General features: G+C 28.8%; 2 protein-coding genes across 5 annotated transcripts; one reads left to right on the top strand and one right to left on the bottom strand.

The window, feature by feature from the left end:
• Positions 1-5,102: 5,102 nt before the first annotated feature.
• LOC121116545 (uncharacterized) lies at positions 5,103-60,856 on the top strand. 4 transcript variants are annotated; one of them, XM_040710809.2, is made up of 5 exons: positions 5,103-5,320; positions 58,409-58,508; positions 58,789-59,016; positions 59,173-59,876; positions 59,937-60,856. In XM_040710809.2, exons 1-5 carry the CDS (start codon positions 5,288-5,290, stop codon positions 60,105-60,107), a joined length of 1,236 nt encoding a protein of 411 aa, XP_040566743.1. In that variant the 5' UTR covers positions 5,103-5,287; the 3' UTR covers positions 60,108-60,856. The 4 variants fall into 4 exon arrangements, with proteins under 4 accessions (XP_040566743.1, XP_040566744.1, XP_040566745.1 ...); XM_040710810.2 differs by lacking the exon at positions 5,103-5,320 and adding an exon at positions 41,469-41,702; XM_040710811.2 differs by lacking the exon at positions 5,103-5,320 and adding an exon at positions 44,903-45,047.
• Positions 60,857-75,362: 14,506 nt separating this feature from the next.
• LOC121116243 (uncharacterized) lies at positions 75,363-76,252 on the bottom strand. Its single transcript, XM_071887498.1, is given in 2 exon segments — positions 75,363-75,854; positions 75,856-76,252. Coding segments are annotated over 2 exon segments (882 nt in total). The 5' UTR covers positions 76,246-76,252.
• Positions 76,253-144,179: the final 67,927 nt, after the last annotated feature.

Genomic DNA, 144,179 nt, shown 5'->3' on the forward strand with positions numbered 1-144,179 from the left:
TAATTATTTTAACAATAATAATATTTATATGTTCAAAATAACGTCAATTGAAGTTGATTGAAATTTATCTCATTACTCTTTTCTTTATTTTTTTGGGATATTGCAACCCTACTGTTTAACTGATAAACATGAAAATGTGCTATTTGCTAAATCACATTAAAGTCAGCGAAAAAAAAAAATCATAACCATGACCTTAATGACCTTTTTACGAAAATAAATCATTTTAATTCAATTTTAACACATAAAAGCAGCAATAAAAATCTAAGCAACCTTAGTCAAAGGTGGTACCTATAAAGAAAATTAATTTGGACACATTTTTTTTCTTTTCTTGATGATATATCAAATAAATGAACAAGTACTTAGTTTATATTTACATATAATATCATGGATATAAATAATTTCTTATTGTAAGTTTTAGACAAAAACTTCTGACTTTTGCTAAGTATTTTCTTATTGGTGTTGGGGTAGGTCCTTCTATGGTCTTCCATGACTTGTAGAAGACATTCAAGTTGTGAATCTTCATTTGTTATTAACCCACTATATCCTTCGATGAGCGCTACTTTCAGCAAGATCATTGCATACATGGAGCGAATTAACTTTTTCCCATGCCTCCATTTAGTCTTCCTTAACATGCCAAAGTGCTGGGTCAACTTCTAAAGACTATCAGGAAGCTCCAAAATTTCTTTAATTTCTTTTTAACTTCTTCGCGACTAATTATAAGATATTTTTATGTATAAAATCTTTGCTTATATTTTTTGTCTTCCAGTGTTTAACTTCGAGAGAGCGAATGATTTTTTTTTTGTAGTTAAACTTACTCTATCATAAAATAAAGTGAGTCGAACGAGATCTTCCGACGAATACCATAAATGTTAAGAAAATTTGCAAGAGGCGGATTTGTAAATATGTCTATTAATTGAAGAATATTCGATTAACAACTTCATTCGATCGCTCAAAGGAGAATTGGAGGCCTTAGCTGCATTGCCCTTTTTTGATATATACTCTTACTATGAAAACACAAACATCATGTAATCCTTGTTCTTCCCGTGGAGTCAATTTGAATACTAATCTCAATATCCAAATCTTGAGACTATATATCACTTTTGAAAGCCAACAGACACTGTGCATTGCACCAGGCGACATGAACTTAACTCTATACTCAGGGGCATCGTCAAGAAATATAATTAATTATTATCTATTTTCGTCTCTTTAATATCTTTTTAAAGATTATCTCTTATAAATTCAATAGTGCAATTCCGTATGTCCTCCAAAAGATGGCCACAGCTTCCTCTACAGTTCCAGGTTTATAGTTAGTTTTATTGATCCATGACCAACTTTGTTGAATCTTTTGAGCAAAGAACATCTCGTGACGATGAAGCACCCATACAATCTTGGAAATAGTTTCAATAACTAATTCCATTATATGGTGTCTTCAAGCAAATGGTAGAAATTTTTGTCTATTAATCTTTCAAGTAGAACACAAGTTCCATTATTATTGCCGGTATTTGAACTTATAGTGTCAAAGAAAAATTGCTTTGTTTTAATAAATATGTTTGTAACCTTTATTTAATTAAAAACTCATTCATAATTTATTTGATACATCATAAAAGAAAAAAAAAAGAAATGTATTCAAATTATATATTTTTTGTAGGGTCTATCTTGAAATAGGATGACTTGGATTTTTATTTCTTGTTTTATGTGTGAAAATTGAAATAAATGGTCAATTTCCGTAAAAAGGTCACTAATGCTGTGGTTATAAAATTTTTTTTTTTCGTCAAATTTAATGTGATATAAACGCAATTACAATTTTTCAGATTTATTAGTCCACTAGTTGGTTTAAAATATGCTAAAAGAAATAAAAAATGGGTCATGAGCTAAATTTTAAGTAACTTATATTGACGTTTTTTGAACATATAAATATAATTTTTGTTGAAAAAATCGTAAAATATATTTTGTTGAAAAAATCGTCAAATATATTTTATTGTAAATTAAGTAAGCTATAGTTTTAAGTATATGAAGAGTATTTAAAAAAATTCTCAGTTTTTTCGTTGAAAATATAAATTTTCAATACTTTAGAGACGTCGAGCTACCTCTAAATATTTTTCAAAACTATCCAAACTTTTCTCAAATGTTTTTGTAGGAACCATTTTTAAACCTAAGCCATTTACTTTTCCGAAAAAGTTGATTTTATAGTCACCCTACTCAACCTTCATTAATAATTGAATTAGTAAGTGTTCATATTTCAATGGACAACCCAAAATAGTACTGTTTTAAATGTGTTGGTACTCTTGGACAACTATATTACATAGATATATAATTGTCCCAATATTTTGACATCCTGTGGTTAATCTAAAAATAATTGCAAATTTATTGTATTACACGTTCCATGGACTGTTAAAGATGTCATAGATATGAGAAAATGAAATCATCATCCATCAACCATGGTGAATCTTGGAGACATTAACATCCAATTAATATAATAATTATAAACTCTACAAATTAAATAAGTCTTAATTAAGAATAATCACTGACAATTATCGTTTATGAAAGATTCCCTAAAGTTTTACGTAACTAATTAAATAATTAAACTAACGTAGATACATAAATTTAATATTTGCGAACATTTCAGATCTAGATGATGTTCTAAAATATTGAAATTTATTAACTCATTAGAGCCGAGATTGATATTTTTAACACATATCAACACCTAAGAATAATTTTTTTACAAAAAAAAAAACACGACTCAAAATTTGTATAAATATTCCATTAATATTCTTATTGTAGTAGGTAAGATAAAAATATTAATAGTATGGTTGAAAAAAAATTTCAAAAAAATTGTTGTCCAAGTTGGATAAAATTAAATAAAAAGTTTTTCTATTGAAATGAAATTTAAAAATAAAAAAAATGATCTATGAATAGGTCTGAAACGATTGACACATTTGACAACTCTAATATAAAATGTAATAAGATAAAAATAATAATTATAAAGTATCATTACACATTGAGGTGCGACATAATTTTCAATTAAATCCCAAGAATAAAGCTATAAAAAGATCAATTTTTAAAGTATTTCATTTCTAAAGACAAATAAAAAGGGGTATTATTTAAATCATCATGAACGTAAATAGCAAAAAATAATAATAATAATATTCATGAATACTGATGGGGTTAAACTCGCCATCGGCACTAATGGGTTAAGGACAATAATAGGAATGGGATCGATTTAAGTACCATGTGAAAGACTGATACAGACTATATACATACCAGGTGGTTCATTGAAATCTGAACACATACTAATTCAATAAATAATGAAGGTAAGGAAATTGAAGTTTAATTCATATTTTGATATACTAAAGCATAAACATAAACATAAACAATTAGTTACAAAACAAAACAAATCTGAGTTCTCTAGCTTACGTACAAATCCAGAAAATGACACTTGAACGTTAACAACGAATTTCCATTCTAAGCAGTTGAGCGTCTACAGGACCATCGTCTACGAAGTCAGCAAGTCAGAAACTTTGGTGAAAAAGAAGGGCTCTGTCATAAAGGCCAAAATAATTCCGAAGGAATTAAAGAAAAGGAGCTCAGGCCCATCCCTGAAGTTCATGAGGGCCATGGCGACTATGTTATTGTCTTGGAGTAGAACCTTTTGCTGTGAGTGCAGGCAAACTATTCTCATGGATATGTAGTCTTCCAGCCGGATGGTGCGCCTACATACACCTAATAAAAGGCACAGAAATGGTTGGCAAACAACATTCACTTCTGTCCCAACCCCTTTTGGCCCCTACAGCCCTGATACCAACCACCTCGACTACACCTTTTGGGTGCATGTTTATTGCAATTATATTGTTAATTAATAAATTAAATCTTGTTAAAGTTTAAAATTCAAAGTGTTCAAAATTTATTGGACTCCCCGGTAAATACTAAATCACCTTAAAAGGATCTATATTACACAAGACTCATTATTATGTTTAAGGGTAATATCATTTCCTATTTTCCAATCACAGTCTCTATTCTTACTTATTTTTTAAATTTCCTCATTGAAAGAATAATAATCTTACTATAATTAAATGTAATTACTTCAAGGACACAAACGATGCATTTTTTCCAATTGGAAACAAATGGATAATTTGGAAACTATAGACTTCCCATTATTGACAACTCTTTGAATAAATCTCAAATAGAAAAGTTAAATACTGTGGAAAAAAATAACTTGATATAGCTGATTTCCTTTGTGCAGATTACATCATCAGTAAGTGTACAATGAATGTAAATTTCAAAAATGGGAATCATCTGTGTGAAAAAATTCTATTCTTGTCTCAGGGGCGTCTGCATGATTGTATTTTTTATAGAGGGGGACATGGTTTTTGTAATTTTTTTTGAAAAATAATTCAAAAATGCATAGCTATTTACCAAGAATTATTTAAAAAAAATTAAATTACAAATATAAAATTTTTTGGAAGAAAATTTCTAAAAAATCCATAGCTATTGACAGAAAATTAGTTTTTTGTAAAAAAAAATTTCAAGTTTTAGATTTTTTGGAAAAAAATTATAAAAATTCATTGCTATTCACAGAAAATTAAATTTTTGAGAAAAAATTATAATATTAAATTTATGCTCAGCTGCATAATTTCCCCGAATTACAAAAATAATTGTAAAAATCAAAAATATATTTTTTTTTTTTGAGGTGGGGGGGGAGGCTACAGCCCTTCCAGCCAACCCCCTGTGGACGCCCCTGTATCATGTTACTTAAATACCTTTTATGTCATTTTTTAATTGATCAAAGTATATATATTTTAAAGGACAAAATTGCGTTTTGAAATGAAGCATTCTTCATGTGTATATACTACTTAACTATGCTATTAAATTCTACTTAAGATTCATATAAAACATTATTTTGATTACGATGTACATATTGTGTACAATTTCTGTTTGTATTCAAAATATGAATTGCACTCAATCTACACTATACTTCAACATACTTATGGATGAAACACGGAAAAAACCTTACACACCTTATTGTGTACAACCTGCGACTTCTAATGGATGTGACGTCACGAGCCTTTTTTATTATGTATATGCATGAAAAGAAGTATTGTATTAAGTCTCATTTTTGTCCCTTCGCAGTAACTTCAAATAAGTGAGATATACATATTGAGAAATATATATTTTTAAACTTTTATTACTTGTCAAAACCAGTAGTTTATGAATGATATTAAGTTGAATTGATTACTGTCAAATTAAGTTTTAATATCCATCTAAGTATTCCTCAGACAAAATTCCTGCCATGAATAATCCAGCCTATAATTCAGAGGAAAAGGTAAGATTATTATTATAATACTATTGTTGGGTCAGTCCTTATTTATTCCGTCCATTCTAGTCCAAGGACCGGTTCCTTTGGACTGTCAGTACTAGAACTGATTAAAAAAGAAAAGAAATAATGTTGAGGGACGTCATCAAGGACCGACCTTAATATGATTTTAGGACTGAAATGGACAGGAGTGGACCTAATCTGGAATGTACTCCAGTCTTCCGTCCTAAATAAATACTTACACAACACTATATATTACTAATACAGCTAAGCACATAGGTGTAAGGTCGGTTTTAGGGGGTAGACTCTTGTTTCAGGTCCCACTTTTTATTAAGACTGAAAATAATGTTTTAAAATTCAAATATAGACTGCTAAAACGGCTTTACATTCAAGTTAGGGTGGGTCTTGGAGCTGTACTCGAACTATCCATGTACGGTATAAGTAAACTTGTATTATCCAAAAAGATCCAAGACCCGAACTAGGTTCGTGTACTTAAACTTTTATGGATCATAAAAAGATCCACGGCACTTTCCAAACGTCAAAAAGCAAATATTATTATTGACACTTATACTATATTATATATATCGAACCTAGCATCTCTATTTATCTTGATAAGTGCTTGGAGCCACATCTGCATACAAAAAAGTATCACGTGTTTATTCCACACGTAGTTCCAAAACTAAAACAAACAAATACACCGTATTCGGTTGTCAGCTATCGATGTTTCTTCTTTTTCCTTCCAGTCACTTTTTTTATCATGGGTTGGTCCTATATAGATTAAATCATATCAGAATGTAAGAAATTATCAGCTATAATTGAATAATAATTTTATATTTGGAAGAATTGGCTAACTACTAACTGATTTTGGGTTTAGTTCTGTTTCTTTTTGAATTATAGGTTGCGAGATACAGTAAAGGTAACGAAGAGTCCTTTGTTATTAAAACAATAATTCTGATAATAACTAATAATTATCTTCTAATAGTACTAAAATTGTGCTATGTATTCTTTTGGTATCAGTAATCATTAAAAAATGTGGCTGAGCTAAGTATTGGAATATGCCATTTTAAGTTCTATGGCTCTTATAGTGGAGAAACTAACATAGTTGAAACCTATTAAAGTAAGAGAAATAATAGGAATTCTCATTTCTGCACATGTTTGCTATACTCTTTTTGCGATTAAAATACCAGATGATAACATATCAACCTGGAATTTTGTGTAAGATCTTACTAAATATCATACTTCAATCTCAGCAAGATACTTGATGGTATTGTATAAGATTATTCGAAATTTTAAAAAGGTCAAAATTTTTCGATTGAGATAGTCCGTTACTTGTATTTTTCGTCATTCTAGTTATTTTTTCTTAATTTTATTGTAGCATTTTCAATATTTATAAACTTGTTCTTAGTCTTTTTATTTGTGCCATCGTTTTAAACACGTTCGTTTGATTTGATTGTAGTATTTTGTTGTCTTTATTACTAGAAAAGTAAATTTAAACTAAAATGTTTATTTATATCTTTAATATGCAAATTTTCTTGATAAATAAAGGGGGGGGGGATGTCACCATAATTTAGATCCTATTATAATATGGTCCGAACTTTGGGTAAAATGCTTACAAAATATAAAACATGTACAATCTAATTTTTATTTCTGATCTAGATTTGAAAGTACAGGTACCCAAAATTTAATTGAGTATTTAGGCCCTAAAATCTGAACCGACCCAGATTCGAGAAAATGTGGCTCCATCTATTACTTTACTCTAAATCGCTGCATTATACTTAAACTTGAATTTACATACTATATATGGTAAAAGTATCATAATCTCCATATAATTTCAAATATTAACAATTTAAGTTCACATTTAATAAATAATGAGAAACTTATAATCTGTAGATATTTTCATTATGATACATAACTATCCACATTTTCAAACAAAATAAATAGCTAAAAAATATTTAAAATGTCAATCATATTTTCTAGTTGAAGAACAACTACAAACCAGCTAGATGAAAAAACAAATGGATGATGTGGAAGCTTCATCACTACAATTTATTAATTAATCTACTAATTTAAAATGATTAAATAGGTACACGTGTTCACTCCTTTGTTGACAAGTTATAATGAACTAATTATTATTTATATAGCAAAAATAATGTTTTAGATATGTAGTTTTGAATCACAAATTTGCTATAAATTAATTAGTGTGAGGGAATAGTGCAGCTAGTTGGTACGAAATGAAGTTTTTGTGCATATATATTAACCTTGCATTTCAGGTTTGAGCTTTTGTTATTGCAAAGTTTATGATAATATGCAATTTCGTAACATAATTAATGGGAAAATGGAATAAAAAATGAGTATTTGCAATTTTTGGTGTCAATTTGGTGTCGGTAGTAACTATAAATATCTAAGTGTTTTTATCAGTCCCAAGTTACCCCAAATAGCCTGAGCCAACTTTTCGCCCATGTAAACTTTGATTTCAAAAGCAAGTATCTCATTGAATAATTAACAAATTAACTCTATTTAACCTTTACAGTAACCAAAAATACTTATATTTTATAAGATATAAAGGGGTTAAGAATGCAAGGGAATACTTGAATTAATGAAGATAATTTGTCAACATGAAAGGTTGTAAATTCAGAAAATTTGTCACAGCTCTTAATTGGGTCATACCGTTACAACTTTCAAACAACTATAGCTAATGCAACACTATTAAATGGTTATTCGCCAAAAGTGTTGGAACATTACTCATGTGTCAACCATCTTCATTCTTCAAATCACTTTATTGAATAATAAATTGGGATACTCCGTAAAATAAGAATAATGAATGACCCTATATAAACAATTTTTTGATATCACAAATTATGTTACTACATTATACAAAGCAAAATAGATATTATATCAGTTTCATATAATCTTCTTTGAAATTTTAAATCTACTGATTTCAATAATACTGTTGTTTACCCTTTAAATCGAACTTTAGTTTGCAATTTAACTGTATTGGAATGAAAATTCTTTTGATGAAATTCCTAGAGATAAATTTATTACCGAGTTCCTTGAAATCCCCTACTATATCAGCAGGTGTAACGAAAACCAATTATACAAAATCCTTAGAGGAAAGCAATAGAGATACATAGTGATAGATTTTATCACTTTTTCAAACTTGACTTTTTTAGTTTATGTTTAGAACTGAGGTTTCATAAATTGAAGTTTAAATGGCAATAGTTGATTCTCTGATATGTTGTAGTAAGACTGTGGTCTAGTGATAAGGTTGCAAATTAGTGAAAACTGATGATTAGTGATGAAAATCATGCGCATTTTTGACATGTTAAAAAAAGAAACCGAAGATCTACATGGTAACCCTGTAATATAATGTAACTAATGCCTGGGAGGAGAGCAACTTAACTGACATGACGTTTAATTAGATCAGCTAAAATCAGCTGTGGCAAGGGAGGAGGGGGAGAAGGAAATAATCAAGGACATAAGCCAGTATTACTCTGATGTCGATTTTCAATTGTACTCGGAGTCTATCAAGGACTTACATTATAACTCCGCAACAAATCTTCAAAATACTCTCCGTCTTTTATGTGCACACACTAATATTCAATCTTGGTTTGAATATGATAGAAAAGAAAACTTACTCCTCAAGAATTAAATAACAATAAAAATAGCTCAAGATAAAATAAATCCTCTCCAGTTTGCCAACCTTGAAAAAACAGGCGAACTAAAAAATACGCCGATTTCCATCACTGCCGATTATATTGCAAAGACTTTAAAAGCCTAATAAATTACCAAAAATACAGCCTGAATAAAATTTAAGTTTCCGATCATATATAAAATAGCTTAAAATATGATCCATGATAAGATCAAGAATGAAGAAAAACTTTAGTCAGGCCTCATAGGTGAAGACTTATTAATAATATACCTTTAGTAATCAGAATGTATCCATCAATCATGATAAAGATTGTCAGGAAGACCTGAAGTTTAAGTTATATAAGACTTAGAATCATCAGTCTCTTATTCAAGCTATCATGATTAATAGCTTTATAAATTTAATAAAACTTCTAACTAGAGTTACTAAAAAAATATCAAGAGTAATAGTTATTTTGCCTAATTAAAGATTTTTATTAAAATCAAAACTATAAGTTTTAACGTTTCTACATTTGATAAAAAAATAAAATAAAGGGTGATGTTCTACTCATGATATAGACTGAGTTGACTTCTATTCCCCAAAAAAACAAAAAAAACTTCCTATGATCACCTCCTTGTAATCGTTAAGGTCTACTCTGATTTTGTATATTATGAAAAATTGAGGAAATACCTTCTTATCTGAACTCAAATTACTTTTTCTCGAAGGTTATATTGTTTCTAGCAAGACAAAGACAAGAAGACTCAACGGGTGTAAAGAGTTTTTCTCACACTTTTCGTCTAAGTAAGATTGGCTTTTATCTTTCCAAATCTAAATGTTATGAAAACTTTGCTATTACAAAGATTCAGGAATAAATCTAAACACAATATGAACAACCTATGGAATAATCTTAAGACTGTACTGGAATGATATGTAAAACTTATTAAGTGGTGTGGAAAAGGGTAAAGGGCATCATCCTCGTATTTACTTAGAGCTATTTTTTAAATTAGATGTTGCTATTTTATTTTTGACTAAGAATATTTCCTTTTGATTAGATTTCTTATGTTAATTGTGCTATTTCATATAAGTACGAAAAACATCAATCACTACTTCATAAAAATTCTTAACTTATATATGTAGATAAAATGTAAATAACAATGTAATTTCAATCTAATTATCCTATGAAATTATCTAATACTTGCATTTGTATCCGGTATTGCTTGGAGTCATTAGGCGTCGACGAACCGACAAAATTTACTCTAATTATATAGAAAATAACTCATCAACGAATACTTAATATTATTCTTTGTTTTTCATGAGTATATTCTCACTTTTTTGTGGAACTTAATATTATAAATCCCAGGCGAGTTAGTCATGAATGTTAGCCTTCTTTGGGCAGGAATTAGTGCAATTGTAGCTTCTAAGTAGTTAAAGGTATCCAGGCATTCATTTTCTCGATGGAAAAACCACCACAAACAAGGAGAGAGCCTTCATGACAAGTCTCCACCAGGGTAGCCCGAGCAGAGTTGCCAAAATTATTTCAAAACGTCTATGTGAAAATCTCATCAATTCCTGCTTAAACTTTCGAAACAGCTCAATTATTTCCCTTGAAACTCAATTAATTAGACATTTTTTAATTATTTTGATCTATTAAAGAAGTTCCGTCAATACCGGTCACATAGAAAAATTCGGTCTAAGAAGGTCCTAATAAAAATTAATGTAATTTAGTCTCAGAAAAATATAATCAACGTTGATCGGTATTATTTAAAGTTTAGTCTTTTATAAATGAATTGATGATCACATATTGTTTGTTTGCCAATTATGAGCATTTGTACAATGACGTCCAATAAAGTTTAAAGGGCTTCATATGCGTATAACTTATATAGTTGAAATTGGAAGAACATTCTTCATCAATGAAGTCAGACTAAGAAAATCAGCCCGTGATTCGTAAATGATTGAGTTACGGTCCACAGTCTGAGATCTCAGTCTTAACCAAAATATCCGTACAAATGGGTCAATAAAAATCACTTATAAGCCCGCCAAAAAAAAAATCGGGAAGGAGAGAGAAGATGTTCACTTTAAAGCAATCTGCTTAGGTTTGACTCTCATTTACTTCTGAAGAAGAAAATAATATGTGTAGTAAAAAAAATATCCATTATTTTTAACGAATTAAAAAAAATCAAAATAATGTTTATCTCTTTGGAAATCAAAACGGTTCTTACATCAAAATTAGCAGTACGGAATTGATAAAACCTAAAATTCCATTACAATAAGGATCTTTTTGTACGCCATCTTTAATAAACTGATAGTACTTATACAAGACAAGACTAAAACCATCTATTGGCAAAATATTTTTTAACTATACCTATTATATATGAGATACTAATGCATTAACTCCATTTCACAAATAAGAGGAGGGGGATCGGTCAAAGACCGAGACTCAAAACGAATAAATCTTTAGTTATCTCTACATATATAAACAAAGGTCCTGATTTTTCATTTCGTGAGATTAATCAATGTTTATTCTTGTTTAATTAAGTGCATAAGTAAATAAAAAATATGTTTAAAATAAATATAATCATATGTAATATTAGAAACATTCTTATAAATGCTTAATTTAATTCCGCTTAATACTTTTAAAAATGTGTATTTACACAATAAGTTCCTTATATTATTAGTATTAAAGTATTTTTATTGTTCTCTTGTCTTTTGGTAAAATAAATAAAATATACATTTGTCAAGAAACCTAATAAATAAATTTGAAGGTTTTAATTTTCGACATGGATGAATAAGAAAAAGTATATATTTAAGATTGAACTCTCTTCAATTTTGACATGGGTCATTAAGTTCTTTGTCATAACAATACATATGTAGTAGGTCAAAAATATAACCAATCTTGAATACAATTTCAAAGACAAGTGAACATCTCATTGTATTTATAAATCTTCATAAATACACTGGAGGGGTTTTAATTCTACAAAATTTAAGTTTTATTGTACGTTTATTGAACTCTCTCTCCAAGATGCTACGCACAAAGTAATCCAAAGGGTTCAGATCTGATGTGCTTGGAGGCCACATTAAACTTTGTTCTTTTGCTTCAGGAAGTCTGAAGTGCGTTTTTTTGCTCTTAAAACGATCTTAAGTCTTCTTTTTGCAGATGCTCTTGATCCATCTAACTCCTTGAAAGCCTTAGGAAACATCGTATACAGTTAATTTAGTCAGTTTTGTAAATTGAATAATGTCTTCCGACGCGGCCTTCATATTCAGAGGACATCTCAAATATGTTGTATTTTTCATCATACAGTTTTGTCAGATGAGTACAATTCCTTATAAATAGATCTCCTCAGGGTTACCAAGATATTGAGATCTAAACTTGTTCCAGATTTAAAATAATTACCATATATATGCAACCTAATATTTTATGATACTTTATAGGTAAATTGTAGCTTTAGTTATGAGAAAAATCATTTTAGGTTGCTTTTGTGTTGACAGGTTGCATCAAATCCTTATAGTTAAATTCAGACAAAAAATTAAACAATACCCTAAGTATGTACTATGAATGGGTTTAAAGTTATTGTCATACTTCTTGTAGGCTAGAAGTGCTTACTTCCGCATACATTACATATAAGACAATGTGTTTTATGTTACGGCCCTTATTACACTGGCCAACTTATATTTCTAATTCCTTAATACACCATCCCACGATTATGTTCCCTTCTGTTTATTGTTATTCCTTGCAGTAAAAAATAATTATTTGTTGTAATGAGCAAAATTGACACCAAAATTGTTGTCCCTATTTCGCAACTTCATTTATATCTATAGTACTCATAATTATTTCTTAGAATGGACTGAATCTATTCTTTACGCGTTCAAAATGAAATAACAGTTGTGAGTATTTTCAAGCAGAACCAAGGGTATTTTATGAACAGTTATGATGAAATTATTTATTCATTAATATTTTGTAATTGCGTCATGTCCAACTCCTTATAGACTATACTTGAGAATTACGTTTTTCCATGCCTTTAATTTTTATTTTTTTGAATCATTCGTGTTATATTTATGTTTATAACGGAACTACAATTTATATCAAACCTGCCTTTAATTACATTATAATATGTATGTATATATGTGTATTATTGAAAGACTCATTCCAACCGGAAGTAGGAGCTAACATATCATATATGTGCACATATGTATGCTTCATTCCAAGGTCTTATTTGCATGTATTCTTCCATCACCATCGCCTGTATGTATTTGCATGTCGAGACAATTGATATAATAGGCGTCTGGAGGATTTTTTTGGACAATTTTTACCAAATGCTTTTTTTGTTTTTTTAAATGCAAAATTTGAAATATAACTTTTTGTTTTGTTTTTTTAAATGCAAAATTTGAAATATAACTTTTTGGAAAAAATTCATATTTAATTTTTTTTGGAAGTGACTAAATTTGAAAAAATAAACATTATTTTTAGAAAAGAAAAAAAATTTTTATGTACAATTTTTGGAAATTTATAAAATTTAAATTAATTTTTTTTTAAATTCTCCGTTTTGAATGTCCTTTTTATAACACGGTAAGTGGATATAAAAAAATGAATGTGTATTAAATTACATATTAATAGTAGTCAATTATTGATTTGGACAACTTATGTATTTGGTCAAGTTATTTTCTTGAAACAAATGTCAAAAACAGCCTAATAAAATTGTCTAAGTGCTCCAAAAACTTTTTGTATGGTATTCATAATATCTAACATTGATAAAATGCAGAATTCTTATAATTAAACATATAATAAATTTTTAGTTTTTGTCTTTTTTCAAGGGATTGGAGGCACTGTTCCAACAGTGGTATAACCCGTCTTTTGCGGATTGCTTGCATGAAAAATGGCACCACCTGTATTGAAACAATGAAATTTAGTAAATTTCTCTACTAAATTATTTTCATATTTAATACAATTTTTATTAATCACTCTAAATGTCATGTTAACAAGTAATTGTAAACATACATTGGAACAACAGTGGTATTATCACCTCCCTTCGCAAACTGTTTGTATCGAAAATGATACGAATAAAGTTTCAAAACTATTTTAACCCACAACAAAATAATGTTTAAATCTGTTCTCTATTAACTGATTAAAATATTGTTGCTTTAACCTACTGTAAAACATCAAAATAATTATCTTCCAATATTTTTAAGTACATGTTTGAACAAATAAAAATCCGTGGGTTAAAAATGATTTCACGCTGAGGTAGAATTAACTGTTTTTGAATAATTAAAGAGACTTTTGATTGTAGTGTAAAAAAATATGTGGATCTATGGCTAGGTAGATGGGTAAAAAAATTTGTGTGCATATTTAATGTTAATTTAAAACATTAGAATATTTTAATATTATCTATTTGTACTAATAACCTAATTTAAATTGTTTTGATAAATAGAATGCATTTTTTTTAAAAGCTAGGGGTTCAACACTATGTAATATTTTACAGCAAAGTCAAAATGGTTTCAAAAATGATAACATCGTCGTTCTAGTGCTAACCAAATAGATAAGTAATTACAAAAAAATTGAAGAGTAAATGTATTTATTTAAGATCCATGCCAGGAATCTATTACTTATGACTATGTTACTATTATAAACATACATACTGTTTCATTTTTATTTTTAGTAATATAACTATTTTTTCAAAAAGTGTTTTCATATCTCAATTGAATATAACATAATATATGTACTTAATGTCAAACAGTGTAAATAATTCTATTTTTTAAATAGAATTATCACTATATAATTATAAAGAATGTACTGATACCATCTTTATGGATAATTCGGATCCCTCATAATATATAAAGAAATTTCATAAATACATAAAAAAATTTAGTGTTTTTTTTTAAATGTTTAACCTTTTATTAATTACGGATAGGCGAAAAAATACAAAGATATATCAATCATAATTAGTTAATGAATTTCAATTTTAAGTTCGTCCCTCGGCCTTCGATCTAATTTCAACTGCCTCACTGGTAAAAAAAAATTACTTGTGACAATAACAAAGGTCTATTTTCTACTATTTTACTGATCTGGTCCACACGAGATCAAATGGTCTCACTGATTCCTAACTGAGTTTTATATGTTTTCCCTAGAAATTGAAATATGTATAAACCAGAGCTCGAGTCCAGACTCGTGTCTTTTTTAATAGGTCAGGGACGGATACTGATGACTCGAACTTGGTTCAGGAAATATGGACTCAACTTCAGTTATGTTAAAAAAAAAATTATTTCAACATACAAAAAATACAAAAACATACAAAAAAATACAAAAAAAAAAACATACAAAAAAATATTTAGCGAAAAAGTTACTTAGTGGTTTCACAGAAAACCATTTAAACCAACTCTTACCGTTACGTACTTCTTGAACGACTCATGATACAATTCAAATGTATGGAGCATTAAAAATGTGGTTATTCCTAAATGGTTGCTTTTAAGTAAATTTCCTGTACAAGGCTGGAAATTTGCATAATCTTTCTTTCCCTCGCCCCACTCATTTTTTTATATTTTATTTAACTGAACAACGTTCTCTAGTCTAACTATTTCATTGACTTGATGCTGTAATTTTGCCTCCAAAAATGAACTAAGCTATATTAACCATATAAATAATTATACATAGGTATAATCGGTGGTGGAATTGAGATTATTAAGCCGATTCAAATACTTCCAAAAAGACCGAGTATTGACGATTCTGATACCGATTCCAATGCATCGGTACACCTTTAATAATTATTAAATCCTTCTAAAAAACTAAAGATGTATATCAAATTTGTACAAATATGCTTAACCTTCTGGAAGTACCCCAAAACCAAAACGTATTTCATTGCACGGTAAACAATGTAAAGATTATATCAATTACGTCATTTAAAATTTTGTGTCACTTTTTTCAACTGTTCCATCCATTTTGACAATATACAATGCAGTAAATGCTTGTATAAATATAAGACACCGATAAAAAATAAATCCTGAGTTGAAAATAAAATTAACAGCATCACTTTGGGATAGAACATTATGTTATTAGATATTCTTATTGGACTAAATTAATTCTTTTTTCATAAAAAACTTTATGAAATATTCAATACTATATGCAGAATTTTATTTATTTATTATTCATATCAATGTTTCAACCATTTTTATAAAAAATTATTTAAATCTAACAAAAAAAAAGAAAAGATTAATAATTTATAGGACAAAGGATAGGTTTAAACAATGAAGGAGGCGTTCATACTTCCTCATTGGGATGACTCTGTACTTCTTCTGGAATTCTTTGACCCAAATTATTGGTTTTTTAAGAAGCTTTGCAAAATTTAGTTTTCAAGGAAGCACTATATTCTTTTATTAAAAATATCAAATTTATATGAGGTAAAAACCCAGGCGAGATTTCAGTGGCTCTATGGAAACCTTAGAAATTAAATTTATACTGAAAAGTTTTAATGATATTACTTTAATTTTATAATAATATATAAATACAATATTAAATTTGCACTTTTGTATTCTTTTGTACGAAAAAATATTGCAAAAAAAAAGAATCTAAAAAATGAAAACGAAAAAAAAACACAATGCCTTTTAAGGAAAACAGTCCATTAAATATACTACACCTAGTTTAAAAATTGATAAATATACGATTAAATCATAGAAAAGGGATTTGGAAGATAAATATAGAATTGCATATAATTTGATTCAATATTTCAAGAGTTTACAAGTATTTGAGATAAAGTGGAGATTTGAAGGAATAAGAAGCATTTCTATAAATCTGGGGATATTTATTATCACATTAATAACAGAATGTAAAGCAGTGATAGTCCTACTATGGTACGCGAGCTCTAAAAGTACTTGTGTGAATGGCATAGATAGGTTAAGCCTCTGCTATTGTATATTAAGTTTGGCTGTAATGGTAGTCCATATATGGAGATCTTTACATTTTACAGATGGTACACTCTGTAAGAAGTCTGATAACCACTGTACTCTTTATTGACTTCTTTAAGTTCAAATATGTTTTTATTGTTTAGATATCAAATATCAATATAACTTCTTACTCAACGTCAAGGTTAGACTTAGTCATTGGAAATATCGGCAATCGCCCAAAGTGAAATCTATCGAGAGGCGTTTGTACGTCCGCTTTCTTTCACAAAAATAAAATATTTGTGGTGACCCGTTATACTCAGGGTGCAAAATAAGCCAGATTAGTCCTCTACCAAAGCCAATGTACTTCCAGGTATCCTCAAGAAGAGCTTTCAACTATTAAGACAATATTAAACTACTCCAGTTTTTAATAGCTTATGTCTCTCTTTAAGATTAAAAATAATTATAAAGGATTTAAAAACTAGAAATAGACAAATTTCACAGTTCTTTATTTAGTTGTACTAGTCAAAAATCAAGAGCTTTGATAGATGATTCTATATGATAATTAATGTGTAATTCATGAGTCAGCATTCTAAAATTATTTTTTAGAATTAAGTCATATTCACGAATTTTCTTTATTTTTTCAATATTCCTAGATTTAATAAAATATCAAATCCTTAGGAAAATTAGTTTAATGCAAAAAAATCCCGTTTTTAAAGTTTTCATTTCACAAGGAGCAAAGCATATTATTCTTGAGAACAAGAAAGATACATTTCAAACGTGTTTAATCTATATTATTAAAGCAAAATTTATCTTATGGTATATAGGTTCATATGAAAACAAGTCACCGGGTGCACTGCTCTATGATGTTTATCCTAAGCATATTTAGATCTAAGAAATATCTATGTATGCTTATAAATGAACTATTGCAGGCGTGTGTATATAGCATCGAATTTGTATACAGGGTGAACTGTATAAGAAACTAGGATACACCCGTATTAGCTAAAACATATATTTTCAAATATATGTAAGACTTTTATTGAGACATAAATATTATATCACACCTACAAAAATATTGAAAAAAACAAAATAAAATGAAATTCAAAATTCTCAAGAACAGGATACAATTCTAAGAAACTAATGACAGATTAGTTGTTGGTGAATGATTTGCTAAAATACAATATTGAACCTTTTTGTATTTTCAATAAAGTAAATTTGTATCAGTTTTTGTATTGATTAAGGAAATTATTTACCAAAAATAATACAAAATTCTGTGAATCAATTATAGATATGTATTATTATTAGTAAATAAGATCTAAGATTTAAAACATCTTTATACAACAGTTTTAAAACGTGCCAAATTAGTAATTACTTCACAATGATTTCCAACATATAAAAACATGACTAAGAAATCTTAAGAAAATGAATTATTATTCATTCTATTAATTATTCAAAAATCTATTTGATAAATCATGGTATGTTTCTAAGCTATAAAGTAAAAATGTATTTAAGAAAAGTTTCTTCTCTTTTGTTGCATATAATTCAAAATCTAAACAGTTGAGTCACGACAACTAATAGTAAGTACTGCTAATTAGTTTGCTGAACCTACCTGAAAATCCTACCATCAGCCCTGATTATACATTCTCAGAAACTTGTTACTACCTTTAAGTCCTTTATGTATAATCTTGTAGTCGATGCCAAGGATGATCATAATAAATAAGCATTATATTTGATGCTCAATTATTAATTTATATTAAAAAAATGTTGTTTTTGATGGCGTTAAATTATCCCTTATTTCTGTAATAAATTGATCAGGAAACCCCTTTAAGATCTTCAACTTATTTCTGTAACAAACCATTCTACATATTGTTACTTATAAATAAATAATTGAAAATTGGAACTGAAGATTCTATGTTCCTTCCCCCACTTAATTACCTTTATAGTATCAGGCAAATTTTTCTCCAAAGACAAAAAAAAAAAGCCCGAAATATCTGATAGTTAGCCAGATAAGTCAACCATACACAGACCATAATTGTCATATTATATATCCTCAATTTATAAGAAGGATTACATAAATATATATATTCTTAATATTATTTAAATCCTACATAGGATTTTATTCGATATTATATTATAATATTGGTTAGTAATATTTTATAATAATACTAGCCATACATTTATATTTGCATATGATAGCCAAAAATTTCTTCATAAAAACAATAAATGGCCAATATATATATATATATAACAACTACGAGGGATCAACAATTCCTGTCCTTTTGGAAACAGATCATTAGTATGTATATTATAATTTATTGCTTTATTTATTTATCAAGTAACGTATCAAGTGAGACAAGAGAATCAACAGCTGACATCAAAGCACGTATCCTATTTTTTACATCATACCTGTCATAATTTGACATTTACACTGTTCCTTTGAATATTATCAAGTCTTTTCGGAGCATCTTTCTATTTTTAGAATAGCAAGTACCTCGAAGGTTTAATTCACATATGATCCTAAAAAGGATTAAAGTTTTTCTCATCTTAAAAGTACAATAATGAACTAAAATGTATTCCCTCGCAAATCTTCTTCCTTTTTTATACAATTTGTTATAAATAAGTCACCTTGAAACTGTCGTAAATGATTAACATCATTTGATGATGTCCTTAAATTGTAAAAATAAGCTCTCACAAATATATTCAAATTTTTTCTACCATAAAATGTAGGCACTGCTCCAAAGTGTGGGAATACATTTTGGACTAATTTTGTACTACATATTCCATGTTTAAATAAGATTTAACAAAAATCATAATCGTTACTTTGGATTAAATTTACAAAATTATGATAGCGCAATTAAAAACTATATAAACAATATCCTGCGTCTTTTTTTGGTCTTTCATCCGGCATATTAAATTATATGTAGACGTTGCTTAAATTTGATCGTTAAAAGTTTGTCTGTATGCTTGTAGAAAAAACATTCTCACTCTGTGTTGTATATAATGTTCCCAGATGTATGTGACAATCATATTTATATTTTGATCTTAGAAATAATAATGCTTTTGTATTAATGAACTATTTCAGTCCTCTACATATAGCATCGAGCGTACTGTATATAATACTTCCTGATATATATATCATATACTTAATTTTGATCTAAGAAAAAACAATGTTGTCGATTTTTTCACATAAATTTACCATATAGGTTGCAATTTGAAGAAAATAATAAGGCTCCTATGTAAAAATAAATTAAATCTCGTAGGCGTTTTGTTAATGAGCGCTCTAGATACTAAATTATTCACAAGTCATCTCATAATATAAATTTTTTTCCTCAAACTAAAATTATTATTATTTCATTCTTGAGGAGAGAACACATATGAATATATATAAGTATTGAGTAGTTACATGTGAGTTCGCTCATGAAAAATGGGTAGTAAAACAAATGATTTCTTGAACATTTATCTTCGATATTATTAAATCTAAATGTATCTTGTAGCTTACTTCTAATTACTCCGGGCCTTTGTAGGTACTATCTTTAGTATATATAATTACAATATTATTTATTTTAATGAAGTTGATTTCTTTTAGAATTCTTGAAAATATTTTAGTCATCCCTTCTATAAAAGAGAATGAAATATGCATCTTTGTACGGAAAAAATCCTAATTTCTTTTTTTATTTCATTTATATATACAGGCCAATATTTCAAAGTCATGTTTAAATAAATTATAAACACTGTATCCAAATTTGCAAAATAAGTGACGATGTCCAAGGATTTGAACATTAGTGTATATTTGATTTAAGAGTATTATATTATACCCTATATGCAATTTCAGATAAAATTCGTCAACTTCTAATTCTTCTGTTATAATATGCATTTTTTTTTCTTCAAATACAACTTTTTGCAGTGCCTCTAAGGGGTTAATTAGAAATGATTTGTTGATATAAATCAACATAGTTTTTCAAAATGTACACATATAGTACAAATCCAATTTTGAATATTTAGGATAAATACAAGGTATGATTACATAAACACATGAAGACGTACTATAATTTAATTTATTCGACGTTGACTAATATTGATGGAACAATACAACAAAAACTTTTTACTGGGATATTCAATTCCAGATGTTCATGATACATTGAGTACGAATCTGTAGATAATAATTTTGTATCAAATCGAGATTTTGAGAATTTTTTATTTAAGTTTTGTGATAATTTTTACCCTTTTTACACATTTGAGACAACTTTTGTGTAAGAAAACATCAGTAATTTACATAAAAACAAACTATTTCTCTTCAAAACTGAATGTTAATCTCATATATAGTTTTATACTTCATTTAGGATCATCCAATCCTGAGGAAATCCGATTTAATTTGACTCCAGTATAGGTTTTACTTGAAATATTATAACTATATTTAAAACCAGAGTTGATGAGAACAAAATAATTACAGAAATAAAGAAATACAAGCTAAGCTGCATGCTTGATTATTCCATGTTCATTTAATTTCATAGTTGGATTACCGAAACGGTTGGAGATCTTTTTTTTTACAAAATTTTCACTGAATATTTGGTAATATTTTTTTTCAAAAATACATTCTACTGGATTATTGATAGTAATCCCTTATTTTAGGGTGTAATTGCCCCATTGTCTTCTACACTTTTTTTTTCAAACAAAAAAACGTCAAACTAAAATAGATGAAATACCCTATCACCAGTTCCGTGGCTACAAGAAAGTGGGGCGTGCGTGGGGGTGTTATGAGGGTTGTTTATTCCCATAACCAAAAAAAAAAAATCCCCTTAAATTTTTCATATTTTGTCTAAAAGACAATAGTTGTTGTAAAAAAAAAAAAATGAAACTATGTCAAAATTTGTCACATTCGGTAAAAAAATTATCAAAGTTTTGAAATCTTTGTAAATAAGTCACAAATTTTAAAACAAAAAAAAGTTTAATATTTCCTGAATAAACAAAAAATTTACTTGGAAAATAAAACATTATATACTAGTAGAAAAAATCTTAGTCACAGTCCTACTGATCACTTCATCGTCTCATACGAACAAAAGTTGAACTATTTAAATATTTTAGTTGGCTAAAATATAATTTTCAGCACCTATTTATCACATTGAATATTATAAAAAGCTACAATTATAAAACTATCTGCAATTAGTACCTTTTCAAATAAGATGTCCACATAGCCACAAGACTTCTTTATAAGTTATGTAGGAAATATGATAAGGTTTTGAATAAAAATAAAAAACACTCTTGAAAAAATGTTGGTTAATTATTTACCTAGTACCTACGCCAATCCAATTATACTGGTCTTGGTATGGTTAAGATTAAAAATATCTCTACACCTCTAATTGGTTTTATTTTTCAACCAAATTGATATATTTGAGATCAACCATTTTTTCTTATACAATAGCTTTAAAAAAATAGTTACATAGCTCAAGGGCTATACAAGTTATGTTCTATTTGCATACGTTAGTTAATTAATTCGTTTGCAAACAACAATCCTAAAATGAAAGGTTATCAAGATGATTTTTGATCAAATTTATCGCGAAAAGGAGCTCAAAACTAATAGCTGGATTGAGTTACAGATCTGAAATTTCATTTTTTATTTCTTAATTATAATAAGTTATTTGATAAATCAAATTTTATTCAAATTGGATGAAAAAAGTATATTCAAGTTTAAATTTTCAATACTCTTAACGATGTAATAACATATTAGGGTCTGATATACAATAACTCTAGTCTTTGGGGAGATAAATAAAATAATAAATATACAGGGTACATATATTTTTAGCCAACTATCCTAGTTTCCTCGTACCCAATGGATTGAAAACATCTAGTCATTCCATGTAAATGTTTAGTAACTATCAATTTTATTTAATTAAAATATCACCTTTTTTCTAAGTCATAAAATATTATTCAATAAAAGAAGAAAGTATTTTTAAAGCCCTTTGATCTAGTTTCTTCAAGAGTTGATCTTATTTAATAAAAAGATGTACTCCTTTGTCAATACATCCCAGTGCTGCCTGTCAGTGGCTTAGAGGGCCTCGGTGTTTAGGTGAAAGACACTGAAGGCTTTCCCTTTGACATACAACTAAAAAATGTGGTCGAGGTGTTGGCATCGCCCTGATGTAGAGGGGTGGGCAAAAGATTCATTCAAAACAGTCATGCAAAGGAGGAGATAGGTGTCTTTCATTGTTGGTGTCAAAAGTGGCATCTTCAACCTCACAAGGTTCTTTCCACCAACTTTTTTGATAGCTCTCTTGTCAGTCTAGTGTGAAACCCCGATATCTCTTGCATGTCCCCTAGTTGACTTAAGGGGATTTGCCTCGGCTTTTTGACAGAGCCCTTCTTCCTAGCTAACGTTTCCTACTTGCTAACGGTGGTCCTTGAGACGCCTAACTGCTTGGAGTGCGCGAATTAAAATTTATCGATCAGGTTGAAGTGTTGTTTTCTCGACTTGTATGTACTAGAGATGCCAAGTTTATTTTGTTTTGTACTAATTGTTAATGCTTTAATAAATGGAAATAGATAATTAATTAATTATAATGGAAAATAGGATAATTACGGTAAAATATTTGTGTTGTATATTTGTACAAAATTTATATTAATGCACCATCAACAGTTTTGTATCGAATATAATGTTATGTAATATCAAATACTCTCAAAACAATGTTAAGTTTATAATGGGCACCAAAGCATCAACAACTTTTGAGTTCTACATTAGATTATTCAAATAAGGAATAAAAAATGAAGTATATTTTCCTTTAAGTGAAGCTTTAATACAAAGTGGCGAAAAGCTACTGTTAGCTTGAGAAGATTTCTGGTCGTTAAAATGTCATTTTATTTGGTACCACAGATGAGATGAAATCAATTTATCCTTTACTTTAATTTTATTTCATGTCGTATGAATGACTTTTTCTTTTAATTGCTGAATTATCTTTCTTAATTTAATTGAAAGGGTGAATTCATTGAGGTTACTGAGTTAGTAATAGAGTAAAATTCGCTACAACCAGTGATGGGCAAGTTAATTTATCTTTTTAACTAGTTTAGCTAAAGTTAATTATTATTTTATTTTTTAATAACTAGTTGAGTAACAGTTAATATCGATTTCTATGAAAATTAACTAGTTAAGATTAACTTAATTAACTATAGAGTACCTTAAGTTAAATTAACTCAGCCAATTTTTTTTTTAAATTTTTTAATATCAAATCAATTTCGATATTAAAAAATAACTATTTAAGTTAGTCCATTGAGAAATTTATCAGGACATCATAATAAAGATTATTCTGTCGGCCTCTATAGTTGAATTTTCTCTACTTCCAATTGAACGATCAAGAAAAAAGTAAAGATTCAAACATACAAGATTTTTGAGTTTTTATGTAATTTTAAACTAATATGTAAAATTATAAAAATGTCGGAGATAATATAAAAACGATTTTGTGTGGAATGACCCAGTTCCGAAGTTTGATAAAACAGATAGTGTTGACATAGTGTTTAACTAAATTATCGGAGAACTAAGGGTTATTTCAAAAAATTTGGTTTTAGTATTTCAAATGACAATAAAAAACAACTTTAATTTTAACTGATTAAGGTAATCTAGTTGAGTTAAAGTTAAGATAATGTAATTTAAAAATTAACTAATTAAGTTAATAGTAAATTTTGATAAAAAAAAATAATTAGGTAAGTTAGAGTTAAAATAACACTGTTTAAATAATTAACTAGTTATGTTAAAAGTTAACTAACTAAACTTATTAACTTATTTAAGTTCGGTTAAGTTAAATTAATTTGCCCAACTCTGGCTACGGTCTCTACTTTGTATAAATATTGATCATGTGGTCTTTGCTTCTATATATATTTCGTAGGTTTCACGTCAGTACCTTTATTGTATTACGTAACCTTTTCTCCAAAAAGAGACATAAAAAAGGACCAAAATCTAATTGTAGTTAGCCAAATAAGTCAATCATACAAACTGCAATATATCTCTTATGTACATATTCCCGGTCTATCACTGTCTATTACTTCTTTGCCATTTTTAAATTGAATTTTATATATATTTCGTAATATTAAAATATACTTAGTAGATTATTCGATACTGTATTATAATATTGCTTAGTAATATTCTATTAAAACGTAGCTAAAAATTTGTAGACAAAATTTATTCATATAAATAATAAAATGACCAATATATATATTTTATAAACGACGAGGGATCAACAAGAAATTGTAGTCCTGTCCTTTTGAAAACGGAGCATAAGTATAGAATAACTCATTACGTTGTTTATTTATCAAAAAGAATATATTATGAAATAGCCAGAGCCATATAAGAAGAGTAACGACACCAAGTAAATACCCTGACACCATCCGACAAACAGCTGTAATAAATTTGTGGCCTTATTCAAATATAAAATCGACCTAAAATCCCAAAGTTAGGATAGAAATGCCTTCTTATAGCTCTGTGAAATACTCAAGCAAATCTGGAGACAAACATGCCAAGCTTTTTTCCTTTCCAAAGGATAAGCGTATCCCCAAAAAATTGATACTACGAATGAACCAGACTGATATCCTTACGATATTATACGTCTTCAATCGGATTAGTTTAAGGCTCCAAATTTTTTTTCGAGGAATTTTCGAAGATGAACATAATTTTTAGATCAAAGATTTATGAAATTATTGTCGAATCTAATTGAAAATTGAAAGTCTATAATAATACATATTTAATGGAAAGGTAATTCCTTATAGCCATAAAACCTTTATTTTATTTAGATTTCTGGTCATTTTCTGTAAATGTCGGTTTCATATTTATTAAGTATATGTATAATAGAAAAATTCGTCTATTTTTATTTCGTACTCGTAACGTTATGTAATTTGAATTAGTTGTTTAAACTATAATGAACCCATAATTTTTAGAAAAAGAAATTAATGTTGTCATTTAATATTGATTTTATTAGGTTTTATTTACTTTTAATGTAATAAGTTGTTTAAAGCCTCAATTGTAATTACATAACGTTGACGTAAGGTGGCGCTCCAGTCTAATATCACAACTCTTAGTATAGAGTTCTGAAAATAACCATGACGTATCAAGCGTGAGGAGAGAATTTTAAAGCTGACATCAAAGCACATAGGGTATCTTTGTGTTAGCGAAGTAACGCCGTGCTTTGCGTAAATGTGTTTATCCAAAAAAATTCTTCCTTTATAAAATAATATCCTTATATTTTGGACCATGATAGATGAATTACAGTTAACAGTTTAAATTATCCATTGTAGATTTGTTACACGTGAATGTTACTTATATAAAGGGTACAAAACAAATAATGCTTGTCATTTATGTATGAATATGTGTAGATTGTAGGAGTCAATACACATTTATCACATGCTTTGACAAAAACATATGTACATAAAACATTTACAAATGATCATAAATTAAATACTTTATTACCATTTCAAACTCGAATTTATATTAATTAGATCCTAATAGGTATATATGCTAGCTGATTCATGAGTGTCGTGACTTGTACAACCAAATTGTACAAGTTGTAACCAAAAAATGGGATGATTAATTTTAAATGAAGAATTTACAGTACTTGGGATAAGGATTATGCAATAATCGAATACTTCATGGATGATCGATGTATTATTTGTGTCATCTTTGACTATCTTAATACAAATTAATATAATAAAATTCTTCTGTAGTACATTATAAAATTCAAATGCCCCCAGTTATAATACTCATAAATACCTAATAACTTTGTAATTTTAATGGTTCAAAATGACATTTAATAGTTTGTAATTTGAAGAACCAATATTCTAATTAAATAATGAATTTTAACCTATTATTGCAACTTGTATAATGTGCTTATACAAATTGAGTGTTACTTTCGAGTTTAATTGGAAAATGACCAAGGAACAACTTGCTTATTTGAAATTAGATAGCTTAAGTCACTTTTATCAAGTCTTGAGTTGCATGTTCAACTCAATTCTTGAATTATGTAACTTAACTTTTACATGACTATTACGTAGGATTTATAGATCATATCCACACCTATGTCAGTGATCAAAAATATAAACATGATGGGTATTTAGAACCACAACGTACTCAAAACCATGTGCACTCGGATTATAACCATATGTTGTCTTTAGAGCCAGTTTTTGGAGACACACTGGGGCAATTGTAATTATCCTAAACCCCACTTTAAAATAGGGTCTTTCGTTGGAAATAATTTTGTTAAAACTTTAAAATCTACTTTTATAAATTTTTATAAAAAAAAACCTAAGAAACATAAAAAAACAGACTAGGATTGATCCATATAATAAAGTAAAAGAAAAAATAATTAAGCAACTTTATTATAATTGATCTATTTATTGAAAGGAAAAAAACAAAAACAGTATGAGGTTTGGTGATATAATATCCATTGTTCCGACCCTATTTGTAATAGTTTATATTATAAATGTTGTTCACATTGTCACTACTCATTTCCTGCAATTGTTCATTAGGTCTTCGTACTACATGAATATATATTAATGCAGACATAGATTAGGTTTATATAATTAGAGAATAAAGTATTAAAGGTATGGATACACATAGTGTTGTGTCAGTACTGATTTATTTGGGCCAGTCTAGTCTTGGGATCAGTTCTTAAGACCGTAATTCCTACGAATCAGTTTTAAAAAATTGATTGTCGTTATGAAAGATCGAACTTTATAGGGTTTTAAGACTGAAATGGATCGGACTGAACCTAGACTGGACGGAACTGTAGTCTTCATTCCTAAATTATATTATCTATAGGACTGACACAAACTAGGTACACAACAACAATGTCAATAAAGTTTTAAATAAGAAAAGAAAGAAAGTGCCCAATCATTATCTTTACCTCAGACTTCACTTACTCTAAAATTGGACCTGAGCGTTTTATATTTAATTTCGAGTCCAAAGCCGGACTCCGATAATACTGTTTTGCTGAATGGACTCGAATAATTATGACATGGAGTCATTAAAAAGTGGGCTAGAATTCAGCTCTACTGATTACCCAATAGCCTACAGGGCTCGGAGGTAAAACGTGGACTGTTAATAAATGCTAATTATGTAATTATAATATACCGTTTTTGTGATTTTTCCTGCATATTCCGAATTTCCTGTCCTTTATGCATAAGTAAATAATACTAAACATTTCTCAAATCTTTCATCGTGAGTGGACAAGAAACAAACAGGCAGAGGATATCAGACCTTCTGTATGCTAAAATTGAGGTGGCACATATTATGGACATTGTGAAATGCTCCATTTTCAAGTTGGTCAAGATGAAAAAGACCTCTCAAGAAAAGAAGGAAGTGGGGGACACAACTAGAAAAGGGACTCTGAGTTTCTGGGGTATCTGAAGAAGAAGATGAAGGAGGACCCAACAAAATCCATGACTCGCCCCTCTAACGAATTTGACGTGGGCGAGAGGACAATCAGGAGGGCTGTGAAAGAGTACTTGGGGGTGTCCTCTTACACAAGTACCCCACTCCAACTGTTGACAGACACTCTGAAGGAAAGGAGATTGTAGAGGTACAAGAAAGTTCGTGCGTGGATCAAGGCTAATAGATCCACAGTAAAAAATATCTCTGACAAGAAGATTTTCATCGTGGACCAGGTCTACAACCGTCGGAATGACCGTTGGCTTAAAGGATCCCCAGAAGAGCTCAATGGACTGATCTGTAGAAAATATCCGGCCCAAACAATGCTCCTGGGGGTGATGGCGTCCGACCCCAAGAAGATGCATCCCTTCTTTTTTGAGGCCGGGGAGAAAATCGGCCATGAAACCGACTACAAGGTGCTGAGGTTCACCATACAGCCATGGATCAAGGCCACCTACCCATAGGACAACTATGTGTGGACCCAAGATGGTGCATCCTCACACACATCGGCCGAATACCAGAAGTTCTGCGCCGACAACACAGCGGATTTTTGGCCCAAGGATATATGACCATCACCTTCACCAGATTTGAACCCATTGGACTTGCTGTGTGGGTCACTTCGGAGAGGGAGACTAACGGGGCATATTGGGCCATATTGAGTGAACATGTTTACAAAAAATCGAACAATAAAATTATTGATATTTTTCTAAATTCAGTCACAAGAACGGAAAGTTTCGGGGAGGGGGGTTGGATTGACCATCGAAATATATTTTGTCCCCTTAAAAAAAATATATGTGTGTACCAAAAAAAATTCAAAAATTAAATTTTTGCTTTGCTGCATAATTTGGCCAAACGACTTTATCTTACAAAATAAATCCTTCAAAAAAAATTTTTGATCTCTGTTTTTCCATTAATTTTTTTGGGACAAGATTGATAATTTTTCAAGTCCTAAATCAAATTCCTTCATTTTCTTATGGGTGGGGGGGGGGCTACAGCCCCTCATGCCCACCCCTGTGGACGCCCCAGCCCTTTAACTCAGTCCTGTGATGGTGATTTTTAAATTTGTATAATTGTCTGAATAAGTTTGAGAAGTTCCCACAAGCCTTTCCATAGGGAACCAGTAAATTGAGATCCCCCATCTGAGTGTATGGTCTGAGGAAATCTGAATCTCGATACCCATCCTGCAAAAAAACCATTCACTATATTTTCTCTTTTAGGGCCTTGTAAAGGAAGTGCTTCTGTCCATCTCGTAGCCCTATTCAAGACCGTTATTAGGAATCGATATCCCTTTGATAGAGGCAGTGGCCCAACGTGGCCGGCGTGGATGTTACTTAGCCTACCGGGATTTTGATTAAATGGCGTTGTTCCATAAGGTTTTGTGTGCACTGAGGGCTAGTTTATTTGACAGGACAAACATTCACCCGTCCAATACTTTACGTCAGCCCTCAGACATGGCCATACGAATGACTTTGCTATTTCACGTCGAGTCAGCATAAATCCAGGATGTGAGAGACCATATACAGTTGGTATGATTGACTTATTTGGGTAACAACCAGATGACTTTAGGGAATGCTAATAGAACAACATTGCCTATAGGCAGTGATGGGCTAGTTAACTTATCTTTCCAACTAGTTAAGGTAATGTTAATTATTATTTTATTTTTAATAACTAGTTGAGTAACAGTTAATATCGATTTCTATGAAAATTAACTAGTTAAGTTAAAGTTAATTTTAATTTTTGTAACTAGTTAAGTTTAACTTAATTAATTATAGAGTACCTTAAGTTTAATTAACTCAGCCAACCTTTTTTTTTTAATTTTTCAGTTAAAATCAATTTCGATATTAAAAAATAACTATTTCAGTTAGTCCATCGAGAAATTTATCAGGGCATTATAATAAAAATTATTCTGTCTGTCTTTATGGCTGGGATTTTCTTTACTTCCAATTGAACGATCAAGAAAAAAAGTTAAAACTCAAACTCTCAACGACTTCTTTTTCGAAGCGAAAAAGCAAAGCAAGATAAATTAACTAATAAATGGAGGTCAAAGGAGGCTGGAATTTTAGATTTTTGAGTTTTTATGTTTTTTTAAACTATATGTAAAATTATGAAAAGGTCAGAGAAAATATAAAAACGATTTTGGGTGGAATGACCCAGTTCCAAAGTTTGATGAAACATATAGTGTTGACACAGTGTTTAACTAAATTATCGGAGAACTAACGGTTATTTAGAGAATATTTTTTTAGTATTTCAACTGAGAATGAAAAAATAAATTTAACTTTAACTAATTACCTTAATGAAGTTCAGTTAAAGTTAAGATAATACAGTTTAAAAATTAAGTAGTTAAGTTAAAAGTTAATTTTATAAAAAAAAAATTAACTAGTTAACTTTAAGTTCAAATAACGCTATTTAAATAATTATATAGTTAACCTCAAAATTAAATAACTAATTTTATTAACTTATCTAAGTGAAGTTAAGTTGTATTAACTTGCTCAACTCTGCTAAGAGTTGGCTCATTTCTGTTTCTTTTCAATATCGAGGTTGCGTTATTCATATTTAATTTTACTTCCGTTATTTGCGTAACTTTATTGTATTTTACGTTGTACATAATAAAACGATTAAATAAATAATTACTTTTTATCCCATAACTTAAGCTACATTAGTTTAAAAGACTTATAGAATATTAAGATTGACCCAATCTGAGTAGCTAATGTATCTTAACATAGTTCATATAAGCTTTTTAGCAAAAAGTTAATGACTTTCTACAACATTAATCCTTTACTACTCTATGAAATAAAATGTTCTAAATGATTATAAATTATAATTTGTCGAGATTATTTTTGATTTTAGACTTATAAAATTATTAAACAATTTTGATCAGTTATATTTAGTTAATATATATCGGTTAATTAATAAATATACTTTACTTGTAATTTTTTTATTAAAATAATGCATATATGTACAATATTCTACTAATTTGAAATTAGTATAAAAAATTGTCATATAAATATATAATTTGAAAAATTATTTTCATATTAAACATTATGCAGTGAAAATGCCCTATAAAATAATAATAAGATGCTTCAAAATCATTTTGTTTTTTTTGCAATACTTGATTAATTATCTATTTGATTAAAGAATCAATTAAATGGAATCTTACGTCAGAACAATAATTAAATTTGTAGAAAAAATATATACATATAGGTGGTATAAATTGGTTAATCACGTTGTTATTTTTATTGTATCACACGACCTCTCTCCCGAAAAGAAACAGAAAAAAAGCCCAAAATCATATGGTAGTTAGCCAAATAAATCAATCATACCAACTGCCATTTATATCTAATGTACTCTCCGACTATCACTGTCATTTTATTTCTTCACCATTTTTAAAATGAATTACAGATAATTAAAATCTACATAGTATTTTTATTCGATACTACTCCTTATAATATTGCTTAGTTATTTTTTATTAAAATAGTAGTATTGATTTGTGTTTGAGTATGATTTCTTCATATAAATAATAAAATGGCCAATATATTTATTATATAAACGATGAGGGGCCAACAAGAAATTGTTTTCCTGTCCCCTTGAAAACGCTATTAAATGAAATATACAGGGTTGTCCGTAATTACTGTAAAAAAACTTTAATAATTTATAAAGGTTTTGAAATATAATAGTAAAATTTTTGTGGTAAATAAATTATCAATTGTCAACAAAGTATGTAAAAACGTTTTTTGTAATCCTTAATTTACAAACACGGAAGGCAAACATGATGCTGTCGTTCAGCTTCACTGCTCAGGGAAGAGCAACCCAGAGAATTTTAAGGCTTTAAAGGTCATGAAGATTAACATAACCTTTATAAAGCGCATGGTAGACAGAGACAAAGAGACAAATTGTGTCAAAGATTGTCCTCGAGGTGGTCGACCATGAGGAACACTGACTACGACGAGTATCAAAATTATACAAAAGAAGATTTGGCGATACTCAATGAAGAGAATCCCTAAAATTTTCTTGGAGCCAGACATAGTCCACACAAAGGAACAAACTTGTGAAGAACCACCAAAAGATGTTCTCTTTCCTTAATCTGAATAGACATTTGCTTTTTGTCAGAACCAAAGAAAAGAGAGTCGACTAAAACAAGAAACTCTTTAGTATGTTAAAGTCAGTCGTGGATGACAACATTATCATAAGTGATGTGAAAGTTTTTTCTGATAAACCTAACTTGAACTCTCAAAATGATTGAGTTATGGGAATAAAGAGAACTCATACGCCCCATAGAATCTATTGGACGCAAAAACCACAATTAGTGATGGTCTGGGGAGCCCTCAGTATATCCAATAATGAACCCTTAGTTTTTTACCCTCTGGAGTCAAAATTATCAGCTTAGAGTATGTAAACACCATTTTGGGGATTTTTTTATTTTATTAGCAAATTTCCACTTCAAAGAAAAGATTTAGACCTTTAAACAAGTGGTGTTCCTTGTCATACGTCCAATATGACGTAAAGGTGGTGCAAGGCTAATCTCCCTAGCTTTTGTAGCCGTGATTTTTGGATTCCAAACAATATGGATTCGAGCCTGATTGATTTTGAAGTCTGGTCCCATTTGGAGGAAAGGGCCTACAAGAAACTTCGTCCAAATTTGGATGCACTGAAAATCTCCCTAATTCGAGAATGGGGCAACATTCCCATGGAGATGGTCTGTGCCGGCTGACATGTCCTCCCTAATAGACTCAAGACTATAATTTCGCCAAAAAGAGAGTGTTTGGGTTTCAGTAGTTTACTAAACAGGTTAAAACGTTGCTCTCTCTAACACTAGGACCAGGATATTAATATGGGATTTCCATAACGTTGTGTATTTAATGTATTGATTATTAGTTAATGATATAATATAATATAGTTGTGTAAATAAGATAATAATCAGTTGTTATCATTATTGGATCGTTCTAAACATAAGTATGTAAGCAGGCTAAAGGATTTTAAAGAAATAAAGATATATAAGTTGAAAATAACTAAGTCATGCTACTGCAAGTTTTGGTTCCCCACTCCTTAAATAACTCTCCCTTAAAATTTAAAAGAAAATATGAATGCCGATAATTGTAATGACGGTGATAATGTAGGGAATTAAGTATATAATAAAGGAAGATAGATAATAATTCTCTAATTGCGTTGACCTTAAGTCACGTAAAGGCCAGAGCACCACCTTCATAAAATGTAAACTTACTTGCTCCTAATTCTACAGCTATATTTTGCGATATAAGTACCCTTACTCTTGATATGTATATACTATAAATGGATGTATAGTATCACATTTTTATAATTATTAAAATAATTATTTAATTCAATTAGAAAATATTAATTTTATAAAACATTTGAAGTAATCTAATATTACAAATTAAATAAAGTAAAAGCTTAACACACATTTAACAGTAATTAATTAAACAATTCGCTATAGAATTAAAAACTTTGATAGTTATTTAAATGATGAGGATAATTTATTTTTCAGTATTTGTTGCCTATATAATTTTCAGGGTTTTAAGTAAAAATAATGACGTTATTTCTGTTTTCCAACCTAAAAACTCTTCGCAATTAGTCATCGTTCTCCAAATTATAACTGTTCAATTTTTCCCGGCTATGGAAAAGAATAGAGCGACACATATGGTATTACTGAATTAAGGGCAATATTAATATCAACTGCCTATTATATGATTTCGGAAGGAGAAAATGAAATACTGCTATAAAGAAGGTAACCCTCCACATTTAAAATAGCATTAGTGCAGACTTTTTAAAAATTTATGTTTAGTTTCATATATTTTATTTAAATATATGTTAACAATCCCACAACTTATTAAATAATAAATAAAAAAGAAGAAATGCATCTAATTGGTACACTTCGTTTTTCATTAAACAAATCGTTTCTTTAATAATGATTTATGTTTGTTCAATGCTTCACAAGAGATAATTCATATTTAATTGATCAACTTTCAGAACACTTATGGGGGGGTACAACAAAATACAGTTGAAATTTTTATGTTAGGGAAGTGATCTGGGGATGAAAGGATAGTAATTAAGAAAAACACACATTTTTATCAAACTTGAAAAAAATAAAAATATATATCTATTCCATAGAATGAGAACATATATTAAATATACTAAAGTATATAATACTTTATTGGAAGATTTCTGATTATAATTAAATAAAATATATTTAAGGCTATTGCTTCTCTTATCTCGTTTCTTCTTGAAAGAAAGTATTTAAATTGCATTTACCTAGATTTAGTATATGAAAAGTTACTCTCATAAAATATTTAAAAAAAAACGATATAGTGGTTCCTAGAATAAAACGGTTTTAAAGTTACAGGAGCAATTAACCCTCTGTTACTGAAGTGGAATATTATATAGAATATTCTTATTCCCATTGAATCTACATTTGAATACCAATACGTTTAATTGTGCTTCTGAAACATTAAATTGGGCTATATTCCATTGTTTATTCATCTATACAATACCTTGCTTATGATTTAATTACAAATTTATTGATTTTTTAATCGAGGGTTAATAAACTTCATTGGCTGTTTTGTTATAAATATAATAGACATGGAACATAAAGAAGGACCCACCTTTATTTTCTAAAAAAAAACAAGGATTATAATTTTTTCGATTATACGAAATTCAACTTTTCCTTTTCCCCCCTAATAATTGAATATCAAAACAAATATAAAATTTTTAAAATTACATTTTTAATTCAAAAAGTAGAAGTCAATCTTCCTTAAAAAAGTTCTTCTTCCTAAGTATATGAAATAAGTAAAGGCCCATCACAATGTACCATACTTTAAACATGCCTCATTAAATAATTTAGGAAATAAAATATGAATATATTTTATAATTAATTTTAATTAGGATTATCATATCATTTCTAATTAAACAATAATCATTTATGATGATTCATATATCTAGTATTAGAATGATCCCAAAATACAGAATACACTCAAATACAGTTAACAGAAAATTATGAATCTATAAATTTTACTAATTTATTTCGAAATTGACAATATTTAAGTGATTTCTCGAGCTGGATATATATCTAAAGTCCCACAATTGCTTTTTTTTTATAATAATTATCTGTTATAAAAATCCCTTTACATTGAGCTCACGACCATACACTATTCCATAGGTCAGAAAATTTAACTAAACAAAAAACTTTTGAAATATTGTGATTTTCAGGAGTTTGTTGAAGATATTTAGGCCTGTATGACGAATAAATGATTCATAACTATGTTTAGAAAAAGTTATAAATTCCAAGCACTTTTGCCGTGTAAAGAAAGAAAGTGAAAAAATAATATGAATAATTTGATTATTTGAAAAATATTTCAGGGGAGATGGTGTTTCATTTGATTAGCTGTAAGTACCTTTAATATAAACACAAACAGCAATTACTTCGATGTCGATCCTCAATTTGACCTTAGTCCAACACTCTTCATAACACTTTGTCATTATTTAGCTCAAGTACTCGTAAATACATTATTCTAAGATGTAAATACTTTAGAACATTAAATCAACACTGTTCAGATTGACTATTACAAAGAATATTGCTTGCACAAAAATCCTTAGAATTTATTACACTAACTATCAATACAAAGAACTATTCATGGCCTAATAAAAACTAATTTGATTTCAAAGAGTGGACATCCCGATATAGAACAAAAGTAGATAAACAATTTACATTTAACTAAATTTTTATACTAAACGAAAAAACACTGGAAATAAAAAAGGACTTTTTATTATTAACTTGCCTCTTTTAGGTTTGGATGTTCTAGATATTATAATATCTTTAAACTTAATACATATTTGCAACAGATAAGCTCTTATATTTTGTTTCTATCATTTTAATTCAATGTTTTATGCATGCAGTACTTTAGAGCGAATTTTGATTTATTTTAAAAACGGAGTGAAATAAACAAGGTCTTTGAAAATCCATTTATCGTGTATAATAATAATAATTTACTATTTTATAATCTGTAATAATATTTTGAATTTCCATTTGGAGTTCAATATTGGATCTGCATTAGAACAATTTTTTTTTAGATTCAAATGCAACAATAATGTAAATCATCATTTTCTATTTATGAGGGTAGCACATGTTTGTTCTAAATTTACTCAAAATCGACACAACGTGTTTTTTTTCAATCTTGTAATATTCAATTTTTTGTTTACCCTCATAAAGTTTGAATAGTTTTCAACCTAATGCCAAATTTCATTATTTACAAATATTTAATGAGACAAAATAAAAATATATTTCATGCTATAAGAGCCAATATTTAATAGTGCATTACGATAACTACATATATTAAATTTTAATTTTGGAAGTCCCTGAAGAATAATTATATTTTCTGTACCGTTTCACTTTATAGAAATAACCTTCAAATAAGATTTTGAAAGTCACAACATCATCAAAATGTTTACATTGATGAATATCTACCTTGTACATATTGTCACAATGTTCAGTACTTTTAGAGTATTATTCAGAGAGGCTTATTACGGAGTATTTTTGTTTGTAACTGGATATACTATATGCTTTGTTATGGGACTTCTAATGTAAATATTTCAAAAGATTTGAGCCTAAAATAGTTACGAAAAAGAACAAACATTATGAAAACAACAAATTATAATCAGACGGAATACTGATGGGTTATAATTTTTTACTGTCCTTAGTTCATATTTATTCTTGCCCCATTATTGGGTATGTGATTTTTGTACATAGAGAAAAATTAAAGAGTAATTCTCATCGCGCATCATACGAAAGTTCTATTCTCGACTATTGTTTCATATTTTTATACTAATGTTAGTATTTGTCATTGCCCAGAGTATTTAGGCGTCGGCTAAAATACAAATTTTGCTCTAATATTATAGATGGTAACTCCCCAAGAAATCTGCAGTGTTACTCTTCATTTTTCATAAGCAGACTCACATCTAACTACTCAATACTTATATCACTTCATATGCCATGTTTTCTCCCCAAGAATGAAAGAATACCAAAAAAACTTAATGATTCACTTTTTCCGCTTGAAGAAATCCTTCTACGCCATTACAAACAACAAATTTACTGATAATGCAAGACTTATTAACCAGATCATATTCATCAGTAAAAATCTATTTAATAAAACAAATGACTAAGTTATAGAAAAATACATCATTAGGAATTTAAAAAATTATTCGTCCTTAATAGGTTAACGTAAAACACATTTTGTATCTAAAAAAAGAACTATAATCGTGCCAATTACTTTATTTATGCAGGTATACGAGGGAGTATCGAATACGAATGAAAATGAATATACAAAAGCTAAATTACAAATGGGACATATCTAGTAATGATATATAAGCCCCTTGTTGTTAAACCAAATAGGGACATGCTGTTTTTTATTATTATTATTTTCTCCTTGAACTTATTGGAGCCTTGTGCCCTTTTTTATCTATTATTTTTTTTGTCTCTGGACCATACAGTTCGGGTTTATACGCAGTGGCATCAAAGACATAAAACATTTTTGCTATCCTCAAAGTAGGGGATTTTTGAAGCCATTGTACATCAAACCATCTGAACTTTGTGAGATCTAGTCAATTGCTTTGTATACCATCCTAGAGCTCATTTAACAAGACCAGGATCATCTTTTATAATCCATCTATCAGTCTCATAGGACAGTTCAAACTACAACATGATCTCCAGCATATAAACTTTTATCAAAATGACTCACAGTCTGGATCAATTTATATTTAATTGTATTCTCCTCTTAGAATTTTGGTACCGTTTGTTATAGATACATAACTCTGTAGGCCTTAACGTCTGCCAAACTGCATTTAATTTGACTAGGACTCAGGGCATTGTCTCTGTTTGTTGCCTCACATAATTTGAATTAGGTCTTGGCCTGCACAAACGAAGTCAACAGAATACGTGTCATTAAGAAACTGAAAACGTTGGAAGGGTTTACTAAAGTTACATACACTTTTTTACGTTTGTGGTAATGTGATAAAAGCTATGGTAATGTTGATAAGACAAAATTTTAAGGAATAAACTGTTTTTCCTTTAAATTTCAGAAGTTTAACATCAACAAATACATTTATGTCTTCTATTCTCTCGTATACTTAAAGGGTCACATAAACTAAGTGTTCACGCTCTTGTTAGTATGATTTTATTCCTTGTATATGTAAAAACAAATGTCTTTTTTTTTAGTACGGTTTTCTTTCATAACGTATGCAATTTTTATTTTTTTTACATAATTCACCCTGTAAATTAAATAATAAGTGTAAACTCAATATGGTTGTGTAGTTAGTTATAGAGTCATAATAATGGCACCTCAAACCAATAGCGGGGGAAAGTGTTGCATAGACTTTGGACTAGTATTAATCTGTTGGTCTTATTTTTGCTCCTGGCTTATAGCTATGAGTAATATTGATTTGAATAAATATAAACTTATAGCAATTTACCATTTTAAGAAAATAATAAAAATATAGGATTCTTTATAAGTGCTCTAGTCCACTTTTTTGCATGAGTCCTTTAATTGAACCAATGAACTACGACTTTTAAATATTGAAGTATAGTATTTTGAGCTCTTTTTTTACCCTTCCAAAGAAACTCATTGTTACTTATAATCAACGATTGTTACAGATCTGATGAACTATAGATAAAGTTTGTGCCGAACATAACAATAAAAAACATATTATGTCAATTTATTATTCGTCATAACGAGATATAATCATCAAACACTCGTTCACGCGATCTTTATAAATAATTACACTATTCATTCATAACATCATTTAGTGATTATTCATAATTATAAAAACCTTGATATTATCATATTACATTCGGTCATTTCTTAGAAAGCGAATTTATCAATTCAATGGAAGGCAAACTACGATCCACGAGTTGCATGGGGCCGGTAAAGAGTTTTTATAAAGAGTTAAAAATGAGTGTTCATTCATATCTAGTTTTAACTTCTAACCTTCCCCTTTTGTTAATAAGTCATTTTTGAACCAAACTCTTTTTTTTGCAAAAATTTCTTTGAAATTTATTTATTGTTATGTTTTTCATCCTCATTTGGAAGCTGTTTATTTTTTAACAATATTGGCAGATTTTGTATCTTGAAGATAACTTTAGTTTACAAGAATATGAGAACTAACCAGTACTTTCCCTTATTTCTTATATATAAGTATCATAACTTTTGTTATTTTTTCTCACTCTTTATGTTGATTTGGAGCCTAAGAACAAAATTATTTTTTTACAAAGAGGTTAAAGATATTGTTAAAACAACAGCAAGACATGTCTTGGTAATTATAAGCTTCTCTAGAAAAGTTATTTCAACATCGTTATGATCTAGATTTTGTCAGAAGAAGAGACAGTTGGCTTTGTCAAACCACTACAAAAATTCGGGAGAGACTTTAGAATCTTTTTTATAATACTCATCAATAAATATAATTAATTGAAATATATTTTTCGGCAAAATAACACAAATTAAATTCTGACATGATAAAACATGGGCTCGATGATGAAATCCTTGCCTTTTTTTGGTTGCCTTCTAACTAAATGTCCTCATCATAATTTTTTTTAATCCCACGTAATAAATAGTAAAAACATATTTTTTCAGTCTAATTTCTTCACAATGGAAGAATTATACTCGGAGTTGCCAAAGATTCAGCTCATAGAGTAGGAACTGAGATACCCCGTAGTTATTTGTGAAATTAATATCAAAAACAAATCAGCAATTTTGACAAATTTAATATCACTGGGCTAGCAATGCGTTACATCCATGCCACCTGGAGGGAACTGCAGGATTTGAAAAACCTAGTAGGACTATTTCAAGGTCACAAAAAGTCTCTAGGAGGGTCAGGGACGTGGATTTCATTAGAAAGATGAGCAACATCATTGATTTGTACACAGTGAGTTCCTTTGCCTCAATTGGAAATGAACTTGAAGTCAGTGACAAGACAGTTAGGATATGTGTTTACAAGGATCTTAAATGCCAGTCTTACAAGTTGCAAAATTTATGCCATTCTAGATGCAAAACCACCAGTGGCCCTCCTGCAGCCCTCGTCTTAATCGGACGATTTTTTTTTGTCCGGGGCTACCTTGAGGCATACATTAATATAGGTGTGCGCGTCTAAAACTGAACACTCCTTTAAATTTTACGGCTCGAGGGGTTGACGTGGGGTTCTCTGGTAGACCTTAAGGCCAAGATCTTTCTTAACTAGCCAGTCCGTGGTCCTACTACTGACGTTGAACTCCCTGGAGAGGCCGCTGACGGTGACCTTGCCTTTCTTGTCCTCGGCAGACTTTTTCACGGCAGCAACCATTTTCGTCGACCTTCGAGGCCTTGAATTAGATCTTGTGGTCGCCTCAGGAGTCCCTTTGGCTACCACGCTGTAAACGGGGGTGCGGCTGCAGTTCAGAACCTTGGCAATTTCAGTGGGAGTTTTTACCCGCGCGGAAAGTTCCGAAATTGCGACTCGACGTCTCTCCATATTATCGGCTGTTATTTCACTGTTGCTATTTAGATTCTGCTGGAGTTTTGTTTATAACTAGTCAAGACCCTTGCCTCGAAGTATAAACCGGGTTCAACTCAATAAAATCACGAATATGTGCATGGTGTAAAATTTAAAGGAGTGTTCAGTTTTAGACGCGCCCACCTGTATACATCCCCACACAACACAAGTCTGGTAGCTGCCATCAAGAAGCTCTTCACATCTATGCCAAAGGACCATATTATCAAGAAATTATCTAGCTTCAAAGGCCATATCAAGGCTGTGGGCAATTATATGGAGTAAGCCTCAAAACAAGTACGATGACTTTGCTTTTTATTGGAAATAAAAACATACGGATTTTTTTGTTGACTTTTTATAAATACGGATTTTATCTTCGAGCCCTGTATATAAACAATATCAAATTAATTTTCATAATATCGTTTTAAATTGAATTAAAATATGCATCCAGGGTCTATACCAAATATTTGAAATAGTACTTATGCAAATTGTCGTTCGGCAAAAATGTTTATGGGCAACGCTTATTTAATTTATAAATAGATAAGCTAAGCCGTCAAATTTTTTCTAACTTTCCTGAATAATTATCACCTTTCACGAGAATCAAATATTCTAAAATATAAAATGAGTATTCTTTTGTTTATACATGAAATAATTACATATTTTTCTTTCTTAATTGCAACCCACCTTAAGTAATATAAAAACAGAGTCAAACATGTATGTGTTAAAAGAGAAATAAACACACATTTTCGATGCCTTACTTTGTTTACTGTCATTATTGTTATTATTATCATCGTGGCATTCAAAGATCCTCTCGTATGCTTTACACTCTCACAACTAAGCCATTGTAACCTATCACATGATCAATTCTTATCCGTTTGTTCGTTAAAATAGTTTGAATTCCTTTTCCATTCATTGCATATCTCACATTTTTATTGTTCAATTGGTTTGAAATGTTGAAGACGCCTTTGTATCAGGTAAAGGCCATCCACCATAATTATTATAGTTTTATAAATGGCTCCAATATTACCTTTTATTATGAGCAATTAACTAATTATGCTATTTCTTATCTAAAAATACATTATAGTAATATTGGAAGTTATTTGGTCATAATCGAGCTGCACATTTAAAATATTTATATTTTTTTTTTTACACAATTAGATTAAATAATAAAATTATAAATTGGTTATAATTTCATAACATTGCCTAACTTAATTGTATTTTATGTACATTTTCCTCTAATAAAATAACGTAATTAAGTTGTTATTCTTAAATATGCTGAGCAATATTTAATTAATAGCTAAATATCGTTATTTATAAATATATATTTGATTGAATGCAAAAAGCCAAACATCTGCATTGGTATGTAAAAATCTCATATATATAGATGTAGATTTTACGATAAACTTTTTTATCAAATTATTTTCTTTAGAAAACTTTATATAGATTATAAAAAGGGAAATGTAAACGGCTAAGAGTCACTCTACTTTTTGGTTTTGGCTCAATTACTCAGATTTGGTATCATTTATATACATCCAAATTTAACATAGTATACTTACATATCTGTGCTATTGCTCAAAACAATTTAAAGATTGTAGTATTGAGTAGTTTTTCCACAAATTGCATTTGAGTCCAATCTGTTACAACTTTCTCTATAGTCAAGGGTGGTTGCAATTGTGAAAAAAATCGAATTTAGTTATATATTAAGAAAATGTTCGAAAATAATATACCCTGTTTTTTGGGGAATAAATACTCTAGAACTACCATTTTTTAAATTAATTTTCCCACGTCTTTTACAACATGTCCTGTATTTCTAAAAACTTTTAAATATTTGCATATGGTCGGAAAACTATATACGCAAGACAAAAGCAAGCTTAATCAATCACTAAATATGTAGACTCTCTTTTTAATAATTTTATAAAGATAAGATTTATGTGGCTTCGAATAAAAAAAACGCAAGTATGTACATTGAAAATAAGAAACTAAGCAATCTATTAAATTTATTTTAATAGCATTATAATTGAAAAAAATAAGAAAAAAGAAAAAAATAGCTCTAAGGGTTGATATCTAATTTTTCTAGTAAGTATTTTTTATTTATTTAGACATTGAAAAAGTCTTAGAAAATATCTATATTTGAAATCAAACGTAAATTTTAAATGTGTCTGAGTGTATACTAAATATTGTATCGTCTAAATATAATAATAATGAAAATTTATGTCCTCCAAATGAAAAAGTGTTCATTTGAGAAGTGTACAATTTTCCTGCCTATAAAAAAATATGCCTACTTTTGAATAAATAAAGATTTGAATGCAATTCTTTATGGCATAATTCAATATTACATAGTGATATGGACTAACTATCAGCATTTTTAGTAATCATCTGTTGTCCAAATTAAATTAGCAACACAAACACTTTTTGATTGAAAGGGGCTCTAAAGAGACAATAAATTTTGTTAAATTAATTATGCAATCCCCAAGAATTCACTTTTCCAGGTTATATTTTTTTTCATATGCATACGTCACAAGAAAAAAGGATGAAATAACTTCATCTGCAGTATTTCCGAAGCAATGAGTTTTTGAAAAAAAAACCTTAACATAGCCAAGAGAATAAATGCGTATTGTCATTTTTTTAAAGCTTTGAGTTACCCTTTTCCTACAGTCCTATATATCATATGTTCTCATTTATAAAATAAATAAATCCTCTGTAATTTTCAAATTCATCCCTAATTTTTTTAAATTCCAAAAATTGTTTCCAAACACATTGAAAGTGTAATATTACTTAATGAATATAAAAATCCAAAGAAACCCAATCTAATAAACTAAATTGTAATGATTGTATTGAACAATAGTTTTCTAGTAATGTATTTTGTGGATTCGTCGACAATAAACAATTTATTTTGGATATGATCAATTGTAGTTTCAACTGTTTACATTAATCAATTTTTATATTTTAGTCCATCCTTTGTTCCAAAATATATAGTTTAGTTCACCGTTATCCTCATATACATTTGTCTGTATTAAAATAAATTATATTATCTGAAAATATATTTAATACCATCGTAAAACCTTAACTTCAAAGTAATATATAAGTCTTTTAAATTGTACTCAACATGATATTTTACATGTATGAATGTCTGTACCAAGAGGTACATCAAATATAGTATTGAACTGAATGTGCTTTGGATAAGTATCTAATAACATAGATAAAGAAAATATACAATGATCTTTGTCATGATATTAAGATGAACTTTAACTCCTGTTTAACATAACACCTCTTAATATCTGGGATTATAAAATAGCTTTATTTATTAATAAATTATTGTTACTTATCTGAAAGTAAGTCAGAGCAATATTTGACTATTTTTAAAAGGATGGGACTTTTGACTTTTAAAAAGGAATCACCTAATAGAATTTACAAAAAATGTTAGACAGATTATTATGCAACATAATTTTTGGGGGAAATTTTTATCTTCGTAAACATTGATGATTATCCTATGTAATGGTTTCAAAATGTTTGACATATATCATTTTATTCTTTTTTTTAAAACAAAATGTATACTTATAAGCAGAGCTCCAGCGTCGGAATCGGTGATATTTTTGGTGAAGCCAGAAAATTTGTACTCACTCCAACTCCGACAACAAAAATTATTATAGTTTATGTACACAAAACTTATTTATAATCTAAGGCTTATATTGAGTATTCACCAAGTTATTTTCTAAATGTTTATAAATTATAAGGATTAAGTAGTACCCAACATAACAACTTAGACTTTAGAAAAGTGCTTGGGAATTGTGATTGTATGAACGATAAAGCACGTTAAAAAATTGTGAAGTAAACTTATAAATGAGTTAACTGATATAATTTATCAATTTAAAAAAAATAATAATATTGAAATAGTTATAAATACGCAAAAATACTTTTGGATCAGCATTTTTAAAACTGCATACGTATGTGTGTAAATAAAAAATGATTTTTGAAAAAAGTATCTTAATTTTGAATAAATTTTATCCGTTTTTGTTACGTGAAAGTGCTGACAATTGTTTTTCGATCTGACATTTTGGTATAATCAATAGTATAATAGCTGTAGAAACAAGAGTTTGAAAGAGTATACAATGCGTCTGTGCTGATAATCATACAATTACCGATGAATAGATACACTCATTAAATATGATATATTAGAATAAAGTGCTTATTGAGGGACATCTATAGGTTTTTTTTAACAAAGAGAGTCACATCAATTCTACATCAAGTTTCTATGAGTTGTGTTACTTATATAAGCTAACAATCTAATACTGTTGCATTAACTACGGCCTCAGATCATGGTGAGTACACCCAATCCAGAGCTGTGACACATTTTCTAAATTTTTAACCTCAAAATAATTATTTCATGTTAATTCATTTGATTATTCAGCTTTGATTATTTTCAACCTTTTTAATTTTTATTAAAATATAATTATTTTAGGGTAATTAAAGAGTCCAATGTTGTTAATTTAGTGATATATTAGTGTTTAAAATATAAAAAGCAACTGAGGGACAAGCTAGTTCACACTTATTGAATAAAGTTGATAAATATATATAAAAAAGGAAGAAATTATATCTTTCTAATTTTGTTGTGAGTAGTGAACGGTAGCTGAACCTTAATTATTGAAAATTGAGATAGTTGGAAATAGTGTTATCATTATACGAATATATAAATACTTTTCGATTCTTTTCCAAAAAAAAAATATATAGATAAAAAAATGTCGATAAGGGTAATTTTCATTTTTATTCTTGCTTTTTTATTAAGAAAAATTTTTCTACGTGAAAAGGGGAATGGGTGTAACACATTTGAGGGCTATGTCATTGGCAATATGCATGCCAAAGATACAAAAAAAGCTGTGGATCAACCTCCTACCCGAATTGTTGGTATCCTTTGGTCATTTCTTAAGGAGAAGGTCTCTGCCCATTACATAGACATATGCTAGGCACTTTGGTCTAACCTTGACTATTACCGTCAAAGCCGTGCGATGCTCCCAAGAGTTAGATTTGGTAGGTGGAAGCACCTATTAGATTTTTCAGATGGAAAACTTAAATCTTTGATTTATTTTACCTCTGGGCATTGTCTCCTTCACCAAAATTATCCCTTTTTGCAACATGAAGTCGTGGGGGTAACCACAAGTTAAACATGACGTTATTATTGCTAGATGCCGAAATATGTCGATTAAGCATTTCGTTTTTCCCTCAATGCTCAACTGCACCTATACTGTCCCAGTAACACGGAAAACCGGAGTATTTTGTATACCCTACTTGATAAAATAAAAGAAAGTTAACCATTTTCAAATCGATAGAAATTAACTCCCATGAACACGATATTGAAAACTTTATAGAACAAGCTTTATGTTGTTATATTCTTGTATAAAATTTGCAAAATGACCTATTAGTACAGTGCCATATATATTTTTATTCTGTAATAGAGCACATTTCAAACTTTTTTTAGAACTGTTACCAAAATGTCTCTAATCCCTTGAATAATATACTAGCAATCCTAAAAGAAGTATCCCTTCTATATTTATGTAAAAGACAAGATGGTCATCTGAATAAGAGTAATCATGTAGTTCTGCTTCCCTATCAGGATATAATGAGGAATTTGTGCCAACCTTCAGCATTCGATTCAATTGCCATTTTCTGGACAATAGTTTAGCAGGCTCTAGATACAGATTTTAAGCAAATCATTCATAGGAGACTGAGTAAACAGAATTGTTTTGTCATAATCTTCATCAGATTACTGAAAAATATCTTTATTTTTATCTTCATCACTAGCAACAGGTGAGGAAATTGTATGTTTTATCTCTTCTTGTAAGCTCAGTAAATATTGGTAAATGTATTTTCTTCACTCTGGGTAATTGGTAAAATACCCAAGAGATACTTTGGTATTGCAAGTATTCCTTATATGAAACCTTTTACATTTACAAAGGCAGAATAGGAAAGATCTAAATTATTGTTGAATTCTCTCCCAGCCACTAGCACTCTTAATTTTAGTTTGTCACTTTTTTCTTCAGACTATGATCTCACAACATCAAAACAAGTTTTGCATACTTTATTAGACTCCCAATATTTGTCTTAGTCTCCAAATACGCAAAAACACGTTATTTACAAAGTCAGTAATATTAAGCCTCTGAATATTCAAAGTAAAGCTTCCACAAATATAGCCAAATAATTGGATCATTTGAGCACTTTCTTCTGTGAGATGTAGAGGCTATTATTAGAGAAGCAATAATATTAATTTTATGTGTTGTGCATTGACGTATGTCAAGAAAACGAAAGTATTTTACAGGTTTTTCTTTAAATTCATGAAATGTAATTGCATATCAAAAGCTAAAAAACGTGGTATGGTAAAAGAAATACACTATCAGATTTTAATTTAGCACCCTCAAGTAGGTCAAAAATGTTTCTCAAATGTTTTGCCTAAAAAAATTATGATCAATAAAAGTTATACTACAGAAAAATATCGTTACCTATGGCTTGAGTTTTATGTCTAAAGTTTTATATGAACATTGCACATACGTAAGGTTTTAGTGTATACAAGCTGAATAATATGACAAAAAGTAAGCTTTTTGCAATTATACTTTTAACCTTTGTAACTGGTGGGAAAAATTTGGATTTACATACATTTTGGTTCGGAGATATTTAGTCTCTAGTGTAAATTGTAAATTATCAATAGTCAATGTTGCAAATAAAAAAATATTTCGATCAAAGTAAAAAATAACTTAAATACCGTGGAGTCTGACGAGTACTTTGACTCTATATATGAAAATGATTAGACTTGTATTTTTTTGGGGGAAAAACAAACAAACAAAATACTTACCCTTCATACAATTGGATCATTAGTACCTTTTGCATCAACAAAACATATCTTAGTGAAGAGTTAGTTTAGATTTTGGAAGCGAACATAACACATTATGAAATATCAAAAACATCAAATTATCTCTGATATTATGACAAATACTCACAGTCCACAAGAAGAAAATAAAAGATAACTCATGAAAGTTTCGAGATATTATTGTAAAAATTTGCTGTTTAATAATTGATCAATTGTAGCAAAGTTTGAAAAAATATATGTTTTTTTCGGTCCTTCATTTACGAGTATGGAAGGTAAACTTGATGCCGTCGTCAAGCTTTATTGTTTGGGGAAGAACAAACCAGATATTTTGAAGGCCTTACAGATTAACACAACCTCAACATAAATAGATCCATTGAGATAAATACTGTCAAAGATCGTCCTCAAAGTGGTCAACCACAAACATCACGAATTACGAAGAACATCAAAATTATACAAGAGGAGCCTCCATAAAATGGGCATAGATTTACTCATGAGCCACACAATAATGAACAAACGTGATGAATGAAGACTTGAAGATGTTATCTTATTGTTATCTGAAGAGGCAGCTCCTTTTGGTCAAAAAAAGAAAAAAATAGTCAACCAAAGCAAGAAACTCCTCAGGCTTCCAAAATTATTTTATGTCATAAGAAAGTTTTTTCGATTGGGATTAAAATAAACTCTCAAGAAGATTAGGTTTTAGCTAAAGAAGAATATGATACACCCTATAGAATATATCCGACGCAAAAACCACAGTCAGTGATTGTCTGGGGAAACGTCCGTAAATCCAATAAGGCACCCCCTAGTCCTTGTGGCCTCGAGAGTAAAAAAGAACAGCTTAAAGTATGTAAATACCATCCTGGAGAGTGGTCTTCTTCTATGGTCAAACTCCTACTTCAAAAAAGAGATTTATACCTTCTAACAAGGTGGTGCTCCTTTTTATACGTTCAATATGATGCAAGAGTAATCTCCCTATCTTTTGAAGCCGTGACTTTGCCCTTCATTCAGTCCGGATTTGCTACATTGAAGACCCCCTAATTCGAGAATTGGACAAAACTCCAATGGAAATGGTCCGTGCCTGCTACAATGCCTCTATATTATTAATATCATTCTCACATCAAGTATTTAATATATTTTTCTGATTTAACTAAATATACGCATGATGATGAACTTTTTGTTGTATGTGAAATATTAGTATTCAAAAGCTTACTTTAAATTATAAATCGACATTTTTAGGCATTAATAAATCTGTTTTTTTAGAAATGGATATTTTTAAGACAGGTTATCAATAGAATAACTCTCTGACTTTTCATGATTTTTATGCCCTGATAAAAGAGCATAGTCATTCTCGCATCTGAAAAAAACGTTACTCACTTTTACAAAAAATTGGCAATACTAAAAATATGTATTGTAGATCTATCTTCAATTTTGTTCACACAATTTTTTTCTCTCTCGTGTTTACTTAACTGATACTTCATCAGTCAGTCCTTTATAGTGAGTACTCAAATAAGAAGTGACAAATTTATAAATGAGTTCAGTTATGAGGAAGTACAGTGATAGTTATGATTGTGAAGAGGTATGGAATACTTACTAATTATGCCTTTTATTAACCCTTTAACTGGGATATTTTACACCTGCATATTTATAAAACGACTTCTTATTCCTCTGAATTTATATTTGAACCCCAATACTTTTCAGTATGCGTACATAAACTTTTGCAATTCTTTTTTACTTTGATACTATCTTGCTTATGATTAATTATTATTTTTAGTAATTATTTATTCAAGGTTTAGTTACTTTATTTTAGGGTTTTGGTTCAACGTAGTTCTTTTGTTTTTCCTTCTGATTTAATGGATTCTACTTTATTTATATTTTTGTAGAATTTATCGTTTTTACTTTAAAAATAACAAATTATATCTTTATAAAACCCTAAGCTCATGTAGCTTAGATTATTTAAAAAAAAAAAAAAAAAATATTCACACAACTATTACAAACATATTAATTGATATTTACAAGTGCAAAATCTATTAAAAAAATAAGATGACGTAATTATTTTTATCATGTAATTAAAAATGTTTAATTTTTTTTGAGTTTTTTTATGAAAAGGATGTTCACAGAGTAGATTAAATGCAGGCAAAATAACATTTCATTCAAGATATTATAATATTTTGATAACTCTGGTCAACATTTTTTTTACGGAATGTATGAACTTTTTTGACAAAACATGTTAATTATTTAAATGCTAAATTCATATTTGCCCCTATATTTCCTTACACCTACTCATATTTGCAGTTAAACATTGAAAATTTAAATGCTTATAACTTTTTAAATTTGGGATCAATTTTTTTTGGCAAATGTTATGTCTTTCTAAATGCATAATTTGTACTTTGGTAGGGAAGGGTGTGGCCAAATGAGTGTATTTCAGATTTCAGCTTATAACTTTTGACTTACAAAAATTATAATTTAATCAGTAGAATATCTTAATGTAGCCTATACTATTGGTCATAGAACTGTATATATACCATCAAATGTATTAGTTTCTTACATGACTTTTTAGCTTTTAATATTAAATTATCTAAATAACTATTTTTTCTAACATGGGGTCAAACTGGGCTACTTTAAGTAATTAATGACTTCATATTTATAAATTGAAATTAATTATTTTGTTTTTAAAATATACATCAACACAAAAGGATTGACTTAAAGAAAATTAATCTCAGCACCCAAATAAAGATGCCCTATAATTATTTAAGTGGGGCATAATTATACCTAATTACCTGTTTGCCTCTAGAGATACTTACTTTTTTTGATTAAATTGAAACTTTCATTTTTTCCAAATAAATACTATCTAGAAGAAATTCATAGCTCAGACCTGTAATTCTTTGAAGTTAACATGAAATATTTCAAAAGTTCATTTATTTTCTTACAACGAACCTCCAAAATAATCTCATTTGACCTCACACTATATTATTTTTTGACAGTTTATTGTTTTAAATCAACGATCATGCATATAAATTATTTTAACTATCCTAATTGATATTTAACGTTTTTTTATGCAAATCCCTATTTGAATATAAGATATTCAAATATGTTTCTCCCTTTAATTTTCATTTTATATGAATGTGGTTTTTATTATGCATTATTGAAAAAAACAAACAAAATGAAACTAATTTATAAATATATAAATTATTTTTATTATCTTAAATGTTTTTGCATATCCAACATTCCTACTAAATTGTATGTTCAACTCTATTGTAATATATCTTTATTTAGTATTTTGTTGTACACAATGCTCAAAAAAGTAGTTTATTTTAAAAGTCAACCAACTTTTGCCGAAGAATTGAAATTGTGTTTTTTGATTGTTTTGACCTCAAAACATGAACATATCCTTAATATATCAAAAGTGTGATTTTATGGTGTAGATAGATTTGTTAAGCAATAAATCTTTAGTTACTAATACACTCTTAATTTTTTTAAGGTGTTCTTTTTTATTATTATGAATAATAATAAATATTTATTTCTTAGTAATCAAAAGTAATTAATTTGCTAAACTTTCAACGAAATGGTCAATTTGTAGTAACATTTTTCTTCATCTTATGTATTTTCTCCGTTTTATTAAAATATACAAAAGTAATTAAAATATGTTTGGAGTCTGGATAAATGTATCTACAAACGTCATTAAATACTATTGTCTTTTATTTATATCTTTTAAGGACATTTTTTTTCGACAAACACTCTGTAGCCACAAAATTAGAAACTTTGGATTATTACGACCAATTTCATATTTCTAGATGTTAAAGTGATGAGGAATACAAAATATTAATCTAAGTGCAAAATAAGTCAATATTTTTAGACTAGTGTAATCTAATCATCAATTTGTTAAATGATTTCTCAAGCTGTAGAATCAAATTTAACAAAGTAAAATATGTGCAACCCTTTCAATTATACATATTTTAGCCATTTTATGAAAATTGCATTATAAAAATGATGTATCATCTTTCCTCCAATCACTTGGTTAGACACAAACAAAAAACATAAATAAAAATTGAATTATATTGTTGCTAGAATAAATTCAATGATGGATTACCCCAATTTTGATTTTTGGCAAAAGAAAGAGACGAGATAAAATATAGTACACATAAAATGTAATCTCATGAGGTATTTAATGTTGAAACATTTGTTTTTGAATCATGTTCTTTCTTCAAATTGTCTCTTCACTCACACGCTGAAAATGCTTATGAACTTGTAACTCCAATGACACATTGCAAATTTTTTTTTCTAACCAAATAAAACCACATTCCTTATTCTTATTGTGTCCGTAGAACACAAAAAAGAAACCTCTAAAGGCTTAATCTTTTTACCTTTATGAAAAATAACGTTTTTATAGTATTATTTCAATTTAAAGCCATGTTTCAACTTAAAATAATTACAATATAGACAAAATAAAAGTTTATATCAAATGTAGAACATTGGAGTATATATAATATCCATGATTTATTTTGCTATCTTAATTACCATTCCTACTAAAAAATCATAAAAAAATCGTGCAATATGAAGTCTATTATTTGGAAAGCAATATGTGTTTATACATATTTCAATTGCTTTATATATATTATAGCTAAAACTAAAGTTTAAACCTTATATTAAAACTTCAAAAGATTTAGTACAATATATTAAAAATGTCAATTTTGATTGTTTTTTATTTTATTTTTTCGTTTCACTTTTAGTTGTATATGAGCTTCAAGTATTTAGTAAATAAGCAATGTAAAGTTGTGTGAAAAAGTTTCCAAAATTAAATGTTATTAAGACTATTTTTGTCTAATAGTTCATTTTTGAGGCAAAATTATTAAACCCAATTGAAATAAGCTTCCTATCCAATGTATTTGATTATTATTAATGATATATATGTATAATCACAAATTGATATCTAATTTCGAAACTTTGCTCACACTAAAAAAAAATTACATAATAACTAATTCATTTTTGTATGTTTTTGTCAATTGATTTTGTAATATTATGATTATTTTTCATCAAAATATGGCTTTAATTCGAAATTATACTGTAATAGTCCCTTTTCATAAAAAATGAGATAAAAACTCCTAACGCCAAATCTATGTCTGTTTAACGTTTGAATGGTCATTTTTGTGTCGTTTTGTTAAATGATAATGGGGGCTAGACAACGAGTGTTGCAAACTTGAATTTTGTTCAGAGTGTTAGGAGATAAAAATAAGTATTTACAATTTGTAAATTAGGTATGTATGTAAAGGAATAAGATAATAAAGTTAAAAGCTAACAGATAAATATTTTATATACCATATTATGCAGTACATTGATTTTCTAATATTGTAGTTTCTAATTTTGTATTCGGGATCGAAGTTTTGGAAATTATATATAAATGGTGGACTAATGTTTTAAAAAAAGACAATTTTCTTAGTTGATCAATATTTCTTGAACATTTTCCAAACAGAGCTGAAAATCAGCATACTAAAAGTAGTTGTCAATGTGGCTAAATTTAGGGGCCCTACAACTGGCTAAAATTAAAAATATTTATTTAATAATTTTAAATGGTCGTTGTAGTCTGTGATAAATAATCAGAGATGAAAAATGCCCTATATTGCAACTCAAGTCTGATATCTTTGCTCATAAGTCAACGACCTTTAATATTATCATCCAGTCCAGTTTGAGTCCACATCAACATACATATACCTTAAATATTACTCATAATCAAGTGTAATATTTGTAAAATTCGAATAGCGTGTCTAAACAAAGCGGGGAACCAAAACTTGCAGAATCATGATTAAATTACAAAAAACTTGATTTTTGTGGAATCATTAAGAAACAACCCAAATCTATTTGAGATATGTTTAAATAATATATTTAATGTCTTCTTTCACATGCAATAAAAGCCTCAACACATCAAAAAGCTAAACAACTCTTCACTTTGAAGGTCATTTCCCATGCTGCCATGATGGCTCGTGGCGAATTCAAATTTAAGTATGAGGTATAGCAGACATTCATTTTAAGAAATCCTAAGCCTCAAAGCATACACTGACAAACTATTTCTTGTTAAAACCCCAAACTCATGGTGCTTAGGTTTTTTAAATGAGACTTTTTTTTTTGGATATCATATATATTTATACAATTACTTTTAGCAGTTTAATTAATATTTACGATTGCAAAATGAATGGAATAGTTATATAATACAATGTTTAAATGACGGGATTATTATGATCTATTAACAATTTATCATTTAATGAAATACTTTTTTTATTTTTGCCCTGTTCATTAAATGTCATAAAAATAAGAACAACAGAAGATTAAAAATTCACTCAAAAAATGAGTATATTAGAATTTAAAGTTCTAAAGCAATTCAATTATTTTTTAAATTTTAAATACTATGTATGTGAGCTCATTAAAATTAAGAAACTAAATTATTATTAATAAGAAATAATAATTACAATATATTTAAACAATTAATTACATTTTAATTTAATTTAATTGTCTGATTCGCACAATCAATTGCATTTATCCACAATTTAATTCTCTTCATGTATTTTGGATGCTTAAAACATTTTTATGAACGATATTCCTAATGATTTTTTATTAATGGGAGATCGATTTTAACAGTGCACTCCACTACACATGACCATTATTAAAAATATATTGCATCTAATCATTGGCTAATTATATTACATAAATAAATTAAGTGTTCTATTTACTAAATAGAGCATCTACAAAATCTTTGAGGAATGTATAGCACTTGCCAATTTTAAAACAATCATGAACAAAAAATTAAAAAAAAAGTGCTCCTTTTGCCGAGTGACACCTCTTCATTTTTTAGTCCTTTAGTCGATACTATTGGCTAAATAAATAAAAGGCTTGTTATCCTAAGCTGCGTAATGTATAATTTTGGAAGGATTGTCATCAGACACACATAGGCAATAGCTTATATGCGTTTCAAATGTTTATAATCGGCTATTAGGGGCCTTTATATAAAGTTAGCAACTAACACTGTTCAGCAAAAATACAATTTTTATTTCTAATTAACACTAACCCGGATTTCGAACTTTTCACGTTCCTTAAACATGTGATTTCCAAAAAAATTTCTTATATCAAAGAGTTTATATTTTGATACTGTAAGATAATATATAACTTCTATTTTCATGATATATGTATTAATGAAACATAATTATACAACCCTCAAATTTTTATTTATTAAAAATATCTCAATTCTTCATGAAATATAAAGTAATTAAATTATTTCACATGACTTATAGTATTATTGAAAAAACTATCTTACCCTTGCTATATAAGGACAAACACACAAAATAAATTGAATAAGCTGTTTATTAGACCTGTTCATATTTTAACTTTTTTTTCAAACCTTTTAATATTTGACTTTTTCCCGTTTTATAAGTTCTTAAGAAACTAAATTTACAAGTCATTTGGGTTTTACACCGCGGCTATTTCTGTTACATGGGCTTTGAAAATTTATTGTTGGTGGCTCTAAAACATGGCAAAAAAAACGCTTCACAACAGCTTATCTTATAGCATTGCTATGTGTATCAAATCAAAGCCAATAAAATGTGCTTCAATTTCTATAATTATGTTATTAATCTTTTATTTGTGCCATGGGTAAATTTTACCCTAGATATTAAAAAATGCTTGTTTATTTTTTTATATTTTTGAATATTTTATTTTTATTTTTGAAAAAAAGTGAATAGAGAAGTTCCCTCGGCATCAACTTAACTTTAGGATATCTTAAGCGATGAAGATCCAGTGTACTGTGGAGGTTCTTTTTTAGTGAGGATTCGATGATAAAAAAGGATTTTCATCAAAGACAAAAACAATAGATCTCAAAATTCCATACTGAGTTCTTACCATTAACAATATTGAAGTATTGCAGATTGTTTATCACTATAAAGCACTGAATAGCATCAAATCTGCCACCGAGGCTCCTATCCACGATTCGCAATTGATTAAAAACATGCTTCACTATCAACATATTGATAATGAACTCGCAACCTCTGTTCTGAAGAAAATGAGAAAATACAGTTGGAATCTGACCCAAGAATGAGTACAAATCACCTTATTCAGTCCACATGAAAGCATGCCAACGTCTATAAAACAAAAGCTGGCAATCAAGCTATCAAAAACCGACAGCTGGAGTGTTATTTAAAAGGCACGCCAGTTTTTTCAGTCATCACTCAAGCTACATCTCTCACAGACTTTTTAGGACCTAAGTCACATTTCCTTTTGACTCTCTCTGATTGAAAAGTAACTGGCTTATTACACTGGTTGATACCTGGAAAATAATGAAAAATATAGATATATATGGGAGTTTGTAAAGTCAGTAAAAGTGACCAAGGATGTTGTTGAACGAGGTGGAAAACATATTAGTGACTTTGCACAAACCAAGATCAGATAAACTGTTTACTGTAAGTTGTGGAGTATCCCAGAAATCAATATATTAGTTTTAAGAAATCCAATTTACATTGTTAAGAATAAATATATTTCTAGTATATTATACTGTATTGTTTTTAGTATAGAGATATTTGCTTTGTTTAAGGAAAAAAGGTATTTTTTCAAACTTTATTCTATTGTATTCCATTTTTGTATGTATACATATAAGTCAAATAATAATAATATAGGAAAATAACTAAAACGAGAGGGGAAAAAATGAAAAAATATTTAAAGAACAAGCATTTTTTAATATCTGGGTAAAATTTACTCATGGCACAAATAAAGGATTAATAACATAATTATACAAATTGAAGCGCATTTTATTGGCTTTGATTTGATACACATATCAATGATATAAAATAAGCAATTGCGAAGATATAGTGTAATGAATACAAACAATCAGGTTTTTGTCCTTTTTTTTAGAGACACCAACAATAAATTTTCAAGGCCCATGCGGTAGGCAAAGCCACAGTAAAAAAATACAAATGACTGGTATATTTATTTTTATAGACCTTGGAGAACGGGAAAAAGTCAAATATTAAAAAGTTTGAAAAATAGTTAAAATTTGAACAAGTATCCTACACATGCATTTAAATTTGTTGAAAAGGAATATTTTACGAGTTCTTGAAACTGACACATTATACTAAATACATAGATTCTCATAATTTATGAACGTTTTGTTCCAATGCTTTAACGGTATTTGTAATGTCAATTCAAGTGTAACATACATGATATGCAGATCAAATCTTATCATAACTTGCTATTTTATCTTCATTGTATCCATATATCAAATATTTCCACATTGTTTTATCTTTTTCTCTAAATAGTATGAGAAGTATATACTGAAATTCTTGGCACTAAATTTCTCATTACTCATCGATTTAAATTTCAATTTGGCGCACTATTGAATACTAACGAACATATCTTAAATTAATTAAATACGGTTTTAATTCATAACTTTTTTTTTTACTTTTTCTGAGTTAGTCCGCCTAAAAATTTGAAACTTCTACAAAAAGAGCCAGTTTCTTACCTTAAAAGTTATAAACTAAGTGGCGAAACGAAAGCCAAGGGATCAATATTTTGCTAAATATAGTTGGATTTATTTCGATAATAAATTACTCGATTAGTTTTTGATGTCTAAGGTAGTCGAGTATACTTGAATAATACTGTATAACTTACTATACAACTTCCATTAATTTACCCTTTTAACTTAATAAACAGGAATAATTCTGAGAAGGGAAGGAAATGTTACATACTTCGTAGGTGAAAATGACAGAAAATGATAAAGGAACGTCATCTGTGATATTATAAAAAGTCACATCTTGTGTAGGGCAAATATACTAATAAGAAAAATGAATCTTCTAAAGGAAACAGCGCATATTGCCACCCTGTTTTATAGCATTGTCTGTCAGTAACAAAATCCTACGGATGTACATATATAACTTATTTCAATTTATGTTAACTAGTAGTAGTTTGCCAGGAAAAAAAATAACATTTCATTATAGATGTTCATTGTCTAGCAATTTTTAAAAAGAAATATGATGTTCGAGATGTTATGAAACAAATCATAGTATATTTTGTTATTAAAAAGTTTAATTTATCAAAAATCTTAAACCGTGCTAAATTGATTCATATTTTTTTGCTAAAGACTTGGATTGATTAATGTTGATTAAAAATTACTAGTTTATTGCAATAACCTGATTATATGCAAAATTGAACATAATTGTACCATGATTAGGGTTTTTGTGGCGTCCAGATTGTAAATTATTGACATGTATTTGAACATTGTACGGTTTATAAGTTTTATGGAAGAAATATGATATAAAAGGTTTTGTTCTAACATAAATGTTCTATATCTTTAATAAATAAATAAAAATACCATTTTTTCTTTAAGATTTTTTTGATTTTAAATGTTTATGGTTTGTTCATTATTGAAATACCTGTATCAATAACTTTTTATCTTTTGATCTCAATTTGTTCTATTTGAACTAAAGGATCTCAAATTTCTAAGCTTATAAATAACCTTGTGTAATTTGTGACCAAACCTATATAATTTATGTTCTATGGTTCCAAATCAGTAAATAAATGAAGGAAAGAACAAAATAAAATTAAAGTCTATTTGATATAAAAATTAAAAAAAGTACTAGTTAGTTTTCGTATTCCACAAAGAAAACGATGAAAATACATGAAAAGCTTATACAAAAGTAAATTCGTGGTAAGTGTACCTAAACCGTCAACAAAATAATGTATTTGAATTCGCTCGAGACTCTAATGGGTTAAAATGGTGTACATAGTCAATGATAATATATAAAGCCGTTTTTTTTGTTGCTTTTTGACTCTTATATATGTTTTTTTTTTCTGAAGGAAGTCCCAGCTTTAGCACCTTCTCGGGATGTGGAACTTAGCTTCTCTACTCCGAAAAAGAAAAATCCAAAGAGCTTTATCAAGAAGTACTTTTTTGAAGGTAAAACATCTCATTTTGCTTTATTTAGATAAAGGATTATCATGAACACACAATTTCTGGAAAAGTAACCATTTCGAAAGTTACCTTTTGAAAAATCATATCGGTAAAAAACTTTTACTTTATACAGAAACCTTTTGGTCAAACCCAGAGTGCTAATCGATGACTCATAGGTTAATATTATTTTTTCAATAGTTAACTTTTGAGAACTTTTTGAAATTTTGTGTTCTCGACACCTCTTAATCTAGGTACGTCATTACCTAACCCTATTTCTATTTTAAAGGTCAAAAGCTCAACCAGGAACATGAAAAAGCCATTTCAAATTTGCCCTCCAACGCCTCCATCAAAGATATCATTCTCATTAAGTACCGTAAACTAGTTGGAGTGCTTATACCTTTAACATTCTTTCAAGTAATTTGGTGGACTCTTGCTGTTCGTCATGATTATTTTCAATACTTTCCTGATAAGTACATCATGAGCATTACTATGATTTTTGGAGCTATCATTGCAGGTATTATTATAACATGAATAATTGTCATATAATCAAAAGACAAAAAAAGTTAAAATCATTCCGGAACTTCACAAAGTAAAATGTCACTGAATTTATATGAACTATTATTTAAAGTTCAATCTGTTTCCTATTTAAAAAGGAATTTTAACATTTTAGGAATGACGTCAGAGGGAGGAGGAGCTGTAGCTTTTCCGGTCATGACTTTAGTACTCCACATATCTCCAGCTATAGCTAGAGACTTTTCTCTCATGATTCAAGCAACTGGAATGACTGCAGCGGCATTTACAATTTTCTTCATGAAGATTCAATTAGAATATCACTCAATTACTATATGCAGCTTAGGTGCTTTATTTGGAATGATAACAGGGCTTGAGGTCATTGATGGCATGTTGGATGGTCCAACTAAGAAACTTGGCTTTGTTTGTATTTGGTTCAGCTTTGCCTTTGCCTTATTTTTGTTAAACCGTCAGCACAAAAGGAAAACATATGACTCCATTCATGGATTTGGACTATGGCATGGAATGGTTCTCTTTGTCGTGGGTTTCTTGGGGGGTATATTCAGTGCCATATCTGGAAGTGGTGTTGATATTTGTTCCTTTTCTATTCTGACACTTCTTTTCCGTGTGAGTGAAAAAGTAGCAACCCCTACATCAATAGTACTTATGGCCATCAATACCTGCGTTGGATTCTTCTGGAGAGAGTTAATGAGTAAAGATGGAATTGATACAGAGGCTTGGGAATACTTTGCAGTGTGTGTACCAATTGTGGTTGTTTGTGCCCCATTTGGTTCATTTTTATCATCTCACTTTCATAGACAAGTCTTGGCTTTTTTGATTTATATTTTGGATACAATTGCTTTGGTAAGATTTTCATTATTTTTGTCATTATTATTAAATATTTGCTTTACTTATGTTTAATAGATTACTGCTTTCATTGTCATTCCCATCACATGGCAAAGAGGGGTTCTGTCTGTATGTTTGGTTTTTGGGGGATTCATATTCTTCTTTATCTTATCATTCCTTGGAGCAAAGTTTCTTGAAAGAGAAGAAAGAAAGCAAAATCGAGACAGTGACATCACTTTGAACGCATAAGACTTTTTTTTTTAACCCTAAGATATTTATAGGCCCATATATTGAAATGTAAAAACTACAAGCATTTTTTTTTTTTGCAAAATTGACAGTATATTTTGTAATTAATTTCAAACACGTTCATCAGTGTCATCGATATACGAAAATTTAGTCACATAATTATTTATTAAAAATCGTATAAATATTTTATAATTTTTTTTAGACTAACAAACGGTTAATTTTTTTATTGGTAGAATATTAATGAGAATAATGAGAAAATTTAAATAAAACAGTCCTTATTTATGGAATAGTTTTAGTTAATTTGAATTTTGATGACATATTATATATAGTTCGACCCTAAAAATATATTCATACCTTAAAATATTTATTGCACGATTATTTTAAATCAAATCCCTTTTTTATTTTGAAACTACTCTGCTCCACAAAACGCCACTATTTTGACCAACTAGGGAGGGCGAGGAAAGAAAAAAAGTGTATTCTCTAGGTATAAAGTATTCCTAAGATAGTGTAACGCGATGATAGGGCATTAAAAATTGAGAAAACAATTTTAATTTATAGATTAATTAACCAATTGATAAAATTAAAACATACATAGCTTCTGTAAATTATTCAATAATGAAATTTTTTTATCCGATGATATTATTAGTTTATAAAACTGTTCATATTATTTCTTATTATTCTCTTTCAACTTTAGTTTAACAAAATGTGTGTACAATAAATCACTTCTATATATTTTATTATATATACATCAATATTGTCTTTGTTTAAAAATTTATTTCAGATCTTCTTATTTTTTAACATTCAGAAGGCAGAAAAATGTTCATATCTAAAGATTAAATACTAAAAATTTATATTTTATTTATTTTCATATTGGGTATGTTTAAATTTAATCCAGGATTATTTCGTTTTTCCAATATTTTTTTTTTCATAGTGTCAAATATAGACCAAACATTGAAATGTACAAATGATTGATTTTAAGATTTTAAAATGTTACAATAAATTCTTAGTTTATAATTAATCAATTTGGTTATAAATGAAAATTTAATCCTAAAAGAAATTAATGCAGAATAGAATTCTTTAAACGGTAAAAAATAATTAAGTTATTATTTTCTCTAGAAGATGCAAGTTTTCTTTTTCGGTACGCACATTTTTTTTCTAAATTACAAACGATACGTTATAATCATAATTGCGATATTTCTTAGGAGAGTGGAATAAGAGAAAAGCTCGCAGTGATTAAATTAATATCGATTTGGGAAATGTTGTGTACATCATCAATAACTATGATTAAAACTGTTTTAGAGAGGATAAACATACGATAAAATAAATGCAAAGTATGTAATTCATTATAATTATAAAAAATTGACACGTTATTTAAATGTAATATATGTTAGTAATATTAATCAATAATGATTATCCATATCTAGTACCATTAGTTTATTTATTACCTGATATTACACATCTGTTACTTTTTGCAGAAATTTGTACATTTTTAGATCATCTTTAATATATCCTAAATATTCCATTCCTTATTTTCTGAGAAGTTCGTTTCTTATCTGAAAAATTTATTATATTTTAGGGAAATATCACTTTGGACTATTATGAACGCATAAAACATGTCTTACCTGAATTTAAAAATTAAAGAAACCGAAAATGAACGTGGTAATCCTGACAATTTAAATAATGTTTGCAAGGAAAGCAGATTAGATCTAAGACGTTTCATTAGATCAGCTACAAGTTATTGTAAGAGAAAAGGGCATATTATATTAAAAGGACATTATATCTATTTAACAGTGTACTTTTTTGAATTTTGATTTTCCCGCATTTTCCCCATTCTTTAAGATTGGAGAAGATCAAAAATCTTTTTTCTGGGCGTAAAAATGTCTTCATACTCTGCCTTATGGCCTGATGGACTATCCTAAATACCATATTTCATTATTTTAGGTAGTTTTTAACAAAAGTATTAATAAAATACGTAGTTGATTTTCAAAACAGACATAAAACTACAGTTAAATTTTTTAAAATAATATTATTTAACTATCTAAATATCAAAATTGACCAAGACAATAAAAGACACCCTTTTAGAAAAAATTATTATTTTTTTTAAAAATATTTCATACTTTCATCAAGTTCTTATAATATGATAACTTTTCAAAAACCTTTGGAAACTCAGATTGATATACCTTACTCACTCTTCAATATATTTGATAAAACTTTTATTAATAAAAATGTAAAAAGCGTATTTGATAGCACATTAACAGCCGTTGTTCTTACTACTTTAAGTCCTCGCGATACTGACGTAGAAAATTTCTTTGTAAGCCTGAATATCATCATTCTTTGGCAATTTATCTTCATATGCTACAATAAACTAGGATATCAAAATGTTGTGAGATTTTCACAGATCCAACACTTTATTATAAATGAAACTTAAAACTTAGAACAAAAATCCTTGGAGATTCATATTTTAAATAGATCTATTTCAAAATTTCACATGATATATTTTTCTTTAATATAGGCTATAATATTCCTCATTACTATGTATTGTGAATAAATTGTAATGGTCTAAAGAAGAGTGTCATTTTTTATCATTTTTCAGCATAAAAATGGAAATATGTCGAGTTCAGAACACGATGCAAAATCAATAAAAACTCTGTTTAACCTCAAAAACACTTTAACATAAGTTTTATTACTACTACTTTTAATTTGGTAATTATTTTAATGATAAAAAAGACCATGAACGATAATAGTCCCAAATTACCGTAAACCCAGATATATATGACTGGGAGAAAAACATGAGATTATTTGTTTTTGTTTTGGACTTCATAGATAAATCAATTATTGTCTTCAATTCAATTGTAACAAATCTCCCCCTCCTTTTTGGACTTCATAGATAAATTCAATTATTGTCTTCAATTCAATTGTAACAAATCTCCCCCCTAATTGTTCCCCTGTGTAGTATTATGAAAATGAAAGACCGGAAAATTACAAATTGATACATAAAAAAACACATTTTAGTCTAAACTTAATGCCCTGGAGTTAGTTATCATATCTACTATAAATATACAAACGAAACAAAAATTTTCTTAGTAGATTTTTATAAAAACAAAGTTTTACAAAAATTTATTTCATATAATAAGCAAATAGTAATATACTACAGATTCAACTTTGTACATTATTTAAAGCAATATATTTAATTAAATTCAGTAAACTTTGGTAAAAATTGGTAAATATACTAATCCTAAAGGAGGGTATTAAAATAAATAAAGAATTACATATAACCAAGTTTAATATTCATGAGCATATTTAAAAAATGGTAATAAAATTTTGATTCAGGGAATAAGAAGCATTTATAAATCTCTGGGGGTGTTATATTCTAATTCCCTAACTGTAGGCTATCAACGCTTCATAGACACTCTGGTACATGGAGCTGAAAAAAGTAGTCTACGTTCATTGCAATGCCCCAAGATAGTTACATTTCGAAGATCAGATAAATCCATCTATCTGTTTAGGAATATATACGTAACAGGCAGAAGTCGACAAATAAATAATGATACGATTTTTATGTGTAATCTAGCTAGCATTACTCTATGTTCCCGAGCAGTGTCCCAAGAGACTCACATACAAAATATAAGCTCCATTCATATAGTTGCTGCTTTTTGAGGGGAAGGGAATCCACAGGCAAGGGACACACATACGTCGATAATATTGATGAACATGTCTCGAACTCCTATTATTTTGTGTTTAAATATATATCGTAAAATCAGTTTTGTAATGATATTAAATGGATCAAAATATAGCACTTAGACATATTAAATTCTGAAGTAGGAAGAACTACACAATATCGTGAGCGAAACAAAAATGTTCAATTACTTCGACAGGTAGGTAGATACTTATATTATATATCTCAGAAAACTATATAAATATATATGGATAATATTGTGAGATAAGTCTAAAACAACTATATTATTCAATATTGAATATATACTTACTAATATTAAAAAACCAACCCAATAATATAATAACTATGGCAAGAAAAGATTTATATATCCTTGAATTAGGTCTGAATCAATTAGGTTTGGTAATATTTTTACAGTTGGGTACGTTTTTAACCTCGGTGCAGTAGGTGTGTATTAAATCACATATTAAATATTTTCTATTATAAATTATGGTTATTATGATTATTTTTTGTTTAATTAATAGAATTTTATAGTGATGTTATATATTAATTCATAATTTATTTATTTGTTTAAAAGAAAAAGAATAATGATTTACAAAATGATAAAATATATCCCACTTGACGAAAACCTAGGGATGGTGGATTTTGATAAATTTTTAATGTTTCCAAGTTAGCTTCACGATATCTTGCAACTACAGGTACATATTATGTACCTAGTGAAAGATTGTGACTTTAAAAAAAGACAGAATCATCTTTTGTAAAAAAATATATCAATCTTTTTTTTTTTTAGAAATTAAGTATATTTAAAGATATTTTATTTGTACAGAAAAAAATTATTAAAGAGTAAAGTATCAATTTTTTTACATTTATTCAATTAATATTTGTTTTTTAATAATATGCCATTCCGAACCACGTACTGTAAAGGGCGTACCGCGGTTTTATACCAAATTTTGGGCTTAGAATACCGTCCCAGCCCTTGTATGAATGCATAGTATATGCTTTATTTATATACTATAACACAATGTAACTGCATATATTCATAATATATCATACATAAATGAGTAAATATAAAATAAAATAGTTATGCACATTAGGGCAGCATTTCCTTCAAAAATTTTAAAATTTGGATCAAGTCCAGTTCAGAAAAGTTACCATGCATGAACTAAATAATATATTCAAAGTTTTATACTTCTATGGCAGTGAAGATCATTGTCATTTTTAGGTCGTATGTCTCATCAGACTTCGTAAAAAAATAAAATAATTTATTTTGCAGAAGATTATTTTGATTAAATATATTATGTCTTATTGTTTCATCAGATGACTTAAAAAAACTAAATTTATACTTTTGTGGTTTACAAAAAGTATATCATGTACATGAAATGCATTGTGCTAAAAATAAAGAATAATGTTTTATTTATTCTTAAATGACTAAATAAAGAACGTTTTACTTTTTCATACTTTGATTGATATATGCAACCTAAAAATGTCATGGTAGAACAATGACATTTTTCAAATTTTTTACTAAATGACGGCTAACCTAAATTCAATTGAGTCTCCTTCAAAACCGGAAGAGCAGAATCAGATCATTGTAAAATTGCAGATTTTGGCTGATTGTATTTTTTTCTCGAGGCCATATAATGACTGTGATAAGTAATTCAATGATACAATCCCTGGCCTTTTCAATTTCTCGTCACTAACCATTCTAAAGCAATATGTAAAATTATATGTAAAGGTTGAATAAGAAAAATTCTATAAATGTATTGTACTCTTTGCACTTTCACGAAGGAAAAAGGAGCTACCTCGGAAACCAAAGCTATTAATTTTTCTCTGTTCAACTCAAAATCCCTTATTGCGAGCAGGCTCACGTCATATAAACCTATTGTAGTGGAAGAAGTGAGAAATCTATTTTTTTTTCATCCATAAGATATGAATCTTTATCGCTAAAAATTCCAAACTTTAAGTATCTTTTATCTATGGCTTCCAGCAAGGGAAACATTTTTTACAGTTTATAAAGAATTTTAAGGCAAATTTTGGCAAAATATATTTTTTTAATCATTTTAGTTTTATGTTTTGCTTTAAATTTAGAGTTTTTAGTTTATATTATGAATTTGTATGGCTTATATATTTATAGTAGATATGATATTCCTTCGGGGCACTAAGTTTAAAATAAAATGTTTTAATATGTGTTAATACGTAAATCCCCAGACTTTATTTTTATTTTTTAATTATATTTTATGATATATTTAAATTATCATCACAGAACTTATTATAGAAAATCCAAAAAAGTGAAAACAAACCCTTTTAATGAAATTAAATCCTTGAATGTAGAAATACAATTTTTTGTAATGTAAACGACAATTTCTTTTACCTTTTAAATGGGCATTTCTTAGAATTTTATTTATATTATATGTAAATATTCTGTGCTTCAATATATCTATTTTGACTTGATGAAAGGGTACTTTACTTTATTAAATATATAGATTCTTATGGATATTAATTAGTATATTTACAAATTTGATTATGACAAACTAAGTATAATACGCTGGGATTAGTGTGTGCTAAAAATGATTTATTTTTTCCATGTTATATACAAAATAAAGCGTATCACGGGAATGATGAACGCCTCCAAAACAGACTAAAATAAATCAACAGTTGTTTTAATCCAGATTATTATACACAAAATTATAAAGAATAAAAAATTACATATTAGCGGAATTTACTTCTTTTTATAACTGATTTTTATCTTGTTTTGTTTATTTCCTTAAAAAATGAAGAAGCGCACAACCTTTATCGTGCCTATATAATTGGTAGATTAAGAATATATTATACTTTCTATAATCCTGTTATATTTAGATAGAGCTTTGATATGTTTGACAAAAAAAAAGTTAGGATTATGTTATTTTTTTATACTCCATTCAGAAACCTTTCCGTAGAAAAAGGAGGCACACGCTAATTGTCTTGAGCAAGTTCATTTTAATTTCTCGGTCTTTCCTAGAGAAGGAAATATACATTATGTGTATAAACTTCAAAGACGATTCCTAGGTCCGATCGAGTAAATGAAATATTACATACATTATAATTGTTCTTTCAAAAACAAATCCTTTTAAAGCAAAGATTTCTATTTACATGTGCTAACTTTTGAGAAGCTTAACCTCGTCAGAGCTCATTTTTGCTACCTTTGAGACCCCTAAATACCCAATACTTATAGTTACATCCAGATATAATGTTAAAAATCTCAGTTCCTGATATTTTTCTATTTTAAATCGACCTGAATATAGTGACAAAAACTCAGGAATGAAAAAAATTACGTAATTTTGTTAATAAATAATTTTTTTTGGAATATTTATAAAAAAATGATTTCAATTTACATAAACAGTTAATATATTTATAGTTTATATTAATCTTCGACCTCCTCCTCTTTGTTGTTTTTGCTCATTTCTTCTTTGTCTTCCTCCAAGATATGCTAATTGTTAAACATACCTTCTCTATCGAAGCCATTGTCATATCAAACCAAATTAACCCAATTTTTGTCCGTATGCCCTTACCAACATTGTTCATTTCTAATTTTTCAAATATGTCACTATGATTCTAGCGTTCAAGGATGAGTCGTCCCTTTTCCATGCGTTGGCAATCTTAATCTCCTCACATATTATATTATATTATATCTATCTATAATTCTTGGTAATGTAACATAGTTATGTGAGAGAGAAAAAAACCTGATAATTTCAGTATTCAGTATAAGAAAATCTGAATACCATTGCAATTTCAAAAATTGGTTAATTCGGAATCACCTATACTGATTTGTAATGGCATTCTTGTAGGGATGTAGTATATCTTAATGAATAAGTTAATATTTAATGATTATAGTTAATAAGATGGTTAGGTTGCGTTAAATATAGATTACAATAATATTGCGGAGAAAAACATTGAATTTAGTTTCTGTTTTTAACAAATAATATATATAAATATGAATAGTAATTTAGACTTAAAGGAATTAAAACAAGTTTGAATGTCTTTCATATTCAAAATAATTGATTAATTGATAGATATTATATACATACCTAAAAGATTCAATTTTTTCCACTGGAATATTATTTTAATCTATATTCCATGCAACATAACAAGCTTATTTTATGAAAATTCCTTAATAAATATTAAAAAAAATAGATTAAACATAAATCACAAACAATCTTTTCTGTATGCAATTTAAAAAAAATCGAAATGTAAGGTTTATTCTATAACTTCAGCTAGCATATAAAGCACTTAAAAAAACGGTAAAAATATATTAGCTTCTAAGTAAGGTCCATCATTTTCATCGACTTTTTGGTGGTTATATATTTTTTATTAAATAACTTATTCATTTTTCAAATCCTGAAATATTCCTATCAATCTGATGTTTTCATCTTTATAGTTATTTCATGTCGAAATATGACAATGAATCCTAGTTGTACCCTAAAAACTTGACTTTTAAATAAAGGCTTTAAAGGGAAAAACTTGACAGTTTGAAAGCTTTTGTCCCCAATTTTGTGCTTTACTCCTTAAATAGCATTAATAAATATGGGGTTGAGCATTCAGGCCAAAATGCAGTTGTTGGTGTTATTTACTAGTAATATGTAATTATAAAAAGGTAAAAATAAGGAATTCTATTTTTTCTATTTTCTTAAATTTATGACGTTGGTATAATTATCTTATTATTATACTTTATCGGTATGGTAAGACTGAAAAGTACTCCCCAATACTCTTGTGAGCAATTGTGTCTACTCTTACGTATTAATATCTTCCTCGCTAATTTTAAACTATTTTGAAGGAAAATAAGGACAAATATATCAACGTTCTATTCAAAAATGCGATGAGATTGTAAGAAAAGAAAATATCATTAAAATTCGTGTGGGATGTTATGTACAATATTTTTATTTTTGTAGCAACTAAAAACCAAATCCCACAAATCCTTCCAAAAAAGAAAAATAATCTCAGTATAACAATTATATAAGCTTTTTAAAATTTTTGAGGTTTGAAAAACCTCTAAATAAGATCTGTATGGTAAAAAAAAGGCATACCTGACTTAAGAAGTTAAGAATTAAAGGTTTCAGTGTGAAATTGATTTTCTTCAAAGGCGATCTTTTAAAACGTACCCTCTTTCAATTTTCATCACTTAGCAATATTGAAGTGATTTACAACTTCAAGAAAGTACTCATGGTCACCAAATCAATTTCATCGAAGGTTAGATCAGAAAATTCGATCAATTATTTCAAAATTGATAATTATGATATTGTATTTTCTATTTGTCATACAACCAGTCTTTATGCTAACTTTAAAAAAATAGCTCAGAATTCACTATCAAATGATAGTAATGGGAGTAATAATATGTATTATCAAAATTAAATGACTTAAATAATGCTTATCATATTTCCTGTCCAATTAAAATTCAAGCCAATGTGTCATTAGTGGGGCCTGTAAGATATGTTTGTGTACGGACTTCTTTCTGTAGTTGCCAGAAAAAAAAGTTGCTATATACTTCCTATTCACAGATGCTAGTATATTTTTGTTTAATCAAATTACAACATGCAATTTCCCCAATATGTTGGATTTATTAGCTAAGATTAAATGATTAAGTCAATATAAAATATTTTTTCATAATTTGAAGATCAAGAGTAGGTATTTGATAATATAAACACATATGCAAGACTGGGCCATAAACTTTATTTTGATTAAAGGAATGCAGTGAGGTTTTTGTAGCCAAAAAGACGGATCTGAATTTTTGATACACATTTCAATACACTATTTTAAGCATATTAAGTAGTCTTGTCATTCAGCAAAACCATATGTCGAGCATTTTTTCATGTTCTCAATAAAAATGTATTTTACTCATTTTTATTACTTTGTAATTAATAGTATATACAGTATATGCCTAGGAATGTCATTTGTATAAAGGAAAAAAAGAATTGGAAGGTGATGACAGTAGCTCTACTAAAATGAAATCCTTGAGTAATAGTTAGTTAGATCAACAAAATATATAAGTTTGTATCAGAGGTGAAGTAAATTTAAACTTAATCACCTTTTTATATGTACATCAATATGAATTCATCAATTTGATTTATTTTTATAAAAATCTTTTAAAAACTTGCAAATTGCGTATTAAAGCTGTATTATTTAAATATTTCTTACGAACTAGGAAGTTTTTGAAATACACAGTATACTCGTACTATCTATTACATAAAAAAGTTTATATTTAGAGTATTCATATGTAGAATATTTACTTTTAGTTAATATTCATGGATTTATTTATGTATATAAACTTCAAATAAATTTAGCTATTGACTTCGATACTGATAATCAAATTAAGGATACTTCATACTGATATACACATGTATTCAAAAAATTTAGTTTCTTTTGACATTTTTAAACTGTTTATTTTTCAACAAACAAATTGACATACATTTGTGAGGATGGGGACATTATTTCACTTTTATTAAAAAATATTTGTTATGTATGTATATTGTCGAAGTCTACGAAAAGCTATGTATTCAGTTTTGACAGCACTGGTGTGTTTGACTATATACAATTCTACTCAGCAGACACAACAATGACAAAACGTCAGATCCAGGTATAACAACCTCCTCAGAACTCAAACAGTTACAAATGAGCTAAAAGGTAAAAAAATATCGGTCAAAAGGGTGATTTATCATCAGTTATCAGGAATATAATCATGAATACTCTTTTAACGAAATTAATTAAGATGTTATTCTTCCATTAATTTGGGAAAACAACCTCACCCCTGATCACAGCAATGTTGAAAGTAATTAACACATCTCTAGATTGGAAAAAAACGTATGATCTCACCTTTAACCCATCAAAGTCAAGTATTATACCTTTCTCAAACGCCTACAAACTCAGATCTAAAATCTGTCCTCAATTGGAAATAAGTAGAAAAACAATTGAATATGCCATGCGGGTGGAGTATCTAGGTGTGATGTTCGATCAAAGACTCAATTGGATAAACATCCTGGAGGAAAAAGCTTCCATTTATACTCGTATATGGAAAATTAGTGTAGGAATCATAGGACAAAAGTGGGGGTTAACTGCAGATAAGGCTCACTGTATTTGGCCATAATAAGAACTATCATAACCTATGAAATTTCTTTATGGGACATGCCATTACCTCAAAAAAATTTAAGGTAAAAATATTTAACAGTAACCCAAAAAATGTACCTCTTGGAATGACCCAAACTCTACGATGAACGCTGACAGTAGGAGGCTGTGTGGGGCATAACTCCCTTTCATATATACATCAAACCAAAATCAACAAAATCAAGATGGAGAACAAAACATTTTTTAATTGACATCTGGGATGGCATTGATAGTCTTCCAAGGTATTAAATCAATCGGGTTCCATATGTAGTATTTGACAGATTAATTGGTTCAATTAGCATTGTTTAGTGAGTCAATCGATGAAGCAGCAAAATAGAGGATTACTAGCAAATTTCTCTAAATAGAAAACCCATTAAAATGCTTAAATAGACATGGAACTTGGTTTGGAAAACCAAAATTTACACTCGTACCTAAAGATAATACAACTGATTTGTCAGAATTCATTGGGGCAGATAGTTGGGTATCATTTCGAATATTAAATCAATTCTGATTTTTCAAAGACACCTGTATCTAAATGGAAATCAAACATTAGTTATGTTAATAAAAAATCCATTGTGGAAAACCTATCTTTTGTGAATGATGCCGCAGAGACGGGAGTGAAGCCTTACAATTACAATATAGGGAACTCAAAAAACAAGCAAAGCTTTCAAAACATACTAAAAGTAGTCACATACCTAACCAGCCAAAAAATCAATTGGATAATGAAAGATGGTATAAAACTCTAATTGATTAAAACCTATATTTGAAGAAAATAGAAATTATTCAGATTTGTTATAAAATATATATACGAAAAGACCATGCACAGTCCGAGAAATTGTGTTATCGAGATTATGTTGATTTAGTAACATCTCTTAGAAGAACATACACCAACTGTCAGCCAGATTGGTCTATTTCCTTCTGTTTGACATTCGTTTGAATCGATAAATCGGCTGGAAAGATCATGACGACTGTATTTTGGATTCGCAAGAAATAATCCTCATCGACTATGTAAAAAAGGGTAAAATTATAACAAGGCCCTATTATTCATTGTTATTGAACTGTTTTAAAACAAAGTTCCAAGAAAAAACCAAACGATTGTTCCACAAAAATGTCCTTTTCCATCACGACAATGTACCAGCTCAAACATCTGGAATTGTGGTCGTAAAATTATTGGAAATAGGCTTCCAACTCGAGATGGTCCCATCACTAACAAAATAACGCACCTTCATTCTTACGTTATGTCATAGATTTTAACAATGATTTCTGGAGTAAGAACCTCAACAGTACGCCCAGAAGGTTCAGCCACTTGTGCCCATATGGCCGCTCCGAAAATTTTGAAAACACTTATAAAATCTTTTAATTGAAAGTGCAAAGTCCTTATAATATTTATCAAGCTTCTTTTTAGTCTCTTGAGGTGTTTTGCTTTTCATAAAGTAATCTTAAATCGACGCACGAAATTATATTTTGTCAATTTTTCGAAAATTACTCCACTTCCTTGATTCAAACGAATACCAAACAAAAAAAAATTCTGGTTGAATATTGATGTGTGTTTATCCAAGTGATACTACTAACTAAAAATAACCTCGATACGTGCCAGTAGTGCCATATTTTGAACTTTCCACGAACTTTTCAAACGACCCCATTATGTTTATTTTATGGATTAAAATGTAAATAATCCTATATGTTTAATCCAAATGTAGCAACTTAAGATATTATTCGATCATCACCAAATTTTGAAGAGTTTGATCTTAAGGTTATGTCTCAAGACTAGAACCAACGTCGGTTACATTCCGTAACATTTTGTAAAAAAGGAAGCAGAGCGATTACCATACTACATATGGTTATTCATTATTAATTAATACAGAATAACATATCTTGTAGTTTAATAATGTGTAATTTTTTATAATTATAATGAATTACATACTTGGTATTCAGTTGATCGTATTGGTTCTCCTGTTTAAAACATTATTAACCCCCAAACAACGCACTTATATTAAATGCAGAGCATGTTTATGTTGTATCGTTGTATTTTAGAATTCTTTTAATGTGGAAAGTACTAATTTTTTAATGTTCTTTTAATTGGTTAGATAGAGTTACACTTATTAAGTATAAGTAAACATTATAGTATTAATTTTACTCCATCTAAACTACGAATCTTTTGGTGAAATCCATTTAAGGAAGGCAGAGACTTGAAACTTACAAAACACGGCCTTCTGTTTTCTTGGGAATGGTCACCCCTCGCCTGCTGGGGGATTTCTGTTTTGTAATTGTTTGCCCTTTTGGGATAGGGACTTATCTTGGTCTTTTAATGCCTTTTTTTTTTTGGGTTCCCTTATGGACCATGTTCCTCATTGTTATTTGCTCTCTACCTCCCTCTGTATATTATGTTCTAGTAAAAATATTTACATTAATATATGAAAATTTTAAAAAGTTGAGACATTTATATATAAAAAAGAATAAATATTTTTTAACTTTAATATTTAAATGGATATATTAGTGTTCCTTGTTCACCTAATTCCCTTCTTTGAACACTTGTAAATTGGGGGGGGGGGAGGGAGAGAAACTAAATTTACGTAAATCAGTTACTCCAAAAGTCTTATTAAAGTCAGTATAGGCGGTTTGGACATTATTCCCTCCAATTTCTACCTACAAGTATTACATTTAAATCATTTAGTTTATACTTGTCACAGAGTTCAAGATGCACAATTATTGATTTTTAAACTCGTCCATCTGGTACTATCTGCTTTCTCGTTTTCTCAATCTGCAAGGTAACACACGTCCGACACAATGGTCGTATCCCCCATGCAGACCTTGTCACCCTTAAAAACTATTATATTGGGCTTCAAGCACAACCTCTCATGCAGCTAAACGTGACCTTTCTGGGCTTTTAACCATAAATATAATACCATGTTTGTAATTATTAATCATCATTACGTGATTAATAAATCATATACAGAAATATTAAATAAAAAAAAACTCTATTGTTCAAACTCCCCCTTATAATTTGTATGAGACTCGAAGAACTCATAATAATAATTTCACTTTAAGCATTTTAAAGTACATATCTAATTAAGTATATGCTATTGACATAAATTTTGACCAATAAAATCTATCTAAATTCTGAGAAACTAAAAGTTATATTTTTTATAATTTTTGACAATATACAGAACCATTTCAATTATTTTCTTAATCATTAATCATTTGTAATAAGGCGTTCTCACTTTAATTAATTCTTAATTGTATTTTAATATTTGAATTATTCTATTAAATTCAGTGATTCCTTTCAGAATTAAATGGTCATTTATGACGGCAATTATGCCCTTAATAAAAAGGGTATTATATTGTATCCATTGTAACATTCTATTGTATTTTACTCTATTAGCTCTCTTTATAAAACTAGCAATTTTACAATAAGTAATTGAGGGATTACAATGTTAGGTCTATATTTGACAATATTAAAGAAAAAGTAATATTGGAAAAAACAGAAATAATTCCGGATTAAACTTGAACTTAACCAATATGAAAAAACAAAAAATAAATAGAAATTTTTAGAATGTAATTTTAGATAAGAACATTTATTTGCCTTCTGAATTATAAAAAAAAAATATCGGAAAGGAATTGTTGAACTAAATATATATATGAAAGTGATTTATTGTACATATTAATTTAAAGAAAATTAAAGTCATACGATATAATATGAATAGTTTTATAAACTAATAACAACATAATGGAGATATTTTTTTTCTTTTATTTAATGCTTAACAAAAATATAATGGATTTGAATATTTACAAATATATAAGTATATATGTTATAATTTTATCTAATCGTTAATTAATTTATAAATTCAAATTAATTCATCAATAATTAAGGCCCAGCCATATCGTTAGACTATATATCTTAGGAACACACTATACCTAAAGAATGCACTTTCTTCGGTCCCGCCCTCACAAGGGGTCAAAACCAGGGCATTTTTTAGAGTAGAATAGTTCTAACATAAAAAAAGGGAATTTAAATTAAAATAATTGTGCAATAAATATAATTAAGAATGAAGATTTTTTTTTTGTTGAACTTCTTATTATATACAATCAAATTAAAATTAACAAAAACCATTTTTTTAATTCCAAAAAAATTCTTAAAACGATTGTTTTACTTCAACTTACTTATTATTTTCATTTGAATAGAAAAATTACTGTTCCTTGTATTAAGAAAATTAAAGAATATTTCTTGGACTATCAATATAATTATCTGAATACATTTTTTTTTCTGATGAACGTGTTTGAAATTAATTATAAAGTGTAGTATCAATCTTGCAAAAAAAAAAAAAAAAAAAAAAAAAAAATGCTTGTAGGTTTTTACATTTCAAATGAGTTATGAGTTTATGAATGCTATAAAGTTAAAAAAATCTTATGCATTCAAAGTGATGTCACTGTCTCGATTTTGATTTCTTTCTTCCCTTTCAAGAAACTTTGCTCCAAGGAATGATAAGATAAAGAAGAATATGAACCCCCAAAAACCAAACATACAGACAGAACCCCTCTTTGCCATGTGATGGGAATGACGATGAAAGCAGTAATCTATTAAACATAAGTAAAATAAAATATTTAATAATAACGATAAAAATCAATGAACATCTTACTAAAGCAATTGTGTCCGAAATATAAACCAAAAAAGCCAAGACTTGTCTATGAAAGTGAGATGATAAAAGTGACCCAAATGGGGCACAAATAACAACAACTGGTACACTAACTGCAAAATATTCCCAAGCCTCTGTATCAATTCCATCTTCACTCATTAACTCTCTCCAGAAGAATCCAAAGCAAGTATTGATGGCCATAAGTACTATTGAGGTAGGGGTTGCTACTTTTTCACTCACACGGAAAAGAAGTGTTAGAATAGAAAAGGAACAAATATCAACACCACTTCCAGATATGGCACTGAATATACCCCCCCAAGAAACCCACGACAAAGAGAACCATTCCATGCCATAGTCCAAATCCATGAATGGAGTCATATGTTTTCCTTTTGTGCTGACGGTTTAACAAAAATAAGGCAAAGGCAAAGCTAAACCAAATACAAACAAAGCCAAGTTTCTTAGTTGGACCATCCAACATGCCATCAATTACCTCAAGCCCTGTTATCATTCCAAATAAAGCACCTAAAGTGCATATAGTAATTGAGTGGTATTCTAATTGAATCTTCATAAATAAAATTGTAAATGCCGCTGCAGTCATTCCAGTTGCTTGACTCATAAGACAAAAGTCTCTAGCTATGACTGGAGATATATGCAGTAATAGTGTCATGACTGGAAAAGCTACAGCTCCTGCTCCCTCTGACGTCATTCCTAAAATGTTAAAATAAATTGTGAAATAAGAAACATATTGAACTTGAAATAATAATATTATTTATTATATTTATTGACATTTTATTCGTGATGTTTTGGAAGGATTTAAATTTTATTGTCTTTTGAGTAAATGACAACTATTCATGTTATAATAATACCTGCAGTAATTGCTCCAAAAATCATAGTAATGCTCATGATGTACTTATCAGGAAAGTATTGAAAATAATCATGACGAACAGCAAGAGTCCACCAAATTACTTCAAAAAATGTTAAAGGTATAAGCACTCCAACTAGTTTACGGTACTTAATGAGAATGATATCTTTGATGGAGGCATTGGAGGGCAAATTTGAAATGGCTTTTTCATGTTCCTGGTTGAGATTTTGCCCTTTAAAATAGACATAGATTTAGATCATAAAGTACCTAGATTTAGGGGTATCGAGAACACAAAATTGTCAAGAAATAAGGGATATCTCAAAAGTTAGCTATTGAAAAAATAAAATTAACCCGTGAGTCCTCAATTAGCACTCCGTGTTTGACCAAAAGGTTTCTGTATAAAGTAAAAGTTTTTTACCAAAATAATTTTTGAATGGGTAACTTTAGAGATGAGTACATTTCTTGAAATTGTGCGTCCATGATAATCCTTTATCTAAATAAATTGAAATGATATTTTTTACCTTCAAAAAAGTACTTTTTGATAAAGCTCTTTGGATTTTTCTCTTTCGGAGTAGAGAAGTTGGGTTCCACATCTCGAGAATGTGGTTGAGCTGGGACTTCCTTTAAAAAAATGTATAAGAGTCAAAAAGCAATAAAAACAAAAAAATTGTATTATCATTGTGTATCAGCGTCATTTTAACCCATTAAAGCCTGAGGCACATTCTAATATATTATTTTGTCGACGTTTTGAACACATCTACTCTGAATATATATTTTTTATAAACTTTTCTAAAACTCAGATATTTCTAATATGAAAGCTTATTAATTCCTTACAATATTGACAGAGACACTCTTTCAGGGCAAACATATTTTTTTGAGACCTACCTAGTATTTTCTCTAATTTTTATATCAAACTTTACTTTTATTTTGTTCTTTCCTTCATTTGTTTGTTAATTTAGAACCATAGCACAAAATGATAGTAGACAAGAATGTCGAACATATTGTAAAAAACAACAATTAGACATTTGTTATTCAATCTTAGTTTCAAATGTTTCATTAATTGAATGATCTGGTCACAAATTACCCTACAATCATGAGTGTTATAATTTTCATTGATGTAGTTTTAAGCTTAGAAATTTGATATCATTTAGTCTTCTATTTAAATAATCAAGAAATCAAAATAGTTCAAAACATATGGATGCAATTAAGTTACTAATGAAGAAATCATAAACATTTAAAATAAAAAATGCGTCATTGGAGATCCTAGCATAAACAAGGCTAATTTTAAGTTGAATAAAAAGTGGTATAAATACATTTTTAGTAAAAATATAGAACATTTCAAATAGAACATATTATTCTTTATGATATTTCTTTAGTAATTTATATAGACAGTACAATGTACAAACTGATATGAATGATCTACAATCCAGACGCCAGAAAATTCCTAATTGTATTGCAATTATTTAAAATTTTGCCTAAATTCAGATTATTAAAATAAACATTAATCAATCCATGTCTGTTAGTAAAATAATATGAACCAATTTAGCGTGGTTTAAGATTTTGACAAATTATAATTTTTAATCACAAAAAATGTAACGAATTGTTTCATCACATCTCTAACATCATAGTTCTTGTTAAAAATTGCTGAACAATGACCATCTATGATTAAATGCTATTCTTTTAAGCCTGCAAACTGCTATTAGTTAATAATAACAAAATAAGTTATAAATATTTGTCTGTCTGCAGGATTTTGTTCGTGCCAGACAAGGCTATAAAATAGAGTGGCGAAATGCGCTGTTTGCTTGAGTAGATTCCTTTTACTTATTAGTATATTTGCCCTACACAAGATGTGACTTTTTATAATACCACGAATGACGTTTATTTATAATTTTCTGTCATTTTCACTTATAAAGTATATAACGTTTTCTTCCCTTCCCAGAATTATTCCTGATTATTAAGTTAAAAAGGTAAGTTAAGGGAAGTTTTTTAGTAAGTTATAGAATAATATTCAAGTATACTCGATTACCTTTGCCATAAAAACTAATCTTGTAGCTATTTTTTTGATTAAAATTATCGATCACGTGGCTTTCTGTACACCACTTAGTTTATAGCTCGTTTTTTTGTTATTGAAATACAATTTTTTCGGCAGACTAACTCATGAAATAAATATATTTTTTTTGTGAGAGGAGCAAAGCTCTTCAGCCCCCTATTGAGAATAAAATAACCATGTTGACGTTTACATAATAGAATAGGTTAAAAAATAAAATTAATTTAATATCTTTTTGTCAGTATTTAATAGTTATGTAAAAATGAGATTTAAATATATCGTTAAGCATAAATTTTGCCCATGAATTTCAGTATATATACTTTTAATTATATTTAGAGAAATAGATTACAAAAAATGAAAATATTTGACATTGAAGTTAAAACAACAATCTGCGATAGATATATTTTGCATACCATTAATGTTATACTTGAATTTAAATCTTAAATACTGGTGGGACAAAATGTTCATAGATTAAAAGAATGAACTGGTATTATATTTCTTTTAAATAAATGTTATTACATGCTCAACTTATTTAATTATTATGCGGGTTTCTCTTTATTTAGCAAAGGTAAGAAAAGTTCTTCAATAACACTTTAAGCCATAAAAAATAATTAAACGACTTTTCTATGACCTTAATTTATGATTTTTTTTTTCAGAGTCATAACAAGCTAAGTTAGTTTTACTAAATGAAGACATGAGGGTTATATAATTATGTTACATTAATACATATATTATGAATATACAAATACTAAGATTATGTTATCCGGAAGACATTGTGGTTCCCGTTTTGATACAAACAAATTGCAGACCTATTACTTAAGTACTCAAAAAATCTTTTTGGGGAATCAAAAAACGAATAATGATAGAGAGACTAATGCTGAGAGAAGTGCTCCTAAAACTATTATAATTTCTCATCCTACTGGTTACCCCAACGATGTCCTGAATCAGTGATTCCTCAAAAAGCCCAGAGAAGGCTCATAAAAGAAATAATAAAAAAATAAATTAGGTGTTGATGACACGCTCTAGGCCGAGAATTGTCTTTACACCTACCAGGAGAAACTCTTTATCTGTAGGGAGAAAGAAAACTTCAAAAAACAAAGCTTAATAAGAAGAACCACAACAATCCTCTTTTAGTTTATTCTGAAACTGTCATGTCTACTTTATAATGTAAACTCGATTGCTTCTCGGAATAGAGCTTCTTTAATTTTCAATTCTTTGAAATCTACAAGCTTTTTTGACATTTTGTCTTATTAGATAAGAGTATCAGAGATTTAAAAAATTCACATTTTTTCCCTCAGTCTCTTTCATGTCTTGCGTAAGCTCCCATGTCAAAAGCATCCAATCCATCTTGAGAAGTTTTACATTTTGTAAAAAAATATTTTTGTCTTTTATTAAGTCAGATAGCAAGGTTAATTACATATAGGTACACGTTGACCTTTCAGACGCAGTCTTGAGAAAGGGCAAACCATATTAATTTTAGGAGATCTAAATGTTACTCGACAAATTGGAACGGACACGTTTAATTATAACAGTTCACCAAATTTTAAAAATAAACACGACCTAGAAGGAGTTTTTGACTTAAAGACTCAGGTCTATTTGATACAAAAAGTAATCCGTATATGACGTACTACAAGAAACATAAATCGGACCAACTAATAGGAAGCAGACTAGATTATTTTCTTGACCCATCAAACTTAACGTAGTTCCTGGCGGAATTCAGATCTATTTCTCCGTACATCTCTGAACACTCGCCAATTATGACAAATATTCACTTTTCTAAGCTTAAACTTGAGACATTGAAATTAAATGTATCAATCTTCAACTATAGTTTCACTCTTAACGAAAAATTTTTTTTGTTGACGAATGCAGGTACATACATCCGAATAAAATACTTTCCCCATAATCGGTGCTCCACGTGTAGGGGAAAGGTCAAATAACATTTTCGTCAGCCAAGGTATAATTGTGGTATTTGCACAACAAAAGGAATAAACCGTCTTCAAGAGTTAAAAAGATGAGTAATAGTGGACTCGATATTCAAAAGGATCTGGATATCATTATTCGCTATAAAAACGACAGCAGACTAATAACATCTAAATAGAAAAAAAAACATCAAGGATCTAGTCCCTTCTCAACCGAAAAAAAAATTCGAAGTTCGAGGAAAATTAGTGTGTCAAGATAGGATAATGAAGAAGTGACTCAAGTCTCTACAAAAACTACATAAGAAATCAGATCGTTTTACTCCAATTTCTATAGATATAGTGACTGTAAAAACTAGGGGTACCAGCTCCCTTTGTTTTAAATGAAGAAAGTGCGAAAAGAGTTATCGCAGAAGGATTTAGATGACGTTGGTATATATAATCAGAAGTAGAATGATTGTAGTGGGCTCGATTCCCCCATTTCATCCGAAGAAATCCAAAAATACAAAACGAATTATAAGAAAAAAAATAAATCCCCAGGATTATCGGGCTTGCCGTATGATTTTTTTAAATATATTTTTGGAAACGCCATGTCTCATCTTAGAAGCTTCTTACCAGCAGATTTGAAACATAGGTTCCATTTCAAAGTTTATGACAGAAGAGTTTTAACTCTGGTACTTAAAAAGGACTAATGAATATATCAAATTATAGACCAATAATGTGCTTCTTAATACCTTGTACAAAATTGTAACAGAATTAGAATATTCCAGGCAATTCCTTCCATTATATTGGAATTAATAAATGACTTTATGAAAGGAAGACGAGCATATGACATACAAAGATCGATACAAGACACTATTGTCACTATACCAATACACTATATCAATAAGGCAAGTAAGAAAGACTTATCAGTGTTACTGGTAGACTTTCAGAAGGTCTTTGACACCATCTCACATAAATATATACTGTTGCAGTTAAAAAAAATCGGATTTTCCCTGAAAATGATTAGTATAACAGCAGCTATATTAAAACACTATTCTTCTAAACTTAGCTCTTTTCTGTTGGGAGGATTATTTCGAGATAACTCGAGGATGTATGCAAGACGATCCTTTGTCTCCAACACTTTTCTGTATGGCATTAGACTATTTACATGAACCCCTATATTCCATTTCTATAAATGAAATGCCAACTATGGCCCTCTTTTACGCAGATGACTTAAGTGTCTACTGCAGAAGTTCTTTGTTAAAGATAACTTCGTATATAAAATCAGTTTTTGAGACCCCAGAATAATTTCCTGAGGCCTCGGGTCTTTTGGTAACCGCCAACCAGCCTGATGTCTTATCTTCACTAGAAAACCTTTGAAGATATATTTTCCGTTACTGAAGTTGTTCCAGTATATCAACCTTTCTTGGAGTCTCAGTAGCAAAAGATGATGGACCTATCTGCATCAACACTTATGCAGAGAGAGTCATGGAATATATTTCTAGCAATACGTAGTGGTAGGACAATCCCCATATAAATATCTTCAATAGGTGATAAATATGCAATGTAGTATCCATTTTCCGAGTGTTCCACTTACTTTTGTATACTCCTTATTCAAAGAACATTAAATACAAAATACAGATAACCCAGGGAAAGGTTATATGGGGTTAAAAGCAAGTTTATCTTTCAAAGAACCACCTGTATGCTCCCATTTCATCGTGTGGGAATAAGTATAAAAATAGAGAAACTGTATGAAAATTTTTAAATGTTTCATGGTTGATGAGACTTCAAAATTGATAGGATTTCTGCCTAAAATACTTGAATGACAATCTTAAAAGGAATACCAATTCCATTCAACAAAGAATTTTCATGGGTCCTGCAGTACTGCTTAAGTCTTAACATTTTTTTGAACTGGAAGCATATGACCAATTCATGGAAATAAAATATGGACACTGTTCTTCCTATGCTAGATGTAGACGAACATTAAACTGTTGCACACTAGAGATTAATTGTTCAAGACATCAGGAATTTCAGGAATTAGACAATTTTGGAGCGAGACTATATATGTGACATGACCTTCTTGCTTATTAAAAAATTAAAAACGTGATTAAACTTTTTTCCATTTGATGCTAAGTACTATTTATAGAATATGCATGTTGATGATAATTCAAACTGGACCTTATGAAAATATTAAAGGACATTGACTTATGATCAAAAATTTGAGACTTTACTTGAACTTGCAATATAAGGACATTTTTTCATGTCTGATTATTTATCACGGACCACAACGACCTTTAAAAATTATGAAATAAAATATTTTTAATTTTTGTCGGCTGTAAGGGTCCTAAATTTATACACAAAGACAACTACATTTTTTATGCTGATTTTTATCACTGTTTGTTAACTTTACTATAAATATTGATAGACTGAGAAAATTGCTGAATGCATTGACAAATGTAGTTTACAGTAAACAGAAAGCTGTTCTGTGTTTGTTAAAAATTAATTTTCTTATTCTTGTACATACATACTTAATTTTCAAATTATGAGTACTTATTTTCATCTCTTAACACTCCGAAAAAAAATTCATGTCTTGCGACGAACGCCATCTAAAACCCGCATTTATCATTGTTCCTTTCAACCCAAAAACTACATTAAAATGACCATAAGTTTGGCCTTATGAGTTTTTTTTTTAGAAGACAATATTACAGTATAATTTCGATTTAGAGGTATATTTTCCTGTATATAGAAATCAATTGACAAAAAAAAATATGAATTATCTGTTCTGTTATTTTGTTAGCGTGAACGAAGTTTCAAAATTGCATGTAAAATAGTAACTAAATACACAATTAATAATAATAAAATACATTAGATGGTAAACATATTTAAATTGGATTTAATCACCTTATCTCTAAAATGAATTACTTATTATTGAATTACAATTAGTTAAATAATCGGCTTAATAACATTAAATTTTGTAAATTTTTTCACCTAACTTTAAATTGCTTACTGAAAAAATAGTCCATAGATTACACTGAAAAAATAAATCAAAATTGACCTGTTTTATTTTTACTAAATATTTTATATTTGATGTATCTGCTAAAAAGTGCTTGTGTTAGTGCTAATATGTGGCTTATACTTAAGTTTTAGCCATACCACATATAGAGCAATTCAAAAAAGTATCAACAAATATTAAATTCCAAATAAAATACTTCATATTATTCCATTTTTCTATAATAAGACACATTTTAATTTAATTTTTAAGTATGTATTTTTTTTGTCTTATCAAGTATTGGGGAAAAAATGATAATCCATTTTTATAATGCAATTTTTGTAACATGGAAGATTACACTAGTAATTAATATTTTGACTTATTTCGCTTCTAGATAGACATATTGTGTCCCTCATCACTGTGACCTATAGAAATATGAATATGGCATTTATAACTAAAAGTTTCTGGCTACAGAATGCTGCTTCCATAAAAAGAAAAATCTGAGATCGAATATCAAAAAAGTTATGACCAATTTGAGGGTGCTTAATTCAACTCCGATCTTGAATTTCTTCTATGACATCACGTTTTAAAGCTTTGGATATACATTTTAACTTCATGCATTCAAAGAAAAATTAATTTTTCGATGTAGTAACGTTTCAAATCGACCGGATTGGATTCAGTTTCCCAAAAAACAGCAAAGTAACTTTTCTTACACATATATCTATACTTATGACATACGTTAATACACAGCACATAACATTCCTATTCTGTCTTCTATAACAATGGCCTCTACATCTCACAGAAGAAAGTGCTCAAATGATTCAAATATTTTGTTGCAACTGTGGAAGCTTACTTTTCAAGAATCAGAGGTGTAACATTAATGATTTTGTTAAGAACGTGTATTTTGCGTACTTGGAGACTAAGACAGGCAATGGTATCTTTACAAAGTGTCGAAAACCTTCGTTGATAATCTTAGATTATCAACAAAGTGCTAAACTTAAGTCTAGAGGAATTATGGTTAAGAGAAAACCAAGCAATAATTTAGATTGTTGCTATTCTTCCTTATAAATGAATAAGGTTTCAATAAGATAAAAAAAAATATTTGTATTACCAAAGCATTCCTTCAACTATTTGAACAGTTCCGAATTGTTTTTACTCAGTCTGTTTTAAATGATTACCTAGAGATATTTATCTGGATTCTACTAATCCATTGTCTTCAAAAATACAAGAGAATCGAATGTTGAAACTCGGCACAAGTGTCTCATTTTATCGTAACAGGGAAGCATAAGTAAGTACTTCCATTCAGATGGCCTTCTTGTCTTTTGTACAAATGTAGAAGGACTACTTCTTTTAGGACTACGATGATTAAATGGATTGGAGGCCCTTATTAAAAATTCTAAAAAAGGTCGAAATATTTTTTATTATAAACAAAAATAAATATTACTCTGTAGCAATAGGTCAGACATCAAAACTGAAATAAGAATATAACAACATCAAGATTGCTACAACTGCATGTAAATTGTTGCCCTTATTGACATTTTTGTAATATATTTTTTTTTGTAAAAGTATCAAATAGTACCAAAGTACCGATATCTATATTGGTATTAAAACTAATACGTAAATATTCTTATCAAAACAACACGATTTCAATTTTCAACAATAAAAGTTTGTGACTATTTACTCATCATAACAAAATTAGAATGATACAATTTCTTTCTTTTCTTATCGAATTTATTTAATAAGTGTGAATTTACTTGCCACTCAGTTGCTCTTTGATTTCCAACACTTATATATCACTGAATTAGCAAATTTAATTAATTAATTAACAGAAATATTTATATTTTAATCAAATAAAGGGGTTTGTAAATAATCAAAGCTTATTTTTGAGTTTTAGAAAAAAGTTAATGGACATGAAATAATTATTTCGAGGTTATAAATTAAGAAAATGTGCCACAGCCCTGGATTGGGTGTACTCCCCATGATCCAAGAGCTGTAGCTAATGCAATAGTACTATATAATTACTTTACAAAAGTGCTAGAACACAACTCATTTAAAACTTGATGTAAAATTGATGTGACTCTCTTTGTTGAAAAATCCTATCAATTTTCCTTTGGCACCTTTAATGTGTGTATTTATCTGTAATTGGATTATTATCAGCAACAAACACATGGTATACTCTATCGATCTATTATACTATTGATAATGTCCAAATGTCAGATCAAAAAACACTTTTCAGAACTTTCACGTAACAAAAACGATTTTTTTTTTTTTTTTCAAAATTAAGATACATTTTTCATATTTTTTGGTTTTATAAATACAGGCACACGTATGAATATATAAAAATGCTGCTCCAAAAGTAATTATTCGCGTATTAATGACTATTTTAATAGTATTATGTAAAATGATAAATAATATAGGTTCACATCAAGATACAATGCCCAGTCACTGGTCATTCGTCTGGAAAATGTATTTACTCTGCTATTTAATCATTATGACAATGCCATACATTTAAAACTATTACTGATTTTATAATCTTTTAGAAAATTACACAGGTTTTAGGTTCAAAACTATTCTAAATATTTTTTTTTGTTTTGAACATTAAAAAATAAGATACATTTTACGATCTTTGTTTCCGATTATACTTTTCTTTTTTACTTGAAATTTCTTATTTGTAAATTTAACGGCAATATTTGAAGAAATGCAAAAATTGACAAAAATTCTGAAATTATTTTTTAAAAAATGATAAAATTGTTACTCATAACTATATATATATATTTTTGTTTGACCATTAGTTTCTATAAAAATCAATGTTCAGGAACCATCAAAATATCCTCCAAAAATTAAATTGAATAACAATTGAGCTTAAATCATATTAGGTGATTCCTCTTTCAATGTCAAAATGACTATCCTTTTAAAAAATAATCAACTATTGCTTGGACTAGCTTTCAGATAAGTAACAATAATTTATTGATAATTAAAGCTATTTTATCATCTCAGATATTATGAGCTGTTATGAAAACCAGAGGTAAACTTTATTTTAATATCATGACAAAGTTCAAGGTTCAAATCTTTATTTTAGTTCCTTTTACATATGTATGCTATTACTTATCCAAAGCACATTCAGTTCAATACTATAGCAAATGTACATATTTATTCGTATAAACATTTTTATATATACAATATCATGATGATCAGTACATTTTAAAAGGTTTATATCTTATAAGTTAAGATTTTATGATGGTATTATTTAAATTTTGATATAATTTATTTAAGTATATAAATATGTATACCTATGAGCATAACGGTGTATTAAACTATATTGTGTAACATAATTTAAAGCGAAAAGGATGAACATGGACAAAAAAAAATTCTGATGTAAACGGTGGAAATTACAATTTATCATAGGAAAAAAATATTTTAAACGAATCCGCAAAAATAATTATTAAGATTTTATTTCTCAGATTGAGTTTCTTTGCATTTTTTGTACATTTCTTAAATTTATTAAATAATGTTACACTTTCTATGTGATTGAAGACATTTTTGGAAATAAAAAAAATTAGTAATATATTTAAATATTATGAAGGAATAATATATTTTATACATTAGGACTTACGATAGAGAGTAATTTAGGAAAAGGGAAACTCAAAGCTTTAAAACAATAGGACAAAAAATGCGTGAAAACTTTTAGCCTACAATATGTTGCTTCTGAAATACCGCAGATTAGGTTAATTCTTCATTTTTCCTCGTGACTTATTCATTTAAAAAAAACTTAAACCTAAAGGGGTGGTTTCCTGAAGTTTACTATATAGATTTTACAAAAAGTTTTTGAATCTTTAGAGCCTCTCGCAAACAAAAAGTTATTGCGTTATCAATTTAATTTTTACAAAAAATTATTACTAAAAACGCTGACAACTACTCAATATCACGATTTAATATTTAATTTTGCCATGAAAAATTGTATGCAAATCTCAATTTATTTAAAGTAGGCAAAGTTTTATAAAGGAAGAAAAATTATTCATTCCCCAAATCAACACTGTTTCATTTGGAGGACATACATTTTCATCTTTATTATAATTAAACAATCCAATATTTACTATCCACTACGACTCGTAAAAATATTAACATTTAATTTCAATGGTGAAAAGCTTCTTTTTTCATGTGTTTTACAAAGTCTAAATAAAACAAAAAAACACTTACTAAAAAAATCATATATTACGCCTAGGAACTATTTTTTTTCCTTTTTTTACTGATATTATTTTTTTATCAGTAAAAATATTAAAATAAATTGCTTAGTTTCTCATTTTCAATGTATATATATGCAATTTTTTATTCGAAACCACATAAATTAATCTTTAATAATTTTTAAATCGATAATCTACATATTTTTAAATTGGTGAAAATTACTTTTCTCCTTTGTATATATTTTCCGACCATATCCAAATATATGAAAGTTTGTAGAAAGACATGACTTGTTGTAAAAGACTTGGGGGAAAATTAATTTAAAAAATTTGTTGGCGGGCTGAATTTGTGTATTTTTAAATAAACTTTATGATAGAGAAGACCCGGAGCAATTGTTAAATACAATTTTTCCCTAAAATAAAAGAAATATTATTTAAGCACATTTTCTTAATATATAACTAAAACTCGAATTAGTTAACGATTATAACCGTCCCTGTCTACGTGGACTGTTGTAACAGATTGCACTCAAATGCAATTAGTGGAAAAAATACTCATTGCTATAATTTTTAAATTACTTTGAAGTAATATCACATAAATGTAAGTAAGTCTGTATTTAGTTTTGACATATCTAAATGAGGCAAACTCAGGATTAATCGACCCAAACCAAAAAGTTTATTAACTGTTCTCTCTTTAATTTACATATTGTAATCTATATTAAGTTCTTGAACGAAAATAACTATATAAAAAAGTTATTTGTTAAATTCGAATATATTTGACATTTTTAAGTAACAATGCAGAAATTTGGCTTTTTGTATTCAGTGAAATATATATATAAATAATTAAAAAAACTTAACTATTTATCTACTAATTAAATATTGCTATGCATGTTTAACAATTATATTATTTCAAAAATTGCCTAAAATATAATCAAGCTAAGCAATGCTATAAAATTATTAAAAGTATGCAATGACATTAGGTAATCAATCTAATTGTTCATAAAATAAATACACATATATTAAATGTGCAGCTCAAATCATAGCTGCACAACTTACAATATTGTCATAGTGTATTTTCATATCATAAATAATTAGTTAATTGCTGAAACCAAAAGTTAATACTAGAAACTGCTATAAAATAATAATAATTACGATGAATGGCCTTTACCTTATACAAAGGCGTCTTCAACATTTTAAACTAATTGAAGGATAAAAATGTGAGATATGCAATGTATGGAAATGGAATTCAAACTATTTTAATGGAGAAGCGGATGAGTATTGATCATGTGAAAGGTTATAATGAGTAAGTTGTGAGAGTGTAAAGCAGACGAGAGGATCTTTTAATGCCAGCATGATAATAATAACAATAAGGACAGTAAACAAAATAAGGCATCGAAAATGTGTGTTTATTTCTCTTTTAACAGATACATGTTCAAATCTGCTTTTGCTTACTTCATGTGGCTTGTAATTAAGGAAGAAAATATATAGTTAGGTATTTCATTCTTTAAACAGAAGAATCTCAATTGATATTTTAAAATATTTGATTCCCATTAAAGACGATAGCTTTTTAGAACATTTGCAAAAAAAATGATGGTATAGCTTATCTACTTCAGAATAAAAAAACAGTTGGAGACAAGGAAAATGCCAATCGGCAATTTGCTGTTGGACTATTTCAGACATTTGGTAGAAAAATGATATTTAAAATGGGATTGTATATTTTAGTTCAATAAAAAACAAGAGTATGATAATTAATTATATATTTTTGATATAAAATACATGGGTTGAAGAAAGAATCTGCACCCATTCTCGTATTTATAAATATCAACATAATAACCTTAATTTTTCATTTAAAATAAAAAGCCAAGTCATCGTGGGTGTTTTGAGGCTTACTCAATATAATTCCCCTCAACCTTGATCACAGCCTCGATATTGCTTCTGAAGTGGGAGCAAGTCTTGATGACATGGTCCCTGGGCAAAGATACAAGTGCTCCTTGATGGCGGCCACCTGACGTGTGTTGTGTGTGGACGTCTATTACTGTGATTCTCATGGTAGTCGCAGACAAAATAATGCATCAGATTAAGATCGATGCTAATGGGGGGAGGGCACTGCTAGTTGTGCAAATGGTTCTGGAATCAACTTTTGTATCTTTTAGGACTTGTATTAGAGATCCTCGTTAACACATCCACTAACTTTCTTGTCACTGACTTCAAGTTAAGTAAGGAAATATAGACGAAGGACCTCGTTGGGTTATATTCAAAGATTTTGCACATCTTTTTGATGAAAGCTGCGTCCATTACCTTCATGGAGTCCTTTTTTGGCCCCTGTGACATCAAATAGTCCTCTTAGCTATGTTTTTTTTTGTTTTTTATCCTGCGGTGTCTTCCAGGTTTTCTGGATGTAACCCATTGTTTGCCAAGTGTTGTTGTATTTGTATCAGATTTTTTTTCTATAGCTACCATTTCTTAAGGTTCAACTTCAACTTGATACAGATCAGTCTTCATAAATTAACAGTTGTAAAGTAAGAGTAGAACTATTCCTTTTAAAAAGGTGGAAACACGCTAATGATTTTATACATCATAACATTTGCAAATTCAAAGACTCCTATATAAGTGAAATATTAAAAAATAAAAATAAACAACAGATAAAATACGTCAAAGCTAGCACGTGTGTGCAAAATGAATATTATAAAATTAATCAGATTATAAAACAATGGATGTGCATCAAAGAAAGGTCATTCTTCTTATAATTTTTGAATGTGTTTACTAAGACTGGAGTGGGACAACTACTTCTCTGTTTATGTTCGTACATTAATAGTAGGAAGTCTGTTATGATGCACTCCAACTTTATATTTTCTTCCACTGCAGGGTTCATCAATATGAGACAGTTGCCTTCCAAGATCATCAATCCAAAATTGCTGAACGCTAAACCTTCTTCTGCCTTACGGAGGGATACTACCTGAGAGGACTCTATTTCGATTTTAGTAGAGGTACAATATTTCTCCAACGGATTCGAGGTTTTAGTTTTTTGTAAATAAGATCACTGTAGCTAATTTATAGTGAAACCACTTTAGTTTCGAGTTTGTGAAGTGAGTTTAAAGAATACTTCCTCCATACCGTGGGTGGGGAGATATCTAACTGTTCTAGACGTCTTTTTATTCAATATATTGGGTTATTCTCCAGGACTTTTCGAGAAAAGGCTAAAGGCTCTCCTGACTCTGCAGATCCCCAAATTTATGATAGAGCAATAATACACGGCGGATAGGGTCCCAATTTCAGGTATTTCCCATAAGTTTACATCGTTGCTTAGTTGTTAGACGTCTCACCTAGAAATTGTGGAAAGTCAAGGAGGACTATTAACCCTTTACTTGTCCAAATGAGGTGAGTTGATCCGATTTGTATAGTTCTTCATTACTATGTATCCTTATACTATAACTCAGGGGCTTGTTTGGACCTAATAATGGAAGAATCGACAGTAAAAACAAATTCCTAGAGTGCCCAGAAGGAGTCCAAAATATTAATTGTTTTTTTAAAAGTTCTACTGGACCCATATGAGTTATTTCGTCCAGCTTATATCCTGTCTGGAGAAATGATTTATTTTATATACTTAGAGACCAAAGATTCTCCCTTTTCAACAGCATTTCAAAACCACTAGTAGTTTTTCCATTGGGATTCATTATTAAAACATCCTAACCCCCAATTGTGAATGGAAACCTCAATTCTGCATTTGGATATGTATGGTCTTATTTTACTTAAAAAGAAGTAATCACAAATACGATCTATTTTTCGACAGGTGCCTTCTTGATACATAATGAGTCTCAGTAGATGTATGACCTTTGGAATAATAATTGTATTCCAAACATTGACTTTGTCTTGGAAAATCAGCTTGAGGTATGATAATTTTTTTTTGAAATTTTCTCAATTTGAAACAACATGTCAATCAAAAATGTGATTTGGAGTAATATTTGTTATTTACTTTTTAAACATATTCTAATAAATTTGTTTTGGAAGTAATTTTAACAAAATTTCAGAAGCTACATAATAATTACAAGTGTAAGTGCTATCATTTGCAATAATTATAGAATCAATGTGGATGTAGCCCAAAATTGTAGCTGCAACACTCAAAGTTCAGTTTTTCTTTCCACATTATGGACCTTTGTAATGTCTTATCTGGGAGGTAGAACTGAAAACAGAGAGACTATTGTAGCTTCTCAATATTTATCTAGCTGGTCCTCTAATGAAAAAAGACGGAGACTGGGTTTGTATCTGTGTTCCCTGTTCTTCATTAGAGTATATTTTACAATATGAAAGAGAAAATATAAATGGGACTGTTATACATTTGTTTTAGTGTTCATTAATCCCCAGACAGCAGAAAAACTAAATTATAGTTTCCAAATTATCATGTCTCACGTAGTAGACATGAAACTCACGAATTACGAGTCAGTATCTCGTTCTCCCACCACAAATTACATTTCTCACGCATTCTTGTATCCTCAATCAGAAAAAATTAAAATGTCGGATTTTAAGGCACGACTTTCTCAAAAAGAAGCCACTTATTTCCGTCACAACAAACTACTAGAGCTGTTTAATTTTTTGTCTTAAGTAATATTTTATTTGTAGAAATTGGTTGAATGCCAGCATATACGTAGTAAGATTAAAATCTTACGCCAAACTAACATTAAAACTCGAGAGCTCTGTACCATATACGATATACATATGCGACAAGCTTATAAATGTAACAGAAAGGATTGTTACTGTTAACAGAATACATCTTGTAATTTAGCCTTCAACAACTTTTTTCCTATTCTATTATTTTCTAAAAACAGTCTTTATCCTCGTTCAAAAGCTAATACTAAGTGACAAAATAAGGACCACGTGATATAATAATTGGCTATAAGATTACATATTTTATCCACATTAAATTCTAGAAATATAATGATACAACCTCTATAAATTAGAAACGTGAATTTTGCGGATGGAAGAAAAATAATATAGTTGAAGGCATCTATGTTACTATAAAAGTGACATCTTGCAGGGAAACAAGTTTTATTCATAGCAGCTAAATTTAGGTAAATATTGATCTTACTGCCGTCATTTTGTTTAAAACAAACTGAAAAAAATTAGCAAATGAGTGTTTAAATGGAATAAATAAACGGAAAAACTGTGAACTGATGCTCTGATATATGTATACACATAGTGTATTTGACGGCTGAACTTATTTGTTTCTATTTATACCTATATTCAATACTCTATAATATTGAAGCATATTTATTCATTAGTTATTTGTCGTTTATAATATTTAATTAATTCCAAGTGAAAAAATAATGATATTAATAATATGTTATCTCTACATTATGTGAGTATGCTGTACATAATATACCTTCAAGTTTCATGCAATTACCGCAACACTAAAGGTTGGTGCTTCTTATATGTCCTTTGTCTTAGATATGAGCTCTTTTCTCAAAAATTTACAGGAGCGCACTGTATCGGAGCTGATAACACCTCTACTTGTTCTTTGTACAATATGCTTGACGTCTTTGTAAAAATATAATCTTGTTCTTACGCTCCAAATCAACATAATGTTGGAGAAACAATATCATAAGGGAATGTACTAGTTAATTCTTGTATTCTACATAGGAAAAGTTCTGTCTGAGATGAAAAATCTGTCAATATTGTTAGAAACATAAAAAAATTCTAAATTAGTGTGAAAAACATGACAATAAATGAATTTCAAAGAAATTTTAGCAAAAAGAGAGTTTGAGTCAATAATGATCTGTTAACAAAAGGAAAGGTTTACAGTTAAAACTTGATAAGAATGTATACTCATTTTTAATTTTTTTTTCATTCTTTTTACTGGGACCCATGCAACTTGTAGATCTGAGTTTGCTTTTTGTCTCACTAATGGATAAATTTGCTTTCTAGAAAATGACCGAATGTTGTATGATAATGTCAAGGTTTTTTATATGTATGAATAATCACTTAATAACGTAATAAATAAATAGGTTAATTATTTATAACGATCGATGGAACGAATGTTTGATGATAATATCTTGTTATGATGAATAATAAATTAACCTTATATGTTTTTATTGTTATGTAATTCACACAATTTATCTATAAGTAAAAAAGTGACATCTGATGGGTGGGGCCCCCACCCATCAGATGTCACCTAGTCAAGGAATATATCGTCACTTAATTTATTACTATGATGCTGTTGAGTTATAATAGTGGAACAAATTAAAGACTTTGAATAAAATTGTTAATTTTGTAATTGTTAATTATGATATAACTAAAAAAAAAAATCCATGTCGGCTTAAACCATGTTTCAATGACGACGCAGTGCATCAAGATGATCTTGCAGGATAATATGTAAAGGATAAAATATGTGGTCGTAATTATTATTTTATAAACATTTTCAGCGACCTTTAAAAAATATAAGAAATAACAAACATGAATCTATTTTCTAATGTAAAACTACAAAATTGAAAGGGAAAATTTTTCCTCCTTGAATTTTTTTGCCATTTGAGAAAAAACTTTGGTTTGATTTACATTGCAATAGTCCTCAACACTTTGCCACAGGATGTAAATTTTAAAACGTAACTTTTATAACTCCTCCCACTTTTTCACTTTTTTAAGTGACCTGTTTGCTGTTGAATTTATTCTTGCTGACGGAGATGCAAATACATGATTCAAATTGTGTAATGCCACAAACAGAGACAATGTCCTCAATCTACGTCAATTCATTACAGTTTGGCAGATGTTAAAGTCGACAAGAATATTTTCTGAATTTTAATAAAAATGAGCAGCTCTATTTTTTTACTGTCCTTTTGTTAAATTTAATTTTGTTTAATTTTTAAATGACTACATTACTTGATTGTAAAATAAATTTACTATTATTGGAATTGAAGTTAATAAAAGTTTGGTGGAGCTAGTATATTTTTCAAAAAATTGCCAACTATATTAAAATTGAGTTTGTTTACAATTTAACACAACCAGTCATCTATGATTTTTTGGGAATCTAAATTTCATGACTACAACCGAATCGTGGTTATTAACCTACTTGGAGTATTTTCCAAAAGCCTCACTCATGGACCGGGAGTTTATTTTAAACTTTTTTGAGGGGACCCAGCGTATTTCGATTTGCTTCAAGCCTGGCTGACGCTAAAACTAACCTGGTATCCGTTATTACCATTATTGCTACCAAGATTAGGATTTGCTCAACGTTTATAAAGTTTTGCATAGTTCCCTGCAAAAGATAGGCCAGCCCCTTCTATTTCTGTAATTCACAGTGACACAACTTAACTTCCTTTTTTATAATGTATGTTAATCAGGCTGTAGAATTAGTAGTGGAGTGGGCGTGGTTTCATTCTGGGGGCCAAATTCTTAAAACTTTCTTGGATATATAGTCAGTCTTTATTATAAGTTGGAATAATGAAAAAACATCCGTTTTCCTGTCGACAATATATATTATATTGAAGTTATTTGAAAACAAATAACTCCACAAATAATTATCCTAAATACCTATAATTGATTCTCCTAGATCTGATGCTGTACAATCATTTTGAATTGATGCAATTTGGACCAATATAATCAAATTAATTAATAAACATATTTTGATAAAATCCAAATTGATTATGGGAAAAGATTTTTTTTTCTAAATTAATTAACTATAAAATATACCATACTCTTTATAACATGTTTTGCAAATGTTTACATGTAATAATGATTAATATACATATAGGAATATAAATCTACTCAAATATTTATTGAATTACATATATACGACCATTTATGAACAAAGTAGGTGTTGAAATGTATTTGATTGAACATTTGATAAATTATGTTATTATAACATATAGGAAAGTTGCTTTAGATACATACAAAAAACATTCACTCGTATGTAAATTGATATCAAAAATCAATTATTTATTTCTTTTCAATCAGATAAACTTGTACACTCTTTTTTTTTAGCTATAAGACTTATTTTTTTCAAGAGTATAAAAGATTTGTACATAAAAAAGATTTTTTATTTTTAGAGAAAGAAAAGTGTCTAACATTCTATTTCTATTTGTTTAAACATAACATAAAATTTTCTTGTCAATTAGTTTGTTTTGTTTCTTGAAATAATATTATATTTTTTTTTTTACAAAATGAAAAACCAAGTTTACTTTTCTTCAAAGGTTTTTACTTGTATTTTTACTTAGACGTAACATACAATTTAGAATACCGTTCTTTATACAGTATCCGACAACAATCAAATGTAATCAAGCAAGTTTTATAAGTCAGAAAACATATACGTATTTTTTTAATAATAATAGTACATATTCAAAATAAAAGGTTCAAAAATAATAATAGATAGATGACGTCTCCAGTTGTACTTATACTCAATAACCCATATCTTTGGCATTTTTATACACAGTGATATTTCTTTGTTTGTCTTTACAATACTTTTCATTTAGAGGTTTTAGAAGGATATTTTTTAAGCACAGAGATGTAAAATTTACTAAAAACAGGTTATAACCGACAATTTTAGATGCTTTAATGATAACTTGTTGACGATGACATAATTTCCTTCAACATGTTGGTTTTACGGAATCATCATATTCCAACTACACGACTTGGGCAAGTTACTTCAATTAAGATTGTTTTTACGACACCAGATCTAAAAGAATGAATTATAGCTATTTCAAATGATTATTTGTGGATTTATTTTTATGCAAATAATTTACAAATTCAAGTTATGAAAATGAATTCAAAAAATCGTTTTTTGTGTATAATAAATTAAAGCAAGTAACTGATATTTAGAAATTGCGCCAATAAACACTCAGAGCTACACTGCAATTAGTTTAATTATTTTTTTTATTATGTCAAACCTTATATTGTTAATATTTATTTCGACAGCAAACGCACGTTCAATACTAATCCATCACTAATAGCAACTGACTGTATTTCCGAAAAAACTTTGGAATCTGACCTCCACAATAAAAACTACATCTACCTCTTTACTACTTCTAAACCCTGATATAACCATGCATTAAAAAAAACCGATTATGAAGCAGCACCCTGTATTACAGAAACAGGAGTGGCTGGCCTAATTATTTCGGGGTTCCATGAAAACGATATAAAGGGTGGGCAAATCCTAGTCTAGAAAGCAATACGGGTAATAACTGAGACCAAGTTGGTTTCAGCGTGAGCGGGGCTTGAAGCAAAACAAAATACGCAGGCCTTCTTCCAAATATTTCAAAATAAACTCAGATACTCCAAGCAAGTTAAAAACCACTGATGCTACTTTAACAAGCATATATGCCCCTACCAAACCAATAACGTGGGCATATTGGTTGATTAAGACTACGGTGAGACCACCATGCTGGTTAAAACACACTTCCAACACATTAAAAAACATTTAACCCCTCTTTAAATACTTCAAAATGAACAAAGAACCCATGGGACATATGATTTGAAAGTATCTGGTGGGGCTGAAACGTTGTGTCATTTGGTGATGGTGGTTTTTAACCCGCGTGGTGTACCTGTCATAGTCTTAAACACCCCATTGCTTGAGGTTCCTTTTGAAGTATTTAGAGGGCTTTAATTTTTGTAAAGTGGCAGTGGTGGTTTTTACCCTGCTTAGTGGCTCAACAATTACACAAAACAAGTTTTGGGATGAACTATTATGATTTTGTTTGTAAATGGTGGGATATTTTTACATTGTCAATTTTCAACACTGGCAATTTTCAGTGTTGCAATTTTCCCAACTGCAATTTTATCAATGACAATCTTCTCGAGGCCAATTTTCTATGCACGATTTCAAAACAATAAAGAGGATATTAGATTCTTTTACACTGTTAATTTTAAAAAAAATTTCAAAAGGAGTTCTGAAATGTTTTTTGAGTTTTTACTGATCGTGTAGGAGTAAATACCACCAGAATTAGTGAAAGGAACGCATAAATCCCATGTTCTATGGTTTAAGCAATATTTTTTCATTCGACTGTGAATCTGAGATGCTTTTTGAAATTTTGAATCACTTTTCAAACGGATTTTTTGCTTTTTTTAATCGTACAATTTAATTTTTGCTTATCAAATTCTTTAAGATGACAAGATGTCTTGTAATTCTTTGAAATTCTGGATAATTCCTTTTTTCAACGTGGCCTTGATTTTCTTGAGAAAGCTTATATATTGGCACTGGAATATCATTAGATTGAGGGATAGATTTTGTTAATGTACACATATTTGGATACACATTATGACTTTTATTTTTATTTGTAAATCAAAATATAATTTAGTTTAGCTTATAACTGCGAAAATTTCATCTGAGGAAAACTACTAGGTTTTATAAGGTAGTAGAATCGACCCGTTGTTTGAAAAATTGATTCAAGGATCGAAACAATGAATAGATCCATTTACAATGCGTAGGAAATTTAAATATTTCAAATATAATTAGTAATTGCTTAATTTGAATTTGTATCAAGTACAGATTTGATATTTTGATATAAATTATTATTATTTAATACGGAGTATGACGTCATTATCGTTACATTGAAATAGTAAACATTATTATGATAATGTTTTATATTTGCTAGTAAACACTAAAAATCCATAAAATCGAAATTAAAACATTGAATATTTTTCTATAATATAATCTTTAATATTCCTAATCACTATATAATATGAATGAGTTATATGGATCTAAAGAAAAGTATCTTTTCTCATAATTTTTTAGCCTAAAAATGGAAATATATCGAGTTCAGAACAAAATACCGAATCAATAAAAATATTTTTATAATCATAAAAAACCCTTTTATATCAATTTTATTACTCTTTCTTCAATTTGGTGATTGTCTTAATGATAAAAAATGACTCTGAACGACGAAAGTTTCGAATTATTATCATCTCAGATTTTTCTGAAAGCCGATGCTCCAAATAAAAATTGAAATCATTTTTGGATTTTGCTATAAAAAATAAGTTACATTCTTATATATATATATTTATACCCTAACATCAACAAGTGAGCTCAAAAGATTACAGGGGGAATTATTCAAGTTGATGGCATCTTCAATAATAAACGAACAAATTTTTTCTGGAAGTAATCTGTAAAATTTTTGCTCCATTTATTTTATTTTAGTGATACAATGAGACATCTATTATTTATGGTGAAGGGCACAATTATTAGTTGGCTTGGTTTATGTCTTAAGTAATCAGATTGGTTCATTACTCATTCAATGAAAGGAAAAAATAACTTTTATTGGAGGCAATAATAGCAAAAACACTCACGATGACTTCTGCATGCAGATCAATGAATTCTTAAACAATGTTACATTTCATATTTTTATTGAATTGAAGGGGGCTTCTTCCCATCTTTAACCACTTTTAAATCTTTAATGAGTTTTTAAATCAATGGAGAAAATTCTATTCTTACTAATTTCTTTTTGTAATTTTAAAACAACTGTACAGTTTTATGCATGAGACCAACTGTATAACAAATATATATATATATTTCCTGGCTTCATTTTTATCGGTAGAAGTTGTTCCCTTGTGTTATTTAACTTACAAGTTGAAAAAAAAATGGAACTTATATAATTTTTAAAGCATTGTATCTAAAACAATAAATACATGATTTTTGATCTATTGAAAAATAAGGTTCAAATTATTTAATTTCATAGCTTATTGGAATAGATAATTTTTTTATCTTAATATTTTTTGCTTTTACTAAATAATTATTATTTATAAAAAAAGTTATTTTTTCTTTCATTTCATTTTGCAATGTTCCAAAACAATATCTATTTGGCAAACTTCTTATCTTTTGTAACTAAAACAACGAAGAGAAAAATAGATTCACTACGATACAATATTATATAATTTGTTATATATATTTTTATTTGTGTTTTGATAAATATATGTATGTACATGTTATATCGTATCGAATTTGGGTGTAAAAATTGTGATAAGGTTAGTGGATATATAAATACTTTAAATTCAAGTCAAGATGTATCTTATCCCATCTTATTTTCGCTTGAATAAATATTATATTTTGAATATTCAATATTGAGATCAATGAACATACAATAGGTAATATTTAATTTAATTTGAGAAAAATATAGATGAAGATAAAACATATTTATATATATATATATATTAAAGGGAGGTGCAATGATCATACCCTTTATGACTGATTTCTTTTATTATATTTGCTGTAAGTCCTCGCCTTATTAACCCTTTATTAGTGAACTGGGATATTATAAACCCCTAAATTGATACAAAAAACTTCTTACTCCTTTGAATCTACATTTATTTGCCAATACGTTAGAATATGCTCTAAAAACATTAAATCTGATTAAATGCAGTTCTGTTTAAATCTTGATAATGCTTTGTATAGGATTTATTAGTACAGAGTGAGGACTCAAAAGTTAGAAAATTTGAAAAACCGTTTTTACTTCTACTTATTTTTATTTTGTGCCATTTTTATGTCAAACTTTTGAAACAAAAGATGGGAATTTAACAATTCTCTACACATTTAATTTTAATAGCCCCCTCCGCCTTCTGAATGTTGGCTTCGATATGGGACGAAAAGTAGCACAGCTGGTATTGATGAAGTCCGAGGACAAGTTTTTCAACTCCTTTGCGATCACAACCTTCAAGGTATCGATATTCCGGTTTGAAGTCTTGTTTGCCTTGCCCTTCAAGATGCACCAAAAAGCAAAGTTCAGGGAGTTCATGTCATATGAGGACGAAAACCATAATTCTGCCGGTCATAAGGCAGCCATGTTCTCCCTTTAGAAATGCTGTATCATCTCAAACGTTTGTGCCGGAGCACCGTCTTGGATAAACACATAGCTATACCTGGGGAACGTGCACTGACAAGACATTGTACCTCAGGACTTTTTAGTAGACGTCCGTGTTGAATTGTCGTTGGACTTGAAGAAGTAGGAAGGGACATTGGATGCCATGAGGCATGACCTGAGTTGGATGTTTGGTCCTGAACCAAACATCCTTGACCTGAACTCTTGATTCAACCAGGAAGCAAACATTTCTCTTGTTCAAAACAGCGTCCACTGTGAAGATTTTCTTGATGGAGATCAACTTGTTCGTGGAGGAGATTGGACATCATCTGCCGTTTGCTTGTTGCTCAGACATTTCCAATTGCACAAAAGCAAATAAGCATCAGCATTCAGCTTTTTCGAATGGCGCGGAAAACAAAATTATCAAACTTTTATAACTGAGACGAGACAGCCTGACAGGGGATTCGAACTTTTGAGTTGTCGTCCTGTTCATTGGAGTGTGGGGTATGAAACTAACTTGAACCAAACCAAAATTGGACCTGATCACGACATGAATTTAGTTATTAGTAAGAATACACTGCAATATAATTTTTTTGTCCAGCTAGAAAATTAACGACTGCATCCGGCCAAAGCTTCTAGCCAGTTATAAAACTCCTCTAAAAATGATCAAAATTTCATGGAAAAAGAATTATTCCTAAATGTTTTTAAAAAAGACAATTTTATTAAAAGTTGTTCCTTTATTTTTCTTTATGATTTTTTTATTATTCTTATTTCAATATAATGACTAAGGCCATATATATAGAATACACTGACTGCAGGCGCTAGTGTCGCATAATACCATGCCAACTGTTTCATACTCCGATGTATGATATAGTTATACTTATATATTCTTTAAGCATAAGAAAAAAAGACATAGAAATATAAATTAGCAAAGCATAACTAATTCTCCGCAATCGCTGACGTCAACCTCTTCAATAAAAACTTCGTAACTCTATATATTCTCCATGACTAAGGCGTAACACATAACCACAAAATGTAATACTGTTGCTATTACTTTTTATATAATAGATGCAATCTCATCAGAACTGTTGGAAAATTATTTTGTCCCCAAAATTTGCATAAATTGAAGAGTATTTTATATAGTTTTTATTAAGAATAACAATTTATTAATTTTACTATAAGAGTAACAAAATATATTTCGTTGAATTCCCTAACATACCTTGCTGAAATTATGATAAATAAAGGATATACTTTTTATCAATATCTAATCTTCGTACAAGTATTTTAGCATTTAATTGATATTTTCGAGTGCAAAATTGATAGAATAGATAAAAAAATGATACAACATTAAATTGTTAAATTATTATAATTTTCAAATCTTGATCATCTAATTAAATGTGATTTTTTTTCATAAAAAGGATGTTTACTAATGTAGGATTAATTTTTATAAAAAAACTTATTCCATGTATACTTTTCTACATTAAAAAAAATTAATAAAATTTTAATAGAAAAATAATAAAATGATTAATTCTTCTTTATCTTTTTTTTTTTCACAACATATTAAAAAACTGAACTATACAAGTTTTTTTTTGTTACAATAATATTCAACATCTTCTAATTATTTATATCAAGTAATACATCGATATAATATAATAAAGAATTACTCAAATGATTAAAAGACGACACAACACAAAATCCATGGAAGGATATGAACCAATTTATTAACAATTTTCTTCAAAATTTGGATTTCTTATAATTTTTAAAAAGGTATTTATGATGTTGTTAAATTAATTGTAATTTGAAGACAGATTTAGGTCATAGGTTGTGGTTTGGGCATTGTTGTTTTCTGCCCTTGATTTGAATAAATACTTGAAAATATTATGGAAAAAAACTTACATTGAATTACTTCACAGTCATTAAATCAAACATTTTAATTAAAACCGCTTGTATTTTTGTCTACAAGGTCATTATTAATCCACATTACACTTATAAATACACACTCAAATAAGTAAATATACTAATAAATAAATGAAAAAAATTACATTTTAAACAACATAAGCAAGCATTATAGCTTACAGTTAATTTCACTTTTTCAGACCTTTAATATAAACAGCTCATCAGTGATATAAATTGATAACAAAAAAAAACACAGACGCACAACAAAACAGACATGGATCAGGACGAAAATCAAGCCGATAAGATAATATCAGGGTAAAAGTTGGTATAGTTGAGACAACAACTAAAATCGAAGACATCTAGTACATATAATTAAAATTATATAGAAACGAAAACGTATAGGAGAACTAAACTAAAAAAGGATTTAAAAGTAAACATTTAGAAATAAAATAAAAGAAAGGGATGCTGTCCCAGAGACACAATTTCCATTTAAAAGTCTTAATGCAGTCCGTCTTAAAAGTTACCACAATCCCACAAGAAAAGTAATTGCTTCATAACCTTGCTGGGATGTTTTTTGTATTGCCTGATAATCAATTCCATGGTCTTGTAGTGTCTTTTTGAGGCAAAAGGAAATTACTTAATTAGAGCATCGGCATATTCCCATCTTGAGGCCTGCAGTCGTGGAATCTTGAATGAGAATGCAGTGTATCTCGATGCAGCAAGTAAATTAATCTTCCTCAATTCCACGCCACAAACGATCGATCCCTCAGTTAGTTTTTATGCTATGAACCCTTGCAATTACTTAACACTGATTTTAAAGCCGCCTCCTCATTGTAGCAACGATTTTGACTGAAGGGTAACCAAAACAACGCTGTGTCCTTTAAATTGCCTTTGTCAGTAATTTTTATATTTCAACTTATCTGTTCTCTCAAAATTTCCAATGCAGGGCACTCTACGAAAGCATGCACCTCGTCGATAAATAACTTAATATACATTTTAGGGTGTAATAGGTATCAAGTTATATACATAATTTGTGTTTTTGCCTTTTTTTTAAGGAGTAACATAATTCTTTCTTTCATTTCTTCGGAAAGATATTGTTGTTGTAAGGTTTCGTTGAAGTAGTTGATTAAAATAGGGATTCTATGAGGAAATTTTTAATAAAATTCTCCATTTATTCCAAAGGAGCCCGGGGATTTTTGATCTCTTAATTTTTGTTTGTGTATTCATATACTTTTTTAATTGTAAATTCTTGTAGTAAGTTTTTTCCCCCTGTTTTCTAGATAATTTGAACTTGAAATCAATTTTTTTAATTTTTAGTAGCTATGCTTTAGTAAAATAAATATTATATGTTTGGTCAAATATGCCGTCATTTGAATTATTTATTATCCTGGTATCACAGCAGGTGACTATGTCAGGATAGTTTAGGTCACTAAAATAGTCGTAAAATCTTTTTTACATACTCCGAAATTCCATTAACGTTTGCACTCAGTACTCTTGTACATATATTCTTAATATATAAGGGTCCTACTTTTGTTGTCTTTTTAGTACATATTATTTGTATTTAACTCCAATATTAGTGTCTATCATTTGTATCAAGTTGTATTCGTTGCAGATTTTATTGCCTATTTTATTCTTAAAGTTATTTCATATGGTTTAATCAAGATTTATTGAAAATTTGTACATTTTTTTATGTATTAAAAATATTTAAATTTGAGCCAAAATATGGCCTTTCCTTTAATAATTTTCTGATGTAGTTTATGACGTAAATGAAAATGTAGATAATTTATTTGTAGAAATAAAACTAAATATTGTAGGATTTTTATTAAACATGTTAATTTGTTTATGTATTTTACAATATAGATGAATAAAAAAAAAAAATGGTTATCTTAATGGGAGAGCAATATACATAAGTAACTGACTCCATTTTAAATGTGTAACTCGCAAAATTTTAAGAATAAAACAAAACACATAAGGCCTTAATTGAGTAAATATAATGGTCATAATTTATGCAAAATATAAAAAAATAAACCCCTCTGATTAATATTGTAAATTCTATCAATGCAATCTCTAACATATATAACGAAGCAGTTGACCAACAATGAATAACTCTGTTAGCTAGGTAAATAGATTTAATTAGTAAAAAGTGCATCCGTTTTAATAACCATAGGAAGTTTTTGTTTATTCTTTTATTTAGTAATTTTACGCATATGTGCACTGTATATTCATATATTAATTTATTTCCTAATGTATCTAATTAGTTCGATATATATTTATGTAATTGTATTATAGTATCTATGTAACTTATGACTTATTTCATAATTAAATAAATCTCTAGACAGAGTGGGGACCCAATTATGGAGCAGCATTTCATTAAAATTTTATCACCGTTATTTTAAACTACAAGGTTTCATTATGCAACCAAACGACAGATGAAACAAAAAAAAACCTTTTTTTGTTTTATCCCATATTTCTTTAACGTACAAATATGGGAGCTTGGCAGATGCAAAACTTTTCTTCCATCATGACAGCATGGTACACCATGGACACGGCATTCATAGTTAATAGCTGATAATCTGTTTGCCAAAGAGTCAAGACAGTTTTGTATGTAAAGGAGTACATAAATATAGTATTGCGCCATACTAGAAATTGGAGTTGAGTTGTCCTTTGTTGATTGAATAAAAACCTGGCATTAGGCTGTAGGCTGGGGGGTCCAAAAGTGCCAAAAAATAGTTCAAAAGAACTCAAAAGAGTCTTACAAAGGAGGAGATATAATTCTTTCATTGCTGGTGTCAGAAGTGGCACTCCGCCCTCACAAAACTATTTCCACCCACTATTTTGATAGCTCTCCAGACAGTCCTTCTGAAACCCCAAGATATCTTACGTGGACCTTCATGGACTTGAGGGGATTTCTCTAGCCTATTTTCTTTTAGACCTCCGGGTCCAGTTTGGCCTTTTTGACAGAACCTTTCGTTTCCTTTCTAACGTTTTGGACTTGCTGATGGCGTAAACGTTGGTCCTGAAGACGCCAAACTTCTTCGAGTACACGGATGGAAATTTGTCCATATTAATATATACAATATTAAAGTTAAAAATTTTGTTTTTTGAATAGTTAAATAAACAAATGATATTTTGTCGAGATTAAAAAAAAGAACAAACCTTTTTTGAGGGATAACATATAAAATATTAATGACAGATTATGTGCAGATCTATAAAGCTTATTTTTAAAAAGTTCATTTGACTTCCTAGTAAAAAAAAATTCTACGTGATAAATTTCACGTAGAAAATACATACAAAAACCTTAATTTAATATAGATTTGTTATTATTTTTTTAAGTTTAAAAATATTTTAGTAATAATGCTGTATTATATTTTTATTTTAAAAACATTTTTCTAAGCTTTAATTGTCGAGGTATTTTTAGATTTTAAACTTTTTTGTTTTTGAACAAATAATAAACTGGAAAATTCGACATAAAATATCCATTTTCTCAAAAACGGCCATATAAAATATTTTGAACTTTCAAAATCGAGAAGTATAGAAATTAACAAACATTAAATTATCTTCAAAAGTTTTGGGAACGATTTCCACAAAAAAATCATATTGTTAAATGCGTGCAAATATATATTTATATATTGCTTATATATTATAGAGTACATACATTTATAAATAAACTAGAGAAATTGAGTAACAAGTTCATAAATAAACGTTATAGGTTACAAAAACTTGCAGTACCATATAATCAACATTTCAACAACCTTATTTTTAACTTAGGTTTCATTACACAATCAATTGAGAGCTAAAAAATTTTTTGTTTTTATCCATTGTATCATAATATAAAAATGTTTTTATATTTGGAAATTTGCATACTTTAATCTTAAAACCTCAAATATTATCCCTTGCAAAATAAAGACGTTCTGTGATTTAAAAGATGTCCGTTTATAGGAGTGAAAATGTTATGATACAATAAATTATTGAAGCAGGAAAATGACTGGATGTTGCATTTTCTGTCCCCTTCAGAAAAATAATTTTAAATCATAGAACCTTTTTATTTTTAAAAAGAAAAAAAATGTTGAGGCTTAAAAAATTATGCAAAGTTTTTACACATTGCAAACGCATAATAGACGTGATAATTCACTTTAAAATAAATTATATAAGTAAAGAGAAATACATAATGTATCAACCTATTAGAATATTATAAAATAATTAAATAAATTTTTGACAATGCACAAAATATATTTATTATTGGTATTTTGAATACTGCTAATTTACTTTTATTCATTCAAAAAAAGGTTTAATTATGTTAACTTTTCTCTGAGACACTGGATATATTCTTACCAGATCAGGACAACTATTTTTCCGGCAAGGTAGTGAAATAAACGTCGACTGTATCATATGAGGTTGTTCATTATTATAAATTGTCCGTATTGAAGCAAAATATTTTTATATATAAGTTATTGCAGAACCTTTAGACTGATCGGAATTTGTATCATTCTCAATTAATCCAAAATGAATGATATTATTACATGGGTATTTTTTAGTATTTATGCAATGTGGACTATAAAATATTATAACATGAAAACAATTTCAACGATAAATAAATGATATTCGATAATTTAAAAAAAATTGATTAATAAAACTTTGACAATTTTTGTTTGTTGCTCCATTTTTTTTTTGTGTTAACGGGGCCTTTTTCATTTGCTATTGCTTTAAAGAATAAGGGTACCCCTTTCACACCTTGTTAAAAACGGTAACTTTTTAAAATATTAATTTGAAGCATATATGACAGTTGACATAAATAATATAAATTTGTGTGTAATAACCCATATGTTAGTTTGATTAGAAATCAACATATTGTGGGACATAATGGTATATTTAGTAGTTTAGTTAGAAACAATTAAAATCTGTTTGCCCATCATCATTAATGCTAAACTGCCAATTTATTATCAGAATATACATATAATTTAATCAAGATTATATTTAAATAACTTATTCAAAGACTATGGCAATAACTTAGCAAATAAATAATTGAAAATAAACCATATATACCATACATATATAATTTATGTCTTTTAAAAATATAATACACCATTTAAAGCTCTTATTAACGTCTTTCTTTACAATTTTATTAAAACAATAAATAAAATGCTAAAGTACAAAATAACAAATTAGGATTAGTATAAGAATATGTAGCTCTACTTTTTCACGATTTGTTGTCCTTCAATACACCAACATCTCATTCATTTTACTGACCATTGTTATGAAGAAATTGACAGAGACGCCTTATCATTGACTTGCAGCTGGTAGGTAATTATAATATTTTATCCACACGGCCTCTGCAGCTACCATCAAAAAGAATTGGTTGTCAATTGAACAGACCAAGTAAATAATTAATATACATGGTTGAATTTGGAAACCTTAAATGAAAGGACACAACATCCAATTTAAAATGGGTCACTTTGAGCTCACAATCAATTAATACTTAATCAAATGTACTCTTTGAAGATCAATGATCCTTAAAATCTTCAGATCTAACACTTGAGGAACGTTTGAAAAGAAAATTTTGCCTCGTGTGTTAGAGCCACTGCTCATTTTTGTAAGAATAAGTACAGATATGATGGAACACAGTAAGGTCTTTATTTCTAAATATTAGATAGTACAAAAATAAACAGGAAAAGGAAATTTGTCTTTGCATGATAATATTATTAAACAATCTAGTTAAAAATTAATTGTTAATTATAAAGCTTGACATATTCACTCATAAATAATACAATATTTTTAAAATGTGATGTACTTTACAATAAACAGCAAAATAACCTAAGTTAGTAAAACAGGAAATAAAAATAAAACTCAATCCGTATTTTCTTTCTTATACTTATCATATCGCCAAATAATCTGCCTAAGAGTACATTCATAAAAAAATTCTATCGATTAGAGGATACCAACCTATTCTATTAACTTTTGCCTTACGAACGGGACACAATCAAAGAAACAAAATGTAAGTATTTCTAGAATATTTTAAATGAAGAAGTAAAAAATCATTCTCAGTGATTACGATCCAAGTTAAACGATTTTGGGAAGGAGCTTCAGAGTCGACAAAGAAAATATCATTATGCAATACTAAAGTGCAAGAGTCACATGGATAATCCCTCATTCTACTCGTCTTCTCCACATAAAAATTATTTCAACGATAAATGAAATAGTTCTTGAATGATATATCCAAAGTATGATCGTGTGACAAAAAGACAAAAAAAAAAAAGTCATTGCGATTAAAAAGAGAAATTGATTCTGCTGATAATACTTTAAAAAATTTAGACACTATCATTAAAAATAATATTAACTGCCATTATGCAGCAGAGGAAGAAAATATTTATACTCAACATCAAATCTTCAATGAATATGTTAAAAAGATTCAACCCTAGGAATAAAATTAGTTTTAAGAAAATGGTAGTACGTAAAAAAAATACGAACATTTTGTAGACATATATTTTTGTATTATATATGAATTTAGGAAAAAAATGTATCAAAGTAAATTTTATGTAAAACAAGTACTTATCTTTATATTATCTTGCATCTTTCTCAGCTAAAAGAATGAGAAAAACGAAACAAATTCAGTTGGTGTTTATTCCATTCTTACCACTTTTTTAATTAATATTGAATAACAATTCTTCATACTTTAACAAGAACTAATTGAAATAAACTTTCAGAACTATAAAATGTAGAAAAAACGAAAACAGATAGATAATAACAAATTTATAATTTTTTATGTTAGTTTGTAACACCGTTTTAGAAAGCATAAACATTGTATTTAATAGGGAATCAAACTTCCAAATATATTTAAAAGGTTTCTAAAATAATCTGAAACAAACTTCAAACGTCAAACTTGCTTATTTATAAAGATAAAAAACAAAAATTAGCGTCCCATGAAAGATTGTAAGAAATCATATACCCACATTGTTTTGCTTATGATCTTCAGTGGAAAGTAGATTACAAACGAAGTAAAAATATATGTAAATTGGCTGTGCGAACACCCTCCATATATGATTATTACTCTCACAGTATATCCAAAGGGGACTGCTTATTTGTATTGTGAAGTTGTCTAAGGTCACATGAAGAGTTTAAAAGAGCTAAACATAGCCTAAAAGGTTACAAGAAGCTCATTCCATACTTTTTGGCAGGTTTCAAGCGTTGAATAGATATCGAGCGTAATAACCAAATCACTGTGCTCACTAAGTGTACATTCAGTGATCAAACTAAGGACTCATGACTATGCACTTACAAAGTACCATCTTCTAACTACATCCGTAAAGGCCAATTAAGTACTACATTGTAAAAGTCTGCTAAACAGAATGGAAATCAATTTTAAACTGGGTCAATATTTTCTGCAGGGAAGTATCGGAGAGTTTAAATACCGTACAACCTGTTAAACAGAAGAATATCGCCTAAGTGTACTAATTTTTTTGTTCCAATAAGCCCAGAAGCTAATTTCGATTCCTACTAATAGGAATATTATATTATAACGTTACTTGTTCTTCCGTGTATGAATCGGTTCATCCATATAATAAATGTAATCATCTTTATTATTAATTATGTTTTGAATAGGAATAAACTTTGTAATAAAATCAATATATCCTTGAAGAGATACAAATTTTCCAAACAGTTATAATGTTGAAGGATTTGTATTCATATGCAATTTATAATGATTGCTACAACCTGGCTCTAATTAGATTTAATCGATAACATACATAAATGAATAGTATAGGTTAAATTGTATATAACTATGTCAAATCAGGTCCAGTAAATAAACTAGAGCGATTAGCTTTAAAACTGTGTCTGTTAACTTCTAAATCAATATATTAGAAAATTCACTTTCGTTATAAATTTAATTTGGCAAAGAAATGGTGTCCTTGAGTTTTTTAATGTAAAATTGCCTTGCATAGAATTGTCACTGTACCATAAAACAATACTATAAAATGGTTTGAAGAAAAAAGATAGAGTTTTTCGTTATAGTTAGTGAAAAAAAAATTAAGAGTAAAAACCGTGCAGAACTCAAATTATAAAATACAAGAAAAAACTAATGACATTATTGGATACTTCCATCAAACTAATTGTATTCATCATTATTTTAAAATTATATACCTGGGTTTTCTTAAATATGTTTTTATAAATATTTCAAAATATATTTTTTGAAAAAGAATATAAAAAGACGCATCAACCATATAAGTATTACGAAAAGATGAAATAAATATGAATGAGGGAAAAATAACGGTCCTTCTCCTCTTAACACGCCGCGTCAATAATGTCTTTTGTTCAATAATACTTATTAAGGTGCATCACAGACATGTTTTACTACAAAATATGTAGACACATTTTTCATTTTACTCAATCAAGAGTTCCAGAATCAACATGAAAAAGTGTTTCCTATGCCCACATTAATTCCTGACATCTTTTCTTATAAAATATTTGTGCAGAATTTTCGTTTTTGACTGTTTAAAATGCAAATATTTGCAATCGGTCTTTTTTCATAAATAAGCATATTAAATCGTAAAACATCGTTTTTTTACTTTTTAAAATTGTCACTCGATTTTGACACCTCGAGTGACCTTTCTCACTCTATTTTTTTAAATTAACCCTGACGTGGAGTACCGAGTCAAGTGCAGGCCCTGGGTTCTTGTTCCCTTAAAACCAGCCCTGAATGTATTGTTGAAGCCACAATATGTTCAATTATCCTTCCGTATCCTACAAGAATGCTTTCTCAGACCACTTCAAGCGTTCTCTCTTTAAAGGCGGTTATCACATTTATGGTGCATGTACAAGTCCAACTGGATATATAGGTATATATATAAATATATATAAACGATATTGCAAAAACAATTGCTCTCACAAAAAAACGAACCTTAATCATTTTTTATATTTACACTTAATCCTGTAAACTAGTGATGTGTCGTTCGCGAACGTAACAGCTTTTTGAAGTACATCACGGGAGACAGCTCACTCTCTAAGATTGATGTCTTCCAATTTTGTTGGAGATTTTCTTTCCAAAAAAAGGTCATTCGGACAAATTATGCAGCACATCAAAAATGTTTATTCATTTTTTGTAAAAAAAAATCAAAAAAATCTGAACAGTCATTTAGGAACCGAGTCAAAAAAGCAAATTGATTAAAAAGAAACGGAATTCCCATCCCATTATAAAAACCAATTAATATAGTATGTTGTATATGTTTTAAGAGTAATATTTGGTGTTTCAAAATTTAAAAAAAACCAGTAACATGATTTTAACATTTGTAAAATAAATCATATTTTGTTAATTAGCAATCACTGGACTAAATTATTAATAAAGGTTATCACAATATTTTTGTATTTGAACTTTAAATTTATATACTTTTTTTTGTTTAACATTCACTCCCCCCCAAAAAAAAAAAAGAAGAAAAATGTGAATTTCACACAAATAAATAACAGTCAACATATTGTACTCTACAGTTTTTGCTAAAAATAGCTTCTCGTTTTGCACAAAAAAAAGAAGTACATTTAAAAAAAAACTTTTTTTGAGAGGAAGAACTTGATTTGTAATGTACCAGATACAGTCATATCCAAAAAAAAAATCAACTTTTCATATAAAAAGTTGATTATATGTGAATTTTTCTTATAACTTAAGTATATAAATATCCCAAATTTTGGATACTTATGTAAATTATATAGTCTAACAAAATTCTTACGTATAGATAAATAATAAACCATTATGAAATTAATTTAAAAGAAACATACATTTCGTTAATATATTAAAGGAAAAATCATCATAAGAATTCTTTATTCCAACATTTTCCATCAGACTAATGAATTCCTATGAAGTTGATAACGAAAAAAAAGGAAAAAAAGTTGAGTTAATGCAGATTTTTTAATTAGCGTTTTTTTCTATAACTAATTATTTTAAGTTTTTCAAAATTGTTATCGTGTAAACGTTCACCATAGGCTTAATTTTATTATGTCTGGTTAAAAAACTTAGCTATACACATTAACAGTAATAAATACTACGCCAACTTCCCCATCAATGGGGCAACTTGACTCAAGCTATTGTTTACATCAGATTTTTTGAGGTAAATCCAGCCTAACTTTAACGGCATCCTGATCATTAAGGGAAACAAGTAGAGGTTTCGAATTTTATTTAAAATTTTAGTAATACAAAAAAATCAATTCATTTGGTTCGACATCTTCGCTATTCATTCACTTAATACGATGCCTAAAGGATTTGCAGGCTTTGACAACGTCACAGGAAAGACTTTGTCCAGGTACTTGATGGTGAAGGCATTCAAGGAGTCGATGGTATTTTGTGAATTGACAGAGACATTTCTCTCTAACATCCGCTTGAAGATGTAATCCATAGGATTACTATCGGGGATTAAGAGGGTCAGGTCTGGAGATCCCAAAATTGTACCGTTTCTTCTTTCAAATTTTTTTGGGTATTGCAGGCCTTGTAAGAGGGGAGTAGACTTTTTGAAATAGGAACTTGACATCATTGGCTTCAACTTTCAACCTAGGTAACACTTGGTCAGACAAGAGTTCATAGTACCTGTCTGTACCCACCCTCTTCTATGTCTCAAAGAAGATGGAGGCATGCCACTATAGTTAGTCCAAATGACCACTAAGTTCATGATGCTGGCCGGAAATATGGAAGATCTCTCGTTGGCCAACCATTTGTTGTTCTGGATGGTGTGGGATCCGTGAATAGCCTATTGATTCTAATCCAAATAAAATATACCATAAGACTTCAAATCTTTTAGCAATTTTCTTCCGTGAGCAGCCCAAGTTTTGTTTGTAAGTATTATGCATTTTGTAGAGGCTGTATGAATTCATCCGTAAGTTAGTGTTTATAGCCTGGAGACTGTTGTACGTCTTAAATGGACTTTTTGGCAAGAACATTAATAGAAGTCCCAGGGGATAATTTCAAAGAACGTTTCGGGTTTTATGGGAGTGCGTTTTTTATCACTCCGGGACTTGTGGGATTTTTTTATTTGTCCTCTTTCCAGTGGTTATAAACTGTGGTCTATGGATATCAGACCATATTCTTGATGCACAAAGTGCGAGAGTTAAATTTTCCGTAATCAAGAAGCAAAACCAAAACATTAACAAATTAATATTAAAAAAAGTGAAAAATGTTATTATATAAACTTTTCGTAATTAACCTTGCCAAGAATTATATAATATGGGCGGCTCCAGCCTCTATGACAGCCTCAACACGAGGTAGGAACTTGGTGCAGGTTGCCAAAATATAATCAGCGGACATGTTGGCCTATTGCTCTCTTGATGCTGGCCTGGAGATCCTGCAGATTTCTGCATGATGTCTTCCCAATCTTGCTCGTTAAAGCCCTCTACACACTGAGGTCGAGGGGATTGATAAAAGGACTGGAATCCGGCCAGAAGGTCTTGTCCAATAAGTCAACAAAGTACTCATTATAGAAGTTTTATGGCTTCAAGGCCATATGACTGGGGTTTCGTCTTGGGTCCACACATGGTTGCTCTCGGGATAGTTAACCTTCAGACAGGGCAAGAGCTTATAATAGGCCTCAGCCCCGATTTTTTTCTTATTGTGCTTGAAGAAGAAGGAATCCCTTTTCTTCCCATCAGAGGCCACGACTCCCAGGCACATTGTTTGTGCCAGATGTTTTGTCCTGAAGTTGCTCTGGACTTACTCAGGTGATGCTGCTATAAATCTGTCGTTTATGCAGTTCAAAACCTGGTAGACTGTGAAGATCTTCTTGTCTGACATTTGACTTTCCAAGTAATTAATAACTTGTTTGCATTTTTCTTTCAAGCCCTAATGCCTTCATCCTGTCCATGAGGAGTTCTAACAATGTTTTTAAGACCGAGGCCATCATAAACTGCCCTTCTGATGGTGACGTTGAATTGTTAAGCCAAGCAGCGCATTAATGCTGTTGGATCTTCCTTGGTATTGACTTCCTGGGGAAAAGTTTCACCTCGCTCCAAACAATTTCTTTCACTTCCTGCCTTCCTTTTGACTCATTTCCCATTCTCTTTGGCCACCTTGATGTTATGGACTGCCCTTACGGTCACGGTGACGATGTTTGAAATTCTTTTTGAATCAACATTTGCATCGAGAAGATCCAAAAACCTGTTGCCTTTTTGATTCCTGTTCATTCATTTTTCGCCCAATTTTGATCAAATCAAAACAATGCACAGGAATAATAATACTACATGTATCGCAACATTGCTTAAGATTTCACCTGAAATGTTAATTAGCGCAAAAAAAAGAAGAATTCTAATGACGAGGAAATTCCGTTGGCGCACTCTGTACGCTTGGCTGTGTCCAGTTCAAGTAAATTCGATGATAGTATTCCATTTTGTTTTCTACGTTTTAAATACTGGTTTTGAATTAAATGTTGTGTAACTAACTTTAAGACAAAGCTCAACCTCTCATTTTAAAATAAAAATAACCGAGTTAAATGAGTTTCTATTGTTCAAAATGCAGTTCAATATGGTCTGGATTTACCCAAACGACCCTGCGTATAATACTTTTCGTGATAGAAGTTGCAGATTATTTGGAACTTCGTAAAGAAATACTGAGATTTCCAAACCATTTCTACAAGCTACACGTATTTCGCCTAAAAGTAAAAAGTATTGTTACTAGCCCAGTTGTACTTCTAAAAATAAGTTACTATTTTTCGAAGTGTATTTTGTAAAAATATTTCCAATCAATATTTGATACCATCGTTTGTCTAAAATTATACTAGATATTTGTAGATATCGTGTAAAAATGTTATGCATAGATTATAATTAAATCACTTTTAACAAAATAATACATTTGGATGTTATTTTTCTTTACATAAAGACGATAAAAAAAGCATTTAATGTTTATAATATCTTTTTTGAAGTATTGTATCGTGTTTACTATGTTGATAAAGTTTTAAGGCATTATTTTAAAAGTGAAGATATATTGATGGCAAATAGTTAAAATTGACTAACCACATAAATATTTCTATAAAATTGATTTGTATATTATTGGTTTACTTTGTATTGATTTATTTTAGCTTTATTTAAGCTTTTTTTTCTTTTGGTACTCAAACGGTACATTTATATTTGGTTCCCAGATTTAAACTCCAATGGAAAATCCATTGATTTATCGTGCAAAATAAATACAAATTAATTAATTCACAAATGAATGAGAATTAAACAACAATGTAAATCTTGAATACAAAAAAATTCCATAGGGCACTGGCAACTAATTAAAGTTACCATTAGGGCTAAGGATGATCTTTTTAATGTCATTAATATTTAAAAAATTTATATATTGATAAATTTCGTAGAAGAGATTTCAACTTATATTTTTAAAGAATAATTAAAACATACTTTTTTGGATATAAATAGTTCTTATGCAGTTTCTGATTCTGCCATGAACTCAATATTTTCAAACTAGAAAAATCTTCAATTTTGAATATTTTTGTCCCAATAGTACTTCTTCTATAACCATTTATGATATACAGTGATATAAGTTGTTCGAAAATATATTTGCAAAATTAGTAACCTAGGTTTTCATGATTGGGGTTATCTAAACGCATGTAAAATGGACTTAGTGGTCCATAAACAGTACCATGAGTTACTATTTTTACTGACACTATTATTTTTCTATAAATGAAATTATGAGGTAAGGCTCATGTCTTTAAAATCTGGGCTTTTCCAATCAGGGTAAGATGATGTACTTTAAATAGGTAGGATATCCCTGAACATATCCTGGAGTTAAAATTTAATAGCTCATCTGTTCCTAATAATGGAAGTAGTACTTCTAGGGTGGAAGCCCTGTGACTTCAACATTTGTCCCTAACAAATGTTCAGCGTTCTCGCACATTTTAATAGTTTCTTTGGCCACATAGCTATTCTATTTTTCAAGAGGTATCCATATATCCAATTGAATTTGTGTTTTATAAATTGTTACTAACTCTAATTTTTCTTAGCTATGCGAAATTCAAGCTTTTACATACCTTTTCAATATTTGAGAGACCCAAACCCCACTTTCTTATAGGAGTTTCCAGTCTGGTATTTGGAATATAGGGCCTTCTTGAATGCAAATTTTTTTTCCAGAGCTGCAGTATGAGTGCCAAAATAAAAATCGTCGATGGTTTCCCCATATTACACCATTATTTATCTCGATATTTTCAAGTTTACCTCCACCGCATTTTTTATGTGAACTTCAATTGGCTTTTGAGCAACTCTCAAGTTATCAAGACCTCTTCTAATGAAGAATATATTGTCTTCCTATTCTACACTCACCGAAAGACCGAAACTTTGAATTTTTTTTTGGCAATTTGGTATTTAAGTGAAAAATCCCTTCAAGCTTTTATTTGCTCTATCTTTCCAATCCAAACCTATTTTATCAAACATTGGTTTTCCTTTTATTGGGTTTCTATTAATTCCATTAGTTTGCAACCATTTTGAATATGTCATTTTAATTCCTTGTTTACCCTTTCTTCTCTTTTTGGATATGCCTTCAACTGCAACGTCATTCAGATCATGATCATCCTATTGAAAAGTTTCGCTGACTCCTCATCAAACACATGGATTCAGGTTCTGAATTTGACCCTCAATTCTTTCCAGATAGGTTTCCCCACATTGTGAGGGATCCATTCTCAGAACCAAAACTTAATTTATTCATTGAGGTTTTTTAAATGTCATTTAATTTACTATTTCACCGAGAAATTAATTTTTTATGACGACACAGAAAAAAGACAACAACCTTCAGTGTCAAAAAATTATCATAGTTTTTCATAATTTGATCTAGATATGTGACCTAAAGATGACTTTATAGGAAAATACAATTTTGCATACGTAATTTGCCTACAATACGACAACTTTTTTTTTTTTTTTTTTTTTTTTTTTTCACGCATATATCTTTATTTCACACATTAAAATTATTACAAGTATATAGTCATAGTATATAGTTTGCCCCACCAAACGAATATTTCCTATTATAAGGTAAAAAGACAAAAAGACAAAAAAAAAAAAAAAAAAACAACAACAACAACAACACGAGTGCCATATCTTTTTTTCTCTTTCCTCTCCCCCCAAAGTACCGGCTTTACAAGTAAATACTATCAATAAATAGAAATATCATCCACTAATAGGTAGCATGTATATATAAACAAACTCTCTCAATATTACTATTATTAAAAAAGAAATCATAGAACACAGTGATGGACTAATGATAATTTAAAAACAATAGATTTTTTTTAAACAAAGCAAAAGACAACGATCCCAAACACCACATTTTCGTCGCATTAAAAGAATTAAAAGTCCGTCTTTATTATTGTTAGTTCAAACTCGTCGAGAGCCACCTCCGCTATTTTTGGAGAAGGGCAGACACCTCTGAACCGCGCCGAAGAGATAAGAGTCTGTAGCTTGCATATCACCTTCGATGCCAAACGTAGTCCCTTGTTGGTTCCTTCGAAGCCGTACAGAAGCTCGTGGTTTGATGGCTTCCTACCCAATTTGGACTCGACACCTTGGCTCACTTCATGTATTATATATTTCAGGGCGCTGCAATCCCTGAAGTTATGCGATATTGTCTTTTTTTTACCACATTCCTTGCAGGTTGCCCGGTCGTCATTGAAGAGCCCTTCCGTGAAAAAGACCCGAGACGAGATGCGATATTTCATGTACATTTGCTTTGGTGTAAGAATAGGATCCCAAACACGCTTGATGAAGTCCTGTACTCCTTTGGTTTCCCTCGCAGCCTCTCTAAATTTGTCAGTACGATACGACAACTTTTTTGTACTCTCCATAAATTAAACTGCTCTTATGTGTATGATTTAATTGAGAATAAAAGAGAAGAATAAAGAATCAATAACTAAAAATATAAGAAAAATGATTTTATGAAAAATAAATACAAATGTATTTTTTTCATTTATATAGCATAAAAAGAACATTAGCATTTTTTTTCAATTTGACCGAGATGAAATGGTAGAACAATGAAATTTTGCAAAGGTACCTTTATTACTACATGACTGCTTTTCTGCACTAGCCGTCATGGAAATTGGAAAAAAAAAAATGAAAAGCAAGCCACCCTAATAACTTTGCATATATCCATACATATGTTTGTTCATTTCAATTTCACTCATTTAATTTAACGTTTGATCTACTAATTGAATCTGAATTTAAAAAAAATATATATGTTTCAAAAGTTTTTCTATAGAAATGACAACCAAAATACCTTTGACGAAGTATGTAATCAGTAAATATACTTAAATATATAAAAGATGGTTTATAAAATAATAATAAAATATTTCGCCTTGGGAAAAGTTTTTATTGTTGTTGTTGTGTGTTTTTTTGCATTCTTAGTAATTGAACTAATTAATATTTATTTTCATACTACCAATTAGTTAATTATTTTTGTTTTATATTACATCATTCACATAGTTCTGGTTCATTGATTTGCAATTTTTTACAATTTGAATAAGACATTGGTTTGTCTTGCTCTAGGTAAAGATATGTTTTAATATTTTTGTGATTATAAATATACTACTATTAGTCATAGTGCAAGATAGTTTTTATTAAAGCCTTTAACTTGAAATAACTTTTAATGATAACTTGATTGATAAAAATGCTTCTTTTCTTTGTGAATCTTCATTTAACTACCAATACCTGTTTAGTATACCCCTGAAACATTCAATCTGATTAAATGCAATTATTTACTTCTTATGATAATGCCTTGTTTATTATTTTTTAATTTGAATATACCTTTATCCACATATTAAATTGACTCTACAAATACATCGTTATCATATATGAAGGCAAAAGGCGTCCAAAGCATAAAAAACGAGAAGAATATACAAGGAAAAATAAATATGTGGACATGGAGTAATACATTTAGATGTTCATTTGATTCTGATAGCGTACTCGATAACAAGAGAAAACAAATCCAAAAATAATGTGATCTTGTGAATGGAATTTATTTTTACAAAAAACATTATGAGCATCATCTTTGGGCTGAAGCAATGCAGAACATAATTGAAAATAAACAAGTGCCGCTGTCCCCGTTCAAGAATATAAATATAATTTACTTCCCAAGCACTGTGATGGATATTAAAATGTTAATAAATAAGGATAGTAGAGGAATTAATGACATCAATCCAAATAACTGATCCAGCCATAGCACTACTGAAATTGCAAATAAACTCACTATATAAAAAAGAGATAAAGAATAACGCCAGAAATTATTTTAACCCATTAATAAGGGTTCAAATGTTTTTAGGGAAGAGGAAGTGAAACTATTTTTCTGCATCTTTTAAAAAGAACTGGAATTGAGACAGGCAAGCTGATAAATTTCTGCTATGGAATCTATGACAGGGATCTAACTTCAAGCCAAATGCTCAACAGATATAAATTGCATCAGGATAATTCTATATTGGAAACCTAGGAACGCAGTAAGGAAATATTTTATAGTGTTCGGGATATAGGGAAATGATAAAAAAAATTATGTATAGCGTTGAGGCATTTATTGAGAAAAAACTATTGGAGTCCCAGATTAAGTATGGCATACTAGTAAATAATGAAAGATATGCATTAGCCAGTAACTGTAATGTTCAATTCCATATGAGGGTAGTTGCAGTGATGGTGAGGATAATGGATATAAACAAAGATTTGTGACGGCGGCGGTGAGCAAGCTCCAAGAGAATGCCTCTGTAGTGACTAGAAACCAATAATACTAAATAAGATATAATACAAAGGATTAAGAACTCATACTGGTTATAGAAATGAATAAATGTTTTTTGAACAAAATGACTGTACAACGTGTAAGTACGTACGCCATTTCTATATATCGATAGTATTTACATGTAAACCCGGTTCTTAAAAAAAAGATAAAGTACTAGTATTATTTTTTTTATTACCTTGTAATAGTAAATATTTATTTGATGAAACAAATTGGAACTATATACTTGTAGATACGATTTAATATGTGAAGTAAAGATATGACGTAAACATTTTTTTCATAATGTTAATATCCACTTTTACAAGGTAACAATAACGAAATAAGTACAAGTTCTTTTCTTTTTTCTTTTCATTTCATGTACTGGCTTGACATAATAACAATATCGATAAAAAAATCATATAGGTATAAATTAGTTTAGAATGTTAAAAAAGGGGAAATATAAATATTAATCTCAATAATAATATAATATTAAAAAACCATAGCAATGATGCATCATCAATTATAATTATTTACTTAAAAGGTTTTTATAAGGGTGAAGTATTAAGGGTTATCACAGGAGCCCAAAATTGAGCTATTTCGCATTTTGACCCCTCAAAAGTTGCAATGGCTAAAATAAATCCGTTTTACTAAATAAAATCCCGGAGAAAATAATTTCCGCCCCTTCCTTTATGTCCGGAAAGGTTTCTGTATGAAGTAAAAAAAGTTATCAAATGAACATTTTTTTTCTTATATATAAAAAAGCTTTATGTTATCGAAGAATAAAGATATTCCCGGATACATAATTTTTTGCTTAAGTTAAATCCCTAACTTCTACAGCGAAATAAATGTTCCACGCCCCCGGATTTAGTGCGATAATAGACAAAAAAGATTAAAATTACTTATGAAAACAAGAAAATTCTGCCGATATCTTATTTTTTTTATTCTATATCAGTTAGTATATAATAATATGGACAATTATCCTTAGTCTTTGCTGAATGATATTTTTAAATATATTATATGTAAATATATCAAACTGGGTACTGACACTAGGTTTTCCTTAGTTTATCTCTTAATTTTAAAGTTGAAAAAATGAATCAATGTCTTTGGTTATATGTGTAAACCTTACAAGAAGCTTCTAAAACTAGTTTCACTGTCCTTTCTACAGATTGGGAAATACATGGATATTTCTCTAATTTCAAAGGCCCATTTTATTTGACCAAAATTGTAAGATTGGAGCAACTGAAATTACTATCTTAGGCTAAAATCAATCATATTCATGAAATGATTTGATTCATAGTTTATTTTATTAGGAATTATGATTTCCCTATGAGGGACATATGAAATATGTGATGGTTACATCAAAAATCTAAGAATTTGGTCTGGCATTGTAAAGAAGCTTGAACTTTCTCTCCAAATACCCCTTCAATGGCTGGTGTGTCAACTTCACATGAATGAATTGAAATTGAAGGAAGAATTCAAACAAATTGATGGTGGTCAGCCAGGACCCAGTATTTATAGGGGCTCAATTGGAAAATCAATAAATGAAAATTTACAAAAAATGTAAGTCGTCAATTTTAGGCCTGTTGTAGGAAAAGTTAAAAAAATTAATCAAGATATTTTGACAGATTTAAGTAATGACCAACGCTACCTTTACCACATTATTTTGGCAATTCAGTCTGGAAAAATTCCTCCTGGTTTCACTTATCTTTTAATTCACCAGGAACCTTGTACGAGGATAGATGGCTTACGAAAGCTAATCGCATTTTGAGTTATTATATATCGAATAAAAAGCCTAGCAAAAACTTCTTAAAATTGGTAGCATTATCTAAAACTATTACGCTCCAATGTAGTTTGCAATTAAATGTCAACCGAATTGCTATGATGGTACGAAGTATTTTCAGCTTGCCATTTCACTATCAAGAGGGTATTGATCAAGATATGGCCCCTATTGTAAAAAAAAAAAATCCCGAAATTCTTTCTTCGCTCATCATGAAAGTATATTGTTAGCAGCATTGGTAGATGAAGATTCAGAAGTTTTTAAATTTGTATTCAACAAATTTTTGAATGAAAAAATTTCATATGACCCCTAGAGGCAATTCATAATTCCTAATATAATAAACTATTAATCAAATCATTTCATGAATATGATTGATTGGCCAAAGATACTTATTTCAGTTCCTCTAAACATTAATTTAATTTATAAAATGGATAAAAAATTGAAATGAAAAATATATTAAAATCGTTCAATTACCTTTATAAAACATGTACCACTTCATCATTTACTTTTAGGACCAACTTATGTTTTTGGGGCATTTTCATTTAATAGGTTAGTATTAAGGTTTTTACTTGAAGTATGGATATTTAATAGTTTTGGCTCTTCCGTGAATATTCACCTAATGTAAGCTGTATTAAAGATTTTGGCTAATTTTAGTATCATGATCCAATAATATTTCTGATTTTAGATACGTCCCCAGCTATTTTCTTTTTTGCACAACAAATCGAAACAGTCAAAAAAAGAAAATCAATCATAAAGATTGAAAACGTCTTATGAAAGAAATGTCTCCCTATTTCCAAATAAAATTCGAAAAATATTAATAACTATAACTTTTAAATATTTAAAATCTATTAAAAAATTGACAAAAATCTTGAAAACTTACTCTCTATGTTCTGGCCATGAAATTAATGAAGAAACAGAAGTATTAATTCCATACAAATAACTTTTTTTTAAAGAATGGTGCTTGGTAGAACCACTGGAAAAATAAATCTGCTATGGTCATGGGTAGGAGAATAAAATGTTGAAATATTAATTCTAAACTGATGAATGCTGTAAAGTTTTTTAATTCATTTACTTTAAATATGTGGGATAAGGTATAAACATGGAATACCTATATTTTACCTAAAGTTGTACATATTTTACGTGTAACTCCTTTTCAAGCTGATATTTTAACGAAATTTTTTGATATTGAATGTAATTTTTTTCCATTAAGTATGAAAATAAATTTATCCACAAAAAGATAACACAACTTTAAGAAATTTGATGGTCTATCAGTTATTGATTTTTCAGCTCAGTCAATATCGGAATAATGGTCATTTATGGAGCATTCATCTCAAGAAGTTTCTTATGAAATTTGGCCAAAATTATGAAAGAATCTTTGCAATGGAAAAAAGTGATATTTTTTCATCACTATATTTTTCAACACCCCTGCTGACGCCTTGTATTACCATAATATTTATTCCATTTCACACTAGGAAGTAAAAGTCATTTTTTATGGCATGGACATTAAAACCTCTCCCATTACCCCCAAAGTAATTTACCTCAGTTCCCCAACAACTGCTCTAGAGTGGCGATCATCAATAAGGAGTGGACCAAGCTGGAGACTGATTACATAATCAAGGTCTGCAGGGACTTAGGGCTCTTATTGAGCTAATTATTAGAGCTGCAGGCTACATATTTTATAAAAGTTGTGCCTATTACTATTTTTAAATAATTTTGTAAAATAAATGTCCTCACAATACCTCTCGTTTAAATTTTCTTCTTAAAAAAATGAAAATAATAAAATGTGTACCACTAGAAAAAATAAATCTTGTATTCTATAGATTGAGAACGTAATTAAATGACACATTTTAAAGTACTTGTTTTAACTCATTCATTTAAATGAATATTAATCTACCTTTTTTTACTTGTTTTTGCATTGCTTTCCCGCCCAATAGTTAATGAGATTAGTTTGATAATATGGTTAGTAATTATTTGATATATACTTCACAGCTTGCTGTTTATTTTAGTTTTTTGGTGCTCATAGAACCCAAGCAGTGTGCTTATACTTCTCAGCACTCTACTGTTCACATTTAAAAAAAGTATGTTTAATTTCAAACTTAACTATTAACCATCAAATCATAAAAAGGAGTAATAACAAACTGACAATTGAAAAAAATACTGGTGTTCTCACGTCATTACATATAGTTAGTCACCCAAGTTTTATTAGTAACACAAATTTATATCATAATGATATAATTCTTCATGGTATTTTAATCGACACTGTATCACATTATTGCTTAGTAATATTTTATTAAAAAGGTAGCTATACATTTGTATATCTACATAATAGCCAAATTTTCCTCAAAGAAATATGAAGATGGCCAATATGTATATACTCATATACCAGGAGGGATGAACAAAAAATTTATTCCAGTCTTGATGGAAACTGAGCAGAAATATAATACTAAAACTTATTACATTGTTTATTTATGAAAAAGACTGAGAGAAAATTTCGTCTAATAGCTCGATATTTGGAGATTCCTCACTTTGGATATGGTCAATATTTACAGGATGTAAGATATAGTTGAAGAAAAAAAAAAAAAAAATTGCCTTTGAAAATAACATCAGTCTGAGACTTAAAAAACTGAAGCAAAATAAGAGATGTAGAATTTCGAAGATTACTTAAATTATTTCACATGGTAAAACTTATACAAAGCCCAAATATATTTTAAGGAGTTTCCAAGCAGATTTTCTATCTATGTTTGCAGGATGGAGGTCTAATTTTTCTGTGAAGGCAAGGTATCATTCAAGTTACATCAAGAAACATTTGAAAGATAACATTACAACCAATCTAAACCGAATTGAAGCTTTTTTAAACACCTTTACCAGTGAAATTACCCCTTATTTACTATGCATTGGAAGGGCGATGGAAAGACGTGCGAAGCTAACAAGATCAGTTACAAAGAGAATAATTGTTTTCATTTCTAAAAAGGGATATGGAAAATAACAATCCTTAATAAATCATAACGAATTCTTTCTGGTATTATTCATAAAAAAAGGAAATTAATGCTGAATATGAAAATACCTTTTTATCAATAGGTTTTTCTTTATCTTAAAAAGAAATATATAATGATATAAGACAGATACAATGTGCAATAAACTCAGTGAATAGAAGGTTAAAATTTGGAGCTATAGTGGCTGTTGATTTTAGAAAAGTGACAATTTCATTCTTCACAATCATATTTACAGGGTGGTTAAGCGTATTTTACAAAAGCATTTCTACAATCCATTAAAGTCTCCTTCTCAGTGGAAAAGTTATAATTGATCTTTAATCTTAATCAGACTAAGAGTGGAGAACAGTTAACTCCAGCTCACCTGTTAATAAATAAGTAATGATAGGTTCTGATCTCTCTAATAATTTTATTGAACCCTCTTCCCCTACATGGACTATAGTTCAGAGGGCTTTCTGGAAAGGTCAGCCTATGTATGATTCCAGTTTGACCGTTGTTATAATTAATACAAATTGAAAGAAATAATATTTATTTATTTTTAAATCTCATGAATCCGGCAAATTTAGAGATTGAAGCTCTCTCCAAAAATATTTATGCAATTCCTGACATAAATAATGGCTCCATTGTCGATTGTTATAGGTTTGTACTTTATCTGAAAATGTATTCGTATTCTTATGGATTGCAAAGGCCACAGCACTCGGAAATTGAACATCAATCAACATATGGTGACGAGGTGATGAAATTATGCTATATGTTTTTATACACCCTTGTCCTTTCTGAGTCTTTTTTAGTCAAATATTAATTTTTTTCTAGTACGGGCATAATTTTAAATATTTTCGGGATGCATTGATTTCAATTTTCATTTTAAAGACCGTGCCAAACTATTTAACTCTGTGGTACATGCTTTTAGCAATTGTCAGGCTCTGCAAATACTGGAAGAGTTTATTCATCGCAATTGGAAGGGAATTACAGAAAAAGCGCCTCTGCAATTCTACTGTTTGAATTATCAAGTAGAAAAGATATATCATCCATTCAATATAAAAGACCATTTTAAATTGCAAAGTTCTTGTTGTGGAGAAACTGACACAGTTGAAGTCTATAAAAGTAGGTGAATTAAGAAAAATTATCATTGCTACAGCTGCTAGCTATACTACTTCTATGATTGAAATTTCAGATAGTAACATTGCAACTTGGAAGCTAGCCTTTGAAATGTTAATAAATTGCATCCTTCATTCCTAGCACGATACCTGTATACGATTATTTGCAATTTTAAAAATTTCTAAATTTACAGAGAAATAGTTCTTTGTATATTTTTTCGTTATGATTATGATTTTATATCATTGTTATGCGGTAAAAGTTCTGGAGGATAAAGGTTGAAATCAAAACAATAAACTGGAAAGAAATTACATTTGGTGGAAAGAATAATCAAACCAGTTGAAAAGGAAAAATTATGTAATTGTTACATACTATTTAGAATTGGGTATTTAATATTGTTAATATTTTGATGTATTGGTCTTTTTAGTGTTTTACGTGATCTTTGTTGTCAATGTTCCGTAAGTTGTTGTATTTGCATGTATATTATCAATGAATACTAAATCAACAAAGAAGAAAAGGCAGCCGAGAGTAACTACATAAAGATATCTAAGTAAAAAGGAGAAAGAGATTAAAGCATTTATAGTATGTGTGTGAAGTATATATAAATATATAAGCCGATTTTTTACTCTTTTTTTAATTAATTGGACGGATCTCCTGGTACATATATGGTCCTGCACCTACCCATTGTTCCTTTGAATACAAATATATTTATTTGGGATATCCTAGCCACATGCCTTCAGCCTTGAGCTTGATAATCAAGGATTTCATCTTTTTATGTATAGGCTCACTTGCCTTACTTGGTAAGTCTAACCTACAATTATGAAAGGTAGATTCATTGTATAGATAAGTTTTAGAGATCAAGGTCTAAGACAACGACTTCCAACTCCGTGGAACATCGTTCAGTGCTTTTTAACAATTACCAATATTATATAACCTGCTACACTACATACCTTATCCAGGATTCTATACCTAAATAAAGCAAACACTGTATTTTTAACTTAAAATATCATAGTTCCAACTTAATTCTGGGTAAATTCATTATAATTTAATATATATATACTGTCATTGTATTTCAAATCTCTTTGAGTAATTGATTGAGGAGAGGTTACAAGAACCTTCATATTCTTAGTTGTTAAGATTTTATTGATATTACATATAGTTTCTTTTTGGTAATGAAAACATGAGTTATATTAAAAACAATAAAATCTAAATATCAATTCAAAATTATCAAAAAATTGCTTCATTTGGTTAGCTCTGCTTCAAAGAGAAAAGGATTTATCGATTCCAAACATTTACTATTGTTGCCTTCAATAAAATTGAAATTATATCAACATTACCCATGACATAGACATTAAAAATATTTACATTTCCAGTCTTTTCCATTTCAGATAAAACAAATTCCAGAAAAACACTCTTAACACATTAACGCCTGAACGATGCATTATGCTTCTATATAAATGTCTTTGTAAAAGTACTTTACAAGTTCAAAATGTGTTGTATATGTTTTTTGATTATTTATTCATACGAAAAAAAGGAATTTATCCTTCATTGTGGCTGCGTTATTTCAACTAAGTGACGTAAATGTTATTTATGCCATTACTTATCGTGTTCTCATTATGGTTATAGATTTTATTTAATAATATTTTAGTTTACATTGTCCCAAATTGAGGGAAAAACAAATGAATTTGATTTGTGTACAAAGAAAGTGGGCACATTTGCTAGAATAAAGCATAATATAACATAATACCAATTTAAAAAAACTAATTATATGATTGTTGGTCGATATAAAGTGGAAAAAAAAATCCTTGGAGGTGCATATTTTTTTAATCAATCTTTTTTTAAATTATACATTGAATATTTTTATATAATATTAGATATGATATTATTCATCACTGTGTATTATGAATAAGTTATAATAGTCTAAAAATGAGTGTCGTTCCTCATCATTTTCAGCCTAAAAATTGAAAAATATTTAGTTCAAAACAAAATAAAGAACAAGTAATAACATATTTCAACCATAAAAACCACATTAACATAAGTTTTATTTATCCTACATTACATTTGGGAATTGTTTTAAGGGTAATAAATGACTTTGAGATAATAAGACCAAATTACTAGAATTCCAGATATTTCAGAACTCCAATGACTGAGAGAAAAATTTGAAATCAGTCTTGGATTCTGTACTTAAAAATAAATTTATTTTTAGGCTTGAATTCATTTGTACAAAATGAGTGTTCCCCTGTGATATTATAACAATTGATAATATTATTTTTGTATAAAAAAATCATAACTAATATATGTGTTTAATTGTATTGACAAATAAGCTTTCTTTAATCCATTAAAATACTAATATATCCAGAATATTTTAAAGAAATCTCTTCACTTCGTTACATTACTAAATATTAAAATAGAGTTTACTTGAAAAACTATAAGATTTATTTTTTCATCCTTATTTTTGTTGTGATGAAATATTTAGATTACTTCTCCTATGGAATAATAAATTGAGTTTTTAATGATAAAAATCAAATATTACTTTTTTTTATATATATTAATTTATTGATAATTTTTGTTTTATTGCAATAAATATATATATTAAAATTGCAGATGTCTGTGTGTGTGTGAAATCAGGAATCACAATCAAATTAATTGATTGATTTTGAATTTAAAAAAAAAAATGTATTCAAGGCTCAAAGAATTGTTTCAGTATCATTTTTTTTCCTTCAAGACAATTGCGTCCGAAAAATAACATTTTTCTAAAAATTAATTTTTGGACAAACAAACGACAATTTTTTTATCAACAAAAAAAAAATAATAAAGACTGTAAAATTTAAGAATGTGTTCGTAAATATCCTTGCATCTTTTTTCTTAAAGATGAGCGAATTAAAGTTCAATATGAATATGTTTTCTCATTTAAACCTTATAATATCCTTTAAAAACAAAAGAGTTCGTAATGAATTATTAATTTTTAATGTCCAGGGTAACCGCAGGCACACATACACTATCGCTTTATAAAAAAATTGCTAAGGTACATACCATCACCAACATGGGGTGATAATAATTCTTAAAATTATATTTTTTGTAAAATATTAAGAAGAAGAATTCATAATTAATTTTAACTTTTCCTCTCTTGGGTGATGCCGGTAAAACTGACTTTAGTATTATTTATAAAGAAATGTTGATTATTAAACGTACTGTATATTTCAGTCTAGATCCATACAGTTATACTTTTGAAAGAGGGGAGAAATTTGAACTAAAAAATTGTCTAACTTATATTTATTTTTCAAAGTTGATAAGGTTTATTTTTGTTAACAGTAGCCAAAACTTTTACTGTTAATGTTCCAGAATACTGCACTGACTAGTCGATAATAGTATAATACTAAGTAATTTTCTCATACAAACATCAAAATAATATTTAATATAACAAGAATTACATTAATATTTTAACTATAAGTATATATGTATTAATCTATTTGAATAGGAGCATTTTGATTTCATTGTATACTTCCATTTACATCTGATGTTTTCAATCTTTCTGCAATGTAATGGGTTCATCCCTTTAAAGTAAAATAGTATTTAATTATTTGAAACAAGCTTCCGTAGCAGAGTGGATTTGGTAAATTAATAAATTTGTATAAAAAAAAGATAAACTTGTCCATGAAATATCCACTATTCATTGCAGGATATTTCTATAAAATTTAAACCTCCAAATTTGTCCTTAGGGGAAATGCATACCTTATTAATTACTTTTTATTTCATTGAAAAATTTCAATAATTTATCAAGCATTCTAAGAAAATCTTTGAAACGATCAATTATGAAATATAATGTAAATAATAATATTATACAGTTAGAATGGATATATGTAAATATAATATCATTTTTTGAAAAACAATATTTATAAAACTATAATTTGTTATGGAAGTATCTCATAATCATGGAAGAGATAATAATTACACTATACCTTTGCTGTCTAGAGTATAGGATATTTCTTCAAGTTAAAATCACATCATCTTGAAAGATAAAGAAGTGGGTAAATATAATGAGTTTATATAACTTAGGCGAAATGAACACTAATATTAAAGTATACACACCATGTCTAAAGGTGAATGTTATTCAACAGAGGTGAGATAACGTCCTTCTACTCCAAGTCAAAGTTGAGTCTCATGTCTTTGTTTACAATTCCAGATCCTTGACTATTTTCATCAGAGGATCACTTCAACTGTATCATTTCTTTACAGTGGCTATAGTACATAAGTTTTTCTTTAGTTCAGTATAAATTCGTTAGCAAATCTTGCTATTGAGTCAAATTCAAGTCGTGATTCTTTGCTAATAAGATCAAGTCTAGTTGTAAGTGTCATATATATGCATGTGGGCTCAATTTACCCAATTGAACAATGGATTTAAGTTTCGGTGGAGTTGAAGATTTGAATGTCTATATATTATGGTCACTGAATTCAGATATTAAATGTCTCTTGTAAATTGTTGTCATTCTTTACTTTTAAACAAGAGCTTCCAAATTTTTGGAGTGGCAATTACCATAGCCTAAATATTATTTAGTGGGATATTTTGATGATCATTAAGCTTAATTTCCGGTTTTTACAGAATATTAATAAAATTTGTTCTCATAAAAGAAACTCTTTTTTTCTTCTTCATGTGACACGTATTTAAATGTTGTTATTTTTTTGGAACACAGTTGGATTACAGTAATCAATGAAGTAAAATAAAGTAACGATACTATGTTAATCGATTTATATAGATTTTAGGAAAATAATTATAGTATTATAGGGTTTCAAGTTATCACTGATAAGAGTCAAGATGATGCAAACAATGCAAAGATATTTCACAGTTTATTTTTACAAAATACAACGTAGGTCTTCACTCTATATGTACTCCCAACTATATAACTTTATAGCAATGTGATTAGATTAATTCAATGAATACATAACTAATAATAGCATAATTGGTCTCAACAAGTATTGTTTTGTATACCGGTACAGTGGTGATACTGGGGGACTAAAGCAATTCATACGGTACTATATTAAAAAAAACTATTGTTCCAATTAATTTTTTAAACCTTATCTGAGACAAAGAAACGGATTTGATGTTGGGATCTTTGCTAAATATTAAGAGAAAATTTACTAGACTTATCAGATTTAAACAAAATATATATTTTTTGTTAGATTTTTAATAAATATGATTTGAAAACGTGCGTGAGATTTATTATCTTGAAAATATAAGTAGGTCTTTATTATTTATTAATTTCTTAAAAAATAAAATATTAGTCTGTATAATGCAATCACTATTGCGTGTGTTCTTGAAAGACTGGTAAAGAGGATCTCTTTTATGGGAATTATTAATATAAGTTCTTGTTGGACTCACAGTAAATTAAGGATCGATATCGAAGTTATTCTAGCCTACATATACCTTTGCTAGATACAGAGTAGTATATGTTTTTATTTCCTTCTTTGATAGATGGTTGTGGTTAATTAAATAAAATTTCAAGACAACTAAGAATGTTCCTTGTCTTGACTTTTTTTTTTGATTAGCCAAACCAGCTATCAAAGAAGGACATAAACACATATATCTAACATCTTAGAATTGACGTAGCTCAATGAACAACACGCCCGAGCGAAATTATTCTCTTGAACTTAATCTGCGTAGGTTAGCACCTCATTCATTCCTAGAGAAATACATTTTCTTCAGTTTCATGCAAGATTTCTAGGTAAGATACAGTAAATGTAATACTATATTATTTACTTTTACTGAATCGGTGCCACTCCCTTTAAAGGATCATTAAAAAAATGCTCCTCTTCTAAACATTTTTCAAATTAGCCTGTCAATTTTCTGTGTCTTTTTTTTAGCATTTAGGTATGTTTTATTTTATGCAACCGTATTTATCAGAATTATTCAAAACTTCAGATAAGAATATAAAATATTGGAAATTGATGATGCACTCCTTAACCCTCTCTTAATTAAATGGAACAACCCGAGATTTATAAAAAATGTTTGTTCTTCATTTGAATCAACACTTTATCGGCAAAACTTTTCAGCATGAAAATAAATCTTGTTTAGTATTTAGTCCTATGTTTAGCCATTTTTAATCAAAGTTTATTGAATTATTTTAACTGCTTCGCTTAAAAGTCGTTTCTTTATTTTTTTTTTCATAGTCAGAAAATGTAAAAATTTTTAACAATCATTTTATATAATACATGCAAGTTCATAAAAATAGATGTGTATGATTTGATTCTCAAAATTTCGTATAAGAAATAAATGTATCATAGAAATATTTATCAATAATAAAAATTGACTGTTTTTACAATCGGAATAACAAATGATGTCTCGTTAAAACCCAAATATCATGTGGTTAACCCATTAAGACCGAAGGGTTAACATTATTTCTTAATTTGATCAGCTCCTTCTTTTGAAATGATAATTTTTATAATAAAAAGGATTTGATAAGTCTCAAAATTTGCACTTATATTCTCTAACTATTACTAAACAATTAAGTATAAAGATGCAAAAAGGTATATCGAAAAAAATTTACAGAAGATACTCTTTTAATTGTTGTCTAAGCAAGAAGAAATTTGATAATGCTTACCTCATATCAAAATGATAAATTTTATTTAGTAAAAGGATTCACAAGTCTCAAAACTTCTACATATATCCCTTTGTTATTTTTCTAATATATTGAAAAACTAAAATAAAAGTATGTTCAAAAGAAAAAAGTCAAAAATGTCGTTACACTACGTTCAAAATGTGATATTAAAAGAACTTCATACCGAAAAATATAAATAAGTTATTATCTCGATCAACATGAGTGTCCTTAGCAAAAACAAAAGTTCAAATAAATAAAATATTTATGGAGATATTACAAGTTAAAACTTGCATAAATGAAGAAAAATCTACACTTCGTTCTTAATGGATCATTTAAAGATAAGGGTTTATCTTTTCCTGTTGTTTTATATTCATGTATATATTTTTAACAGTTTTAATTAGTATATAACGAGTGTAAAATGAATTCAATAGTTAAAAAAAGAATAAAAACTTGGATGAATTAAGGATTTTTATCTTTTAACTGTTTATCATGTAATGAAATATGTTTTGTTTTTTTACCCATTTCACTAACTGCGTAATAAAACGATGTTTATTAACCGTTAATGACTAACAAATGTGTTAAAGACAATTGTAGAACTTGGGACATAAATATGAACCCAAAAATTTACTTGAAATAGGGATATTAAACCTTATTTTAAGAGAATAAAAGGGAATAAATCCAAGGCTTTCCATTATAAAAATAATTGTAAGTTATTTGTACAACTATGCAATAGTTTTAATCACGAATTGTTTCGTCACGTTTTGTTTGTTATATTTCGTCTCGTCTTTGTTTAACTCAGACATGCAATTTCAAACAGTCAAGATCCATTGCACAACCTCTCCAACTTTTTTAAATTTGTAGTAATCTTTTTTTATCAAACTACATACATTATGCTTATGAGAACTCGACATTATAAAAAAAATAATTTGTCAAACACTCTGAAATGCATATCTTAACATTAAAATGCATTTATTAAACACAAGTATTTTAATTATTATGTATATAATCAAGTGTTTGTCACAGAATGAAATAGAGTTAAAATTAATTATTTAAATACCAAAAACAAAACAAAACTTGTGAGCAAAATTGGGTTGAATGTAAATATTAAAAATATGAATTGATGTTTCATACTGTTACCATATTTTAAATACTTATCCAGAAAACTTGTTTTCTTAAATAAAGAAGGGAGTGAGAAGAGAAAAGGCTAGAAGCTGTTTGTCAATTTAAAAAAAAAATTCCTTTATTTTCAATTATTTAGTTTTTAAATCTTATAGAGAAAATACTGATACAAGAGTAATACTTTATTTTTCTGAAAAATAACAAAAACATGAAACTCTAAATTTTTTATTTATTTGTAAAATAATTTAATTTAAATTTACTATCATAAAAAAGAACTTAATGAAAAAACGTTCGTAGACAAAATTAAAAAGAGCCAAATTAAAATAATCTTGAGGTTATGTATTATCTTAATTTGATACTTTGGTAAATATTATTGTAATACTCTTATATTCCATTTTTGAAGGTAATGTTATTTAAAAAAAACCTATATGTATATACTTCTTCAAACCAAAAGTCAATCGAGGAAATCCATATAACATATTTGATTCGAGAATGAGAAGCTACCTTGCTAAGGAAGGGCTTTTAATGATAAGTTTGTAGAAGCAGTAAAGAAGCAAGAACAGGTTTGTCATTATATAACGACCGTCTTGGATTCTATTCTTAGTCCAAATATAAAAGGAAACTCTTTAATGACTCAAGTTTTATTTGTGCACACAGCAACAAAAAAAATCCTAAACGTATTTTCAAGCCACAATATGTTGAATTAAATAATGAAAACTGTCAAAAATGGGACTGGAAGTAATCCTTCTTAACAAGAAATGAAATGCAGGGATCAACGGGACTTCTGAAATATTTATCATGGCCTCTAAAGTAATTTTTAAATTTCAAAGATTGATCTTTATGGTACAGTAAAATAACGTTTATCCTTTAAAAAAAATATTAAAGGAAGGTCTTAACAAGCTTGGAGAATATCAATAACATGTTATCGTATATTTATGAACTTAAACTATTGCACTGTAATTTTTTTTTTACTTGAATATTCCAATGGGTCATTAATTTTTATTTGTAAGTTATTATGTTATCAGGTTTTCTCTGTCGTTTTTAGCCTTTTATATGACTACATTTTGACTGATTTTCAGCACTAATTGTTACCCTCTGCCGGGATAGGGACGGCCTTAAAGTAATTTTCAGGCATGGTTGTTGCAGGTGTTCCGAAATGCTACTGTGTATCGAGTTGTCCATTGAAATGTAAACACTTATTAATTTAATATTTAACAAAGGTTGATTGATTTAAATTAATTCATATTTCGATATATTAAAGCATAAACAATTAATTTTAAAACAAACAAACTTGAGCTATATAGCTCCGTACAGGTAGATAAAATGACACTTGAACGTGATAAACGAATTTTCATTTTCACACTCCAAGCAGTTACGCGTCTTTAGGACCACCGTCTCGCCGTGAGGAAGTACAAAACGTTAGAAAGTAAGAGGGGCTCAGTCAAAAAGACATCCGAATGAGTTCAAGGAAAGCAGAACAGAAGTACCGTGCAAAAGATCTCAGGTTTTCACACACGAATGCCCAGCGAGCTATCTAAAATTGGGTGAAAAGGGCCTTGTGAGGGTGGAGAGGCTTCGTTTCACACCAGCAATGACATATATCTATTTTCTTTGTTGCAAAAATATTTTAAATGAGTCTTTTGAGTTCTTTTAAACTCTTTTTTCGCACTTTTGTCTTCCCCCTACAGCTATATTAGGTACAACTTTTGGGTGCATGTCGAGGGGAAGGCCTGTAGTGTCCGTCATCCAAACACCAAGATCCTCAAAGCCACTTTCAGACAGAACTGGTACGCCATGACAGAGGACTACATCCACAGCAGGTGACAGGCCTTCCGCCTGAGCCTGGAATACCCATCACTGCCGCCAAGGGTGCATACAATTAATTATTAAGAGAGCTCAGACACACATCTATTTATAGTATTAATTTTGTTGAAATTCTATAGTTCATTAATAATTTACATCTTTTTGAATTTTAAAATTCAGTATTCAGAGAATAATGGACCACTTGGTATCTTTATAAAAATATATATACAATATTAAGAATAAAAAAAGTTTTCATTGAAGTATCAATTTAAAAAAAAAGTTACTCACATGTACGAAATTTAACTCTTCAAGCAAGTGCCACTTTAATGTAATACCTTTCGCTTTAAGAAATAGGATTTTACTATAAAATCATAGTTGAAAAAACAAGCACTTAAGGGTTATTTTGAAGTTGTAAGATTTATTACATATTATTTCTTACCTGGTTACTACCATTTCAAATTATAATATGAACACTTATATACAATACATGCATATTAAATATGTGTGAAATATGTAGGTATGTACTCACATATCTCAGTACTAGGATTTCTCATAGTCTTATAGTGGGAACCCAGATAATAACTAATACTGTGTAATTGAATTATTTACCTCCACCAACGAAAGTTATGTTTTTTCTACTGTTTCTTTTTTTTTTATAAATTTATTTGTCTATTGGTCTTCAAAGCAAAAATCCGGCTGCTATTATGATATTGGGTGGCATTAGTAGTGAATGCTCTCCTTAAGGATCCTTATTTCGTTAGTGTTGGCCTCAGCCTCCACCAATATGCTGGCATGAATGTCGTATAAACGGCTGTTGTATCCTGGATGAAGACTTGGCTGATAACAAGCAATATACATTCAAGCAAGGCACTGCAATGGCACAAAATACTCGTAGAACAATGGAATTGTCAAACACTAATGTATGTACATCACTCTAGGTCACCGGAGGAAGGGCCTCCAAACTCCCCAGATTTAAATCTATGAGATTATTGTCGATAAAGAAAGTTACAAGCCAGTGCGTGCTGGACTCACCTTAACAATATTTCCTCTCTTACACCATCATTCACCTCAGCAACTAGGAATCTTGATCCCGTAGAGCTAGGGTATGTTACTCTTTTAAGGGTAGTGTAGAAAATGTCCTTCATCGAAATGGAGAACCCATTGAAAAAAAGTGTTTTGTCTTCATCTCCATTGTAAGTTTTGAACGTAACTTAAAAAAAATATATTATAAAGGTTATTATTTAAGAAAAATTAATCTGACACAGTATTTGTGTACGAAGTTATGTTTTTGCTTCTGCTTATTTGTTTATTAATCACCAAGATTATGCTTCGATTTTAACAAACTTGGTAGTTGATTATATATGGTCACAGCAAGATTTGAGGTTTACCAAGAGCCCATTCTAGTTTTGATATTTAAATTATTTATTGAAAATTGATTGAAAGATACACAAAAGATTCATATCTTTACACAATGTCTTTGATTTGAATGGTATTTATGCATTTAGAATTCAAAATTAAAAACTCATGAATATGATTATGAAAAGAATGAAAAAAAATATTAAGTTGATTAAACTTTATTTTTCATCGCAAAGCAGAAGGAGGAGGCGGGGGAAACCTAAAAGTAATATTTTTCAATGGTTATGTTGATAGTTTTAAACAATGACTTCAAATATCTATATGGAGATTGTATCCATTTATATGCATGGGTTTATATACTGGGTAGAAACTAAAAATTACACTGTGTAAAACTTCAGTCATTTTACTGCAAGTAAATGTTTGTTCCACCGCTTTGCTTAACAATTCTTACGTTATAAAAACAACTTGGAAAACTTCAATAGAAAAGACATATACATTGATATCTCCTACGATAGTTGTATCATAAAGCAGTTAAAATACTTTCATTTTTTTAGCAATATACTTATCTTGCAAAAACATACAGTCAATGTTTGTCTCAGGGATTTAAAAACAAATTAAACATCAGTAATTGTTAAAATATATATTATATTTTTGTTAGAACTGTTCTGTTTTTTTTTTCCTTCAAAATATCATTTGTGTAAGGCTTTGTAATCAGTACAGAAAAATAAATCACATCAAACTCTAGTGACTTTTTGATAAAATCTTGTAATCGTACAACATTTGATAATTAATAACAATATATAATTTATTATCTGTAATCGAAAATGTAATAGTTAATATACCAATTTAGTCTTCATTTATGACGTTTGTATTGTTTTAAAGTTATTAATTTTGTCATAAAAACGAAAAAACACGATGGATAAACCCTTTCTAGAAATATAATCATTCTTAAATAATCCTCTTAAATATACATTTAATACAGTAAAAATACAAACTGGAAAACTAATTAATATTTTTTAATAGAACAATGCATTAAATGGATATAGTTTCTCCACTTTTTACTAATTATTCTTAGTATTGAATAGCTACATAAATGAAGAAAAAAAAAATCAATAAACAAATCTGTATTTTATACAGATTTGTTTCTTTATTGAAAAAATAAAATCATTTAAGTAAGATAATATCAATTCCCAAATATACGTTTCTTTTTGTTCGATTCAAAAAGTTTTATATGTGGAAACAAAAATTTATTTTAATACATGAACTAAAAAAATACCCGGTCTTCAAAAATTGTAGATGTCGCTGCTTTTTTTAATGCACCTCATTTTCAGTTAGTACCAACTTTACAAAAAACAACTGCCAAAATTCCATGACCACCAAGTCCCTGTCACAGTTCCCAAACTATAGCACAAATGCTTATGACCTATCTGTCAACTTTTCTGCATTTTTCCTATAATAAATTATTTTTTCTGTTCGTATATTGATATGCGACAAAATCATGGAGGATTGAAGTTAAGCTGACTTTATTAACTTCAAACTTCAATGACATTATCTATATACATTTAACCCTAGTGCCCATGAGGCCATTGGTCTCCACTTTTTAAATTTTTTTGTTATAATTATAGTAATAAAAATTGTCTGCCCTTTAAAATGTTAAATGTCAAAATTTATCTTTTCAGAACTGAGAGTCCAATTTATAATCCTTTCTTCTTTTGCATGTGTCTCTTTTTTTGCTGTTGAATAAGTTATATTTTTTACATTAGTCTTATTTTTTTTTTTTTTGTTTTTTTTTTTTTTTTGTGATCTATATTACATTTTGAATGATAAATTTTAATGTTGTATCCATAAACATAATTTTATGCTTGTTGTGTTATTTTTTTAAATTTTATTTTTACACTGAAATGATTAAATCAATTCGATAAAACAAAAAAATATGTTAAAATTATGAAAAAACTAAACTTTTAATTTCTCTTTTAAATAAAAAAGATTAAACTAGTTTTTGCTAGAAAAATTAATTCAAAAAGTTAAAAAAATAGTTCTTTGTCCTTTGTAAAAAAAAAAAGTTATAACCCCTCACCCATAACTTGCTAATACATTCAGGTACTAGTGTTATTTGGTCATCGATGTAATTCGGAGTGGATCAACCAAGTGACTACATAAGAAGTAATCGTATTTGAATAAATAAAAGTCAGATTAAGAATCCTGACGCAATCCTCTACACGGACGGATAGTAAGTGTGTATGTTTCATACTTTGATCTTTTTTATATCGGTCACACAAATATTGAAAGAAGTAGTCATGAATTTGTAGATCATCTTGCGAAGAGGGGTACTAAGACACAAACCAGTTTCCTATTAGGACGCCTCCAAGTTACATAAAGAAAGTAATTCATGACTATTTCTTTCAATATTGGTGAGACCGATATAAAAAAGATCAAGGTATGAAACATTCACTCACATACTATGCTTAATAAGCCGAAGTCGAAGTGTATCAAGCTGGGAAGAGAAAAATTGAGACTTATTGTACAATCCTAAGCTGGACATGACCCTTTTCTAGTACACCTAAGCAAGTGGAAGGACACAAGCTCAACGTGTAATGTATGTATGGAAGAATTGTAAAGTGCAGACATCTCATCAATAGATGCCCCGCTTTATCTTACGAGAGACATCAAGCAATGAATGAAGAAAACGAAGACATTGGTATTTAAAAATTTAAAAAATAAAAAATATTATTGAACAAAATTTTAATGTAAACTAGGTTTTAGAATCTGTTGTACTTGCATAAATACCCCGTTGTGTGGTCGTCTTAGTTGCCTTATATTTGTACAATTTTATTTTATGTATGTAATAAATATTTAACTAACGATGGAAATAACAAGTAGGCCGAAAACTTCTGGGCTTCACACATAGAGGGTTCTATTTTTAGAATCATAACCTAATTTTAGTTAATATCAAACTTCAAAATACAGCTGTCAAAAAAATCATGATACTTTGTTCTTTAGTTAGGTAGTTATTTTGAAAAGTGTTACGTACTTTTGTTATTTACAAAACAAAGGATGAAAATCTTTTTTTTTTAAATTTTACACTGCTTCTTGATAGGAAAAAATGCTATTCAAGTTCAGCAAGTGTTATGGGTATTCCACTTCATAAAGGGAATAAAAAAAGGTCAATTTTGAGCAAAAATAACGTGTTTTATTGTTAATCCTGGAACTTTTCAGCGCGAGTGTATATTAATATGCTGAATAAAAATATTTTTCTGCTCTAAATGTTTTAGATAAATTCATTTTATATAATTGACACATAACATAGGGTAGCTACTTTGATTTCTCCCAGTAATTAATATTTTTAGTAAGGAATCCTTGGGTGATTGAGGCTCTTTCTTACTACATTCCCCCACCCCCCCTTTAACAAATTCAATTTTACATTAAAAACAGTATTTCTGGCCAATTAAAGATGTAACCGACTCATTTGTCATACGTTGATTCATTTTTACTAAATTAAAAAATGGGAAATTTATTCTCACATCAAATATTTCATAAATTCAATTGCAATTACAATACCTACAACCAAATAGTTTTGAATTGTAAAGTTTCCACCCGGTACAAATATCTATAGAATCCCTACTTATATGATTATACTTACTTAGAGCGAAAGTATAATGATGCCTTGCAGCTTAAAGAAGAAAATAAGATATTGTCAATAACTAGTATTATATGTTCATATTATAGAAATTACAAAATAATGTATTTTTATTTATTTTTTTATTTGTAATAATTACAAAAATCTTACTTTTTTTATGTTTAGTTATAATTTGATAAAACATATGAGATAAAATGACTTTCTTACCTGAATACTTAATAATTTTAAGGATTAAAATGGTTTTTAAAAAATTATTAAAGTGCATCATAACCATGAGTACATTAACATATTTTATTCCATTATTTTAGCTTGGGGTGTAAAGCCTTCAAAGGAATTAAATGCTCAGATTTTACATAGTTTAAAAAAACTGCAGAATTTTCATCATAATATTTATGAAATTATTAAGGGATTTAGTCAGGATGGCTATTTTAAATCCAAAAAATTTAAGACTAATGTATGTTATATCACAATTTTTCCCCAAAAAAAAAAAAGCAATTTCCAAATCTTTTTTCTTTCATGAGGGAGTTTATCGTGAAATCAATCATTCAAACCAACCACCTACAGCTCCAACTGCAGCCTCCAACCTGGTGCTTAACATGTCACAAGCCTTGATGAATCTCTATCCAAGACACCCCACACATAGTAGTCCAAAGGGGGGGGGCAGATCCGGGCAACTATGTGGCTATATTTTCTTATTCCTTTGTGTTCGTCCGTGATAAATTTGATTCCCAATACCCTATTTGTACAAAATGCAACAATTTCAAATTCTACCAGGACACCAGATCTGTTAACATCAATTTAAGCTCTCTAGCATTATTTTTAATGATGCAAATGTTTTTTAGCTTGCTTCATAATTTGTAATTGTTGATGCAAAAAAGAATTTTCTTTTCGTTAGGAGTTGTCATGATCATTTAATTACTGAGTAGTGAACATCCTTTCCTAAATAGATTTAATTAAATTCAAAACTTAATTAAACATTCTTGTGGGCCCTTAAAAAGATGTAGCTTAAATCTTGTAGGAGAGTTACAATTGTAAGTCCTTGTTGGACTCAGAGTAGAATTGGGACCTACATCGGAGTAATTCTTAATATCCTTTATCCCTTCCACTCTTGGCACAGCTGATTTTAGCTGACCTAATTAAACTATTCTTTCTCTTCTCAAGAACATTCTACTCATTATCTGGGTTAAAATGTTGATTTTAGGTTTTTTTTTAACAAGACCATTTTACAATGGATTTTCATACTTAATTATTGCCTATGGAGCTATTTGGAACCTTGTGGTAGGAAATTACTTCCTAAAGGAAATCTCAATAGATTATAAGATATCAACGACCCCTTTGATATTATTTCCATCCTTTCTGACGAGGTCTGGACTACATTTGTACTCTTATTCAAATAATTATTGTGCATTTCTATTAACAAATTATTCTGGTCAAATTATGCTTGAAGAAGCAAAAGTAGCAAAGCCATCGTCATTATAAAATAATTAGAAAATGATATAATTTATTAAAAAAATACTATATTGGAGCCTAACGGAGTTTTGTAAATCAAAAAAAAGTTTCAAATTGGAATGATTTATTTTGGGTATGACAAATTATCCCAGAATTTTGAATCAAAAGTCTATAATTGCCGTATATGTCTAAGTATGTCATGTAAAATATATATAACAAAAATAATCAAGTATACTGCATAATTTAAGGTCATAGAAAGAGTCCGTTATGGGATCAAAAAACATGTTATGTATTTAAAATTACGTGCTCAGTAGTTTAAAAAAATTTTCTTACAAAACATGACCACTTTAATATCAACAAAATAAAAACTATTCTTGGCTTTGGATTCGTATACTATTGAGTTTCATCACCTGAAAATATTCATAGGATTTCAGATTATATTGCGAATAGTATTTCTGTGTTTGCTAATTTTAAAAGACCAGTGGTTATCTACTTTTTGTTTGCTACCTGCCTCTGTTGAGGTATACTTCAAGGGTCTTCTTCCAATGTTCAAAGTGTTCTATGATTGTTGGGCAGCATCTCAGAATATAACTCACACTTTTATTTATTTATTATTTACACATCAAACATCTGAATCCGTCCTGTTTGTATGTACCTAGATCCCCTATGTATAAGTGATTACCTTGTACTTCGTAAGCAGAAGAGACGTCGTCAGCTCTTTCCTAAAAATTGTTTGATTTTATTCTTTATGAATGACATGTTGACTGGACTTTAGCTTTTATTAAGACCTTTTATTGATTATTTAATTTTCTGTAGATATTAACTCTTTTACTGTATGAAGGTATATTATGTCTGTTTTTGAAACAATGACATATTTCAAACTTTGAAGTCTTGTATAGGAACACTTTGATTTTTGATCAAGTCTTAAAATGCTTCATACAATGGTGGCTCTACATAATCTTTGTGGTCATTAGTCAATTATATTTTTCCAAAGTATACCATCTGTTATAGTTTTTTTTTCTTTTTTAATTATTGAGGAAGACATGAACATTCCAAAATTATGTTTATTGCTCCTTGTCCACCTTTCATTTTTATTGTATGCGAGGTGTGTTCAAAAAGTAAGATTACTTTTTAAATTTCACAGACAAGGTACATTTGGGTTTCTCTATTTTGTTTTTATTATGTTAATACACTCAAAATGAACATGTATTTACTCTAACAGTTATATAAAATAATAAGTTTTTTCAAGAGAGGCATAACGGTTAGAAGTATTTTGCGTGTTTGGCTATTTTTAGCTAATGAAAACATGGATAATTGAATTTGCATTGAATTTTGTGTAGAAAATGGAATTAGGTACTCCAAAATACTTGAAAGGTTGACAATACCATAATCTGATGCTGTTTTGAGTAAAAAAAAAAAAGTATTTGCAAGGGGTACAAATTCGTCGAAGATGCCTATGAAGATGCCAATCACTAGTCTAGCTCAGGACACCCAAGTGCACTAACTAAAGATGAAAAAGTTGAGCGTGAAGAAAATAATTAAACCTTTAAATAATTATCAGAGATTTTGCTGAGGATATTGACATATTGGTTGGCTCGTGCCATAAATTGTTTTCGAACATTTTGGGCTTGAAACGATTGTCAGCAAAGTTTGTTCTGAAACTACTTAATTTTGAGCTTTGATTGTGATATATTTTTTGGCCATATCATGCTTCAGACACCATATTCACCGGATTTGGTCTCATGTGACTTTTTCTTGTCACCCAACCTGAAAAAGGCTATTAAAAGACGGAGATTTGCAGGGATTGAGAGGATAAAAACTGCATCGCTGGGAAAGCTCAAGGCTATACTTAAAAGTGCTTATAATAAGTGCTTTGATGATTGGAAAAAGCGTAGGTAAAAGTGTATTGCATCTGAGGGGGATTACTTTGAAGGGGAAAAATAAATATTGATGAGTAAATAAATATTTTTTCCTTCTTTTTTCCCTTTTTCCTTTTTGAACATGTTCTATCATCATTCTTTATATTTTTAGGACATCATAAATACTTTTCACATAAATATTTCAAATATTTTCCCCCTGATTTGTGGTCATATTTTGTAACTTTTAGCCAGTGTTTTATGGATGGAATGCTCACGTGATTTAACGGTTTAATTCTATCCATCAAATTTATTTTGTGTATTTTTTGACACTATTTCTTTTATTAAGTATATATTCCATTCTTTGGATATCATCATTGAATTTTTTTACTTTTCGTATTGTGATTTCTAGTAACTCTCTTTCTTCTTTTTCTTGGATCCGTAATTTAAATAATACTTTTTTGTTTAGTAAATTTGTTAAAAATGTGCTTGTCTCAAATTTGTTTAAAGGCACCTAATATTTTTAAGTTCCTATAGACGTAGCTTTTATCTGTTGATTGATCTTTAAAGAATGGCTGGTATCATTTAACCTGCCTGTAAATATTTTGTAGTTAAGGCCTGCAAAAGTAATTCAAAATT

The sequence above is a fragment of the Lepeophtheirus salmonis genome, chromosome 4, assembly GCF_016086655.4.
Source record: "Lepeophtheirus salmonis chromosome 4, UVic_Lsal_1.4, whole genome shotgun sequence".
In the NCBI taxonomy this organism is placed as follows: Eukaryota; Metazoa; Arthropoda; class Copepoda; order Siphonostomatoida; family Caligidae; genus Lepeophtheirus; species Lepeophtheirus salmonis.

Bases quoted from the DNA above. Each gene is read 5' to 3' on its own strand.
- LOC121116545 (XM_071887601.1), top strand. From the start codon at position 49,110: ATGAGTTCAGTTATGAGGAAGTACAGTGATAGTTATGATTGTGAAGAG. The intron at 49,158-58,408 runs GTATGGAATACT...TTTTTTCTGAAG, and splicing joins ATAGTTATGATTGTGAAGAG to GAAGTCCCAGCTTTAGCACC. The intron at 59,877-59,936 runs GTAAGATTTTCA...TATGTTTAATAG, and splicing joins TTTTGGATACAATTGCTTTG to ATTACTGCTTTCATTGTCAT.